This window comes from Ochotona princeps, chromosome 20 (assembly GCF_030435755.1).
Source record: "Ochotona princeps isolate mOchPri1 chromosome 20, mOchPri1.hap1, whole genome shotgun sequence".
Classification (NCBI taxonomy): Eukaryota; Metazoa; Chordata; class Mammalia; order Lagomorpha; family Ochotonidae; genus Ochotona; species Ochotona princeps.
The window spans coordinates 9,998,257-10,141,433 of NC_080851.1; the positions used below are offsets into that span (position 1 = coordinate 9,998,257).

The 143,177-nt window shown below is 42.4% G+C and overlaps 5 protein-coding genes across 12 annotated transcripts in view; 2 read left to right on the forward strand and 3 right to left on the reverse strand.

The window, feature by feature from the left end:
- The window catches only part of SAMD9 (sterile alpha motif domain containing 9), a 13,118-nt gene extending 475 nt beyond the window's left edge, over positions 1-12,643 (reverse strand). Inside the window, exons 1-4 of one of the 4 annotated variants that reach the window (XM_058678136.1) lie at positions 12,456-12,643; positions 11,341-11,407; positions 6,473-6,580; positions 1-4,316 (exon numbers count right to left, since the gene is read on the reverse strand). The exon at positions 1-4,316 is cut by the window's left edge and continues 475 nt beyond it. In XM_058678136.1, coding sequence (XP_058534119.1) covers positions 1-4,315 — 4,315 coding nt within the window. In that variant the 5' untranslated portion in view covers position 4,316; positions 6,473-6,580; positions 11,341-11,407; positions 12,456-12,643. The remainder of the gene's footprint in view (positions 4,317-6,472; positions 6,581-11,340; positions 11,408-12,455) is intronic. The other 3 variants (XM_058678137.1, XM_058678135.1, XM_004582300.4) reach the window with 3 other exon arrangements.
- A 6,816-nt stretch (positions 12,644-19,459) lies between these two features.
- Positions 19,460-30,878, reverse strand: SAMD9L (sterile alpha motif domain containing 9 like). Of its 3 annotated transcripts, none has more exons than XM_058678133.1 (3): positions 30,707-30,878; positions 27,084-27,189; positions 19,460-24,262 (listed from the first exon to the last, which is right to left on the reverse strand). In XM_058678133.1, exon 3 carries the CDS (start codon positions 24,243-24,245, stop codon positions 19,488-19,490), a length of 4,758 nt encoding a protein of 1,585 aa, XP_058534116.1. In that variant the 5' UTR covers positions 24,246-24,262; positions 27,084-27,189; positions 30,707-30,878; the 3' UTR covers positions 19,460-19,487. The 3 variants fall into 3 exon arrangements, with proteins under 3 accessions (XP_058534116.1, XP_058534117.1, XP_004582358.2); XM_058678134.1 differs by having other exon boundaries at positions 19,460-24,266; XM_004582301.3 differs by lacking the exon at positions 27,084-27,189.
- Positions 30,879-44,886: 14,008 nt separating this feature from the next.
- On the reverse strand, positions 44,887-91,548 carry HEPACAM2 (HEPACAM family member 2). Of its 3 annotated transcripts, XM_058678139.1 has the most exons (10): positions 91,365-91,548; positions 81,842-82,192; positions 74,565-74,849; positions 64,837-65,133; positions 54,019-54,144; positions 53,907-53,931; positions 53,778-53,815; positions 51,779-51,852; positions 48,538-48,647; positions 44,887-45,074 (listed from the first exon to the last, which is right to left on the reverse strand). In XM_058678139.1, the coding sequence occupies exons 1-10, from the start codon at positions 91,444-91,446 to the stop codon at positions 45,071-45,073; spliced, it is 1,392 nt and encodes a 463-aa protein (XP_058534122.1). In that variant the 5' UTR covers positions 91,447-91,548; the 3' UTR covers positions 44,887-45,070. The 3 variants fall into 3 exon arrangements, with proteins under 3 accessions (XP_058534122.1, XP_036349578.2, XP_012781616.2); XM_036493685.2 differs by lacking the exon at positions 44,887-45,074 and having other exon boundaries at positions 48,518-48,647; XM_012926162.2 differs by lacking the exons at positions 44,887-45,074; positions 53,907-53,931; positions 91,365-91,548 and having other exon boundaries at positions 48,539-48,647; positions 81,842-82,296.
- A 4,736-nt stretch (positions 91,549-96,284) lies between these two features.
- Positions 96,285-143,177, forward strand: part of VPS50 (VPS50 subunit of EARP/GARPII complex) — a 71,697-nt gene continuing 24,804 nt past the window's right edge. Inside the window, exons 1-18 of the mRNA XM_058678138.1 lie at positions 96,285-96,445; positions 101,334-101,402; positions 110,457-110,579; positions 112,513-112,584; positions 113,703-113,756; positions 114,572-114,642; positions 115,593-115,710; positions 115,792-115,827; positions 116,865-116,947; positions 127,143-127,185; positions 128,426-128,524; positions 130,619-130,759; positions 132,427-132,559; positions 133,082-133,173; positions 134,550-134,644; positions 134,945-135,043; positions 137,748-137,838; positions 140,135-140,311. Coding sequence (XP_058534121.1) covers positions 96,413-96,445; positions 101,334-101,402; positions 110,457-110,579; positions 112,513-112,584; positions 113,703-113,756; positions 114,572-114,642; positions 115,593-115,710; positions 115,792-115,827; positions 116,865-116,947; positions 127,143-127,185; positions 128,426-128,524; positions 130,619-130,759; positions 132,427-132,559; positions 133,082-133,173; positions 134,550-134,644; positions 134,945-135,043; positions 137,748-137,838; positions 140,135-140,311 — 1,629 coding nt within the window. The 5' untranslated portion in view covers positions 96,285-96,412. The remainder of the gene's footprint in view (positions 96,446-101,333; positions 101,403-110,456; positions 110,580-112,512; positions 112,585-113,702; positions 113,757-114,571; positions 114,643-115,592; positions 115,711-115,791; positions 115,828-116,864; positions 116,948-127,142; positions 127,186-128,425; positions 128,525-130,618; positions 130,760-132,426; positions 132,560-133,081; positions 133,174-134,549; positions 134,645-134,944; positions 135,044-137,747; positions 137,839-140,134; positions 140,312-143,177) is intronic.
- Positions 141,466-141,729, forward strand: LOC118758164 (large ribosomal subunit protein eL36-like). The gene has a single exon (XM_036493634.2). It carries the CDS (start codon positions 141,466-141,468, stop codon positions 141,727-141,729), a length of 264 nt encoding a protein of 87 aa, XP_036349527.2.

Consider the following 143,177-nt stretch of genomic DNA (forward strand, 5'->3'; position numbering starts at 1 on the left):
GTTTAGAATCTTGATCTAGTTGTTGGTTTTCTGGCCAGAATAAAAGAAAGGCCAGGAAATAGGGTTCTGAAAACCTGCAAGTCAGTCCTACTTGTTGCAAAATTTCTCGAATCTGATCTTTCAGTTTTTTAATTGGCTTCACAAACCTGGAGTTAGGTTTAATGCACGAGAGAATGATGTTGGCCAAGATGAAATTCTGCTTTTCCTTTGGTTGGATTTTCTCATTACTTTTATCAAAGAGAAAAGTATATTGAGTCACTATATGTTCCATGGTGCTTACTGCATCTTCTTGACTTTTGACAAGATATTCCAGGAGCCCAGAGAATTTGTCTGCTTTTAAAGCTGCCAGGCCTCTTCTGTACTCCTCTACTTGAAGTGGCAAACTAAGCTTTGATCCGAGACCTTTGTTTGAGTTCTCCACTGAGGGACCAAATATATCTATATACTTTTTAAAATACATAGCCACTTTTCTCCGAGTTCTAGCCTCTTCATTTTGCTTAATGTTGTTCCTCGGTTTTAGAAGGACAAAGTAGTCGTCAAAAAAATCAAAGGACTTTTTCAAAGAAGATTGCAAGTTGGTCAGATAAGGAATGAAGTTCTTGAGAGTGGCTTTAAATTTATTGTCTGAGTCCCCTGGGATATCAGCATTTCCTGAGACAAAATTGACCATATCTTTTCTAGATAGTTCATTTGTTTTGTCAAAAAAAGGAATGAGCTGGAGAATCTGGATTGTGAGGAATCCAACTTCTATCTCTCCCTGGTAACCAGCTATGTTGTAAGTGTCATACCTCCTCTTGGACGTCTGGCACCACCGTTCTTGCCCCTCGTTCTGTTTGTCTTCACTTTGCCGTTGGGATTCCTTGAACGCGTCCGAGGCATGTACTGCTAAACGCAAAAGTTCCGTTAGCTCCTCAGCGGATATGTGCTTGCCTTTTGCCTTATCCTCTATACACCATCTTAGTTTATTTTTGTAAACCTGACCCACTGTGTCTGAGATATAAGAATTGAAGGGTTCAATAGTTTTTGCTTCTTGTGCCCAATGCAGAGCGTTGCCGAAGTCCTTCTCTTTGATGTAGAAATGTCTAGCTAAGGCCTGGCAAATGAACGCATTTTTGTTGAACCGCTGGATACTTATTTCTAACACCTTTTGAACTGCTTGATTGCCTTCTTCTTTATGTAAGGCTTCAATGAACGGAGAGAACTGATTTCCTGTGTCATCTTCATGCTCATTCCGTTGTCTTATAAGCAACAATGTCTGCACATCTTGCAAAAATTTATTTTTCCCAATCCCAGTTTCATAAAACAAATTTTCTGTTAGCATATCCAGCATCATCTGACTCTTCCCCAAGCGATAGCTGTTCTTCAGTTCTTCCAGGGAGAGGCTGGCAATCAGAGGGTGAATGACACGCACCCCACAGTAGACCCCACATTCGATCACCTCGGTCCTGATGAGAATTGTTGAATATGTGCCCATCTTTTCTTCCAGTTTCTCTGTTCCCCAGAAAGCTTTCTTATTTGCTATTCCCAAGAAGTTTTCACACTGTGACAGTGAAATGGTGGTATCAGGCACGTAGGAATTCAGAAGAGCCAGAAAAGAGAAGAGCTTGGCCTCCTTGGTGGAAGGGTCCTGCCCTTTCAAGATATTCCTCACCACATTTTCAATGTATTCTTTCTTAAAATTTTCTTTCATGATCATGAAAGAGTAAAAATCTTCAAAGTTCTCGTATTCGGTTTTTATGTTTTCCAATTTAAACTCAAAAGCTCTCTGTTCTTTGGGAGACAGTTGGTGCATGAGGGCAATGCTGTCTGGGAACTTGGCACTTTTTTCAGGGTTTTGTGATCTCATGCAGTTTAGGATGATCACAAGTGGTTTTTCATATCGAATGTGCTTGTCAGCCACAGCTGACTGAATGGAGGACTGCAGCAGGAAGACGTTGTCCTGTTCCTCAAAGTCGTCAACAAGCAGTAGTACAGGCAAGTACTCCTGATTGTTAGTTTTGCCATATGTTATTAAGTTGGTCACCTGTTTTCCAATTTCAGAAAAATCCAATGTCTTATTTTTCAATACAGCACATCTGAATTTCTCCCTTAGTTCCCAGAGAACATTCATCGCCAAGGTGGTGCCCCCACAGCCGGGATGGTGATACAGGTGGATAATTTTGACACTTACCGGCCTGGAAGAATCTGCCCAGTCTTGAATCATTCTTTCAAGTTTTTCATATTTATCCCTTTTGACAAATGCTGAAGAATAGTTTTTGGAAGAAAAATAGAAATTCCACCATGAAACTTTGCCGCCTCGATAGAAAGCTTTCTCTTTTGATGCCCTGAATTCCTGGAATTTCTTTTTGTCCTTGTCCTGCTCTAAAAGGGTGCCTTCACATTCGTTTACACAAAGAATATCCAGAGAAGTCATGGTGTCTTCTTCCTTCTTCAGGAGCACAGTAGATGAACCGCTAGAGGGCAGAAGTCTATTTGAGGACTGAGTCACAGATTTCAGTTTCAGAATTGTGCCATTTATTTCTTGAAGACTCAAAGTGGAGATACACTGGTTCGAAAGTTCATCTTGCTGCTTTGTTAATCTTACTTCAAGTAGATCTTTCCATCCTTGACATATTTTTGGATGCACACACATACATAGTATATTTTCCATCCCTTTGAGATCTTGGTAGAATGCACAGAAAGTTTCAATGAGGGGATCCCTTGGGTCATCCACAGGAGAAAGTAGTAAAAATACTACCAAAACCTTCCCTCTTGGCATGATCTCTTCATGTGTAAGAAAGGAGATCAGTTTCCTGACTTCGGAAGCTCTTTCTCTCTGCCAGGAAATTGGATCCAAGGGTTTATATTTTTCACTGTTAAGGTCTGACCGGCCGTTACAGAAAATCCAGCTGGGTTGCTGGTAGAGATTCAGATTGGCAATCATGTCCTCTCGTGTGTTTTTCCCATCTATGTATTGACTTGGAAAGTGAAGATTTGCTAGTCTGTTTTCTTTGAAAGCTTTGACTGCTCCGTTGCTCTCAGATTCAGGATCAAACTCCAAAACAGCAAACCATTTAAGTTCCCTCAGGAAATCCAAATACTGTATTTGACTCGGATGACACTTGTTTGTTACAAGAATGTACCAATCATAGTAGGAATTATCTAACAAATCCCGATTTCCTGTTAGCAGTTCAACCAACCTCAGTCCTTCATTATTATTATTATTTGTTTTAGCCATGGGATTGTCTTCTGCCTCTTTCCTAGACTCTGCTAGCGTTTTTAAATTTAATTTAAACATTTTGAAGTCTGTTTTATTTTTCATCATGTTTTTATTGCTGGCCCCATCTCGCACAAAGACTGAGAACTCTGAACTCTGTTTCCATGTTTTGTTGTTGCAAATTTGCTTTTTAATCCGGAAATAGTCCTGTCCACATACAGAGTAATGTGGAATGACATCTACCTCGATAACAAATCTGTCAGACACAGTATCATCCGGCAGTAAAACTTCTACAAATCTTGGTCCTTGAATGCAAGTCTTTGCTTGTTGAACCTGATGCTCTTCAAAATACTTACCTATCATCCTGTCAAAGTGGTCAATGAGAGCATTTTTGGTAATATTGGCGAGTTTCACGCCAACAATTTGCCCGTGGGGTTTGTCTTTAACTCCAAAATGAATGGTGCCATTGGTACGTGAATTCATACAAGCTGAAGCAAATTCAAAAACTTCATTGCTGAATTTCATCTTCACATCCTCTTCTGTGGCCTTTTCTGTATTTGTAAGGGCTTTGAATTCATGTATTGGATCAATGAGGTTGTGTGGTCCTGTTTCAGGCTGGAGAATAAAATTGGATTTATATCTCCATAATTCATCAAATCTATTAAAAGGATGTGTTCTGCAGGATGGCTCTATGGGTGGTGGTGTTTCTTTTGTGTCTCCTCTTTGCTCTTCCATGAGCTCATTTGTTAGTGACTTAGAATCCTTCTCAACTGGGCTCATGGCAGAGGCCTTAGCCCCATCTGTGCTCTCTGCTTTCTGTTGGTTTTGCTTTGAAGTATCTCTGTTTTCCTTTTGCACCAATTCTTGTTTCTTATGAGCATATTTATTGCCTTTTTTCTGTAATTCTTTGAATAGTTCTTCTATTTGGATAGCTGGTCCATGCGTTATGCCCATGTCAACAAGATGTGTTTTCTTTAAAAACCTCAAGACTGCTCCATTCACATCTTGTGCCATCAAGGTATCCCTGTGTTTTTTGTCAATCTTATGGCTTTCTAACCACTTGTTTACATCTTCTTTTGTCCAATCTTCTGTATTTTCTGGAAGCTTCAGTTGTGCCATGCTGAGATGTACAAATGGAAAAAGTGAAAGAATTTAGTATTTTTGTAAGTGAAATGTTCAAGCAATCTATTTTAAAAGCATTTCACGAACACATACATGTCCTTCAGAAAGGAAGCCTACTATCTCCCAAGCACCTGCAGACATTTAAATACAAAGTCATAAGTTGATGGTACTGAGAGTGGATGTTTAGTCCAATGATGTTGTTAGGGGGTGTATGTCCTTACCTTACCGAGTCTGGCCTGGTTATTGTCTCATCTGTCTGACTTGACATACAATTCTGCCTCTGCTTGTGCTCCACCGTGCTTTTTCTCCATTTCTAAGATTTATTTTATTTATTTGGAGGACAGAGTTACAGAGTGAGAGGGAGAGACTCCAGAGCAGAGATTATTATTAGACAGAGGACCATAAAATTTTATGGAAGAATAACTTGACAAGATGGCATACCAGTGCTAGAAGTAGTCATTCAGCAAAAAAGTTGCAAAAGTATAAAATAATATTGATAAAACTTTATACTTAAAATGATTCCATAACTGTTGTTGGAGACGTTAATACATTTCTCTCAATAATTGATATGACAACCAGACACAGTAACAGCGAAGATACAGAGAACTTCAACATTACTAATAAACCAGCAGGTTCAAAATCCTAATTATAGAATACTTCATCCAACAACAGTACAGTACCATTCTTTTCAAGTGTTCAGAGAAATCATATCCAAAGTGATCAAACTTCCACCCATTTAAAAGAAGTTAAATCTTACAGGCTATGTTTGCCAACTATAATGAAATTTAATGGAAAAAAAAAAGGAAGTTAAGTGGAAAATCATTAGACACAAAATTATACACTTCTAAATAATTCACGCAGTCAAAATAAAGTATCCACTGAAATAAAAAGAATGCATTGCCATGTAAAAAAAATGGAAACACAACATATCCAGATTTATGGGACATCAGGGAAGCAGTGTAGAAAAGCACAAATTAAGGGCAAAAACCAACTATATTAGAGAAGAAGAGGATTGCAATAGTAATATAAGGTTTTGTCCCAAAAACCTAGAAAAAATGAGCCCAAAGCAAGCAGAAAGAAGAAGAAAAATAAGAGCAGAGCTGACTGAACTGAAAATAGAGAAACACTGGAGAAGATAAGTGAAGATTTGCTTCTTTGGCTTCACCAATAAAACTGACAAACCTCTACAGAACTGACAATAAAAATGCAAAAGACAAATTACTAATAAGAGAAATGAAACCATGACTATGATTTCAATCCCCCAAACACTCAAAAGTACAAAAAGGGAGTACAAGAACAACTTTACACACAAATCACAAAGGAAATGGATCCATTTCTCAAAAAACATGAACTTCCACAACTCATAAATAACCTGCATAGTCCCATGAATTCTAAAAAAAAAAAAAAACCCATAACTTTAGAAATCTCTTTTGGTGCCAGTTTTGCAGAATTCTACCAACCATTTAAAGAGCTAATGATGGGCCCGGCAGCATGGCCTAGCGGCTAAAGTCCTCGCCTTGAAAGCCCCGGGATCCCATATGGGTGCCGGTTCTAATCCCAGCAGCTCCACTTCCCATCCAGCTCTCTGCTTGTGGCCTGGGAAAGCAGTCGAGGACAGCCCAATGCACTGGGACCCTGCACCCGCATGGGAGACCCGGAAGAGGTTCCTGGTTCCCGGCATCGGATCGGCGCTCACCGGCCCGTTGCGGCTCACTTGGGGAGTGAATCATTGGACGGAAGATCTTCCTCTCTGTCTCTCCTCTTCTCTGTATATCCGGCTTTCCAATAATAATAAAATCTTAAAAAAAAAAAAAAAAAGAGCTAATGATGATTCTACACAACCTTTTCCAGCAAACAGAAAGAGAAGAATACTTCCAAATTCATTTCTAAAATACAAAAGATAAAATCATAGTCTCATATCCCTCATGCAGAAAAAACTCTTACTCTATGTAGTCAGTAAATGAAGTCTGTCATATTTTCAGACCTCAGAGGAAAACAAACCACAGGCGTGTCAACAGATGCAGAACATCTGACAAGACCCAACAGACATCCACAAATTCTCAGAAAAAGAGGGCTAACATTGAGCGTGGTAAAGCATCTACTGCAAACCGACAGCTGACATCAACATGATTGGCGAAAGATTGAAACTCTTACCTTATATTGGGAACCAAGGCAAGGATGGCCAGTCACAGCACTTTCATTCAACGTTGTGCTGAAAATTCAAGCCAGTGCAATCAAGCAAGAAGACAAAAAGAGCATAGCCTATGAAAGGGAGGGATGAAGTTGTCTCCACTTTCAGCTGACACGATTATCCAAACAATGCAAACAATGCATAAAAATTATCACAGGACCAACAAACTTCAGGAAACAAGATAATCCTACCAAATTTTTTTTTCCCTTAAATATCAACAAGGACACAAAAACACCCAAATTGAACTCAATTATATTTAGAATCTTTCAAAAAAAAAAAAAAACTCCTGAATTACTTTGGTTGTATAAGCCAGGATAAAGTTAAATAAGCCAGTTGTAAAAATCTAGCAACCTGGTGGGAGGGTTTGGGGAGGGGTGGGGAGAACCCAAGTATCTATGTAATTGTGTCACATAATACAATGTAATTACTGAAGTTAAATAATAACTAATTTAAAAAAATACATGCATCACTTGTAAAAAAAAAAAAAAAACAATACATGCATCACTTGTAAAAAAAAAAAAAAAAAAAGTCTAGCAACCATGTAGACTTCAATGCTGAAAACCACAAAGCACTGAACAACAAAATCAGAGATGAACAAAACAGACATAACATGTTCACAGACTGGGAAGTTCATTCAGTAAGGATGTCAGTTGCTTCCAAATTCTTATATTGATTTCATATCCCTATACCAAGATTCATCATGATGCTTGCTGATAGAGATATTACTAGAAAATTCATTTGGAATAGCAAAGGAAGCACAATAATTCAGATAATTTTTAAAAAATAAAGAATAAAGTGGAATTAGTTTTTCTGAGCTCACTGTATAACTACAGTAAAAGCAGTTATTAATGAACAAAGTAAGGCCTAAGAGGCAGACCCACACAAAAGTCCAATAAATTTCTGACAAAGATGCATGGAAATAGAATAATTGTTTCAACAAATGATACCTGAGTGAATGAACATCCCTGTGAAAACAAACAAGCAAACAAACAAAAAAACCTCATCCTGACCACCTTGTACCTTATTCAAAAATTAACTTAGAATAGGATGTAAAATTAAATATAAAACCAGAGAACTTAGAAAAATATGCAGGAGAAAATATTAATGACGTAGAGTTAGGCAAAGTTCTTAGATTTGACTCCAAATACATGGTCCATTAAAGGAGAAAGTGAAGGATTAAATTTTAGCAAATTAAAAGCTATGTGCTGCAAAAGACTGTACAAAAAAGATTTAAAAACTGTCTATGAGGGCCCGGCAGCGTGGCCTAGCAGCTAAAGTCCTCGCCTTGAACGCCCTGGGATCCCATATGGGCGCCGGTTCTAATCCCAGCAGCTCCACTTCCCATCCAGCTCCCTGCTTGTGGCCTGGGAAAGCAGTCGAGGACGGCCCAAAGCCCTGGGACCTTGCACCCCTGTGGGAGACCCAGAAGAGGTTCCTGGTTCCTGGTTTCAGATCGGCGCGCACCGGCCCCTTGCAGCTCTCTTGGGGAGTGAATCATCGGATGGAAGATCTTCCTCTCTGTCTCTCCTCCTCTCTGTATATCTGACTGTAATAAAATAAATAAATCTTTAAAAAAAAACTGTCTATGAGCAGAGAGCGATTTTGCAAACCAAAAAAGTATTAGCTATAGTAAAGAACTCAAAACTCCAAAAAGCAAACAATCCAACTGGAGAACTGGCTAGCATAGACACAAGGAAGAGAAACTAACGACTTAGAAGCTGGTCAACATGGTTAACCCTCAGAGAAGCGTAAATGAAAATCACAAGAAATGATTACTACAGAGTAATCAGGTGGCTAGGGTAAGGCAGTCACAGCATTCAGCGCTGGGGATGGGCAGGACTCTGTTGACCAGGCAGATGAACTGGCGCACACACGCTGAACACCAGCAGGCTATTTCCTGAGGAATTAGCCACAGGATGACTCAGCAGCTGCACCACTGGGCATCTCTCTCAAAGAAAGGAAAACTTAGAAAAACCTGCACTTGATAGTTTATAGCAGCTCTAGGCACAATAACTCCAAACCGGCAATGAACTATATGTTCTCCAAAAGATGGGTGCTGAAACAAACCGATTTCTGTCCACCCCTTTGACTACGATTCATCAGTAAAAAAGGAGTTAATTATTGGCATGCATAACAACCTGCCCAAATCCACAGGGAATGACACTGAGTGAAAAAGCCTAATTCCCAAATGACATAATCTATATCACTCCATTTTGGCAGCATTATTGAAATGGTAAAATTATAGAAATATGGAACAGATTGCTGGCTACCTGGTGTTAAGGAAGTAGATATAGTTAAAAAAGAACAATGTGAAAAAAATTGTTATGATGCAATTTTTTATGTTTTGAATGTATCAATGTCAATATTTTGGTTGTGACCTTATAGACTGTAGCATTTTGCCAGAAGCTGGATACATTTCAAAGTATCTTATTATTTCTTACAGTGCACGTGAACCATAATTATCTCAAAAACCTAACTGAAAACATAAAACATTCCGATGGCATAATTACAGAGGGAAAATATTTAAAACTGAATAGCAATAAAAAAGATATATCACAATTTATAAGAAAGTATCCACAGTGCTTATAGATTTATATAGACTTCTGTGCTTTTATAAAAATAGAAGAATGAGAAAAATACAAAATATGTATCAATTTAGTAAGCTCAAGACCACATAAGAAATTATGTCAGTTGCTGAAGGATCACTGTTGTTATAATATAGGGGAACACAGCAGGTGAGGGGAGGAATGGCAAGGGTGGAAAACGAAGTTCCTGAGCCTAAGAAACTGTAACAGGAAAATAAAAATTAAAAAAAAAAAAGCAATTCTGAGTCGAAAGATGAAAGGAGGGATGGACGTTTGGCCTGATGTTGCAGTGCTGGTTAAACGCCAGCGTTCCCCTCTGGAGTGCTGGGTTCAGTACCCGTCTCTGGTGCTTGACTTCAGCACCCTGCTAAGGCAGATGCTGGAGGTATGGGTGCGGCTCAGGTAACTGCCGAGGGATCCTGCCACCCCCAGGAAGGACCTGCATGGAGCTGGTACTCGGCTCCTGGCTGCAGCCCTGGCCCAGCCCTGGCGTTTGGGATTGAACCAGTGGTGGGAACTTTCTTGTTCTCTGTGTCTCTGCTTCTTAAAAAGAAAGAAAGAGAGAGAGACAAGAAAGGAGGGGAAAATAAAGCTAAGAGTCATGGAGTTACAATAGAGATGGTTAACAAAGCCCAAAAACATACTCTCTAAGAGTGGGAAGATGGACTCATCCATGGAAAGATTTACCAAAAAAATCCAAGGATTCTTGAAATAGCTTGTGGAAAATTGAATTGAAGCTTGTTTATTTTGGTGCAAAACAAATAAAATGCATGCATAACTTTAAAATAACACATATTATTCAGTAAGCTTTTGAAGTAGCCTTGCAAAAGAGCCGTGACACAAATAAACAATAAAATCAAGCTATAATAGATAGTACAACACACCCACCAGAATGGCTGCAATGAACGACTAAAACAGTGAATGGGTTTGGTGCCAAGGGACTTCTCGTACATTGTGGTGGGAATGTAAATGATTTCAGGCATTCTGAAACACTACATGGCAATTTGTATCAGGTTAAACTCAGCAATTCTAATAAGAAAGATTGAAGTACTGGTGCTGGAAGTCACATAGATTGGCCTTACAACGTCATGTTGAGTGAAGGACACCATTAGAACAGAAAACATATTGTAGGATGCCATTTATGTGAGAGTCAAGAACAGGGGCAATTAGCCTACTGTAGTAGTCGGATGGTTACCCTTTGGTGGGGAGATGTTTTCTGGGAAAGAACAGAAGGAAAATTTTGGTGGGATGAAACTATTTTCTTTGATCTGGTTTGATGAACACATGTAAATATTTTATAGCATTACACTATTGAGACTTCTTTGCCTGTAATGTACTTTATTTAGTTTTATTTTATATTTATTCATTTGAAAGGGAGAGAGAGAGAGAGAGAGAGAGAGAGACTCCACCCACTGGTTGACTCCTCAAGTGCCTGAAATAGACAGGGTTGAGTCAGATCAAAACCATCAACCAGGAACTGATCTGTGGCTGCCACATGGTGGGGCGGGGAGTGCCCCACCTTTCAGGGGGCTCAACAGCAGCAGGCAGGAGCTGCGTCCTGGCTCTGGCTCTGTGATAGGGGGTGCGCGAGGCTCAAATGTTCCTTCAATCAACTAGTGAATTGTGCCGTCCAAAATCCAGGATAAATTAAACAGGTGAATGAAAGAGAAACTTGCTTAGAAAGAAATGAGAATGTGCTGTGAGTCAAGATTAATGACCTATTCAGTGCTGGCTGGCTGTGGTCCTGAAGTGCTACTAGGCATTTGCTACGGCAGCCTAAGATGATAGGATCAAGCCTCTGTTGATGGATACTGATTTTTGCAGTTGTTTAATATCTGATTCCACCTTTTCTAGTAACCATCCCATTTGAGTTACTTTCCTTGTCTCCCTGGACTAGAACCCTCACTCTTCCAGCCCACTGAGCTCACTGCAGTGGCACCAGCTGCATCGCAACACATGAAGTGGGGGCTCCCTCCTGTTGCTGCTGCCGGGGAGGCTCAGGCCCCTGGGGTTTGTAGCCACAGTTCTCACCTGCCATTTCTTGCCTGGGTTTCCCCATCTGCTGGGGTTCCCTTCTGGGGACCACACCCAACCTTTTAGACACCCACCCAATCTTTCAGAACCAGGCATGACAGAGTTTTTATTTTGCCAGAGGCTATTTGGAGATTTTAAAGATCATTTGCAGGCCATATAAAATTGTCAGATATTAGGCTGCTGTAGATTTTTTGAATTTTGAGTAGTCTTACCTTGGCAGGACTAGACCAAATGGTTTCGCAGGCCTTATGCAGCCCAAGGGCCAGACAGTCCCCGCACCTGTGAAATGACGTGTCACAAAGCAGTAATGACCTGGACGGATCACGTCATTCACACCATAAACGTACAGAAGCATAAAGTCAAGCCTCCTGGCAGGCTTAACCCGGTGCGGAGCTGGGTCTGAATGGTTGGCTATAAGAGACCAAGAACCAATGAACTTCCCTCTTTTCCTCTACATCCTATGGATGTCTTGGCCATGACCAAGCAGTTTCCCCTCAAGCTTTTTTCTGTCTACCTAATTTTATTTGGGAGGCAGATTGGGACGAAGGGGAGAGGAGGAGGGAAAGAAAGCACAATGGAGAGTTTCCATCTGCTGGTTCACTCCTCAGATGCCTGCAGGCAGCAGGGTTGAACAGACTCAAAGCCAGGAACCGGGTTCTCCATCCACGGCTCCCACATCGGGAGCAGGCACGGGTCACCTACTGCCTCTCTCGGCTGGAGTCGTGATTCCTGTGCGCTTCAAGAGATGATGTTTGAACCCTTGTTGAAAAGGCCACCCTTGGAGAGTGCATGCAAGAGGAACTATTTCTTTCTGCCAGCTCTTCCAGCATTCCTAGGCATTTCACACAGAAGTCCTCTGCACTTCCCTGGCTTGGCAAGAGATCAGCGCCCAGCCCAGGATCTTCCTCAGGCACATAAGCTGCCATGACTGCAGGGACTTGTTAGTAGTTCACCTGCCTCTCTTTCATTTTCTTTCTGCCTCTGGCGCTGACATCTGAGAGCCATCGGAAAGTCATGCTTTACAAACTGCCTATTCCTAGAGCAGGCGGTGAGCTATCTCGCTGAGCCATGTTAACTCTCCTGTTTCCACCATCTGCTTTCTGAAGATGCTGGTATGGCATCTTCCCTAGGGAGCAGTCACCATTCATTTCCTAACCAACACACAGCAGGAAATAGCCAACAATGTCTTGGTCTCACAGATTATTTTCCGGTTGGGTGTCTATTTCAATTTTCTAACCTCAAACGAAATTTGTTCTCATCAATAAAACGCAGATAGATAATAGTAGCAATAGCAACAGTAGTAATTAATAATAGATGTTGGCCTTACCTGGACTATGTCTCAGATTTCTTCTACCCAAGTGAGGAGGAAACCTCCTTGTTTGATGCAGAAACCATCCGATGTCTGCGTTGTCTTCCTCCTGCTGTGTGAGATTCACACTGACTCGTCTCAGCCCGGTTATAGGGGAAGTTCATTTGCCTGCTACTTTTGCCAGACCAGCCCAGTTCTAAATCAGCTGGGTGTGTCACCCGGGAAGGCAGAGAAAGGAGGAAGAGCAAGAGGGAAGTGTGAGATTCAGTTTCGCTTTCCTGATTGTGTGTTTTGAAGAAACTGTGTCTGTGTGCCGCAGCTATGCCCCCTTGTGGTCTGCTTTGTTAATATCCAGAGTGTTAAAATCAGTTCTCTGCTTGCCATTTTCCCAGGCTGCAGAAAGCCCTGTTACCTTGGTTACCGACCAACTGTGGCACCCTCCACCCTGATTCTTTGCCCTGAATACCAGTTTTCTTATTTTCTTCTTTTTCATACATGTAAAAAGAACAAACTTCCTGCGTTTCACGTATGTAATTTAAGGCACATAATGACTTACTAACCTCTCCTCCTCCAGCCTTCTTCCTCCTCTCGCCCTCTTTTAATTACTACAATAACATACTTTCAATTTACTTTCTAATCACAGACTTAATTTCCCACTCAAAAAAATCAACAAGCAATCTTTCTCCTTTTGAAAATATTTATGTATTGTCTTAGAGAAATAAGGTTTACAGTTTCATCCTTTAATTCAATTTTCTTCAAATATTCTGAAGTTCCTTCGTATGTATGGGTATGTGTATACCCAGCCCCACCCCACCCAACAGGCAGATCTATTTATTCTGTTTCCCAGGAGACCTCTGACTAATACAACCAGGTCCTAAAAATAACTTCTCTGCCCTCAAGATGGCTTCTGTCTTCCCCTGGCTTATCGGATTGCTGACTCCCCAGGAGGCTACGTCTCATACCTTTGGGATGGACAGCCCCTGTCTTCTCTCCTGGGCTTCTCCCACTGCCCACCTAACCAGCAGTTCTCACTTTCCACATCGTGTGTTGTCCTCCCCTGAGGGAGGGTTTTGTAGCCAGCTGACCTCTCATGTTTAAGTTCTCTGGATGGACTGACCGTCTGTTACATAGTTGCATGTCTGTGCTCTGTAGGCAAAAAGGGATGCCACGTGCGCATCTTCCGGGAAGAGCAAACTGAAGCAGCAGCTTGATGTGCTGAACACCTGGCACAATGATCAGCATCCAGGACGCTGGCCAGCCGAGTCCTGGTGGGATGCGGGCTTTCTCTTTACATCTCGTCTTTGACGAAGAAAGCAAGAACGTATAACCATGCAGTGTTTACCTGTGAGGCAGGAAGGTGCTGGATACATTTCTCATCTCACTGATTTTGAATATTTGGGCTAATTACGCTCTTTTGCTATCCCTGGTTGTTTAAGGAGAGGGAACGTTTATGTATTTATGTATAATTTCTAACTGGAAACCCTCACTTATTCAACTGAAAAAAAATTAGAACAGGTAGTAAATAGCAAAGGAAAAGAAAAAAACCCCAAATACAAAGATTTAAGAGAATCCTATCTCCCCATTTAAAAAGTTTTAAATTTTAATGTATCCATTTATTTATATTTATTTAAGAGACAGAGAGCAAGCTTCCAGCAGTTCACTTCCCATATGCCACACGACAGCCAGGGCTGGGAGAGGCTGAAACTACGGCTCTGTCCTCAAAGCTGGGTTTCCATGTGGGTGATGGGCACCCACATGCTTGAGCCACCAATCTCTGCCTCACGGGGTGCACGTTAGTGGGAAATTAGATACTGGAAACAGAGCTGGGAGGCAAACATAGTCACTGGGATGAAGGATAGGGTCATAGCCAAGCAGAGGCGCAGGCATGTGAAATGCCTGCCCATGGGATTGTTGATGAACGCTTTTGGTGTGTAACCAGGAGACCTGGACCCTGCTGGACCCACTGCCCCTGAGGCTCATGGGCCCGGCACTCACGGCACAGGTCCCGGCACTCACGGCACAGGCAGGCCAAGGACCCAGGCCAGGAAACCAGGGCCCCACCAGACCCCCCACCCCTCGGGACTCATAGACCTGGACTCTTATATTTAACTTTTTAATAGTGTCTGTTAGTTCTCAAATCCTTTTTTTTTTTTTTTTTTTGGCTTGAGTCAGCCCCATTTCCAGCTTTTAACTTGTTTCCCTATTGTGGCAAGAAATATCTTCCAATTTTGAGATTCTTTCTTCTGCTGCATTCATTTGATTGTTGAGGCTTTTCACTGAGTTTTTAATTTGCTCCATTGTGTCCTTCATTGCCAATAATTCTGCTTTATTTTGATACAGTATTTCTATTTCCTGTGTGACATATTCCTTAAATTCCTGTGTTTCCCATTGTTGATAAGAAACTTTATAGTAAGTTTTTAGGTTCCTTTTCCCCCATTTCCTTGATGTATTCTTCAGTTAACTTGAGGTTGCAAAGGCTTTTGCTCCTTTGCAGTAATATTCTTTGTGTCTCTGTCTCTTCTCTTGCTCTTGGTAATTGCACATCTAGTTAGCAGATTGTTCTCCTTAGGACAGGTTTCCAAGCTCTGTCACCTACAGGAATGCAGTTTGAGTTTGCTACCAACGTAGAGCATGCATAGTTCACTGTTTTCCCTCCACAGCCTTTGCCACACAGTACAAAACGGTGCCCGAGAAGGCACTGGTAGAATTCTGGGTCTGTTGGTCATTAAGTCTGGGGGTTCCCCGGACCTGTTTTGGGTGGAATCTATAGGCTGCCACGTCGGTACTGTTTTCCCTGGGGGCCAGTACAACACACTGAGCTGGAAATTAGTTCATTCTTGGCTTAGCACATGCATGGCTTGCTGTTGTGCTTCCTGTCTCACATCCTTTGCCACACTACACAAAATTGTGTCCAATGTGACACTGCTGTTTGTTCAGGCTGTGAATCCACCCTGTTCGCACTACCTGCCTGGGGTCTGCTGCTCTGTCTGCTCCTGGTCAGATCAAACAGACCAGCAGGATGGGCAGTTCTTTGCCTGGGTCCGCCTGCTGAGCTTCCAGTGAGCTCCCATTCCCACCTGACTGCCAGTAGAGCTCCGGCCACCAGTGAAGCTCAGCTGGCTACTCTCTGCTGCTGGGGTATCTGGTCACTGCAACACCACTCCATTGTCTCCACTGCTTTCCCATGTCCATAAATCTTCAGGTACCCCTCTGCTGTTGGAGGGTCTTCTCCTGTTACCTGGAATGCCCTCTCTGCTTCACCCTGGCTAACGATTCTCTGTTTAAACATGTCCTTAACATGTTCTGCCATCTTGATTTTCCTCAAGCATTTTTTTAACGTGGAAATTTTCAAAACCCACAGAATAATGCAGTAAACTTTCCTGCATTCATTGCTCAGGATTGAAGCTATGAATGTTCTGCCTCTCTCCTCAACTTTCTAACACTATGGTTTCTAACACTCTGCCTCTCTTGGAGTAGAACTGGCATATATACTTGCCACATACAAAATTTGGACAGTGGGTATGTCCAACTTGTGTATTCACACCCCAATCAAGACATGGGACATTTCTGTCACTGTACATTCCTGCATAGTCACTCCTAATTCTCCACTCTACCTTTTTTTTTTTTTTTTTTTTTTTGCTGTTGTCAGTTTTCCCTGGGCCCAGGTATTTATGTGCATGGAATGTTGCAGTACATACTCTTCTATGACTGACTTGTATAATGTCATTATGATTTATCCTATTGTTGCAAGCATCAATAGTTTCTTCCTTTTATTGCTGAGCAATATTCCATGTTATAAATACACCCTAACCTGTTGTGCCATTTGCCTTTCCATGCACATCTGAGTCATTTCACTTCTTGGCACCCATGCCAAGCCTTTGTGTGGACATTTGTCTTCACTGCCTTGAGACAAATGCCCTGATATGAACTTGCTGGAGCGCATGGGTTTGTGTTCAGCCTTAGAAGAAACGGTCACATGCGCCCCCTCCCCATCTATACCAGGAGCAGAGGGAGTCTGAGTGAGCCTGCTGTATGGACTGAAAAAGGTACAGAGCTGTGTCAATTTACTTGGCAAATTTCGATTAAAAAAATAATGATATTTATGGGCCCAGTGCAGTAGCCTAGCATCTAAGGTCCTCGCCATGCATGTGCCAGGATCCCATATGGGTGCTGGTTCTAAGCCCAGTGGACCCACTTTCATCCAACTCCTTGCTTCTGGCCTGGGAAAGCAGTTGAGGACTGCTCAAAAACTTGGAATCCTGCACCTACACGGGAGACCCACGAGAAACTCCTGATCCTGGCTTTGGATTGGCTCAGTTCCCGCAGTTGCAGCCACTTGGGGAGTGAATCAATGAACGGAAGAGCTTCCTCTCTGTCTCTCCTCCTCTCTGAATATCTGACTTTCTAATAAAAAAAATCTTTTAAAAATGATACTTAGAACATATCAAGAATCTGGCACTGTGGTGCAGTGGGTTGAGTGACTGCCAGTTTTGATGCCAGTTTTCCGTAACCTGTGCAGCTTCCTGCTAACCTGCTGAGAGGAAGCAGAGGATGGCTCAAGTACTTGAGTCCCTGCCACCCACAGGGGAAGTTCAAATGGGATTCTTAGCTCTTGGCTTCAGCCTGGCCCAGCCTAGGTTGGTGCAGGAATTTGGGGAGTCATCCAACAGATAACTCATGAAAGATCTCTCTACCTTTCAAATAAGTAACAGTGATTAAAAAAAAAAAAAAAAACACTCTGCGCCAAACATGCGCAGAACTGATGGTAACTTGCACGACAGGTACCTCTAATTGATGAACTGAGGTTATAAGTGAGGGCACTGGGAGCTGAGGAAACACACTAGAATTAACTTGTAGTATCACAGATAACTACTCAATCCAGGTACTTTTTTCACACCCAAGTTTCTCTGATGGTAACTCTGGAAAAGAAAATACTAAAGTCATTTTAAAAAAAGATTGGTGAAAAGTTAATGGACTTCTCCAAGCAGGAAACATCTCTTAGTGATGTTATAAAATGTGATAAACTGGAGATTGAGGTTATTTTGTAGGGTTTTCAAAGTACTCTTGTATAAGTTTTCTGTTTTCCTGTAGGTAGGAAATTAGCTTATTTTGAAGGAAAACTGCATTTTTTTAGGATAGGGCATTTTAATGAACTCTTTGATCATGCAAGGACCAAGCAAGTTTACATGAAATGTAGAGTTGAACTTGGCTTCTGATCAGGGGAGCCTGTTTCCTCCTTGTGGGTAGAGTGGTTATCTCCAACGACTGTCTGCCTTTTTAGGAACTGTGGACTTCTTTCTGGGGCCTCGGTGAGTTGGCAGCTCAACCTCAGTCAACATGCCAGTGTTGGCTCATCAGGGAGGATTGAGTGAGAGATGCTCTACCACATGGCTGTTGAAATGAGAATGTAGGAGAAAGCGATCCCCAGGAACCCTGCTGAAGGGACCAGGCACAGAAAATCTGAGGATAGCCCCACCTACTTAGGAACATTGAATCCCTTTTCTCCCTCCGTGACGCCTGTTTGTTCTCTGTGTTGAACCTGTCATTGGCATGACTAAGTGGTGTAGCCCTGGCTTAGCTGAGTTACAAAGAGCTAAGCAATCAGTGCATGTCTATAGGCCTAGAAACAATTAACTAACAACCTAACTAACTACTAACACCTAACACTATAGGCCTACCAACACTTTTCAGTATGCAGCCCCTTGGGAGAGCCTGTTACCAGGTGTACTGGTAGACTGCGGGAGAAGGCAAAGCAGTTTGGAGCCTGGAGAACAGTACATGTGTCTCCCCAAAACGGGGATGTGTTTGGGAATCTTGTGAGCGTTCTCCAGATTTGTAGAAATATTCGTGGAAACAACCCAGATAGGGCAGAGAACTGTTGATCACAGGAAACTAGGTTTGTAGGCTGGGGTATCTAAATGGCCTTACAAGGAGATGTAAAGAGGTGTGTAAGAAAACATCCATTATTTACATATTCCATTTAATCTGTAATATCCTGTGTTTTGCTTTGTAGGCAATGGGTAGCTCCAGCCAATGGTGGAAGTCTGGGAATGAGCTTCCAGGCATCATCCCTGGCACTGGGAAGTGGCAATGTATTACCAGGAGGGAGGCTGAATTGTGATGTCAGGGCAGACTTCCTGGCGGGGGTAACTTGGCATGGGTCATGAAGGACAAATCGGAATAGCCACTTTGAGAATGTTGGATGAAAAGAAGAGGTGCTGCTCCACAGGGAGCGAAGCAGGTGTCTAGCACATGCTGAGGAGTGAGGAGCCCAAGGGAGAGTAGAGGACGGGAAGAGACGCCAGGGAGTCAGGACCCCAAGGACAGGTGGAAATAAGGCTGTGGTCACAGGGACAAGAATGGCCAAGGAAGCATTCGGCCTGGAAAGAGAACAAGAGAATAGAGGGGCCTCATGTCTGGGGTGCCTCTTCTTGTTTTCTCACTCTCCTGAAGCAAGGAGTTGAGAGAGGGCATAGGACATAAGGAATTACGTGTGTGTGTGTGTGTGTGTGTGTGTGTGTGTGTTAGGGGGATGGGAGGGGGATTAAGTGGAGGATGGGGAATGAAATGAGTGCCTTCCACATATATGAGTTAAAAAAGACTCTGATGCGCATCAAGGAGGTGCTTTCTCCTTCACATTTATTTTATTTAAATGTCTACTGTCAGAATGAAAAAACAATAAAGAAAACCCACAGAAGCCAAATAAATTTAGAACAGATTTTTATTGAGCTATGACCAATGAGGAGCTTACCAGCAGATAATAATTGATACTTCTTATAGACATGCTTATGGACTTCCTATAGTAAATGAGCCTGAAAATACACATTTAAAATGTAAAATGATTGACTTTACCAAGTGCCAAGCCCTATGTGTAGACACGTTTCCTTCTCTTAAAAAAACAAAAGAAAGCAAAACAAAAACCATGTGTGTAAATTGTTTTGGGAGGCTGAAGCAAAATATAGAGATAAGCCAAAATTACAGAGATAAGATAACATGGAAATGGAGACTTGCGTTCCCTATGTGAATAAACCTGTGAACCACTGGTTCTCCTTAAATTACCTCTGTATCGTAGGCCAGGGGGCCTTCAATGGAAAAGCCCAGATAGAAGGACACTCTTTCAATGTTCCTGCCACTTCGGAGTGGCCCTGAATACACAGATGTCACCGGAATCTTAATTTTGTGTTCTGTTCCAAACTCAATGGAGATGAGCTTGCCCTCCGCCTGCCCGGTGAGACGATGCAAGAGATCCTTGACTTCTCTTTCCTTCCACACGTCTCCGCTCTGCCAGAGGGAGTTGGTGTCTTTCTCCTTACTGAAGTGCTTCTCTATCTCGGCTTTGTGAACCAGGCAGTGGAGCCCCTTTCTCTTGCCCAGGAAGAAGAGGGTGCTGGGTTGCTTGGATCTGCACATGCGCTTGTACTGTCCCCGGAAGGACCTGTTTAAGGAGGAAACGTACTTTTCCATTTGTTTGGAGTCTTCATCCAACTCTTGATTTTCTGGCCAGAACAGGAGGCAAGCCAAGAAATAAGGATCTGGGTATTGGTAACTGGGACCTACAAGTTGCAACACCTCTCGGAGCTGTTTCTTAAGTGTGTTCAGAGGTAGAATGAACTTGGAGTTGGGTTTCACACAGTTGAGAATAATGTTGGCCAGAATGAAATTGAGTTTCTCCTTTATTGGTCGTTTTTTGGGGTTTTGCTTCCACAGGAGGGTATATGTATTCACTGTATTTTCCATGGTGGTTGAGGCCTCTTTGTGGTTGGGGTTGAGATATTCCAGGAGTCCAGAAAACCTATCAGCTCTCCAAGCTTCTAGATTTTTCCTGCAGTTCTCCTCCAGAAGCAACACACTGTCTCTGCTTTGTGATGGGTTTGAAACCAGATGGCAGAAAAGTTCTGTATATTTCTTGTAACAATGGCTAACTTTCTTGCTTACCAATATTTCTGCCATTTCTTTCTGGGCATTCCTCGTTTTCAGCAGAACCATGTAATCAACAAAAAAATCAAAGCATTCTTTCAAATTTGGCTGTAGACATTGTAGGTAAGATGTGAAATTTCCAAGGGCTAAGGAGTATTCATTTTTTGGATCAGGAGGGATGTCCTCCTTCCCCGATAAAAACTTCACCATGCGTGTGAGAGACAGTTCATTATCCTTGTGGAAAAGGGGAGTGAGCTGGAGAACCTGGATGGAATACAGCCCAACTTCTATCTCCCCAAGGAAGCCAGCGGTGTTATACATGTCGTATTTCCTCTGAGACCTTTGTGCGGACCAGGCCTCGGTTTCACAGGTTTTACTGTCTGTTTGCTTTTGGGATTCTTTGAAAGCTGCCGAGGCCTTTTCAGCAGTGCTTAGTAAATGGGTTAAGTCTTGCACGGTGATGTGCTTACAGCGTTTGTTTCCATCCAGCCACCACTTGATTTTGCTTTTGTAGACCTGACCAAGGGTGTCTGAGATGTAGGAATTCTTAGGTGCTCTTTTTGTGGCCAAATTTGCCCATTCCAGTGCAGCATCAAAGTTCTTCTCTTTAATGTAGAAGTATCTTGCTAAAGCTTGACAGATGAACGCATTCTGTGGAAACCGACGACTTCCTGCAATCAAGACCTCTTCAATTTCCTTATTCTGTAATTGTTCGATTAATGGGGAAAACAAAGTGTCAGTTACGTCTCCATACTCCTTGCGCTGTCTTGTCAGCAGCAGAGTCTGCACATCATGTTGAAATTTGTCTCTTCCTATGCCAGACTCATAGAACAAGTTTTCATCTAACAGCTTCAATGTAATGCGATGTTTATTCCACTGGTGTTTTTCCTCCAGTTCTTCAAGGCAGCAGATAGCAATGAGTGGGTGGATGATACGCACACCTGTGTATCTCCCATATTCTGAGACTTCCGTGGTTATTAGAAGGGTAGAGTATGTGCCCATCTTATCCTCCAGGGTTTCTTCCTTCCAGGGCGTGCTTGTGTAACTGATCCCTAGGTACAGTTCACACTGTGACACTGAAATTGTGGAATCAGTTACGTAAGTGTTGAGGAGAGCCAGGAAAGAAATGAGCTGGGCTTCCTTGCTGTCGAGGTTCTGTCCCTTTAGGATGTTTCTGACTACGTTTTTAATGTATGCTTCATCAAAATTTTCTTTCATGATCATAAAGGAATAAAAGTTTTTACAGTCTTCGTACTTTTTTTCAATTTCCTCCAGTTTGGCTTCAAAGGCTTTTTTTTCCTTGGGAGACAGTTGGTAATTCAGTGCGACACTGCCTGTTAATTTGGCACTTTTGTCTGGGTCCTGGGATCTCATACAGTTTAAGATGATAACCAATGTCTTCTCATACCGCAAGTCCTTCTCTGTTAAAATGCAGTTGATGGCGTTCTGCAGCACGTACACGTTTTCCTGCTCTTCAAAGTCATCCACCAGGAGGAGCACGGGCATGTATTCCTGATGGCTGCTTGTTTTATAGGTGATCAGATTGGCCACTTGTTCCCCAATTTCTCCAAAATCAGTCGCTTTGTTTTTGAGCACAGCACATCTGAAGTTTTTCTTTAGGTCCCAGAGAACATTCATAGCCAATGTAGTACCTCCACAGCCTGGGTGATGGTAAAGATTGATGATTTTTGCAAATGCTGGCTTTGAAGACTCTGCCCAGTTCTGTATTAAATCCTTCAGGTCTTCATATCTGTCTCTTTTCACAAAAGCGGAAGAATAACTTTCAGAAGAAAAGTAGAAGTTCCACCAGGACACTTTGCCGCCTCGATAGAAGTGTTCTTCTTTGGATTTCTTAAATTCTAGGAATTTAGACTCATTCTTCTCTATGTCTGTGTCGCTACATTCATTTTCGCAGAGGATTTCCAGAGCAGTCAACATGTCTTCATTCTTTTTCTCCAGGATGACGGAGGTAGACCCATAAGAAGGCAAAAACCTTCTTGACGACCGGGTCACCGATTTCAGTTTAAGGATTGTATTGTTCACCAGCTCTAGGTTTAAAGTGGAAATGCTGTGATTGGATAATTCATCTGCCACCGTCAGTCTGGCTTGTAGCAGAGCTTCCCACTGTTGATAAATCTTGGAGTTCATACAGATACACAGCATGTTTTCCATTCCTTTGAGAGCTTGGTAGAAAGCACAGAACGTTTCGATGAGGGGGTCTTGTGGACTTTCTACTGAAGAAAGTAACAGAAACACCACCAGAAATCTTCCTCTTTCCATGATATTTTCATCGGTGAGGAATAAAACCAGCTTCCTGACTTCAGAAGCTCTTTCTCTCTGCCACAAATGTGGCTCGAGAGGCTTGTAAGCCTCCCCGTTCAGGCCTGACCTTCCATTACAGAAGATCCAGCTGGGCTGCTGAAAAAGATTCAAGGTGGAGATCTTCTCTGCCAAGCTGCTTGTCTTGTCTTCATACTGGGTTGGAAAGTGAAGGTTGGCTACCCGGCTTTCGTTGTACGCTTTGGCCACTCCATTGATCCGGGATTCAGGATCAAATTCCAACACAGAAAACAGCTTGATTTCCTTTAGAAAATCTAAGTGTTTTATTTGGTGTGGGTGGCATTTGTTTGTTACAAGAAGGTACCATCTGTAGTATGAATTATCCAGCGAGTCTCTGCTGCCCACGAGAAGTTTCACCAGCTTCAGGCCTTCCTTCTCTTTCTTCGTTGATTCTGTCGTGTATTTTTCTTCAGCCTCTTTTCTAGATGCTACTAGTGCCTCTAAGTTTTGTGTAAAGGCTTTGAAGTCCACATCTCGCTGCCTGCCATTGGCGAGAATATCCTTGGAGCTAGCCCCTTCTCTGACGAACAATGAGCATTCTTGGTTCTGCTTCCACACTTTATCTTTGCAACTCTGCATTTTAACGTAGAAATACCTCTTTTTGCATATGGAGTGTTTTGGAATAATGTCGACTTCAATGACAACTCTGTCAGATGGCATGTTGTTCTGCAGCAAGACTTCCACAAACCTTGGCTCCCGAACACACTTCTTGGCTATCGTGACCTCATTATCTTCAAAATACTTTTTGATCATGAGATTGAAGTGATCGATGAGGGCATCCTTACTGCTGATGTTCACACCAACAATTTCTCCATGGGGATTGTCCCGGACCCCAAAATGAATAGTACCGTTGGTGCGTGAATTCATACAAGCTGATGCAAAACGGAAGACCTCATTGCTAAATTTCATTTTAATGTCTTCTTCTGTGGCTGTTCCTGTGTTTGTGAGAGCCTTGAACTCGTGTATTGGGTCAATGAGATTGAGTGGTCCCGTTTCAGGTTGTAGCAAGTGACGTTCTATGTAACGGTGGCTGGCATGGAACTGGTCAAAGGGATAGGGCATACAAGTCAACTGTCCGGCTTGCTGCGTGTTCTTTTTCTTGTCCTTAGCGCTGGCTACTTCATCCAGTGTTTTTTCTTTTGTAAGAACTGATTCTTGCTCTTCGGGCCCTCCGCTCTCCTGGAGGACGTGGTCACTACTGGAAGGTGTGGGTGCTTCCTCTTCCTTGCGTTTCTGTTTTGGCTTTTTTTGCTGTTCTTTCTTGGAGGATTTGGTGCGATCTGATTTTTCAGAGTCCTGTTTGTCCCCTTCAGGGGTGCTATTGTGCAGTTTGTTATACATACGCCTTATGAGAAGCGCTGGGCCCCGTGGTAACCCCATCTCCCTCAGATCTTCCTCGGTTAATTGCTCTAACACCAACCCTGTCACTTCTTCCTTGAACAAAATTTCTCCGTACTTCTCATCAATCTTAAGGTCTTCAGTTACCCATTTTTTCACATGCTCCTTCGTCCACTCTTCAGTCATTTCCGGTAAGGTTGTTTGTCCATTCATATTGAAGCTCCACCTTTCTTGCTTGGAAAAAGTAAGAAATATTTCAGTTTCATAGTTTATCATTGGAATTATAAATTTAGTTACATATATAATTTCATGCAAACATTATAAAAGGCAACTTTAAAAAGCTTTGGATAAAGTGGGATTAAAGATAAGTTTGGGGGCCTGGCACGATAGCCTAGTGGCTAAATCCTTGCTTTGCATCCACCAGGATCCCATATGGGCACTAATTCATGTCCTGGCTGCTCTACTTCCCTTCCAGCTCCCTGCTTGTGATGGGGGAAAGCAGTAGAGGATGACAAAAAGCCTTTGGACCCTGTACCCACATGGGATACCCAGAAGAAGCTTCTGGCTTCGGATCAGCTCTGGCCATTGCAGCCACTTGGGGAGTAAACCAGTGGATGGGAGACCTTTATCTCTGTGTCTCCTTCTCTCTGTATATCTGCCTTGTCAATAAAAAAAATATATAAATAGAAAGATAAGTCTGGGTAGTAGTTCAACTACCACTTAGGGCAGCGGCTGAATCACTGGATTCTAGTCTTGGCTCTGCTTTTGACATCACTGTTCTGCCAGTGCACACCCTGGGCGACAGCCAGTGATGACTCGGGCACTTCAGTCCTTATCCTCCACATGGGAGACCCAGATGGCGCTCCAGGCTTCTGGCTTAAGCCTGACCCAACCCCAGCTATTGTAGGCATAAGGGGAACAGACCAGCAGAAGAAAGCTCCATCTCTGTCTGCCTCTTATTGTCCCGTTGCCTTTCAAATAAAAATGAAAATAAGCAAATAAAAGTTAAAGTATGTATGCTTTTAAAAATAAAGATGTTTAGGGCCCGGCATGGTAGCCTAGTGGCTTAAGTCCTCGCCTTGCATATCCCGGGATCCCATGCAGTCGCCGGTTCTAATTCCGGCGGCCCTGCTTCCCATCCATCTCCCTCCTGTGGCCTGGGAAAGCAGTCAAGGATAGCCCAAAGCCTTGAGACCCTGCACCACTTGGGAGACCTGGGAGAGGCTCCTGGCTCCTAGCTTTGGATCAGCTCAGCTCCAGCTGTTGTGGTCACTTGGGGAATGAATCATGAGATGGAAGATCTTCCTCTCTGTCTCTCCTCCTCTTTGAATATCTGACGTTCCAATAAAAATAAATAAAAATCTTTAAAGTAAAAAAGATGTTTATTTTGATAGAAAAGAACTAAATCTAGCTCATAGTTTTTTTTTCACAGTAACTATTTTCTATGAACTTCTTGAAGACCTCCTATCTATGTATGAATTTCAAGTTTTTTTTTAAGACATTTATTTACTTTGAAACGCACAGAGCTAGCTTCCATCTCTTCATTCACTCCCATGTGCTGCTCAGGGTTGATCCAGAGCTGAGTCAGGAACCCAGAATTGCATCTGGACCCCCCTTGGCCTGTCTTCTGTTGCCTGCCTGGGTACTTTAGCAGGAGCTGGGTTGGAAGCAGAGCAATGGGACTGGAACTGGCTGGCACGGGGTACCGACATCACAGACAGCAACTCAGCTCCCTGCACCACAGCACTGGCCCTTCAAGCTTCATTTTTTTGTAATAAAATTAGCTTATCTTTCAGTCCTGCTCTGTGAGCCTTTGGGGTACTCTTGTACATAAACTGCTTCTCAGGGTTGGCTCTTCAAAGCTCTTGATCGACCCGAGGTCCTCCTGGGGCTGGGACTCTGTGTTCAGCACTGGCCCCTGCTGTCTTCTGTCCCCAACCCTGCTTGAAGCTTTGGTGCCCTCCCCTCAAGATGCTCCTCCCTCGCTCTGCACCGGAGTGAGGCGATCCCCCAGCCACAGCCTTCTCTTTGGGAGCACACGACAGGTTTTATTGGAAAGCTGTGGGTATTTCTCTGCTGCTTTGGTGATGACAGGAGTTCTAATAGATCCCAAACTCTACTAGTAGCAATGTATTAAAGGATTGTCCACTTATTGGCCCCTAGGTGCCCAGACACACATGTGCATATGTGCTTAGTGGGGATGGTGGCGGGCTTGATTTTGTGTCAGCTCTCAGGAGGACAACTTCTTCTTCCCTTCCCCCTTCACCGTTTGCGTTTTGTCGGGAGTGAACACAGAGAACTACCCTTGGCAAACAGGAAGACTTTGCCAAGTCTTTGGCTACTTTGTTTCAGAGGACCCCTCATGGTTGAAACATGCAGGCACCTGTACATCATGGAAATGTCTTCCCAGTTGCCTACGCCTGATGCTAGCTGAATAGAGACCCATGGATTGGGAGCCACTCTCCTCTTGCTGATACTTGCTCATGACTTCCGCATTCTGCTTACTCTAAGGGCATTGTGTCTGATCCATATAATCTGCATTTGGCTGGAGCTGTAGATTTCACTCAAAATGAAAACAATTTGGATTCTGATACAACTTCTCAGCCTTGTCCATGTCTTGAATCACACACTGGGCTAGAGGTATATTTTCTTGAGCAAGAAACTACCTCAGGTCTACAAAGAGGGAGGAGTTGTATGGGGAAAATAGGGTCATGATTAAACTCCAGCTCCTCTCAGTTACTCTCCATTCAGAGCTGGGGAAATTTGGGCCTGGACCAGTGTGGTCTTGCTAACTGTTGTGTGTTTATGTTTGTGTATGTGTGTTTGTATCTCTGTTCATGTTTAAGTGAGCTAGGAGCCTCTGCACTCAGCATGGGGCAAGGTGCCACTTCTGTGGTTGTGGTGGGGGACCTCTCGATCAAATCCCCTGTCTTCTGCTCCAGGAGCAGCCTGTACCCAGAGTGCATTTCACGATTCCCCCAAAAGGCTTTGCTTTTCTCCCTGTGGAGGAGAAGCAGGAAGGGTGAAAGTGGCGCCTGCAGTGCTGCTCACCGCCAAGGCTGGGGGTCTGGGCTTCAGTTACAGTGCAGGGCTCCCTGTCTGCAGGAGAGGGCGCCTGGTCGCACGCTGGAGCCTGGCAGGGCCCCACCCTGAGGCTCTGTGAAACAGAAACCACAAAGCAAATTAGTTTTGTTTTCCTGAAACACACACTACAGTAATGTATTTCCTCATAGCTCCTCTGTGCCAGGGAGAATGTTCCCTCTTTATTGAGCCGTAAACTTGGTCAGTCATACTCAAGTCTGTACCGGAGTTTGGCAGAGCTATCGCCAGCTGTGATTTCCCACTTGTTCCAGCTGCTTGGAGTCCTGACCCTCTAGTCTCTATTTATCTTCACCATCTAAGCTCACCTGCCAAGATACCTCCCTAAAAGGCACTCCGCACTCTCCCTATGCCCGCTGCAAAGCTGCTCCTCCGGCGTTCTGCAGTCAGCCTATGATAGTGACATGCCAGCCATATAGGGACATGCCAGCCACATGGTGACATGCCAGCCACATAGTGACATGCCAGCAATGTAGATGAAAACAGTGCATGTCTTGTTCCTGTAAGAATCATATCCACACTGCTGCTTACAGATGCGTGAAAGCATTTTCATTTTTAGTTCTGTAGCATTTCATTTTCATTTCTATCACTCACTTTTGGAATTAATTTTGAAAGATAGATTTTTAATAAAGACAAAGTTACAAATTTACCAGGGCCTTTCTGAACACTTGTGTGTGTGTGTGTGTGTGTGTGTGTGTGTGTGTATGTGTGTTAGGAACTTGAAATATGTCTATGCAAGGCTCTTTGATCTGGACACTTAATTCAGTTGCATTTTCTTGAGATATTGCAATAATCCTAAACTGTAAGTAACCTAAGAGGAAGTAAGGTGTGGGCAGAACAGATTGGCTTTTAGTTTCATTGGCTTCAGTGTTTATTTACTGAGAATCTACAACATCAAAGAAATGAAAATGCAGCTGATTTGAACCATGCCTTTAAAACTGTAGAATGGATTTTCCCCACTTTCTGCTAAGAAAATGTCCAAACCTTTACAAAACTTACAAAAGTCACCAAAGGAACGCCTCTCCCTTGGAGGCCATCTTTTCCTATACTCCAATACCCTCAGGGAAACATCACATTCTCTTTCTCCATGTGCCATCTGCTGTGACTCCCACCTACACACGTGCCCATTGTCTTTCTCCCAGTGACATGATGGGCAGACAGAAATAGCTCCGTCCCAGCTTTCCCTCTTGCTGCTCTTCATCTCGTTAGGGACACTGCTCAGGTGCAGATAAAGTCACCCTGTTGATAAATTACATCACCTCATGATGCTGTTCAGGGCTCCCAGCGGCTTTCCACCTGAGTTTGTGTGAATGCTGAACTACTCATTAACGAACCACAAGGTTCCACATGACTTGACAGGCTGCTACCCGTCTAGCGTTACACTTCACTTACAGTTCTGTCTCTTGAATAGGGTGCACCTCCTGACCGCCTCCTGGTTGTGCCTTGAGGCAGGTGGCACCTGCCGGACTCTGGCCGCCTCTCCAACTTTCTCTTCCTGGATACCTGCAGAGCTTACTCCTTGACCTCCATGAGGCTTTTATCAAGTGTCACCTCCCTCCTAGGCACCACCCAGACAGCCTGCAGAAAATAGCCCTGCACCCCACATGCCTACCCCAGGCTGGGCTTTGTTTTCTCAAAGAAAAAAAAATATTTATGGATTTGAAAGGGGGTAGATGGTCCACTCCTCAAATGGCTGCAGCACACGGGGGTGTACCAGGAGAAAGCCAGGAGCCCTCTTCTGGGTCTCCCACATGGGTGCAGGTGCCCAAGCACCAAGACTGTCGTGGATTCCTTTCTGAGGCCCATTAACAGGGACCTGGATTAGAAGTGAAATAGCCAGAACTGGATACCTGTACTCATGTGGCATGCTGGCACTGGAGGTGGCAGCTGAACTTGTTATGCCACAACTCCAGCTTCCTTCCCAGTTTTTGATCTACTTGTTCTCTATATGCTGCGTGTCTGTCTTGTTCCTTCTTCCCACCCACTTCATGAGGACAAGGATTCTATACAATTTTGTATAAAACCTTATAGTATGTAGTACATAATAGCATCTCAGCAAAAATTTTCCAAATGATTGACATGTAAGTAGATATGGAGGTAAGCATGTATATACACATATTCTTACAGATGAGCTGTGTAATGGAAACTCCGCAGAGCATACCCGGGGAGTGAAGACACATTGCAGTATCCCTATCTACTCCAGAATAAAAGGAGGACTCCAATGAAACTGTTAAATATACCTTGATAATAGGATACTTGAGTTTTCTACCATTGCCTATACCTACAATGCCATGATACACTTAAACAGCTGAGTGATGGGCTTGTGGCTATACTGTTGTAAAAACAATACCTTTGGGAAGCAGTGTGGGAGAGTGGGCGGGGGAAATCTCTGCACCCATAAAACTGTATCACGAAAAAGAATACAAATAAACAAATAAGTAAATCTATAATATAGAAATATATAAACTATCTGAACACAGAAATAATGTGCAAAATATAAACAATCAATAAATGTGCATTATGTAAACTCCATATGTGGGAATTTCAATTCTTTCTGCACTAAAATAAATTTATATTCTTTTAGTTTCCATGACTTTCTGAAGGACCATAATATTGCTGGAATTTAAAATCAAAATGGCTGTGACTGGTGTGGAGCAGTTCTGAGGTCTCAGCCTGACTCCTGGCTCCTAGACCTCTTGGCTTCCTGTTTTTGAAACCAAATAATCTTTTAATGAATTAGGTGTTTGCAACGCAGCTGCAAGGCGTCTCTCAAGGAGACTTTCTGCTTTCTTTCTCAGGTTTGAGCAGGAAAGACCCAATCAGAGGAACTTTTACAGGCAAGAATGGGTATCCACCCCATCTTGGGGAGTCCTCACCAGCACCCCAGATACTGATGCCCTGTGGGGTTGCTCTGCTCTCAGGGTCCTGCGGCCACTTGGCAGTCCTGGCGTCAGCCTAGGACGGCTGTATACACCCTCTGATGGTCTGATGAATGGAAACCAGACACAAGCAAGTTAGTTTCGTTTTCCCTAGGCTCAGCTCCTCAGTGTTCAGTCAGATTACTACTGTAGGAGATGGGTTTGAACAAGAGACCCCAGCGGGAGAACTGACAGCTTTTGCAAGGTACTGTCATTGAAGTGAAAACTTTTTTAGTAACATTTAAATTGTGAAAGATAGAATTCTGCATAATTACATTAATTACATGTAGTTTCGGGTTCCTTTCTAATATATTTTTTTTTCTGAAATTCCTGACCCTCTTTGTATTGTTTCTTGGTCCTCTTTGCCATCACTACCCAAGGAAAGTCACGCACCCCCTTGCTATGCTAATTAGTTCTCTTCGTGCATGGCGTTTTCTTCTCAAAGGGGCACTTACAAAGTTAATGTCAGTTCAACCAACTGATATATATTTAATACACTCAAGTTTATAGTTTCTTTAATATTTCCATAAGTTATATTTATGTAAAAAACACCTGTTTGTATCAAAAAAGTACATCTGGAGTTTTAAAAGTAGCTGTGCCTTCCAAGGCACAAAGGTAAATAAACAAACAAAAAATATTTAATGGTTCAGAACTTACCAGAATTTTCCTGAAATGTTCTTCTTTTTGTATCAGAAACTTGAGGCAAATCCTTTGGCCCTTTGCTTTCTTATTTGTCTTGTAATGGCTGAGAGACAAGTGACTGTGAGGAGCCTTATTAAAAAACTAAGCCACGAAGTGGCAGTTTTCTGGTGTCTCCAAGTTTCGTCTCCTGGGGAGGGCGGGGGAGGGCTGTGGAATGAGGAAGTGGCGGTGCTCAAAGTTTCACTTTTGCTTGGAACTAAATGTCTTTAGAAAGGATGTAGAAGTCTTCCAAAAACAATTCCAGTTGAGTTGACTGGATAGATTTTAAGCCAAAAGAAATGATTGACTAAATAGATTTTAAGTCAAAAGAGTTTAGAGATTGCAAGAACAAAGCCAGCTATGGTAGAAAGTGAATAGAAATACCAGGGACAGCACTGAAGCCTCTGTGGGATCAAGGTGGGTGGAAGTGTATTCTTTCCTCCTTCTCAATTGGTAGGGCAGAGCTGCAAGCCTCCAGACTGTAATGGGGCTATATTTGGAGGTAGCATCTTTAAGGAGGTAATTAGTTTGCAATGTGCTCCCTAGGGTAGGAACTAATTCCTTAAGACTGGTAGCTTTGTAAGGAGAGGTGATTGGGTCACAGATGTGGAGACAGCTGACCCACTGACGCCAAGGATGTGTGTTTCAGAAGAAACATGCCCTGGTCAGATCTTGCCCTTGGACCTCCTGCCTCCAGAATTTCTAGAAACCAAGTTACTATTTTTTTTTTAAATTGTTATTTAAGAAGAACATAGTTCATGTATTTCCTAGGTACAGTTCTAATACAATAGCCATATTTCTCTTGCTCCCCCTCTCCATCTGTCTGCCCTAGAAAAGCTATCCGCTGCACCCCCAGTTCTCCTGCTTGAAGAATCAGCATGCATTCCAGTTTCTTTAGAAAGTTACAAATAATTTTTTTTTCATTGAAAGCAAAATAAATTGTTGATAGCTTGGTTTTGCTGAGGGTGCATTGGGTATTTGCATGGATTCAGATTCATCAGATATATTTTTTCATCGTGTATAATTCTAAACATAAATTCACTTCAATAAATCTAAATTAACTTCTCATCATGAATACATCAAATGTTCATTTTCAAGCTTACTATATAATCGCAATCTATATGTTATATTTTCATCACTCTGGCCGAGACCCACCCAGAGCTACTCCGGAAGGGAGAAGGTCTGTGTCTGCAGTCTGCTGCCTCCCAGTGTGTGGAGGAGCAGCCCCGCAGCGCACCGGGAAGCGGAGAGGCAGAACCTGCGCATTCTCCCCTTCCCCAGTCCTGATTCAACCCCAGGGACTCTATCAACATCATTCAGTCCAATCCGGCTCCAACGCTGTGCCTCCAGACGCTGTCACCGATTCCAGGTCTACGCAGATCATTGTGAAATAGTTTGAGTGATACAACTCTTCACTTAGTGAACAGAAGCTTTTTTCCTTCACTCAAAAGCCTAAGTGGGTGAACCAAGGCTGGTATGGAAACTCCATGACCAGGAATTCCTGACTTGTTTCATCTTGTTACTCTGTCTCGCCTGCCCGAGACATGGCTTTCATCATGTGGCCCAAGATGGATGCTTGCTGCTGCTGCATGTCGGCAATATAGCTGTGGTAGATGGGAAAGGGAAACAATGAAATAGTAGGCATTGTTTTGTTTTGAGAGCATGATAACAATAATATTTAAGTGTGTATTACACTTCTCCAAAGAACCAAAATTCACAGGATAAATGAGTGTGTGTGTATATATGGACATGTATTATGAGAAATTGGCTCATGCAGTTGTGGAAGCCAAAAAGTCCCATAATCTTCTGTCTGTGAACCTAGTGTGATTCTGAAAGTTAGAAGTCTAAAAAGTCCAAGACTTGGGGAACTTAACGATGTGAGTGCCCATGTGAGGGCAGGAAAAGGGTGGGGTGAGAAGCCTAGTTCAGGCAGGAAGTGTTGAGAAAAGTACTACTTCCTTCTTCCTCCACTACAACCAACTAGATAAAGCCCAACTACCTTGGGGGGGCAATGCTTTATATTGACTCCACCAATTGAAATGTTCGTCTCACCCAGAAACATCCTCTGAACACATTCAGAAACACAGTATTGAATCTGGTCAGGCTACGGATCATTCAAGTTGACACACAAAGTTAAGCATTACAATTCCCTCTTGTCAGTTTGGTACTCATTCTCAAACATCCTTGTATGCCATACATAATTAATAAGTAAAAACAATAGCAAGGTCATCATCCCACTTACTGTGATATAGCTATCTTATGTGCACCAAAAATGTACCCATCATTTCCATGAAAAGGGACAAAATCCTTATGTGAAGTTTACTCTTCTCCCTGAAATCCCATAACTTAAATACTGTATTGTGAAAAAAAATAATGTCCAAAATTTTTACTAGTAAGTCACTAGGAGTGATAATGAGTGATGCCACTCCAGTTTCTACCCTTTTATTTGGGGACCCATGAATACGGGTTATTGCTGTGGGGGAGGAATGCCATATATTGGAGACTGATTTGGAACACATTAACCTTCTAGGGAACTTTTCTCCAACCTTTTAAGGTACTGTCATCCAGTCATTGTGGTCACTGGGTCTTCAGCAGGCCATTCTCTTGCTCTGTCAAAGCAGTTGCTTCAGAATGGTGGGGAATACGGTAAAATCAATAAGTTTCATGAGCTACTATACCCTGATCTGAAACAATTCCGTGTAGCGGACTGTGATAGTAGACTGAGAATTCAAAGATGGAAATTTGGCCAGCTACATTGTATATTGGGAAGGCAAATCCATATTCAGAGTAAGTACTTATTTCAATAAGGACAAAATTCTGTCCCTTCCTTGGCTGGTATGGTCCAGTGTAATCAACCTTCCTAGGAGGTAGCTGGTCAGTCACACTGGAACATGGTGTGTCTCTGCTGATGGCAGCTTGGGAACTTGGCAGCGGCCATGACTGGGGCTGTTTTGGTGAGTGGATGTCCGTGTTGCTGAATTCACACATAACCTCTATCCCCTTTGTCCGTGGACCATTTGGGCAGTGGCAGGGGTGGCTGAGGCAAAAGGAGACTTGCTCTCCGTGGAACAGGTCAGACAATTCATTCATTCATACCAACTTCTTTGCTGAGGTGACCCTTTGTAAAACAGTAAAAATGCTAGAACTTCCTTGGAAAAATGTTGAAAAAGAAATTCTTGGGCCATCCTTGACTGCTTTCCCGGGTCACAAGTAGAGAGCTGGATGGGAAGTGGAGCAGCCAGGATATGAACCAGCACCATATGGGATCCTGGCACATGCAAGGCAAGAACTTTAGCCACTAGGCTACTATGCCAGGTCCAGAGAGGAATTTAGAATACATTTATTTTAAAATTTTATTTATTTAGCACCCACTAGTAAGGGCTGGGACTGGGGCAAGCCAGGTCAGGCCAGACTACAGCATCCAAAGGCAAAGGCCAAGACAGGTGAGGGACTATGCTAAGATGGGTCAGAACAATCACTGGCCTACACAAGATCTGTGGCTGAGAACAGGCTTTACTGGGGAGCCAAAGGACACCCTGGCTGGGTTGTGGGTCCCACTAGTGAGTGTGAAAGACAGAGTGGGGGCTGCTATCTGGTCTGGACATGGCTGCAGTGTCCCTCAGCACAAGTATGGACTGGGTCTAGGGTGCACAAGCTGGACTAGACTCCACCACTCATGATGCTTGTGAGAACCAGGGTAGGTGTAGCGAGGGTTAGGCTAGGTCTCTGCCCCTGCTGTGCCATGTGTGAGCTGTGTCTGGGTGTGGACCAGGCTTGGTTAGGCTGTAACACCCAACAGTAAAAACCAGAATGAGTAAAGGTCAGTCAGGAAAGGCCACTGTTTCTGCTAGTACAGGAGGCAGGCTAAGTAGGACTGACTCATGGACCCACTGATGGGCACGATTGGGAGAAGTTCCGATGGGGGAGCTTGGAAAACTTCTCTGTCAGGACAGAGAATCTGCAGGTGAGCACAAGAACCACAGTGTAAGCCATGGGCGAACCAGTCTGGGCTAGTTCATAACACCCACTGGCAAATATGAGTGTCAGGATGGAGTGTGGGTCAGGCTGGGTTGGGTTGCAGCACAACCGTTTACATGATGGCCAGGACTGGGGAACAGTTGGGCTAGGCTAGACAGTAGCCCCAACCAGTGTGAGCTGGAATTGGGGGTGGGTTGGGCCTGGCCAGGCTACAACACCCACTGGCAAATGTCGAGGTGAAGTGGGCCATGCCAGACTGGGCCACAGCACCCAACCCGAACACGTGAGACCAAGGGGAAAGGGGGCAAAGCTGGTAGGAGGGTTGTGAGTGGCTCACCTGCTGGGCTACCACTCCCACTGGAAAGCATGAATTAGGATGGGGGCAGACCAACCCGGGCAGGGCTACAACACCTGGTGGATTCATGTGAGCTGGATTAGGGAAATGCCTGGCTGAGCTGACTGTTCCTTCTGGTGCATGCATAAGTCAGAGTGGGTGTGGGCAGGGCTCTGCCACAGCATCAGCTGGCAGATGCTGGTACTGGGGGCAAATTCTGTCAAGGTAAACTGCAGAACCACCAGGAGAGTGCAAGATCCGGGACTGGGAGTGGACACAGTGGGTAAACAGTGGACACCTCCCTTTTGAGTTGCCACTCTGACTGGTGATCATGAGAACCAGGGCTGGGCAGGGCTGATTAACAGAGTGACACCCACCAGCATGTGTGTGGGCTGGATAGTGGTTTCAGTTGGGTTGAACTAGGCCCATTGACATTTATGAGAGCTGAATGGGATGTGGGACAGACTGGACCAGTCTGCTGTACGAACTGGCAAGTACAGGAATCAGGGCAGGGGGCAGGCCCGGTGGAGTTATTATGGGTTGCTCCAACTAGGTAGCCACTCCCACTGGCGTAAATGAAGGCCGACGGTGCAATGGGCAGGATCGGGCTGGGCTGTAACACCCATTGGTTTGTGTAGAAGACAGGTCTGGAGACAGAAGTGACCCAGCAATTGCAACCACCAGCGAATGCATAAGCTGACTGGGGTGACGGACTGTGCCGGACCTTGTATTGGCAGGCACACAAGAATTAGCTCTGGGTCAGGTCAGATGAAGTTTCTTTGGGGATCCGCCCAGTTGAATCGCTGGACTCAGAACCCCAACCATGGAGAGAATTGTGGGTTCCATGGTCCAACCTTGGAGTGCTTGTGTCAGAGCTGGGCCTCCTCAGTGGCTTAGGTGAAACAGTGGACAGCATAGCCAAGTGCACATGGGGAATATGATGGCAGTCATTGGAGTCTACAGAAAACACCCGGCACCACAACAGAGGAGAGAGGATAGAACAAATTGATCAATTATTCCCAGCCAAGTGTTAGTGGTGAAAATCTGGGCAAATGGAGACTCTAAGGAGGACTATGTCAGCCAGGGGACTCTGGAGAGATTTCACTGTTCCTGGAGTGGTGAGATCGGCAGTAATTCAGAACTGTTGAACCATTGAAACCTCTTGAGCTGTGCCCTCAGAGCATGCCCCATATCAGGGACCCTTGGTGGGGTCGAGCGGCTGGACTCAAGGTACAGAGGTGTTTGGGAGGCTGAGTGTGGCTTTTCTCCTTATCTCTCCTCTTCCCCCAGACATAAGAAGGAAAAAAAGAGAATGTGGAAATGGTGATCTCACCCACCTTCCTGTAGCCCTTGACCCTAATCACCCTAATCAACTGTGTAAAAACCTTCACAAAATAAAAATTCAAAAATAAACAAATAAATTTTATTTATTTAAAAAGCAGAGTTAGAGTGAGAGAGAGAAGAAGGGACACACACACACACACACACACACACACACACAGCTTCTTTATGTTGAATCATGCCACAAATGGCAACAATGGGCTGTGCCAGCTGAAGTCAGGAGTCGGGAGCTCCCTTGGGTCACTGCTGCTCCCAAACGCATTAACAAGAAGCTGATCAAAACTGGAACAGCTGGGCCTTAAGCTGGTGCCCAAAAGGGATGCGAGCATGGTAAACAGTAGCTTAACATGCTATGCCACAATTCCAGCCCCTAGGATAAATGTAATATATGATATATTCTATGCTCTCTGAGAGTCCACTATTTGTTGAATTTTCCTGGAAACTCTGGAGAATACTCTTCTGTCTTTAAACCAATATGTACTGCACTGGCTCAGGTCACCCACATCTTTGAGAAGCTCAATAGAGGTGTCTGCTGAAGGCCAGGGGTGACAGCAGGTGGAACACCATAGAACTAGGATCAGTAAGGATACTGGCATTGAGCTGACAGCATCCCCAGGGGCAGTGCTTACACAAAGGAGCACCTTCTGCTCAGAGACCTACTTGGTGTTTGCAAAAGAGTCCCAGAGGAAGGACGACACTTGAGCTTAGTTTGCCAAATGATCCTGTGAGTAAAATCTCCAGGTACAACCTGGGTATTGTCAGACCTCCTGAGTCGTAACAGCGGCTGTCAATGGTGGGCTGATACATTCAGATCCTATCTGGGCAGGTCCAGAGGTCACAGGTCATTTCACAGCCAGGGGATATAGAATTCCACACTGTGTGCCTCAGTTGCTTTTCTTCGCATTATCCTTGTGCCTTCATGACCGAGAGAACTGGTAGAAGCAAAGGTTTTGTTCACTAGAGAGGGTCAGCTCTTTATATGGGTGATAACTGCGGACACTTGCTAACCTGCAGTCGCCCTCAGCGGTAACCTTGATAAACCGTGTTGAAGGAAAACCCTCCTGGCGGGCAGGATCGCATGCAGTGCAGTTAGGAGTTCATTGGTCTGAACGGGAGAAGCAGCTGAAGTGTGAGAACATGTAAAGCCACAGCTTAGGCTGCTGTTCAGGGTCCAGGGAGGAACCAAATAGAATATTGAAAAGGAGGGAGTTTGGGGAAGAGGCATACAGGTGGATCATTGGCAGTGAGTTTACACTTGGTGATTTTTGCCTTGTGCTGTGTCTCCCAGAAGCATGCCTGTGGTGGGTTATGTGCCTGATGGCTGGCATTCTCTCACAGACAGCTGTACGTAGCCACTGCCACCTGCTGGTTTACCTAATGTGCTCAGCAAAGACCAGTGCTGAGCCTCAGTGAGGTGCCAACCTTCGGGGCGTTAGGGGTGGACTGCTGTCATTAGACTTCTGCCTGCCCGGACTCCTGTTTGCTCATTGGAAGTGACATGTACTCTGTGTGTATTTGCTTTCCCTGCCTTGGGTGTCTCTACAACACATACCACCCTGGTGGTTGCTGAGTGTGTGACTTACATGACAAAATTGCATCAGACCCAGTGGAAGTGGAAAGAAGGGAGGGAGGGATGTCATGATTCAACAATATTCTAGCCCTGTGACCTTGGCCATGTGTCATTTTCTTCCCCTTACTCAGCTTCATCTATTCAGATGAGGATGGCAAGTCTCCTGTTAAGATGATGTAAGATGAGGCAATTGTGTGGGAAAGTCATTCAGCAATCATCAGATGTGCTGTTAGGAATGAATTCTGGGAACAGAGCTGTGATTTGTGGGTGTAGTTTGTGAAAGAGCAGGTTTGGGATGTTAGAGGATTTCCCATCTTGTAATGTACAATGATTCATATGATCCCAAGACCTAGGAAGTTCTTTGTGTCTGGGAGATTCTAACTGGAGGGAGCTCTTTGCCCTCACTTCTTTGGTAACTTGCGTGTGTATCATTCACTCTGGTATTCCGCTTCCTGTCTTTTCTTGAAGCATCTGGACTCCACCCAGGTTCCTGTGAAAGACACAGGCAGGAGGCTGTTTCCCTTCCTCTCGCAGTGTGATGTCCCGGGTCTTGGTTGGAGTGTCGTGCCTCTCCACTCCTCTCTGAGTTCTTCAGGTTTTCTTCCTTTTTTTCTTGGTTTCATTTTTGATGATCTTTACATAGTTGATTAGGGCACAAAGGGTAGGGCTAGAGGAAAGTGGGTAAGACTATTGTTTCCACATTCTATTTTTTCCTTCCTGTATTTGGGGAAGGGAGAGAGATAAAAGGAGAAGCCACACCCAGCCTCCCAACCATTCCAGGGTCCCCACTGTGGGGCATGCTCTGAGGGCACTGCTCAAGAGGTTGCAATGGTTCAACAGTGCTGAATTGCTGCCAGTCTCACCACTCCAGGAACAATGAAATCTCTCCAGAGTCCCCTGGCTGACATAGTCCCCCTTGAGTCTCCATTTGCCCAGATTTTCACTGTTACCACTTGGCTGGGGTAGTTGATCAATTTGTCCTGTCCTCCGTCCTCTGTTACGTTACCAGGTATTCTTTGCAGATTCTAATGTACTGCGTGTCCTCCATGGGCACCTGGCTATGCTGTCCGCTGTTTCACCTAAGCCACTGAGGAGGCCCAGCTCTGACACAAGCACTCCACAGTTGGACCATAGAACCTGTAGTTTTCTCCATGGTTTTCAAGTACTCACATCTAGTCTTGGTCTTTCTGAATTTTCCTTGAGTCCATTGAATAGAAAAGTGCTTGGTTGTATGGGTGTTGGACTTGCTTTTCTACCTGGGCTTCCCTGTGTGTTTTGTGTACACAGCGCTCACCCAGAAGAATCAGCAAGTTCCATCTTGTCTCCTCCTATCCACCTGCGCCCTGTCCTTATTAGCCACTGTCTCTATGTCCCTTCCTTGTCCACGTGTTCTAGATTCCAATAACCACAACTCTGTCCTCCGCTTCTTTGGGATCAAACTTGAGACCATGTCTTGTTTGTCTTTCTGCACCGTACCTGACATAATGAGTGTGGCCTTTAGCAGTTCCCGTCACTCCCTCCACATTGCTTCAGACAACAGAACTTCTCGGTATCTTTATCACTCGGTATTTCCGGATATAGGATCAGTGAGTTAAAGAGTCTAGACATTTTAAATATGATTATACAGATTGCCAAGCTCCCATTCAACGTGGCTATCCAATGTTTTCATCAAACTCATAAGGCACAATATAATTGAATGATGAAGATGGTAATTTAACCTAGGAGGCTTCATAAAATCTGGAGTTTATGTTTTCCAGGAACACTTCCTCAAGTGGGGCGCTAGGTGGCAGCAGAGAATTAAGGAAGTGTACTCACTAGCCGGTCAAGGTTGGAAGAGATCTTGACTGTGCCTCTCACCTGCACTGCTTCCTAGCAGATGAACTGCAGCCAATTCCGAAAAGCAACCCTCTATGTTTTTAACATGATCCATACACCCCTCTGGGTATGCACTCTGATCTTGTAGTTTCAGACTTTCTGGTCCGTCATACTTGAGATTCTGTAACAGTACACGCCTGTTGGAACCCAGACTGAGGCATTCAGTACACCCCACCACATTTTGGCAGGTTGTTTCTAAAAATACCTACTACCTTGTACAAACAAAATCATCGCCATTTCCTTTTCTGCTTCTATGGCTTTTTTTTTCTTTCAAGAAAGGAACATGCAGCAGAGCTACTTCAGAATCATACCACGCATCCTAATACACAGCCCTCCTCCATCCAAGCACCCTGGCATCTCTATCAATAAGCATCTCCTTGGCAAAGTTTGTGCAGTAGTTTGATATCTGAGATGCAAGCAGAAATTTGGGGTACTCAATTCTAGAAAGATCAATAAAACCTTATCCTTTTCCTCCATCTCCAAATCAGGAAGTTTGTAGCCTCATTGTCAAGGGAACATTCTATAAATACAGTGATTCTTCACTAAGCACATAAATGGATGGCTGTGTGAATATTAAGTATATTTGAAACAGACATACTCCATTTGATTTTTTTAAAGATTTATTTATTTTTTTATTACAAAGTCAGATATACAGAGAGGAGGAGAGACAGAGAGGAAAATCTTCCATCGGATGATTCACTCCCGAAGTGAGCGCAACAGCCAGTGCTGCGCCGATCCACAGCCAGGAACCAGGAACCTCTTACGGGTCTCCCACGCGGGTGCAGGGTCCCAAAGCACTGGACTGTACCCGACTGCTTTCCCAGGCCACAAGCAGGGAGCTGGATGGGAAGTGGAGCTGCCGGGATTAGAACCGGCGCCCATATGGGATCCCGGGGTGTTCAAGGCGAGGACTTTAGCTGCTATGCCACGCCTCCGGGTCCTCCATTTGATTTTGGTTGTAAAGTCTGAAAAAAATTTCTGTTTCCTTCTAGTTTCCTCATGTAAAGCAGAAGTCATCTGAACTCTGATCAGGTTGACAGTGGATGTGCCCCAACTGTTGGATTCTAAGATCTTAGGGGTTTAGCTAGTACCGTGATTTGCACATAGTTTGGCTACCCAACCCAGAAGCTGGTGACATTAAAAGATAGAAACTTAACCCATTGGTAGTGTTTAGAAGGTGGGCCTAGTGTGGGTCTTCAGGCTTCCTTAAGAAGCAGTTCCTGTGAAGGGGTTGGTTAGAAACACCGAGCTGGGCTTGGCTGCTCTCAGAGATTCCTGGCTGGCCTCCGCTCATGCTCCACGCTCCACAATCACCATTTTTATCAGAGGCCCAACCAGAGGGGCTGCCTGCTCTTGAACCTGTAAAACCATGTGCAAAGTTAGCATTTTCTCTTTATAAAGTTAGTTTTTCCCCCAAATATTGCATGGTAGTGACAAAAAGGTGATGGATATAGATAATTGGCACCAAGAAGGAAGGACTGTGACTGGACTTTGTGCTTGAAGCTTACAAGGCTTTCTTCATGTTCTGCTCGGAAACCCAAAGCCCTGGCTATCTGATCCTCAGCTCCCGTCTGTACAACATCTGATGATGTGGGATCTGGGATACAAACTGCCAATCATTTTGTAAGTTAGCAGGATGAAACCTTAAAGATTTTATCTCATGACTCCTTACTTTCTGAAAGACAAAAAACATTGGTAGGATGTCACTGAGCTGCAAGGAATAATAGCTCCCCCAGGTAGGTGCTCCTGGGAGTCTCACTGAAAGGTGTGTGGTTGTCGGAACCCTGTCAGAAACATCTGAGTGGATGTCTGGAATAGGTGTTTACCCTGACTGGACACTGCATCCTTGTATCAGAAGATTACATAGGGCTGACTCTGTGCCTTAGTAGGCTGAGCCTCTGTCTCGTGTTGCCAGCATCACATATGGGCACCAGTTTGAATCCCGGCTGGTCCCCTTCTGGCCAAGCTCCCTATTAATGGCTCGAGGAAACAGTGGAAGATGGCTCTAGTCCTTGGATCCCTGCACCCACATGGGAAACCCAGGGGAGTGAACCAGCTCATGGACGATCTGTGTCTCCTTCTCGCTTTGTTTTCTGTAACTTTGCCTTTCAAATAAAAAGAAATACATCTTTAAAATAAAAAGAAATAAATCTTCAAAAATGGCATAGTATTCCAGACATATGTATGCTTTTGAAAAGATTTATTTACTTTTTTGAAAGGCAGTTACCCAGAAGAAGAGATGAAGAGAGAGAGATCAAAAGAGGAAGAGATATTTCACTTCCTACATGGCTGCAACACCGGGAGTTGTGCTTGTTTTTTTTTTTTTTTTTTTTAAAGATTTATTCATTTTACCACAGCCAGATATACACAGAGGAGGAAAGACAGAGAGGAAGATCCTCCGTCCGATGATTGACTCCCCAAGTGAGCCGCAACGGGCCAGTGCGCGCCGATCCGAAGCCGGGAACCAGGAACCTCCTCCAGGTCTCCCACGCGGGTGCAGGGTCCCAATGCATTGGGCCGTCCTCGACTGCTTTCCCAGGCCACAAGCAGGGAGCCGGATGGGAAGTGGAGCTGCCGGGACCAGAACCGGCGCCCACATGGTATCCCGGGGCCTTCAAGGCGAGGACTCTAGCCGCTAGACCACGCCGCCGGGCCCGAGTTGTGCTTGTTAAAAGGCAGATCTGGATGTCCTGAGTGGGTAAGGGACCCGGGTGCTCAGGCTGACATCTGCTGCTCTCCCAGGTACAGTACAGGAGCTGGATCAGAAACAGAGCAGCTGGTTCTCTTTTGGGATGCTAATGCTTTACTGGAAAGCCGCAACATACACAATATATACAGCCTCAATTTAGACAGTTTTGTATGTCAGTTTAAAATGTTTTTTTAAAAAGTAAAAGTAAGTTAAAAGCTAACAAAACAAGAAGCAGCTATATGCTAAGTCCTGTGATGTGACACTATCGTAACTAAACTGTAAAAGGTATATCATGTCAAAGAATTGTGCTTTGTATTCTGAGCACAAGTGTACAATTTAGTCAAAATCATTTGTGAATACTGAAGTACAAATACCAGAAAACTATGTTAGTCTTATGCATTTTGGTGCTGAAAAGTCTATATGTATAACATATTCCTTATAAATAATAAGCACTAAGAATATAATTCTATTCCAAGTTACAAGTGGTAATGTAAGGTTAAGAACTAGCAATAGCTAAGATTGCATTTAGTAATAAGGAAAAAGCTTTAAGCTGCTTTTTAAATATTAATTTGTGGATTAGGTGAACATCTGGGTTTTGGCTCATCAATTCTCTTAGAAACCTTGATTAATTTATGAGATCTTCATCCCCGTTAACTGAAAAACAGTGAGTCACCCAGTGTCACACATCGTTGGCGACCAAAGTTAATTGGATTCTAGATCTTTTCATCCTTCCCTCTTCAGCAACTGCTTGCTGTTTTGAGTGGAGCCACACGCTAAGGGACTCAGCGTTTCTCTGTGTGTGAGAGAGATACAGAAATGAGAGGAATTAGAAGTAAATGAGAAGTGAACTTGAGAAAAGAAAGAATACATATTTGTGTTTCTCGTGGTTTGTAGGGAGAGGCCCTAAAGGGAGACACAAAAACAGCCAACCCCCAAATTAAAACCTACACTTTCCAAATCCTACTTCTTACAGGGTTTTGGCTTTTGAATCCTGTGACTGTAACCATTTCAAGAAAGGGCTGCTGACATGGTAGATTAAAGATTATTATGGTTGGGTTCAGGAAAGGGCAGACCAAGACACAACTCCGGTGCACTGCAGATGGGTGTGTCCACTGAGAAGAGAGAACAGCTCATGAAGGGCGGGGGCACAAGGGATTGAGGAGAGAAAGGGGGTGGAGCCTGGGTGGATGCTTAATGGCGGAGAGGCACCTGCTCTCTCCAGCTCTGTGAGGGGGCTGCAGCCTTTCCCCAACTTCATCATGTGCAAATGACGTTCAGCTCAGAAGTTCATGTTTGGAAGCAAGGTGAATTTGCCACGTGACCTTAAGCATGGCAAACAATGGCCTCAGATGAGGGGGAACTCAGCTCACAGGCCGTTTCTGCTCTTACATTGCCTCTGGTCGGTCCCTCACTCTGTTTACCTTATCAAGCTTCTTTTTTGGGTATACTCTATCTCGTTATACTACACATTTATGTGAATGACCTTAAATCCTCTATGTAACACCCTCGGGAGCTGTTGGCAGGGGATTTCTCAGAGGTACGATTGCAAGAGATTTTAATGACCTTACAAGAAGCAGTCTGGGTTTCCAGATACATATATTCATTTTTACAACAAACATGAATTCCTTTCCGAATCAGAAAAAGTGTTTTTTTTTTCTTCATGAAATGTAAGGAAAATCTCTATGCTAGGAATGATAGACTTTTGCAGAAGAAAAAATTGTAAAGATGGTAGATAGAAAAGACCAAAAAGGAGTCATCTGACTTTTTATTTTCCACCTTGGGCTTCCTACAAAAATATGGGCAAGGCAGTGTTAGCAGTTTGTTTGGAACATTTAAAACATGAAAATTTAATTTTTTGTTATAAAACAAGAAGCCACAAGAGAGCAAAATTTTTATTTTAATAGTTTTATCTCTCCTTTATTAAACAATAGCAAGTAAGAATAAAAACTTCAGTTCTATGATCTGACATTTATGTAATATATTTAGACTATAAAATGAAGAAACAAGACCAAAAAAAAGCAAAAGCAGAATTTATTTGTATCTTTTTTGAAAATAAAAATAAAAACAATGGCTTAAGTTATTCCCTTAAGCATTTACTAGGCTTTTCACAACTACTCTTTGTGATGAACCATCAAGGAAAAGACACAATCTTGCTTTTGTAACAACCATCATTACTTTGTAGTACACAGAACAAAAAAGAAATTTGTAAATAAGAGAGAACATATACAGACATCTTAACAGTCAGGAGAGCTTAGTAAAACAGTCTGCTGAAAAGGCTTACAGATGCCACTGACACAGGGGCGTATCAGTGTCTCTCAGAGTCTAGCCTGCAGCTCATTTCTTCCTCTCAAGCAGCATGTCCGCCATGACCCTCTGCTGTACAAGACAGTACGTCGTCTAGAAATCCCACTTGCCTAACATCTCTACTCCACACATAAAACAAGCAGTGTGAGGAGAACTGGCTTGACTTCGTCACTGACTCCAGAGGGGTATACATCTCCATTGGTTTTGCTTCATTATTTCATTCCAATATCCTGCTTTGCTCTCGAAGCTTCATCTGGCAAGGAGACATACAAGACAGGTAAACTGTTTTACAGATCCCAGGTCTATAGGTGAAAGAAACTTCAACATAGCTCTGCAAAGTATGAGATTTTAAGCCACTTAAAGAGAATTACATTTATCAGTTGAAAAAATTTGAGGAGTAAGCACTCATTACATTCTAGGTAATTCCCCTTGAAATTAAAGGCTTACTTTTTTGAACCTGGTTTTTAAGACACCAACAGTTAGCCTTGAGTTCAAAACAACTACCCCAAGACCATTTCATGAGGTCAACAGGTGTTTGGTAAACAGTGGGGCTGAGTACTAGAACAGGAACACAGACCAATTTATGAATTTGTTTAACAGCAGTCCTCTTAAGTCACAGACACATGCCTTGGAGAAAATTGTCTAAGAGCCAAAGAAGGTTGTTTGATTCTATTTCCTCTATTACAAGTTATTTTCAAATGTAAGAAAAAGAATGAAGTTGAGATCCTTTCTGCTGAAGTGGTACATTCATTTTGGAGTTGGGAGCCAGGAGAATATAGTGTTTCACTACCCATGGAATTCATCTTTGAATTTATTTGTGAATAAAACCCTAGACAGTCGGGAGGGAAAAGAAACCCCTCTGCATCCACAGCCAGCATTTCCATTGAGGAACATTTATTTTATGAAGGATCTCTTTAGGAGAAATAAGCAAACGAGGGCCCACTAACTATAAAATCCTGTAAACAGATCTTTATTTCATTTCGCTCCCTAGCACATAGTTAATATCCTGGAAATGTAGATTGCTTGTTAATAAAATCAGTGCAGGGATAGGCCCTTTGGTCCAGCAGTTAAGAGACTCATATCCCATAGCAAAAAGACCTGGGTTTAAATCCAAGCTCTGCTTCTGATTCCGGCTTCCTGCTCAGCGTGCATCCGGGAGGCAGCCACTGACCACTCAAGGACCCGGGTCCCTCCCACCACGGAGAGACCTGCACTGGGCCCTGGCTTTGGCCTGGCTCAGCCCTGGCTCCTGGGGCTTGGTGAGTACGCTGGTGGAGTGGAGCCCTTTCTATCTGTTTATTTATCCCTTTGTCTCTTTTGCCTCTCAGATAACAAGAACGTACAAGATGTTTCCTGATTCAAAAAGAAACATTCTATTTATTTATTATTAATAGAATGAATAAAGTAGATCTGTATTCAAAGAATGTAACATTATTGACACGTTGGCTCCCATTTGAATGAGTTTGGAAATAGATGGGAGAGACAGTTTTAAAAGGGAATTAGAAGGGAGAAGAGACTGGCATCCCCAGGAAAGGAATGAATGAAAGAAAGTGGACGGACAGCATGACAGACCCTGGCAGCCACAGACCTGGAAGACAGGCTCAGAGCGGTGGGCAGAGAGCCCTGGCTGGCAGGGGTGCCATGCCAAACAGGTTGGGAAGGAGTGTCCGGTGGCTGCCTTCCCAAGGCGCTCTCCTCCGGAGCAGGTGTGAATAGTCTTGAACGGGCTCAGAAAAGGGCATGTCTGCTTCATTGTTAACTAAAGATGGAGTTTGTGTTTGCAAAGTGTGCAGCTTTAGAAAGTGATTTTTTTAAACAAAAACTCAGTTATTTGACATACATTTAAAAATCCAATGACTTTGTGTCCCAAAATTGTAGCTACTATGCCTAACAATTTAAATACAGCATTTACTTCATTCTTGGGAGCTTTAGATAATTACCTTTAAATTTTCATTTGTGTGTTTTTTTTTTTTCATCCTAGTGGAGAATATGGGCGTTTAGAACAAATGACAAAATTAACTGGATTTAAATAGGATAAAAATTTTAGTTGGATTGATTTTTAGGAAAACAAACATACCCTCAAATTCTGGGAATAAATATGCTAATTAATCTAATTTTCTCATTACACAATATATTCATTAGTCAATTATTGACATTGTAGCTGATAAATATGAACAATTATTATGTGTCAACCAGAGAGAGAGAGAGAGAGAGAGAGAGAGAGAGAGAATAAAAAAGAGAGAAAAAGAAGCATTCCTCTAATTTCCTATTCCAGAAAGTAGAGAGTTAGGGATTATTTTAATGAGTTTTATTTTTAAACTATCTTGGAATTTCATCCCACTCTTGAGGAATTCTGTTAGGTTAATAACATCATGCTTTAGCCAAATGCCTTTTTATTTTGAAAACAGAAATTCCTAACTCCTTCAGGATCTTTCCTGTTTACCTGACTCCAGGCAAATTTTCTTTGTTGGGGTCTTCTCATGGGTCTTCCCCTTTAAATGACTGACTACTTAATTTCCCATCCCCCACCCCTGACCCAAGATGGGTGGGTTCTGGCCCAGTTAGAGGCCGTGTTCCCATGCATTCAATCATTCCTGGCCTGTATTTTTGTGTTCACAAAGAGGTGTGTATAGATTATTTTGTTGGAACTGTCTTTCTCTGTGTGGGTACTGATGTTCTTTTCAAAGTCAGTAAATGACAACTAAAGAAATGGAGGACAGTTTGTGGCAGTCATGCCCACAGGCAGGTACAAACTGCAGGCGTCATTTCATGACTGCAAAAGACTGGGCACCCTTGTCCCAGCCAGGGAGCAGGGGAAGTTCCTTAGTGGCAACCCTAAACTCGGTAAATAGTTTCCTGACTTCCACAAGGTGGAATTTATTCTCTTTGGGTGAGAGATCAGGCCTCACTTCTCTTCACCTGGGTATAGACTACTTGGTTAAAATACTTATTTGAGAGTGAAGGTGAACAGGAGGGAAGGAGGGAGAGAAAGAATGAGAGAGAAAGAGAAAAAGAGATAGAGATACTTCCTATTTGTTGATTCATTTCCCCAGTGTCCACTGTAGCCTAGTCCAGGCTGAGGCTGCAAGTCAGGAACTCTATTTGGTTTTCTCTTGTGAGTGGCAGATACCCGCTTATGCTGCCTCCCAAGGTCTGAAGTGGTGGTGAAGCTGGAAATGGAGCTTAGACATTCTGATACGGGACACAGGCCACTTAACCTCAAAGTTCAGTGTCTGCAGCTAGACTGCTGTGGATCCTGAGGGTGTCTGAGGCATACTGTGCGGGGAAGTTCCTTTGTGATTCTTTGCTTCCTGGTCCTGCTTTGAGTGACAAGTCACCACAGCTCTCAAAACTAACATAGCCCCTGGCAAATCGCCAAGGTAACAGGCAGCTTGAGAAGTGCTCTGGCTGCTCCTTTCACACCCAGGTGTCGATTCCCTGGGGGAATACCATGGGGCAGAAATGTACACAGCAGACAGTTAATCCCGGAGCTTGGCATCAAGGCCACAGTCCCGAGGGCATAGCCCCAGAAACCATTTTGGGTGTTTGCTCATTTTGCTATCCATTATCACATGGGTATGCATGCTACACATTTTCTGATGTATAGAAATTTAATTTTCTGTTTCAAGATTTTTCTCCTAAGTCTTCAAATGTAATCAGAGACTGAATGCTGAGTGGTTCCATAGCACGCCCAATGGAGGGAGGTTCATACTTACTCTAGATGGTCTTGCTGTTGGGCAGGGATGTGCTGAATAACTTCATAAATTGTGTTGTGCAAGTCTTGCCCTGATACACCCTCAGACACTCGGACAGACCTGCTTGGCATCTAAAACATGCGACACAAGAAAAGTTAATGAAGGGCTAGCAGATGGTATTGCCACTATGCATTGAAGACCGTGGATAATAGTGATGATTAGAGAAGTACTTATCATCTAGAATGTTCGTTTCATCCTTGCTACAGTTTCCATGCATTTACTCTGTGGTTGTTTTTACAGTAACATAACTCCAAGGTCAACATAACTCTAAATAAGACTGGGCTATCAGTTCTTTCCTTTATCTAAGAAGAACGATGCCAGGACTAAATAGAAAGACAAAATAACAGAAAAGGAACTATCAAAAAAGTTTAGAATCAAAAAGCATAGGTGATCAACTTTTCTGCTATACCTCAATGGCCTCTTGACATTACTTGCCAATAACATGTCTGGTGGCGGGGTGGGGTGTGTAAAGAAAGGATAATACACAGTCTGGAGCCCTCCACCCATCACGAGTGATGACGGTAAGAAGAACTAGACGACACACACAGGAAGATGTTTCAGCTTGAATGTAGTAATGGGTTCTGAAAACTGAAGCACTGGATGAGAATGGAAATAATTCTTCATTTGGTTAAAACTTCTTTCATTGAAACTGGCATTTGTATTTTATTTACTCCTATTCCTTTTGCTTCTAATTTTCCTCATTCCGGGAGCACTGTCTTCAATTATTTAGATCAAATCTGATTTTTTTCTCATATCAACTTAAAAAAAATTTCCAAATCACATTCCTGCCCACTGCAGTAGTCCCTCGTGTTTCTGCAACTCAGGACCAATGGGAGACTCAGTGCCTTGATATGTCTGGGCAGTTCTCTGATATCACCCCAACTTGCTAGGATCTAATAAAATATTTTAGTTTTATGATTCCTAGAAACTACCTTCTCCCATTCTACTTGCTAAAGCTCTTGTGGGTAACCCTCCTATATGTAATTTTTCCTGCCATTTTTCTAAAAAAAAAGATTAATCTATTTACCTGATAATAAGAACTACAGAAGCTTCATCTGGGTCTCCCATGTGGACAGTTGGGGCCCACACTTGGGTCATCCCTTACTGATTCTGCTAGGGTCATTAGCTGGCAGTTGGATGGAAGTGGAGAAGTTGGGACATGAATTGGTACCCATATAGGCAGCAACTTTATGTCTGTTATATACAATCCTGGCCCCATCCTACCATTAGGGTTTACAAGTTTGTGTTTGAGAACAGCTCTTAATTTTCTTTGGCAAAGAAGTGATCAGGGGCTATGGTAAAAGCAATCTACAAATCATCCCTAACTCGCTCCACAACATAATAATAGAACTGTTGTCTAGCAAAGTTGTCTGTCTCGTGCAATTCCATTCTGTCCAGTTTCTGAAAGAGGTGTGAAATAGACAGTAAAAAGTACAACAGACAGAGATGCGTTCCATTTGTACCCACGTCACAGTAACACAAGAGATTACCAAATGTTAGTTATTAAGTTTCAACTGTGTGGTTTTAGTTTTATTATTACTTTTGCTTTCTGCACAGGGCTCTTGTATGTAGCTGCTGATTTTCCTATCTAACTGCCATACTATGATTATCCTCCGTGGGTCCTCTTCCCTGCTCCTCCCCTGCCTGCCTCCTCCTCCTCCTCTTCCTTGAGTTGCTGTTTTGTTTCGCGTTTCTTTCCCAAAGCACCTGGCAAGAACAGCAGATTCCTCAGGAGTGTTTGCTTTGAAGATGACCCTGGAGCCAGTCAATGTATTTTGCTTATGACAGAAATAAGCAGGGCTGCTGGCAAGCTCTCAAATAGCCTATTTCTCTGCTTCAAGTCCCTGAGTCCTGTAGCCTTCTGAGCCCACACACATCCTTCCAGCCAGTACCCCAGACTGAATACTGAGTGATCCCCAGGCTAAACTGGAAGATTCTTACACAGCTCTCACTGTTTTACAATGAATAAAAAGCATGCATTATTTTAAATGAAGAAACGCATGGCTTCAAAAATTTCATTATACATTTCAGCGCATGGGGTTGTGGCTTGCCCATTTGAAGCTATGCATTAAAGGGGAGCTTCCTGCCAGTATGAGAAGCTGTTTGACATAATTGATTCTCCAAGGATTTACTTTCACCTTTGTGGGACTGAAGAGTGAGTCAAAGCAGCCTGGGATTAGAAAGAGCTCTTTGCAGGGCAGCTCTTCCATGCACCTGAGATGGTGCAGGTGCTGGTGCCAGAGACACACCCTTCACCAGGATGGACTCCAATCAGGTCCTCTCCTTTGCTCGTATGGCATTTCTGAAACTAGATCTGTGCCCAGGGACCTCACTGCAAGATCCTTACACATTGATAGAATGCTCTGGACAAATGAACTAACCATTTCCCGAGTTAAATGGTTCTTTCCAAAAAGAGACACGAGAAAGCTCCAAGCAAGCAATTGGTTTATGGCTCCTTCTTTAAGGCAGTTTTTGATTTATAGCATGTTTCGTAAGTGAACTCTTTTTTTTTTTTTTTTTTTTTGAAAAAGGAAGCAGAAGAAAAGTTGTCCTGTGGGAATTTATAGAAGTGCAAACACTCTACATGTCTGAACAAAATTGATGGTTTGGAAGATTTTTTTTCTTTGGACTGAAAACTTGATTTCCACTGCATACAGTGGAATCTCCTAGTCTCACATCATGCAGCTCTCAGATACAGTAACCATGTATAACCTGCAGACTGTGGGTCTGGGCAATGTGCTCCTTCTGATGAGCCGGGGCACTTTCAAGGGCATCAGCAGCTGGCTCTGCAGTGCCCCCAAGAGGTGCTCCCAAGGAAACAGACGGAGAGTCACGTGAGGACCCGCAGGCGTCAAAGTGATGCAGAAACAAGCAGACTCTCCTGGTCCTGTCATATTCCAGGTTCCCTGACCTTCGGCCTGCTTAGTGCTCTCATCCTCCCTGAGCTCAGGTGGCACCGAGTGCTCATGAGTTGGCATAGCTCTCATTTTTCCTTTCTCTGTCCTGATGCAGGCTGAGACACATGTCTCGGCTCCCCAGATGCAGCAGCACCATGCGTCCCCGAGCAAGATGTCCCTGCTGGATGCCACCTTGGCTCACTTATCCATTTGACCACAAAGCCCAAGGGCCTGAATAAACATCACTAACATCTGTGGAGAAACACAAGCCACGGTATGGTTAATCTGTCATCAGGAAAACCAACCCTGGGCACACCAGCAGCGTCTGGGAAGGCAACGAATTCGTATATCCCAAAGTCATCCAGTGCATCCTCGTGGCCTGGAAAGGAAACAAATGACACTTACAAACCAGGCACCTTCTGATTTGCTATTGTTATTTCTAGAAACCTGTGTAAAGCTTTCCTGTTTTAAATGGTGCGTGTGTAAAGCCAGGCTATCATTTCCTAATCCCCGCCCCCTAGTCATGAAGCTAGCACCGTGAGAAAGCACTCCCTGCAGAGCTGAGACGTGAAGACGAGTTGCACTGACCCTTCTTCTTCTTCTTCTAAAAGATTTATTGGAAAGTCAGATATACAGAGAGGGGGAGAGACAGAGAGAGGAAGATCTTCTGTGATTCACTCCCAAAGTGGCTGCAACGGCCAGAGCTGAGCTGATCCGAAGCTAGGAGCTTGGAGCCTCTCCCAGATCTCCCACACGGGTGCAGGGTCCCAAGTCTTTGAGCCGTCCTCAACTGCTTTCCCAGGCTGCAAGCAGGGAGCTGGATGGGAAGTGGGGCCACCGGGACATGAATTGGTGCTCATATGGGATCCCAGGGCGTTCAAGGTGAGACTTTAGCCACTAGGTTACTGTGCCAGGCCCCGCACTGACCCTTCTTAAAGGCTGCAGGGAGAAGTCTGGATGATGTTCCAGAGACACATGTGGGGCTTCCTAACCCTCAGTGCCCAAGGCCCCAGTGCCTGCAGCAGTCCTGGATCACCCATACCATTGACTGCACCTGCCAGAGTTAACAGGGCCATCAGAAGTACAAAGAGGAAACCAACACCTATAGCTGCCCAGGCTGATGCAACCCAGTACAGTACAAAACATGGTCCTCCAAGTCCGTGACTATAGAATGATGAGATGGATGGCGGTGATGGGAGGAATCCCATGGTGTCTGGGAACCTTCCCAGCTTGGATACTGAGTCATTGGTAAGAGAGACACGCCCAGGGAAGAGGCAGAAGACCCACATATTAAGCATCCAGGTATCCCATGAGGCACTCTATCTACACTCATTTATTTAAATCTCCCAGCAACACTAGCAGTAAGTTTCTCACTCATTATGGAGAAGAAGAAGTAAAGACCAGGCAAAAAGAATTCCCTTCCCCAAGAGGACTTAAGGAGAAAGTGGCTTATATGGGACTGAAAGCCTGATGTGATGATGTCGAGGTCTAAGCAAAAACTGCAGTGTAACAACAGAACGACCACATGATGATAATGAGGCCACATTGGGGCAAAGAGTGATGCTGGCTTCTGTCAACCCTCCCTGGCTCTCCTTCCGGCAGTGAGACGGCATCTTAAACTCTGCCTTTAGAATAAACAACGTGGGGCCCGGCGGCGTGGCCTAGCGGCTAAAGTCCTCGCCTTGAAAGCCCCGGGATCCCATATGGGCGCCGGTTCTAGTCCCGGCAGCTCCGCTTCCCATCCAGCTCCCTGCTTGTGGCCTGGGAGGGCAGTTGAGGATGGCCCAATGCATTGGGACACTGCACCTGCGTGGGAGACCTGGAGGAGGTTCCAGGTTCCCGGCTTCGGATCGGCGCAGCACCGGCCGTTGCGGTTCACTTGGGGAGTGAATCATCGGATGGAAGCTCTTCCTCTCTGTCTCTCCTCCTCTCTGTATATCTGCCTTTCCAATAAAAATAAATAAATCTTTTAAAAAAAAAAAAAAAAAAAAAAAAAAAAAAGAATAAACAACGTGAGATAACAGGATCAATGGACTAAGCTTCAACTGAACTCAGTAGCTGTAAGCCTATGACGTTCTCTCTCTGACCCTCAGGTGTCTTGTCTAAAATGGAGTTGAGAGTGGCTGAAGACTTGTGACTTTCATAATGCCAGTGCAAAACACTACGGTAGTATTTCAAAGTAAGGGATTGTTGATGTTATATGAATGTGGGTGTCTGTTGATTACATTACAGTAATATTGCATTATATGGCTATGTAATAGCTAACATTAAGATCGACATGTCCTGTTCCAGACTGGCAGTTACCTGAAAATGTTTGAGTTTTCCGATAGTCTGTTTCTGGCCTGAAAAGACAAACAAATGATTCTGTCATGGATCATAATTAAGGAATAAATATTTAAGAAAAAATTATTTCTGTAGAAGTGTATGCATTACCTGCCTTCCAGCTTCTGTTTTATAACTAAAGCCAAGACAGTAGAAAACATAGTCAGACACTTTTTAGAATTTATATGAAACATTCAAAGAAATTAAAAAAATTTTAACCTACCTTTGTAGGGCTGAAATTTTTTCCATAGAAAAAGCAGACACATGGATATAATCAGAAATAGTGATATTCCAGTTAGACTTGCCAATGGGGACAATGATATCTCTTTTTGCGAAGAGCTCTCCAGGCCTAAACAAAAATGGCAGATGGAGTTTTAGGAAGAAGTCACTGTTTAAGTTGGCAAGTTTATGTTTTAACTTAATTATTACAATGTTTGAGAGGTGAAAGACAGAGACCGGTAGAGAACTCTCTTTCCCAAGTTCCTCCTTCAGATCCCTGTAATGACAGAACTGGACTTGGCAAAGGCAAGAACCGGGAACCCAGTCCAGATCTCCCGGGTGGGGGGCAGTGGCCCATCCTCCTGGCCATCACTGGAGCCGCAGCTGGAGGCTGAATCCTGGGTACTGCCATCGGGGAGGAAGGCATCGCAACTGGTGCCCCCCGCCATGCTTTGTGCTTACTGAGACATGGCTGCAAACGTGTGTATGTGTGTACTTCAGTGTATGGGTACATAATATGTAATGTGTGTGTGTATATGCAGAGAGAGAGATGGGGGTAGAAAGAGAGAGACAGAGAGAGGACAAGCAGGTATGATGCTGACGCACTGTACTAAATGCAGCAAATACTCGAGTCACACTTTCTGGTTGTTTGCCCGTAACTTCAGATGTGTTTCAGCTCATTGTTGCTGCACCCCCAGATGACAAATTGGCGCCTCTCTCCTCCTATCTCTTTTAGCATAATTCAAGTATATGTACTATTTTATAGGGAAGTAGCACATGATTAAAATTACAAAAAAGAGTTAATTTCAAATGTTCCTAAACTCTAAAAAGAGTAAAAATATGCATTTACGTATAAATTTGTTGGCATCTAGAAACTTTAACTACTTAGCGAAGCATTTTTTTTCTAATTTGACAAAGATGTATCTTATTGTTTTAAAAAGAACAACTTACTGCTTTTTAAATACTCTGTGATTTATTTTCCACAAATGAGAGAAAATATGATACTTGTCTTTCTGGATCAGGCTTATTACAGAGATTTCCACACCCATTCATTTTGTGTCCATTGGCAGGATTTTCCTTGTGTTTTTGAACCAATCATCAGTTAATGGACATTTAGGCTGGTTCCATGTCTTTGTTATTGTGAATTGAGGTGCTATATACATAACAGTGTGGATCTCTCTTTCAAATGCCGATTTAATTTCATTTCTTTTGAATATACTCCCGAGAGTGGAACAGCTGGATTGGATGGTAGATGCATTTTTAGATTTCTAAGGAATCTCTCCATACTGTTTCACGTCATGGTTGGTTTTGTTAATTGAAGCAATGATAATCCCTAAGATAGGATGAGTGTAAGGCTTTCCAATATATATTTACAGTTATGCTTTTTGGCTAAAATTCACGTTGTTTTGAAAGTCATTCCCTTAGCTAATATTATCTACAATACAGTGCTTTGAGCTGGTATCTGCTGAGTGCCTGCGACATGCTGGGTTTTGGTCTAGGCTGCTGGATGCATGCTGGCCCACTGAGTCCTCACAGCACTTGTATTAGGAACATCTTCGTCATCTCATCTGACAGATGAGGAGGCCCTGGCTCCATCCAGGTTACTCAATGACGAGCGGTAGGGTTTGCTGCTGACCCCAGGCTCTCTGAAGATTTTGTGTTGCCTCCATTTAGTGCTATTTTAACAGTACTTGCTAAATACAAGTATGTTAAGACCTGCTCCAGACTACAGGATGTTCAGTCATGGACTTAATCTGTACTCCAGGGTCTCCCACGAGTACAATATTGGTGTGGGAGTGAAAGTCGCATGATGCCATCCCTGTTCAACAGTGCTGGCAAATGACCCGGCAGTGTACTGGCCACTTGACTCTGCAGGACATGTCCAGCCTGCGCGCTGTCTTCATCCGCCATCATGACTATCTTGAGACATTCAGCCACTGAGGTAAGCAAGAGGCCCTTAGTCTCTTCCTTCTCCCAGGATATACCTAGATACACTCGAGAGGCGTTTCCACTTAGAACACAGCCACTGTTGAATCTTACAGAAGCTCTACAGAATATTGTATGGATCGCATATGCCAAATTCTAGGAAATAATTCTAGGAAACAAGTCTGGAAAGCACACTGTCTCTTCTGTTTTCCCCCATGTATCCCCCTGAGTCCTCCAGAGTAAACAGAGTTGTGTAGTAATGACTATGGTGGCCATTAGTTTAGATCTAGACTAGAACATTGTAAAACTTGCTAGAAAGGTCATTTTCCCTTCTTTTCTCTTTGTTATTTAATTGTAGGATAACTCCTATTTTCCCATTGTTAGACAGTTGATTGGTTTTAGCTTAGAACCACTTTGGCATGTGGGTAATCTGCATCATCATCTCTTATTAGTGTTCTTTCTATATCACATTCATACGCATAGGCCACCAACAATTTCCCTATCACTTTCTGACATGTAGATACTATGATTATAGAATGCAGCATTCTCAGAGTTTGGTAGAGAAGTATTTTCATTATCATTAATTTCAAAACATTTTCTTAGTTGTCATTGAGATTTCTTATTTGATGGATGGGTTTATTTAGAAGTATGTTGATTTCCTTACATTTGAGAACTTTCTAGATTTCTTTCTATTACTGTCTTGTCACTGCTATTTGATCTTACTCTGGCTGGAGTAATCCTTTGAAATTGTTGATTTTTTTTTAAATGACCATATACAGGAAGAGACAGTGGGTTCTTTAGCTGTGTTTAAGTATTTTAAATGCCATCCATTTGATTGTGTTATTTTTCTAAGCTCTGTGTGATTGATCTATCAGCAACAGAGGTAAGTTAGAATTTCCACTTTGTGAAAGTTTTTTTTCCTATATTTTCTCACATTTTCTGATCAGTTATTAGGTTGTCTGAGGCTTTATTATTAGATGCAGGCATATTTAACATTTTTACATATTGCAACTAGATAGACAACTAGTGGCATATCTACTTTTATCTGAAGTTATGCTTCTTGTCTTAAAAATACTCGATTCTTTAATAACTTATCTGATCTTAGTATAGCTGTACTAGCTTCCTTTTGACTATCTGTAAAGATTATTTGTTACTTTGCTTTCAACCCTCTAGGGTGTTTACATATAGGGTGTGTATCTTACAAGTAGCAGATAGTATTTTTCAGCACAGTGTGACAGTGTTGCTTTACAGCTGGAATATTTAGTCCTCTAATACTCATCATAATTACTAGAATATTTTGGTTTTTTTTCTTGCACTGCTACTTTCTTTTATTTGTTATTACTATTATTAGTTTAATTATGTATACTTACTGGCACAGGGTGATACTTTGATACATGAATCCAATTGTGATGATCAAATGAAGGGGGTAACATTTTCATCTCACAGACGAACAGTTTTTGGATTAACACGTAATCTTTGTACATGTTTACGGGGTACAGTGTAGTAGTTCAATGATGTATGAACTGCATACTGACATCAGCGGGCCATTGGCCTTCTCCTGGCTTGTCATGGCTGCAGTTAGGAGGCCTGAGCTTCCTTCTGCTTGTTGCTGAGACTCGCAGTGAGGATGAACAACAGCCACCCCGTGCTGTGGCACATGGGCTCCATCCCCTGACGGTGCTGAGGCAGCAATGCTCCAAGCACCTTCGAAGCTTTGGAAGTCACTATGCTAGCTTCAGACTGACTTTCCTTCTGCTAACATATTTTATTATTATATATATATATTTTTTTTATTAATTATTTTGCATTATGTGACAGTTTCATAGGTTCTGGGAATCCCCCCACCCCTGTCCCTCCCCTCACCCCTGGTGGATTCCTCCACCTTGATGCAGTATTACAGTTCAAATTCAATCAAGATTCTTTCCTTGCAAACGTATACCAAGCATAGAGTCCAGCTACTTATTGTCCAGATGGGTTGAGCAGTTTCTTGGGGAGACCATTTCTGGTCCAAAGTTAGAGCTGGTCGAATATCATCACAGTCAATCAAGAGTCCCAATATAACATCAACCTGCTAACATATTTTTAAATTTAAGTTATAATCATTTTTTTATTTCTTACACCTTGATTCATTTTCCTCTCCTATTTTGGACTACTCAGGTTTTCATTTGGTTCCAGATTCCTCTTTATTTGCTTGTTAGTTTTACCTTCTTATGTATCTCTGAGGCTTCAGAGATTTTAAAAATCTAATCAGAATTAGCACTTTTACCAATTGTTACTTGCACTTGCTTCTAAAATGCAAGAATAAGTTCCATTTCACAGATGGGAAGGTGAAGGTTCCAGGGCTCATTGATGTCTGGCTACAATCCTGTGCTCTCTCCACCTGTCCGATAGCCCTTGAACCAAACGCAGAAAATCTCCCCAAATGTTGAGTCTGCCAATTTCTAACAACTGAGCTTAAATGAATAAATCTGCTCTCTTTATGATACCATCTCAGTTATTTGCGGAGACTGTCACATTCTCTCAGATCCAACAGCCCTGAATCACTGTGTGTTTTTGACCTGTTCTTTCCATGGTCGCTCATCCTAGATAAGTGATTTGGGGAGAACATCAGACTTACGTAATTTAACCCCTAAAGCATAAATTCATGCTGTGCTGTGGTTGTCAATAAGGTAAAGACAACTAGGACTCTCCTTGAGGCAGCAAAATGATTTTGAAAAGCAACTAAAGAAGAAAAATAGATAAGCAATAAATAGTAACAAACTGGTCAGGAATAAATAGTAGAAAATGTGAAGAAAATAGTGAATATTAGGATGGTAAGATTTACAATTCAGAAACAACTTAGTGAATTATTTCTTCATTTTAACCTGAAGTTAAAATTAAAATGCATTAAGAATTTTCAGATAATGTGCAATAAAATATTTGAGCATTATATATGTATATAATGAAATGCATATTGTTTCCTGTTTACTTGGCATGCCAATTCTAATAACACAGCAGTATCTGAAAATACAAAAACCAAGCCCAAGAACCTAAAATATTTGTCCCAGCTCTGGGTGGGAGACTGGACTAGAGCCTTTATCCGATTCGGCTCAGGTGCTTTTCCTTTTAATCGACCGGCAGAAAGGCACCTCTAAGCTTCTCCAACAGTAAACACAACATTCTCCAAAACTTCTTTCATCCCTGTTAGCCAGACAGCCTCACCAAAACTCAGTCATTCTTGGCCCTTCAGAAAAAAAGAAAATGGGAAGGAGGAGGAGAAGTCAGTGCTAATTTATTGTATTCAGTTTCCTGCGGAGTGTTTTACCCTGGGCAAAGCCGCAAACGTAGCCACAGCTGTTCTTTGCTTTAGCTTGAAAGCATGCCAACAATGATCATCCCAGTATACTTATTCATTTTTAGAAACTTTAATATAAAGAGAACAGATTTTATGGATTCTAAGGCAATCACACTTTCCTGGCAGCCATACTTCCTCCCAAATCTCCTCCCTGCTTTCCCTCTCTTCAGTATCTGCAGCCATAATTTAATCCAGTCCATGGTTCATGGGCTTCATTTGCCCATAATCATGACATTCAACAAGCTGAGAGTCCAAAGACAACAAGACCACATTTCTTCTGCAGTATAAACAGGAGCTAAAACCAGCAATCTTATCCCGAAGAGATCACTTCTTTCCTGTCCTTTTGTGTGTGTTGTCCATAGTATACCTCTTACTCAGATGATCACGATTCCCTCAGACACATGGGTGTGATTCTCAAGTCTGATCAATGCACAGTGATTATATGTCCCATATTAAATATGACACATCTGCCTCTCAATGCCTTCATTTTAGACTGTCCCTTATCACGTGCATTTACTAACAAGACCTAATGTGCACGTTCTCCTGATAGAGGATTCCCATTCTTCCCTTCCCCTCGGCATCCTGATTTCCATGGAGTACTTCCTTATTGCCCTCTTGCTTCCCCTCCTTGGCTCTCCTTGCCCTACATCAGAGATCCACCCATAGTAATCAGAACTCGACAGTCCAAAACCTTGGCCATGGCCAAGGTCAAGCCTCCTCCTCCTGCAGAATGAGGAGTTGTTTTCCCAGAGCAACACTCATTCCTGTTCAGCACCCAACAAACTCCACTTCTCTATATCAGGATACATGGCATTTGCCAGCTCCAGCGTCTGAGACCTGGCCCCTCACAAAGCAGAGCGCCACGTAGGTCATGTATCGAAACCAAGGGTACAAGTGGCCGTGGGGTCAGCTCCAGGAAAGTGCGGTTTGCACAGATCAATTTCTAGAGCTCCAACTACAATCCTAGATGGCAAGGAAATTCTGGCCCACTGTCCACAGAGAATGTGAAAGGTTTAATGCCAGTGTGGACACTTGCCTGGGCTCCCTTTCGTCTCCTTTCTGAGAGAGAACCCTCCTCTTCGGCAGCACATGGCATGCTATTCTTCCGATTATTTAAACATGATTGACTCATGTACCAAAGCCTGAGTGCAAATGCTATTTACCCCCTCCTTGTGCAAACAAATAAAATGGGATAACATCTTATGTGCAAATATGAGCAAGGGGTGTGGTGTCCATGGCAGTGCAACCCTGCAGTTGGAGAGTCTGCATCTGAAATGGAAAGCCATATGCCACCAGCCAGTGTGTCTATTTCCACATTAAAATGGAGTCCTGAGTTCATTCTTATCCAGGCTGCCCACTGACGCTGGCAACTGATTCGCATACCAAGATGAAATGCCGTGTCGAGGCGTGTGCTGCTCCCTCTCCCCAGCACGGCCCCATCCATGGCACAGTGACTCGGCACTGGATGCCCCATGGGATATCATCTGAGGTCTCAGGGGCTACCCACACAGTGACCATTCTATGTCCATCATCATCTTCAACAGGCCAAAGTGAAATACATCTCCTAGAGATCTTGGCTTGAGAAAGTTCTAGATAAACAAGCTCCTGAATTTTCCTGCCTTGAGTCTTCATTCTCTTCTTTATGAAGAGATGTGGTATATAGATAAATATAAAAATGGAAGACTTCTCAGGATCATCTAAAACACTATTTTTAGGACAGTTACATCTCAAGTTATGGCCACGTGGTTTAGAGAAACTTAACTATTTATAAGCTTGAATGCTCTCTATAAATGTGAACACTTGAATTTAATTCTTACCAGATAATTATACTTCCATAAACATTTTCTTAGAAAAAGCACTGGATGACACGGTAGTGATTAAGATTTGGTTGATTCTGTTTTCAAGGAATTCTTAAACAGAGTGGTTAGGCCCTTGTCTTTAATATACAAATACTAATTTATTTTATTATTGTCTTGAAACATCCAGACATTTTTCAAGTTAGAAGTATTTCATAATTAAAATGAAATTATACATGGGTCATGGACAGACTAGAGTATCCAGATGTATACAACATTAAACTAGCTAGGGTGGTGAGAAAATACACTGTGTGTGTGTGTGTGTGTGTGTATGTGTATGTGTGTAGCTCTGCATATTCTATAGAAAGAACATAGTTCAACCTACGGCGGCAATTACAGCAAGGCAGGCTGGATAGTGGTTAAAAAGAAGGGCCCTGAATTCAGGTACTATGTTATCACTGAGTGGTTTTGTTCGTTGTCCCTGTTTTGTTCAGAACAGCTCCACTGAGATCCAGAAAGGTCAATTAATGCCTCAAATCAGACAGGAACCACAGCTACAGAGGTAGCTGGCACCATCTGGTCCAGCCTCACACAAGTACAAAAACCACAGAGCTGACTCTCACCTTCTCAAGGCTTTTTCTCCAACACCGAAAGTACCCAGCAACCCACTGATTTTCTGTTCTTCTCATTCTCTTTCTGTATGACCTCAGCGTCATCTTTGGCCCCTTTTCTTTGTCCATCCATATTTTGTTGCTGAGATATTTTGGTTGGCTGCAATTTTTTACCCCTCATTAAAACCAAAGTCCCTCCTTATCTGTTTCCTGCCACTGAACTTGATTACTGCAGAGTGCACTCTGGAAACATCTCTACCTTCCCTTCCTAAGCACTTTCGCTTTCCACATAAATCTGCACCTAGCTTGTTCATCGTAGTGGATGTTCAAGAAATGCCCAGTTGGTAACTGCACGTGATGATCATTTAGCACTGTAGATGGTGTCATTGCTGAGATCCATTCATTTTGGAAAGTGAAAAGAAAAAATGAAATATCTAACAAAAGACATCAGTGCTAGTCATTTTTCTTTGCCATTTTTTCCCACTGTTTGAATGTGTGAGTTCTGTGATTGTTTAGGGTTTGGAGAGTAGCTCTAAAACCACAAAGGGGTCACCAGTGTTGACAACACTGAATCCCTCTGCGAGATGAGCACCTGCTCTTCTTGTTTACTGTAATGACAAATGCCTATTCTTTGTGCAGGTCAAACAGGTTTTTTAGATTTTGCAAAAGCAAATTATCTGACATTAGGATTGTCGCTGTCTATGGACCTTGGTAATAAGACCTTAACCAAATATTAGCCACGTCTGATATGGTGGAAGTATCTTGGTTAAACCTTAATAGGGAACATTGTGCAACTGTGCACTTCACCAGGATTCTCTTCCACATATTATAGCTGGGTCGTTGCTTGCAGTGAGCACGGTGAAGCTTCAAGTGGCGTCCAGGTCACCACTGAGCTGCTTCATCCTGATTATGGCTCGCACTAGCAATGACTCTTGGGTTAGCTGCTGCAGTGAGAATTCAATGAAGCCTGTTTAGTCAAAAACTAAGCAGATGATGGACATGTGCCGTCCCATGCTTGCACTCAGGTTAGACAGCAGAAATTATTGTTAGCGAGAATTATTTTTCCAGTTGGCATTCTCAGTGCCATTTTGACCCTTAATTTTTTGTTAAGTATGGAAGAAATGTATGCCTCATTTACATAACCCCAAACATATACTTACAATGCACAGGTCTCTAAGGTAAATGTATTATCATCCATTATCCAAATGAAGTATAAATCAGGTAAAACGTCATTTATGTTGTCCAATATGGCAACCACCAGGTCTTGGTGACATTTACATTTAAATTAAAATTAATGAAGATGAAATAAGATTCAAAATTCAATTTTTCATTTGCATAGCCATATGTATGTACTCAAAAGTCAAATGAGGTTACAGATTACTGTGCTGAACAGTGTGGATATATGGATATTCACATTTTTTTTTTGCTTTTCTTGCAGAAAGCCCTGTTGGATAGCATTCTCACAGAGTGTACTATCTTAAGAAAAAAAGAAACCCTTCCAATGACACTATATAAATTCTAATACTCTTAGGTGATTTTGCAAATGTGAATGCCTTTGACCTTAAGGAGTCCTAGAAAGGCCCCGTTCATGATACATTTCTTCACCAACCTGCAGGCTGGCAATGATTTTAAGGGCTCTTTAAGAGTTTTTCAGTAAGTTGGAATTGTTCAAGGAGAAAAATATCTTCAACGAGTAATTATCACACTTATGCTTACTATATAGAAAATTCCCAGTTTCTACCTATAATATCCTGGCCTGGTAGTTCTGAAGTACCTTCATGAAATGACATTTTGGCAACTTTCCTAGTTTATTTTGCTGCAGGTGATCCAGGAGCCACCGTACTGAAAAAAAAATCATCCTTAGAAGTAAAAAGACTATACATTCTTACTTTCCTTATTTACATTTCTTGCGCTGTCTGTTAGGGGTACTATTCTGGGCCCTGGGGCTGTAACAATTGAGAAAGAGAAGGCATGATTTTCAAAGGTGTTAGGGAGAGGTAACTTTTGTGAACTTGTTCTCACAGGCTCCTGAACCACTGTGTCCTGTGGAAACCTGTCCCAAGGTCTCCCCTAGTGAAATTTGCATTGTCTTTTTCTGCACATCAGAGGGTCTGGGAAGAACTTGATAGCCCCACGGAGAGGAGGAAGAATAAAGAGAAGGTAAAGGAACTGGGAAGGGGAGTGAACTAAATGAAGAGGAAGAAAGAAGGTGAGAAAAGAAGATGGATGTGAGAGAGAGGCAAGACAGATGGACAGAACTTGATGACAGAATGTGGGACAGGCAGTGAACAAGAGGAGTCTGTGATGACATTTCACACCCTGATCTTGTTGGCAGAAGGTGGGGTCATTCATGTGAACAGGAAGCGCAGGCAGAACAGCACTTTGGGTGAAAGAACATGACTGTTTTGCTGCCTACTAATGCAGGTAGTTTTAGGGACAGAGATCTAGAAAGGAGGTATAGAAAGATATAAAGCTTCAGAGCTCTACATGAAGATAGCTCTGAGATGCTCTGATGGTACATGAAAACGTGGGAGTAAGGAGCATGAAGTCATGCTAAATGCAGAAAGAGATGGGGACGGTGTGTATATCCATGTTTGAGACAGGGATTTTTGCCTTTATGGTTGAATGGCTTGTTTGAAAATCAAATGACTTCTAAAGAATCCCAAAATTTCACAGGTCACTTTTGTAAAAATTACCAAGATATTGAGACTCCTGCTGAATCTCAGGTATTTCATCAGTCAAAGAAGCACGGGAGACCCTAAGGAACAGTGAACTTGGGAGTCATGTAGCTCAGGGACAAATAGATTTCTCACTCACTAAGATGCGTTCCTATTACCGAGGGGAACAGCAGATGTAAGCCCTCTAAGGGAACAGCCACTTCTCCCATATTGCCATTTGTGAAATCAGGACAAGAGCGCCCACTTGGAAGTCAGTTGTTGAGTCCCTTTTTCCTCATAACCCCTTACAGCCCGAGATTGAATGTCTTAGGGTATTCTGTGTTTTGTTTGAGTCATAGAGACTATGACATTGTTAGCTTAGGAAGGAGAAAAATTCCACAGTGACATTCTCTTCCTCATGGGTGTAAGGTGGGGAAAGCTAAGGCCAGCAGGCGGCTGTGTCTTCTTTGGGAACCCTTCCTTTCCTGTCACACTTACCCATGGAAGTGATGATAACTGTGAAGTGAGTTTCATCTTGCCTTCCAGTTACGTTGTTGTAAGCGCAGCAAGCATAGTCCGCTGTCATCTGGGCTACTTTCTCAGGTGCAACTTCTAGGCGAGGTCCATGCTTAATGAAATAGGTTGTGTTGTCGGTCATCCCGATCCAGGAGTAGGTGTTGGGCGGGTAGGAATCCGCAGAACAATCAAAGAGGATGGCCTCTCCAAGGTCAACAGTAAACACTTCTCCTACTTTTAGCCCTTTATCAGAATTAACTTGAAGTCCATAGGGTCCATCTGCAACAATGAAAAGAAGAAATAGAAGAGTAACATGATACCTACAGTGTGGTTTTTTCAATTTGGGTAAAGCTTAATAGCATCTGAATTTTTGTGAGAGTCTTCATATTAGCCATGGGCCCTCTTTTAGACTCCCCCAGAGTGAGGACAACCTGTAATATGTTTTATTCTCATAACCACAAAAATGTAAACTACTTGACATAGTAATTGAAAAACATACTATGTGAGTTTACAAAGGCTATTATCATGATTGTAAGGCTAAACTTTTTTGAGTAATGATAACTTTGCAATATTGCTAGATAAATTCAGTATTTCTAAAACTGAAATTCATCTGAAAATATTTTTACAACAGATTATGTCTATAATTTTCTCTGACAACCATATTTTGAATACTACTCATTTTTCTTTTTAGTGTTAGCATGGATTATGCCTTTTACGGCAGTTTATCAGGAACACAGATTTGTACAAGTAGACATAGGGTGTTGCATATTTTAGTATTCTATTTAGGTTTTTAATTACATTTTGATTTGTTTAAGAGGGTGATAGGTTAGAAAGGAAGCAAAGAGAAAGAGGTACAGGGTGAGGGAGAGTGGGGAGGAAGAGAGACAGAAAGAGGGAAAATTGATAGCTGTTTATTCAAAATCTCCAAATGGTTAGGGCTGCACTGAGGCCAGGAATTCAGTCCAAGCCTCCTGTATGGTGACTGGAACCATCACCTGCTGTATTCCAGGATCTATTCAGAGGGATGCTGGAGTCAGAAACTGGAGTTGGAATTGGAACCCAGGCACCCTGATGTAGGATATGGATATTATAGTCACTAAGCTGAATCCCACTTGGAGAGTTTAACAATCTTTGATTACAGTCGCTCTGCAGGATGTCTTGATAGCACATGTTATGATACCTCCAGCTTCATTTTTTTCTCCTTAGGATTGCTTTAGCTACTTGAGGTTCCCGTGATGCCATATGGATTTTTTTTCCAGATCTAAGAAGAATGTCTTTGGTATTTCGATTGGTATCATATTGAATTCGTAAATTACTTTGAATAGTACAGCCATTTGAAGATATCAAATCTTTAATCCATGAGCATGGAAGCATTTTTTCATGTATTAGTGTCTGATTCTGTTTCTTTTATTTTTTAAAAGATTCATTTACTTTTATTAGGAAGACAGATCAGATTTTATGAAGAGAAGGACAGACAGAGCTAAAAGATCCTCCTTCCACTGGTTCACTCCCCAAATGGCCACAAGGGCTGGAGCCTGTCCTGTCATTTTTATTGTAGTGATCTTTTACAACCTTGGTTGAATTAATCCCAAGGTACTTGAAAGCTTTTGGAGCTGTTGTGAGTTGGACTAATCTTACAAGTTAATTTTCAGTCATTATTTGTTGTATACAAATTGATTTTTGTGTACTGATTTTTTTTAAAAGATTTATTCACTTTATTACAGCCAGATATACACAGAGGAGGAGAGACAGAGAGGAAGATCTTCCATCCGATGATTGACTCTCCAAGTGAGCCGCAACGGGCCGATGCGCACCAATCCGATGCCGGGAACCTGGAACCTCTTCCGGGTCTCCCACGTGGGTGCAGTGTCCCAATGCATTGGGCCGTCCTCAACTGCTTTCCCAGGCCACAAGCAGGGAGCTGGGTGGGAAGTGGAGCTGCCGGGATTAGAACCGGCGCCCATATGGGATCCCGGGGCTTTCAAGGCGAGGACTTTAGCCGCTAGGCCACGCCGCCGGGCCCTGTGTACTGATTTTATAGCCTGTAACTTGGAGTATTTTGGTTCTTCAATGTATAGGACCCTATTATCTGCAAAATGGATAATTTGACTTCTTCCTTTCCCATTGGGTCCCTTTGATTTCTTTTTCTTACCTAATGGCTCTGGTTAAAACTTCCAGAATGACATTAAATGGTAAAGGTGAGAGTGGGCTTCCTGGTCTGGTTTGGGATCTTAGTAGAAGTGCTTCTAGTTTTTCCCCATTCAATATGATACTGGCTGTGGGTTTGTTATCTCTTGCCTTGATTATGTTGATTATGTTGTGGTATGTTCTCTCTATAATGCACTTTGTTTAAGGAAGCTGTATTTTTGTCATCTGTTTTCTCTGCATTTATTGAGATAATCAATGCGAACCATCCCTGCATACTAGGGATAAATCCCACACGATCCAGTTGAATGATCTATCTGATGTGCTGTTGGATTTGATTACCTGGTATTTTGTTGAGGATTTTTGCAACCATATTCATCATATTGGCCAATAATTACCTTTCTTTGATGTATCTCTTTTTGGTTTTGGATTTAAGGTTATGAAATGCCTCATATGGTGAGTTTGAGAGGATTATCTCTTTCTTAATTGTTTTGAATAGTTTGAGAAGAATTTAAATTAATTCTTTAAAAGGTTGGTAGCAGAGTCTGGTGTGATAGTTGGCTAATCCTCCCACTGCAAACACTGGCATCCCACATGTGCACTTTTCATGTCCTGGCTCTCCAGTTCCCATCCAGCTCCCTGCTTGTGGCCTGGCAAAGCAGTGCAGGACGGCCCAAAGCCTTGGAACCCTGCACCTTTGTGGGAGACCCAGAAGAGGCTCCTGATTTTGGATCGGCTCAGCTCCAGCTGTTGCATCCGTTAGGGAGTTAATCAACAGAGGAAGATCTCTCTGTCTTTCCCTCTATAAATTTGCCTTTACAATAAAAATAAATAAATCTTTAAAAAAAAATTTTGGGTAGAAAACAGCAGTGAAGGCAGTCAGTCTTGGGCTTTTCTTTGTTGGGAGAGTCTTTATTATTGATTTACTCTCCCATTTTGGGAATTGGTATATAGAATTTCTACATCTTCATTACTCAATTTTGATATTTTGTGGGTGTCCAGGAACCTATTTATTTCTTCTGAATTTTCCTGTTTGTAGTAATTCAGATGAATTTTTAATAGATGTGTATCTGTGATATTTGTTGTTGACATATCATTTTTCATCTCTGATATTATTAATTTGAGTGTCCTTCCTCCTCTCCCCCCACTTTTTAAAATTAGTTGTATCAATCTTGCTATTTTTTTTCAAAAACTAGCTCTTTATTTTATTGATCTTATGTTTAATTTTTGTTTCAATTCCTTAATTTATTCCTTAATTTTAATTATGTCTTTCCTCCTGTTGGTTTTTGGTTTTATTTGTTGCTTTCCTAGATCCAAGAGAAGCATTCCTAGATTACTTGATGGCTTTCAAATTTTAACACCAGCACTAACTGAAATTTCTCTCCTCTAGCTAAGTTTAGAATTCCCTTTAGAAATACATACATCTTCATTATCATTAAAAATGACTCATTAATGATCAACTGCTTAACCATGAATATCCCAGGAACTTCTGTCTCCCACAGTAACACTCCTGCAATGTTGTAATACCAGATTGTCAGCAAGTAAAGACACTTTTTCTGATGCTTTTTTTTCCAGACAACTAGGAAATATAAGAATAAAAAAGAATTCCCCATCTAGACAGGCTTTCTCGTCTAGCCTAAATTCTTCCTTGAATTCTAACACAAAAACAACCCATCACCACCACCAACAACAAAAACCCCTTCACCCTGGGCTTGAATCCTGTGCTCACTGTTCAGCTGATCATAACTGACATTTATCAGATATGTGCAAGGGGGATCATGCCAAGTGTTTATACTTAGAACTACACTGACTCTTCACAGTAACCACATGAGGTAGAAGTGGAGTTCTTCAGAAGTTAAAGAGAAAGGGGAAGCAGTATGCTTCCAAAGGCTAACCCTGCTTTCAGAAAGCAAACATGCACAGTAGAGATGTATTTTTTTTTCTCTTTTGAATATGGGAATGGATATTTGCTCTCACTCACGCAGTCAAAGTCAATCTTCAGATATTGTTGTGCAAGTCGTATTGCTGTAGACATTCTGAGAGGCATTGCTGGAGGTGGCCCTGAGTGCCAGCAGTGTCCCTTTGTGTTGTGTGTCTTGATGGAACATTCGAGAAGTGAAGGGCTGCAAACAGGCAGTGTTGGTTCCTGCTCACAAAGGAGGAGCCCAGTGGGCGGAACTGAGTGATTTGGAAGAGCTAGAGACCTGAGTCATGTACTGACACTGAACTCTGAGGGCAAAGCCAGGCAGACTTGACAGAGTCAAGTTAGAGTAATCCAACCAGAGTTGCCTCTGGTACTTAAGATGAAAGCAGAAGGATCATTCAATCCTGAATGTGGGTGAGGGTTTACTTTCTTGCCTTTGGCAGAGACTCCAAAATAAATGAGCCCATTGCCTCAAGAAGGGCTGTTTACTAAGCGACTTGTAAACTCATCTATCGTCTGTTCTCTTTGCAATTTATGGCTGGGTGGGGACAGTACCTTAATTTCCGTTATGAAGCTGCTTGCCATTCCACTTGGGAGCAGATGGTAGGTATTTACTATAAATGACGCTTTTTTTTTTCTTTATGTCACTAAGAGAACTTCCCTGCAGCAATGCCATATGTTGCACACAAAGTCTAACCGGGTTATTGTCCGTGGCTGGAGGTTAAAAAGTGCCGTGTCTGAATTATTGACTTCATAACGTCTGCCACCAAACGATGACGTCATAACCTCCTAAATATAGGACCAATCTTGACAGATTGTGTTATACTTTTTTACTGCCCTAATAAAAAGTAATTCCTTGGAGATGGAATTGTGGTGTAGCAGGTGATGTGGGCATCCCGTATGGGTGCCGGGTTGAGTCCTGGCTGTTCCATTTCTAATCCACCTCCCTGCTGATATGCCTGGGAAAGCAGCAGAGGATGACCCAACTGCTTGGACCCCTGCACTCATGTGGGAGACCTGGAAGAAACTTCTGGCTCCTGGTTTTGGTCTGGCCTAATCCTGGACCTTTGTGTCCATTTGCTTACTCATCTGGGGAGTAAAGCAGTGGGTGGAATGTCTTTCTTTCTGTCCCCTCTCCCATAAACTGCTTTTCAAGTAAATAAAATAAAATCTTTATAGAAAATTATTTTTGCATTTATGAAGAAAGCATCTTGGAAATAGTACTTTTGAAAACAGAATAGGTGATTCATGATGAAATTCTAAATTATTATGGATCTCTCTAAGAAATACACGTTGTGATCTGACATGTACTACATTATCAAGAAACTTTGTAGCAGATCAGAAAACAAAGAAAAGGACTGAAATACTGCCATGAAGAAATCATCATCTTTTAATGGGAATTTGGCTTTTCCATGGCATTAAGTAATATTGGAATCTTAAAGAGATATGAAGAAAAAAGATGTGTCCCATTTTAGTCGAGTTCAAGGAATTTTGTTGTGTTCTTAAGCTGTGTTGAATATTGCCCAATGAACATAAGAATTCATAACTCCTTTAAGTGGAGAAAAATTGAGTATAAGATAACGCGATAAGCAGCGGGGAAGAGACATGCATGGGGCACTAGAGGAACACAAGTGCATGGATGAAGAGAGGCCAGAGCCCGGCAGGTGACCCTTTGGGAGAAGATGGTGGTGTGAATGAAGAAGAAAGTAACTGCGAGAAGAAAGAGAGGTGGGAGTAATATTCAGCAAGGCATGTATTCCCAGTTTTCATAGAATGAAGACAAAAAAAATGCATCACATAGATGCAAAGTCAACTGTAGGGAAAATGACAAATCTTCAAAATGTATATTTTATTTAATCCTTACTACTCAAGATCAAGCAAACAAGCCAAAAAAGCCCCCAAGACATTAAAGCAAGCTGAAATAGTGATAGCAAACAACAATAACAAAAAACTATTCATGAGTCTGGGGTGAGCAGGCAGTGCATAGCATGAACAGGACATTAATGGTTGGTGCTTTTAATAAAATTAAACATGAGTGAGTGGATAACTGAATAGGTAAGTGAGCAGCCACTAAGATGAGGTTATGACTAAGTGAAAGTTTCTGCATTAGAATGTAGAAATGATTAAGGAAAAATTAATGACAGTGATAACAATTTTTAGCCAGTAAGGGTCAACAGTCTTTCCTAAGTCATGTGGATAATTCATGTTTACAGTGTGTAAACAGAACTCACATTTGTCAATTTTCTTCTTCCTTCTCTCTGTCAGTGTTTACTGGTGATAGATGTTTGTGTGATTTCACAGGCTATGTCTAGAAGATTGTAAAGAACAGTTCAGTCTGCAAGCAGAAGTTAAGCTCTGGGAAATGTGAACCTATTCAACTTGGGTCTTCTAACTCTTTCAAGTAGCACAGGAAAGGATACATGATACAAAGAGCAGATTCCTTGACATATATAGATGTAATTATGAATCTTTGCTCCCATTTTTATATTTTCTACAATGTTAGTTGAATATAACATTATGGAAAGCTATGCCTAAAATTTAACTCATTGTAACAAATCATATATGAGATGATGTCAGAAAAATTAATGAAAAATGGAATTAAAATATGTTTTCTTCAAAAATTATAATCAATATATAATTTTAATAGTATGCATTTTCTGTGAACTTTGTAGAAACTGTTCATAGACTCACTTATTTGCTGTATGCTAAGTTTTCAGTGAATGGAGCCCTATGGTCCAGTTATTGCTGCAAGCACTCTACATGGAGTAGCAGATTTAGTCTGTACAATAGATCCCTGAAGTAGGTTAATGTCACATAAATGTGTTCATGAGATGAGGCAGAGAGAGCCAAGGTAACAGACCCAGGATATGAACCTAAACCTGCTCACCCCAGAATTTATGTCCTAGCCACCACGCTGCTGCTGTTGCTTTTTGTTGTGGTTGTTTTGTTTTGAATATTTGAAAGGCACAGTTACAGTGAGATAGAGAGAGAGATCTTCCATCTGCTGGTTTATTCCCCGGATGGCCCTGCAAATGGCTGGACCAGGGCCAGGTCGAAATCAGGAGTGTGGAACTGTATCTGGGTCTCCCACATGGGTGCAGAGACGCAAACACTTTGGTCATTTTCCTCTGCTTTTCCAGGCAAGAGAGCAGGGAACTGGATATGAAATGGAGCATCCAAGACTTGAACTGGGACTCCTCAGTATGCTGCTTTGTATATTCTCTAAGCATAGTTGACACTGTGTGTCATACATTGTATTTTCTGTCTTCTACTAAAATATAACAAAGCAGCCACTCTTCAGGATGCAACCGTTGAGCTTTCCTAGGTTAGTTCTGCAGCTGGGAGGAAGCCTCTCTGTCTCCCCTCACCCTCATCTTCCAAATATTCCTTTTCTTGCTCCGTTGCCGATGCTCAGTTTCTTCTGGAATGTTTATGCTCAGAAAAGACTTGTATTGTATTTGTATAGTTCCTGGTACTTATTTCCTCCAAAGACTTGCTATCACCTTTCCCGGAGAGCATTCCATCAGTTTTCTATTGAAGAAAGTATAATACAGCTCTATCTACCATAACACAGCCTCCATTTGCTTATCTTCTTTCCTCTTGATTTACTCTAATGTCCTGAGAGTATCAGCTTGGATGAATGGATGGGGAAACCCCCAATTCTCACTTGCCCAATCTGTGTCCTCTCCAGCTGTCTTCCAGACAGTGCCTCAGTAGCCGCTGAAATATGGAGAGGTGCTTTTCACTATGTCCATTTCACAAATGAGGCCCAGAAAGACCAAGGGATATGTTTCTTTTTTTCTTTTTAAAGATGTATTTATTTTTATTCAAAAGGCACTTTTACAAGAGAGGAGAGACAGAGAGAAAGATCTTCCATTCACTGGTTCACTCCCCAATGGTTGCAATGACCAAAGCTGAAATGATCCAAACTTGGGAGCCAGGAGCCTCTTATGGGGAGGGTCCCATGAGGGGACAAGGCCCCAAGGCTTTGGACCATGCCTTGCTTCATTTCTAGGCCATAAGCAGGGAGCTGAATGGAAAGTGAAGCAGCCAGGACACAAACCTGCACCCATATGGGATCCCAATGCATGCAGGTGGAGGATTAGCCAATTGAGCCATGGAACTGGCCCCAAGATTAAGGGATTTGATTGAAATTACAGGGGAAATGACCAAACATTTTGGTCTCCAACTTCCAAACAGTTAAAATGCTATGCCTTTGTGCCTCTATTAGCGTTATGAAGATTCACTTGATGAGTAAGTAATTTCATGGACCAGGTTTCATTCTCTCTTCATGATTCAGTCAGTTGCATCCTCCACCTTCACATCACAGGGATGAGAAGACTTGCTTTTTCTCACTTTTCTTGCTAAATGGCTAGAGTAGCTGTGCTGTAAGCAGTATAGTAACAGGTAGACCTTTGCAGTGTGCTAGCCTTTGGTTCTCTCAACTGACAGACTTCAGGCCCCAGGGGGAATATATGACAATGTCCACAGTTGCTTCTAATTGTTCAAGGAAGGTTATGCTGCTGGCAGGTAATGGGGAGAGGCCAAGGATGTTGTTAAATATGTTATGCTGAACAAACAAGGCCCCAGCAAAGAATTATTCAACACTAAATGCCACCAGTATAGCAGAGACTTGCTAAGCTAAACTTAGAATGCAATGTAAAACAGAGGTGATTCTGTGGAATATGGAGGATTGGGAACAAGAATGCAATGAAGACAGCAGGCCCTTTGCTGAGTGCGTGATGATGATTATAGGACATGAACTGAAGAGTTTATTCACCACAACTATACACAAGGTTCAACAATAGCAGAAAAACATGCCAAAGAAATTCAAACTCCAGAAACCACCCCTGACTCCCTGGGGCCCTGAATGTCTTCCAGCAGAGGAATGAAGTTTCCTGTGACCGTGTCCCCCCGCTCCTGACAGCCAAACAGGAAGGGTGAGTTCTGACACATGGTTACATGGAAGGGTGATCATTGCTAATATTACTGTATCAGGCAAATCGAAAGTGCTAGAGGAAATGATCAGCGTATGAGATGATGGATGATCCTGAGTTGATCATTACAAATATATATACATCTACTGAAGTGTCACTCTGTGCCATCAATATGGGCAATCATGTCAATTAACAATATAGAAAATAATTTCTTAAATGGATACTGAGGAAATGCGCAAAGAGAACAACCATATCCCTGACAACACTTCCCATGCCTAATTCAGAAATCGTTGGTTTTCCTTGATGGGTCAGCCACAGAGCACATCCCATCCCTGGTTTGCTATCACCGAATCTGGCTCCTTAGGCATAAGTAAGTCACTACTTCTGCATGGTTCTCAGTTTGAAAAATTGAGATGTTCTACTTGGGGTAGGAAGTGAGGTTACTCAGTGGGCTGAATCACAAGTTGTATCTTCAGTGGCTCTGGGTCATGATCTCAACTTGACCAGCAAGACACAGGGCTTACTGGTAAATGCCTTTTAACCTTTTATGACAGGACAGTGCCTGAGAGGTGCGATGACAACTAGCCTTGAGCTGCAGTACCTGAGCCATGTCCCATGCCTGTGTCCTCTGTGGCTGCCCTTGGGAGGAGAACTCATCAGAAAAAACAAAAAACAAACAAACAAACAAAAAAAACAGAACTTACAGTATATGGTGGGTGCAGTGATGTCACTTTCCATTTCACTGACGGGATTCTTCACCAGGCAGGTGTAATTCCCCGCATCTTCCTTGGTCACGGGAGAGATTTGAAAGGCGTTGTTTTGGGGAGAGAAGGAGTAGGCGGGGCTGAGGCGCAACGGCTTCCCATTTTTCAGCCAATGGTAAACCAGGCGGGTGCCTGCTTTCACCTGGCATGTCAGGGTCACATTGTCCACATATTCCACAGCCCCAGACGGAGGATGGATCTGCACCACTGGCTTGGTGATGGGCTCTGCAACATCAAGAGAGGGAGAGATGATTTTTTTTTTCCATCCTCAGGAGGATAATAAAACTCTATTAGTTTTTCTCAGATGTTAAAATGCAGGCATTTTACATATTGCAAATGTAGATAGCCAAGGCAATAATTAGAAGAGAGAGTAAACACCAGGGAAATGCTAAGTGACTAAACATAAAATATCGTTAGTAGTTAGAGATAAGAAAATTCTAGAAGCTGCTCTACTAAAGTTGTCCTGTGAAACCCTGTCTCTGGTAGCTAATGTAACGAGCAGTAGAGGACGGGCAGCTTCCATGATGCTGTTCACTGTGTGTTTTGCAACACTGTGAGGTGCCGGAGTCCAGCTCCAGCCGAGAGTTCGGAGCTCGGGAAGGGTGCGTGGCGTCGGCGATAAAGAAAGACACAGACAGACACTTGGTGTGTTCTTGCTATATGCCTTATTCTCAAGAAGAAGCTGTCCTTTTTATTTACTTAGACACATCACTAGCCTCTGCACAAAGTTTGATTTTTTATCTTTAACTTTAGAACTAAGACAGCATACACAGATGTTCAATTAATTTTTACTTCATGGTCAACCAGGTGCTCTTAAAGATAATTCTGTAAGTTACTATAATCAGTTTCTTTAAAGCAAACCATTATTCATTCTTCAGAAGTAGCCATTAGGTGACAGCCAGAACTCCAAGGCCGAGGCACAGATGGTTACCTACTAATCAGTAAAACATTCCTACCTACTACATTTTATTTTCACAACTTATCTATCACATAATGGGAAAAATACATCAAAAGAAAAAGAACATAAGGATCTAAGGCAAAAAGTTTCAAACATTAAATCCCCCTACAACTGCAAACCCTACAACCCCATAAACAATTAAACAATAATCAAAAGTATATCTCTGTGATGTTAGTAGAATTGCCCTATATTTCCTCTAGTTAAAAAATTATAAAAACGGCTAAAACAGCTGCATTTTCTATGCTCTAAAAGTTGCAAGGACAGGCTAACCTTTAAGGTCACAGTAACTATATTTTTTTTGCCATAGCAGTTTCCACTCATACTCCCATCAATTCTGTTAGTTTGTAAAATTCTTATTAAGCCATTTCCCAGAAGGCATGCTATATTTCTGGGCCAGATTTCAGGACAATGGGTAGGTACACAACAAGGTGTCCAGAAATGGCATGGGTTTAATTGTACTCCTGTGCGCAGTTGAAGGCCCACTCACCAAGACATTATCAGTAACATTAACTCTCAAGCTCATATTACTTGCCAAAGCCATCTCACAGGGGCAAACAATGCCTCAATAGATTACAGGATTCTTAGTGGGGTGCTTGAGTGTCCATGCAAAAGGGTGGTGAGACTGCATCAAGTTGGTCAGAGAGAAATCCGCCGGGCCCTGCCAAACAGCTGGAAGCTCCCCGGGGCCCTGCCAAGCAGGGGAGCTGTTCTCTTCACACCTTCGTGCCATCTACACCTACTGCACAGTCCCCTGCAGTGAGGGTGCATTATAACCCTCAGAGACATGACTTATCTTCTGTCTCTCTCTCTCTTACTCTAATGTCCTGAGAGTACCAGCTTGGGTGAACGGATGGGGAAACCCCAATTCTCACTTGCTATCTGTCAAAAATTGAAAACATTTATGGAGTACTTAGAGTACTTAGAGAAACTCGTAAACTACTTTCTTCTCATTTTTTTTTTGTGAGCCAACTGTTCTTTTCCCTTCTTTAAAACTATTATTATCATTTTATGATACAGTTCCATAGATCGTGGGATCTCCCTTACCCTCTCCCCAATTTCCTTTCCTCCCCACTGAGTTCCCTTGTATTATTACTGTAGTATAGTTCTTCATAAACAGTCATATGTCCATCATTGCAGGTATGGACAATGGCAGAGAGTCCAGCATGCTATAAACAGTTTTATTGGGAGTCCATTTTTGACTTGGAAGTAGAGATGCATACTGTATTGTATCCTCACATCTGGATATGATAGTCTCCATTACAGTTACTATACATCTCCTTAAATGAAAAGCCACAAAACAAAATCAACAACAGGGAGAAAAATACAAATTAACAACACCATGAAGTTAAATAACATGCTACTGAATGATTAATGTGTCACTGAAGAAATGAAAATGAAAATCAAGAACCTTCTTGGGAAAAAATGATGCTACTGTATGATCTATGAGTCAGTGAAGAATTTAATGAGAAAGTGTCTTGAAGAGATGAAACTAACAAAAAAAATCAAGATCCATGAGATACAGTTTCTGCTGGTCTTTGTTGGTGAGATATGTCTCCTGTAGGTAAAAAAAAATAGGTGGGTTTTGTTTTTTAATCTGGTCTACTTATCAACAATGTTTGATTGATGCATTTAATCCTTTTACATTCAGGGTTAATATGAATGGGTGGCAATTTGGTCCTGTCATTTTAGCAATGGGTTGTTCATTGATTTAGTCTCCTATTGTTATCTTACTGGGATGTTTTGCACATTAATCTTTGGTTTTGGTGGGTGCTATTCCTCTTCTTTGTCAAGAGAACATTTTAAGTATCATTTGTCGGGCAGGTTTGGAAGGGGCATATTCTTCTAAATTTTCTTTACTGTGGAAGAATTTTATTTCATTTTCAAAGACAAAGGAAAGCTTTACTGGGTACATTATCCTTGGCTGACAATTTTTTGCTTTTAGAATTTGGAATATGTTGCTCCATTCTCTTCTGCAGAGTTTCCTGTGGGAGTTCTGTGAATTTAATTGGCATTCCTTTATATGTCAATTGATTTGTTTCATGTACATTTAAGGATCTTTTTTTTAATGTTCGATTGAAGAGAGCTTGATTATCATGTGTCATGGTGAAGATTACTTTTGGTCAACCCATTTGGGAGTTCTGTGTGTTTCCTGGATATTGTTGCTCAATTCTTTCTCAAATTTTCCCTTATTATTTCATTAAATATATTTGTAAAACCAGTTTCTCTTTCTGCACCTTCTGGGACTCCCATAACTCTTATGTTTGACCTTTTAATAGTGTTTTTCAATTCTTGAATACTTTTTTAGCTTGATCCAGCTCTGCTTCCTGCTGACAGGAAATATCTTCCAATTCTGAGATTCTTTCTTCTGCTCCATTCATTCTATATTGGAGACTCTCCACTGTACTTTTAGTTTGCTCCACTGTATTCTTAATTTCTGATATATCAGCTTTCATTTGATTCACTTCCTGTGTGACATATTCCTTAAGTTCCTTGAACTTCTGTATTACATGATTCTTGTTGATAAGAAGCTTTATAACAAGTGTTTTGAATTCTGTATCCCCCATTTTCTCAATGTCTTCCTCATTTAACTCTGAGATTGATAAAGGCTTTTGCTTCTTTGCAGGGGAGTCTTCAGAAATATTCATTGTGCATCTGTCTCTTCTATTGCTCTTGGTCATTTTACTTCTGGCTATCAGATTCTTCTCCTTGGGGCAGGTTTCTAAGCTGTGTCACCCACAGGTCTACAATTCAATTTTACTTATTGTGGCTGGTACATGGTTCTTTGTTTGTAGTCACTTGTGCCACTCCCTCGAGCGAGTTCCAGGTCTAGGTTCTTATGTTAGACTTTCACCATAGTCTGTGGCTCCAATTCCTTGCTCAGCACTCTCCACTTCCTGTGACACCGAGCTGAGGCTGCACTGTTGTCTGCACAATCTTTCTCCTACTTCCTGTTAGAGCAGTTTCCAGAATTAGGGAGTCACCAGGAGTTCTATATAGCTAGATTGTTGGTGGTGCTGATTTTGCCAGAACCTGTTTACTGTTTACCAGAACCAAGAGCTATCTTGGGTGGAATCTGTAAGATAACACATTGCTTCAGTTCACTTAGCCAGAAATGAGTTCACCCCCAGCTCAGTGCATGCTCAGTCCTGTTCCATAGTCTTTGTCTCCGTACACAAAATGGCACCTGAATCAGCTCTAGGGGACAGACTGGGCTGTGAAATACACCCTGTTCCTACACCACCAGTCTGGGACCTGCCACTCTGTCTCTGCTCCTGGTCAAATCAAACAGACCAGCAGGATAGACACAGTTCTTTGTCTGGATTCAGCTCCTGAATTCCCGATGGATGCCCTTTCCCACCTTGTTGTTGGTGGAGTTCTGGCTGCTGGTGCAATTCAAATTGCTATTTGCTGAATGCCTCTGGGGTATTGGTCACTGCAACACACCGTTGTTTTCGCTGCTTTCCCGTGTCTGTCAGTCTCCAGGTGTCTCTTTGATTCATTCTATCCTCTCTTATTTCCTGGAATGTGCCTTCTCTGCTTCACACTGGCTAATGTTTCTCCATCTGTTTAAACATGTCCTTACACTCTTCCGCCATTTTGATTCTCAAAACATCTATGTAATGTTCAAATGTGTAACTAAAGCTTTTAGAAGTGAAAATAAAAGAAACTTTTTGTGACGTAAAGTTAAATGAAAATTTCTTAGATACAAAACTGAAACTATGAGGCCTGGCACCCTAGCCTAATCTAAAAAACCAACTGTTTACATGTTTTATTTTCTTTGCTTTTGTATTATGCATTATGTTAGTCCTTTTAATAAATCAAAGCTTTTATTTCAACACTGGCTTCTCTACAGATGTCATAAAATGCATTCTGGAGATTGGGTCATCTGAATTAGAGATATAAAAGAAATCCAATGGATATTCATGTTAAAATGCTAAGTCATGGAAAAAATTTTTATGCTTACAAATTATAGTTTTTTTGTTGTTGTTGTTTATTTTTACTTTAGGAGGTTCTTCATTCCAGCAGGGTAGAACCAGAAGGGGGTGGTAGGGAATGAAGAGGAAAAAAGGAGAGTATATCATTTTTTATTTTTATGTTTTTATTAATTTTATGTCTTATGAGTATTGCATATACTAGCCACTTAATATTTGTCAAATGGATCAATTTCCAAGAATATGGAGCCCGTATTGTGGTGTAGTAGGTAAAGCCACTGCTTGTGACACCTGCATCCCATTTGGGCACCAGTTTTACACCTGGCTACACCTCTTCAGATCCAGCTCCCTACTAATGCACTTGAGAAAGCAGCAGAGTATGCCCAAGTGCTTGAACTGCTGCACCCTTGGGTGAAACCCAAAGGAGCCTCCATGCTTTTGACTTTAGACCAGTCTAGCTTTGGCCATTGTGGCCATTTAGAATGAAACAGGAGGGCCTGACACAGTAACCTAGTGGCTAAAGTCCTTGCCTTGCGTATACTGGGATCCCATATGGGTGCCAGTTCATGTTCCAGCAGTTCCACTTCCCTTCTAGATTCCTGTTGCCTGGGATATCAATGGAGGATGGCCCAGGGCCTTAGAATCCTGTACTCATATGGGAGACCCAGAGGAGGTTCCTGGCTCCTGGCTTCTGATTGGCTCAGCTCTGGTCGTTTGCTGGTAAATGTGTTTTAGGACATAAACAGAACCCTTTATACAGCCTAGAAAAGTTGGAGGGAACCAAAAGGGTGGAAGGAGATTCAAAGGCAACTCTCAGGGGAACTGAGCCATTCCAAAACCTTCCAGCATTGCTGTTAGTCAACTGGCTGGCCCACTTGTCCATTTTATTAAATTCCCTCCCTCCCTAGGTGCAAAAGATTGGTAATAACATTTGGCTTATATCCTTACATTTTTAAAAAAATAATGTCCCAAGATCCATGCCTAGTGTTTCTGTAGTTGGTATTTCCATAATGTTTTTGAAGACCCTTCCTGTAATAGGTCCAGGTATTAACAACAGCACTGAAATTAATGAAATAGACTTGGAAATAGATAGTGATGCTCCGTGTGTGTGTGTGTGTGTGTGTGTGTGTGTGTGTGTGTGTTGGGTGTGGGGAGTGAGATCGTATTTTCTATTGGGTGGTCAGGAAAGACTTCACAGAAAAATTCACCTCTGGACTGAGGCATAAATAAAGTACGGGGCATCGTATTAGCACCTGGGAAGAAAGACACTTAGAATGAATGCATCAAACACAAAAGTCCTGAGATGTGAGTGTGGTTTTCCTCTGCTAAGAACAAGCAGGAGATCAGCCTGGCCACAACGGAATGAGTGAAGAGTATACAAACAGGATACAGGGTGAGAGAGTTCCGAATATCCTGGGTCTTGCAGGCCAGTATTAGAGCTTTGGCTTATTCTGGGTGAAAAAGAAGCAATAGATTTGCAGCTTCATAATGCAACAGTAGAAGCAATGACATAGGAAGGCAGCCAGCCAAGTGTTGCCTAGTGGTGGTGAATGTGCTGGCAATGAGGTCATGAGACATAGCTGGACTAGATATCTTGCAGGAGAAGCTGACAGAATTTTCTTGTAAACTAGACGTGGATGGAGAAAAAGAGTCAACGAAGATGACAAAGTTTTGGCAAAGCAATTGATAGGATGGATTTGGTATTGACTAAACTGGAGAACATTGCCAAATAAAAAGGTTTAGAGGAAAAAAAAGAGAATTTGGCCTTTGGACAGAGTATATTTGGAAATACACCAATTACATACCTCAGTAAAGAAAACAGATTTCTGAAAATCAGTTGGTCCTATTTTCCCCTAGAGGACATTTTCAGAAACTTCTGTTATCCTAAATTATAGTCCTAGAGTCTCAACCTCCCCAACCACCACCCCCCCCGTAGTGTATCAAGATTAGCATTGTCACATAACAAAAGTAGAGAAAATCTACCCAGGGTAGATTTGACTATTGAGAAAAATAAGAGTTTCTCCACCTCATTAAGTCAGCTGCCTAAACTTGTGAATTCCCAAATGATTAGTTCTACTTTATTGCTTGATTCCCTTCCTCTTAGCTCTGTGCATGCAGCTTACATGAATGTAATTCATCTTTGGAAAGCCCCTTGCAGTAGGTATTGCCACTAGTGCCATGAGTATTGAAGCCACAAGAGTGAATTAATTAGCCCAAAGTTGCAGAGCTGGGCCCTACAGCCCAGATAGCTCGGCTCACCTCACCTCGCCGAGCTCTTATTGATTGCCCTGCTAACCTGCTGCCCATGTACAGTTGAGTGGACTCACCATCAACGGTGACTTGTATCTTCTGGCTGGCAGAAAGAGTTCCATTTCCCTGGATGTTGACCTTCACGATATAATTGCCTTCATCAGTGAACTGCAGCGGGTTGATAAGTAGAGATGCGTTGGGTGGCATCATGGTGAACTTTTGTCGGTACTCCAGATCAGGAACCACGGATTGATTCACTGAGCCCAGTAAATATTTGGGCATTGTGGAGGGTCTCTCAAAGAGCCATATGATCTGGATGTCAGATGCTGGCATGTGGAAGCCATAGTGCACAGGAAGGTAGAGGGGCCGGTCCTTGATGCCGTGCACAATGTGAGATGGAACCGTCACCTTCAGTCCCAGGCAAGTCCCTGCTAGGAAGGAGAGGAGAGCTGCCGAGATCCTCGGCCACATGGCATAATCGAAAGGGGGAGCTTCTGGGAGAAGCCGATGGGTTGAGGATCCTGTGCAGAAAAGAGAGGTTTCCAGGGCCTGACCTCTCCAGTACCGGTTACATGGAGGAGTCAATATTTATCTTTGAAACCTTCTGCATATTAAAACTCCACCCAGAGACTACGCAAATTGTGTGACTTCTCTAAAGGCCAAATGAAAGGGAAAAGCAGAAGTTATTATCTCCAACAGTTAAAGAATAATGTGAAAAGGAGAACTGGGAAAGACGAATAGTTCTAAAGTCCAGGGAAATCAGGGAAAATTTTGATATTATGACTACATTAATGCCATGTTATATTTCATTCTAATACAACAATGTGCCCTCAGAAACACTGCGATGACTTCCTCAGAGGATTCCCCCTAAGCCTTCTGGAATGGCTGGATATTTCACTTTGGGAAGTTTCAGCTTTTGCCAAAATCTTTCCAAGTGCAAATATTCAGAGGAGAGTGGCAGTAAGCTGATATTAGTCCCAAATCCTGCCCAGAGCAGGAATCTATTTGCTATGTATAAGAAAGAGCAGGGAACCGGTACAGATGGAACCACGTGGGACAGGAGGATTCTGGAGACACAGGTCAGTGAGGTGGCTGGGAGTGACCAGGTAGGACATCAGGATCACAGAAAAGATTATGACAATTTTACTGTGTATGAAATATGATGTAATTGGAGTGTCATGAGCAGAGGAGGTATAAATAGTATTTCTTGTGTCTTATTAGACTCCACCCTACTGATGTGAGAATGGTTTGAATCAGGAGCAAGAAATGGAAACCACTTGTGTGATGACTGTGCTAGAATAGGCCAGGTTGGTGGTGCTCAAACATCTTGCCATGGGTCAAGTGGAAGAATGGTATTAACTCACATTTTACTGGTGGAAAAAACTGGCATGAACAGGTTGTTTTAGTGGAAGGTCTGAACTCAGTTTGAGGAATTCCCACTTTGAGATGCCCATTAGACTTCCAAAAGGCAATATTGAAGGAGTATACTGGATGTAAAGGCTTGCCTAAAGCCAATGGGAGATAATGGGTATTCGGAGGGCATTGTGGTCTGGAGTGCCTGGACTGCTCAGACACACACTCGTTGCTATATTTGCAGCATTCTCTCTCATTTTTAGCACATGGGGAATCTCCTGTTTTACCTTGAATCATGTGTTTATTGCTTCTCTTTACTCAGTGATTGTGTTTTTGCAGTGAGTAGAGTCCTCCTCAGCTTAGGGTACCCTATTGCTTGAATCCCTGCTTAGAAGCTCTCTGATGTAAAATCTTTAATCTGAAAATGAATGCAACATGGTTCCCAAGTCACTGGAACATTTGAAATAGTAGCAGGGAGAATGGAATTGTAGTGTTGAGTAGTGAGAGAAAAAGGAGAAAACAGTAAGGAAGTGGGAGACTGTGAGAGTAAATATGGTGAGTTCCTGTGAAGGGGGAGTAGGAGCCGGGGGCTGAAGAGGGGTGTGAAATGGGAAGTGAAATGGTTAACTGGAGAGGGAATGTTGATGAAGCACAATAGAGACGAGTGCAGGTGGAATAGATTCCTTGAAAAGGAGAGATGAAAACGAGACTCAGCAAGAATTTGCAACTCTAATTTCTCATACAGAAAAATGTTCATCATCTTTGCTTCTCCTTTTCATGACTGCTAGGAGGTGATCTTTCAGCTTTACCCAACTCATGTCATGACAGGCCATCAACATTAGGAAGGGAAAGGAAAAATAAAAGAAAAACAAACAAAAAATATTAGGAAGGGAAAGGTAGTAAGTCTGTACTTGGAGATGATTTCTTTGGAGAAACTCAGGCAAGTAAGCCTGCTCCTATGGGGTATCAATAACTACCAATAGTGGTTTTGTTTCCCTTCTTTTCAGGGTGGTAACGGGGCCAAGAATTTTAATGGATTTGGTCTCTGTGTAGCTGTTAGTAGGGGGGAGACTTTGAAACTGCCAGGCAAGTAGGAACAGCAAATTTAGGAGGGAAAAATACAAAGGGGAAGATGAGATAAGTTAGAGGGGGAGAAGTGAACCTAAATCCAGTGGCCAAAGACTAGACTGTAACAGAAACAAAGCCTTGTCTTGCAGTCTCCTTGGCCACTGTGTGAACCTGTGCTTCGCTTCCCCTTATTCTGCGAGTGGACTGTGTTTGCACATCACTGTAGTGATTTGGTCCATGACACAGGAGAGATAGATACAGGAGGATTTGTGTTTGTGGTTTTTTTTCTGGCAAGTTAAATTTTATCCCTTAATTTGAGTGAATAGAGAAAGAGGGAACTGGGTAGCAGGAATATTGAAGAAGAAAGCAAGTGAATTGAAGAAAGGGAATATGGGTTGTTGCAAGGAAATAGTGAGGGAGAGGACAGAGGGTGGGGAAGTAAATCTGTGTGTTGAAACTAGTGTTGTGTCTAAGATGTGTGCAGCAAAAGCTACTGTATTTATAAAGACATCAGCTATTTGGAGAGGCACCAGTCTAGGGAACATTCCTTTCAGAACCAAAAAAAAAAAAAATAAAAGCAAAAACACAAAACCACCATGCTTTTCCCTGAAGCTGTAGATAGTAAGCTTCTGACAAGATCTTGGTTATCAATAACTGAACATTGTCTTTCCTCTCTCAAGATCTGCCTTGCAAATTAAAAATAATAATAATAAGCAGATAAACCTAAAAAATAATTGCTTTTTACCTAGAAACTGCCCATTCACTCCTTAAATGGCCACAAGAGCCAGGGCTGGGTCAGGCTGAAGCCATAGCTGCTTGCAGGTCTCCCATGTGGGTGCTAGAGCCCAAGGACTTGGGCCACTTTTCCTGTACTTCCCAAGGCATCTGTAGGGAGCTGGATTGGAAGTGGAGCAGCCAGGTTGTGAACAGCCTGCCTTGCAGGTGGGGACTGAACTGGTTACATCACATTGCCTGCCCTGCCTATCCCCTTTTTCAGAAATAAATCACACAGCCTGGCCTGCTGGGAAGTGTCCAGCTGATGAAAGAGCATCCTCTCTGTGATTATGACTTTTTAAAATTTTTTTATTTTCATTGCAAAGTCAGATATCTAGAGAGGAGGAGAAACAGAGAGGAAGATCTTCCAGCCATTAATTCACTCCCCAAGTGACCGCTATGGCCAGAACTGAGTAAATCCAAAGCCAGGAGCCAGAGCTTCTTCCGGGTCTCCCATGTGGGTGCAGGGTCCCAAGGCTCTGGGCTGTCCTGGACTGCTTTCCCAGGCTGCAAGCAGGAAACTGGAAGGGAAGTGGGGCGCAACTGGTGCTTAAATGGGATCCCGGCACATTCAAGGTGAAGACTTTAGCCACTAGGCCACTGCGCCGGGCCCATGACTTTCGAGTAAAATAAATACCTCCACTTTTGAAAAAAAAAAAAGAGGTAAATTATAGGTCACAAGTTATAAGGATGTCATCGGGGAATGAATTTTTCTTCATACACTGTCAGCTCAGCTGCTAAAATATTTTCATTCTTCATGTAAGACATGAACTTACTGATATGACTCAATCCATGCTTATAAAATAATTTGTGAGTAGATGGATGCTTATGTTTTGGGAACACATATTTTCTAGTCATTGGTGTGTTTCCCACTAGGGACATTATAAATTCATGGTATCAAACATGGAAGCTTACTGATTTTAGAAAGATTAGCTTCATTCTGAAAAATTTTCACTTTTTCAAAAATTTATTTATAAGAAAGTCAGACTTGCAGACAGAGAGAGTGGGAGACATATTTTCCATCCAGTGTTTCACTTCCCACATGGCTACAGCAGCCAGGACAAGGCTAGGTCAAAGCCAAGAGCCAAAAACTTCATCTGAGTCTCCCACATGGATGCAGGGGTCCAAGGACTTGGTTCATCTTCCTCTGCTTTCCCAGGTGCATTGGCAGGGGCCTGGATGGGAAGATGAGGAGCTGGGACTTGAACTGGCACTCCTGAGAGAGGCTTGCATCAGAGCCAGTGGCTTAACACATCGTGGCACAATGCTGGCCCCATTCCAAGAAATTTTCAAGTTCTAAATTACTAGGACAACTGGCTTTAAAAAGTAATCTCCTATATGAACAAATAAATTTTCAGAAATATTTTATATGAAAATGTATAGAATTCTAATTTTCCTTTGATATTCCAAATATTTGGACTCAAACAGAAATTGTTTTATTGGGGGGTCACTAATGCTGTTTACAAAAAAGACAAACCTTCCATCAAAAAAGTTTGATACCTTAGAGATAATATTACTGAATTCTAAACAATATTAAAAAGAGGAAATACCACCAATGCTCTTGAAACTGTGCCAAAAGAACAGGAGGGAATTCTGCCAGATTCTTGTGATGAGACCAACATTACTTTGATACCAAAGACAAAGACATAACACAAAAAAGAAGACAACAGACCTATATCCCTAATGGACATAGATGCAAAGATTAACAAGATGCTAGCAAGTCAATTTCAAAACCACATAAAAATGAATAAATCATGATCAAGTGGGATTTTTCCCAGAAATGGAAGGAGTGATTTAATACTTGTGAATCAATAGACATCATAAATCAAATCAATAGAATTAAAAACAAAAATCATATGGTCATCTCAAATAGAGAAATCATTTGGTAAAATTCAAACATCTCCTCATGCTAAAAATCTTCCACTAAATATAGAGGGAGTGTTCCTTTAAATCATAAGGCTATATATTAGCAACAGTCAAAATCATACTGAATAGAAAAAAAAAAAAACCAGAAAGCATGGCCCCACAGATCTGGAGTAAGACAAGGATGTTAACTTTTGCCACTCTTTTTCAAAATAGAATTGGAGGTTTTAGCAAGAGCAATTAAGGAAGGGAAAGAAATAAATGGAATCAAATTTGGAAAAGAGGAAGTCAAATGATCCATATTTGTGTGATATGACCTTGTGCATGCTAAAGCCTAAACGCTCCAACAGAGAACTGATAGACCAGCTCAGTGAAGTTACAGGTTACAACACACACACACACACACACACACACACACACACACACACACACACACACACACACACACACACACACACACACACCAGTAGCTTCTTTATGCTAATAAGGAGCTCTCAGAAACAGAAATCAAGCAAGGAATTCATTCACAGTGGTCACAAAAACAAAAGGAAATAAAATATTTAGGAATAAATTTAACCAAAGAAGTGAAAGATCTCTATAGTAAAAACTAATAAACATTGATGAGAGAAATATTTGTGGATACAAAGTGGGAAGATATTCTTTGTTCATGAATCGGAAGAATCAATATCATTAAGACGTCAGTACTGTCTAAAGCAATCTACAAACTCAGTGCAATCCCTGTTAAAACATCAGTGGCTTTCTTTATAGAATTGGAATAAGCAATCCTCAAACTCATATGAAATCACAAAAGACCCAGAATAGCCAAAGTGATCCTGAACAAGATCAATCAAACTGGAGGCCTCACAACACCTGACCTCAAAGCAAATGGTAGTCACAGTCATTGAACAGCACAAAAACAGACATAGATCAACTGAACAGAACACGGAGCGCGGAAATTCATCCACATATCTACAACTGACTGACTTTTAACAGAAGTTCTTAGACTATACAGTGGAGTAAGGATAATCTCTTCGACAAATGGTAATGGAAAATTTGGATGTGTATGTGTGGAAGAATAAAATTAGATCCATCCCTCTTACAATACACGGAAATCCACTCATGATGGACCAAAGTTCTAAACTTACAACCTGAGACTATGAAGCTGCTGGGCAAAATGTAGGGAAAACACTGCTAGACGTTGGCGTAGGGGATGACTTCTTAGACAAGACCGCCCCCCCCAAAGCAAGGCAACGATAGCAAAGCTAAACAAATGTGCCTCTGTGAAACTCAGAAGCTTTTATACAGCAAAACAAGTGATCAATAGAGTAAAGAACTATCCAAAGTAGCGGGGGTGGGGGGGAGAACTGCAAACCACTTTCTGGTAAAGGATTAATATCCTGAATATATCAGCCACTTGAAAAACTCAGCCACAAAAATCCAACCGAGCCAGTTGAGAGATGCATGAAGGACTTCAATAGACAATTCTCCAAAGAAGAAACCCAAGTGACCAACCAATATATGAGAAACACTCAGGGTGCCTAGCCTTAAGGGACAAGCAAATCCAAACCACAGCAGCTGTCACCTTGCCTTTGTCAGAGTGACTCAAACCCAAATCAGAGTCACAATTGCTGGTGAGTTTGGGAAAGGGGAACACTTACACCCTGCAAGTGGGAATGGAAACTGGAGCAGCCACCAGGAACACAGTGTGGAGGTTTCTTAAAAGGGGAAATAGACTTGCCAGAGGATCCCACAAACCTAGTGCTGGGTATTTACCCACAGTGAATCAATGAGCTAACTAACCCACCAGGTTTCTAGCAGCAGTGTTCACAAGAACCAAAATCTCCAATCAACCAAGACGTCCTTCCTTAGATGAAGGGTTAGAGACACTATGGTATATACACACACTATGGGATACTCTTCAGCTATTAGAAGAGTGAAATTCTACCATTTGCAACAAGATGGACTTCATTGGAGGACATGGTGTTGAGTGAAATAAGCCACATCCAGAAAGAAAAATACTTTCTTTTTTCCCTTATATGTGAGAACTAAACTTAAAAAAAAAGAAAAAGTGAAAAGAATTGTGTATATCAATATTGCTGCAAATGTAGCTGTGTTGAACAGTTGTACCTTCATTAGACCAGTGGTTAAGAATGTTATGGTACCATAGCTTTAATGATCTGTGGTTATTTTAAAATTTACTCTCTGTAGGTGAAATGGACATTTTCCATTCAACTGTTGTTTAGCCATTGTCCGTATCCCCGACTGGTTAAAATTCTCCTTCAGTGAAGTCTTAAGCCTTTTTACTGTAATGTACATTTAAAATCTGTTATTTCAAAAATTGAAAAAGGAGAAAAGGGAGCAGGAAGGTGAGAAGGAGGAAGAAGATATCATTGTGTTCTTGGAATTTTATCCACAAAGCACACTGAATCTGCTAAAAACGAATTAAAAATTAAAATACAAGAAAAAAAATGAAACTTTTAGAGAGCGCGTGCTTTGCTAAGGAGCACCTGAGGTCTTTCTCCCTCGCCCAGGTTCACTGTTTTGAGTGTCAACATCAGACCTAGCAAAGTGACCTCTGCTGGGCTGCAGCTGACTTTGACTTTCCCGGTGTTGGGAAGCACAGTGCAGTTACTGTTGACTAAAAACAAACTCTTGCTTCTTTAGAGAAATAGACATTAGGAACATGCATTTTTGGATACATGGTACAAAGCCTATATTTTGGGCTTCAATTTTTAAAGTTTTTTTTTAAGAAAAAATACACAAAAAATCAATATGCCTAAAAATTCAAAAGATTTCCAACATAGTCCCTATGGGAAAAAAAAGTAAGTTTGCAAAAGAAGCTTTTTTTTTTTTTAAGACTTAGTTCATCAAGAATGCATATAGTTATTATTGTCAGGCTTACATGTTAAATGTCTGATCCCTGCCTGTTTTTAAAACATGACAGCAGAAAAACAGGGTCCCCTTCCATGCAGAGTATCCTGGAGTCGATGAAACTGTATTGTAAAATATATATATTTTTAAAAATAAAAACTTACAAAAATGTGAGTTCTAGGGAGTGGATCTGAAACGTGGATAGCTGCTGGGATATAAGCGGGGGCCTGGTAGCCAGCCCACTGAGCTTGCGCCTGCAGGCTTTCCAGACATAATTCGTATTCCGGCAGGATCCAGGGAAGGGGTGAGCTGCCACCCAGTACTCCCGGCGGTGCACCACTGCACCTGTGCAGCTCTCAGGAACAAGTGTCAGGATGTAACAACTATTCCAACGACCTATGAATGTGCTGGTTCTCTAAGGTACATTTTATTTTCATCAAGTTCCTGAACTGAATTGTTAAGACCAGTGACAAAGCCATCACTTGTGAAATGATGACACTCTGAATGCTTTAAAATGAAAAATAATTGGGGACCAGACAGTGGACACATTCCAAAGTTCTGGTAATAGTTTAATATTTCAAATATTTTCAAAAAATAAAAATTTGTCACAAGCTTTGATTGCATGAGCACTGACTGTAGTAATGTTAGCAATCACAATGATAGGTAAGTCAGCTTTTAAAAATTTACCAACTGTGCCTTTGAAATACATGGGTTATGTGCAACAGTATATTCAAATCTGAGTAACACTCACATTGACAAATAAAATTAACAAAATATGCCAATGAATGTAAGAATGCAAGTAACAGCAACCGCAAACAAGTCTAGAACTTAAACTGCTGTGTTGCTGAGTTGTTTTTCAAATCTAAAGAGTAAAGCCTTTCTTTGAATTCCCCTTGGTGAACTATGAGCAATGTAAGAAACCAACTTGTCTTTTGAAGCTGATGAGTAAGGATAATGGAAAACAGGACAGCTGGTGAACAGATAAAACAATGAGAAAACTGAAGATACTCCCATCAGTTCTAAGGATAAAGAATGGAAGAAATATTAAGGGGAAAAACCCAATCAGGTTAGCCATTGGGAAAAAAGAAAAATGAAAGGCATTTTAGAGACACAATGACACGATTTTTTTAACACATTATTCTCTTTGCATATATTTTTTTCTCAGTTTGGAGCCTCACTTTTTTCCTAATTTCATAAGATGAGGAACTTTAGAGAAAGCCAAATCAATAGTTGGCCACAATATCTTTAATTAAAATAGCTTACTAAGAAGAAAGTTACTTGTATAAATAGTCTTGAATTTCACTTTAAGCAATCAGAATTTCATGGCCTATTAAAATATTTGTCCAAATAAATACATTAAGACCTAGTAAACCTCTTTGTTAGCTCCATAAAAAGAAGAAAGCTATTATACAGGTAGAATGTCTCAGCTTTCTTCAGCAGTGCCATTGGCACTAATAGCTATTCCCAGAAAACAAAAATGACCTGTCTATTGAGTTTCATTTCTCTTAAACACCCCTGCTTCTTTGCTCGAACAATGTATTATTGAGAAAAGATTTTGCCCTCTCTTAGTTATCTGAGCCAGTCTATATCTTGTAGCAAATATTTACCATATATCCACAATAACTATAACGAAAAGAAGGTAGGCAACAACACAGTTCCTGGGGGCCTTACCTAAGAGGAGGAAGAGGAGTATTTTGCACTGAAAGGTGCCACCCTTGCCGCCGAAAGACTCCATGCAAGCATCCTGTCCCATACATGCAGTGCCTCGTGCTCCGTGAGAACTGGCCCCACGGACCAGCAGCTGCTGCCTTATTTGCTAGGGAAATTAGCAGTGAGACAACAGCCCCTACCCTGCCTCTTGCTTCTATGATTTGAATACACAGTGGATGTGTATACAAAGGACACGGAGGGGAACACCTGTTATGTGCCTAGCAAGAAAACAGGCTTAGGACTCTCAGAACACTTTCTTGGCATTAGTCATCAACTGCTGTTTGTAGTTGCTGACAATCTCATGAAGGAGAACATACATTGAGGTGACCTTATTGGAAGGAAGTACAGTTTTAGAATGAGAGAATATCGTGAAATTTCCTTAGAAACCAACGGTTAGTTTAATACCATGCAGAAAGTATACTGCTGGTTTGAAATGAATACTTTTAAAATAAAAATGCAAGTACTCTTGTACCTGTGAAACATTTACAAACTTGCGTGAACTTGCTAAGAAGCATGTAAAACTATAGCAAGACTCAAAACAGCACCACAGTCTCTTTACAGGTATGTTCTTCTGTGCAATATTTTCTATTGCAAGTGATTTTTATGGTTTTATTGAATCTGGATTCTTCATACTTTGAAAAGCAGATAGTGTGTTACCAAGCGGGCTGACTGAATCATGCACGATAATAATGAAACGACAGATAATACACGGGGACCACATGTCCACAACTGAAGTGCAGGGCAGGTGAGCTGGTGTGCCTGAAAGGATCCGGCCTCCACTGTGCTGTTGGCGCTGCTCTGGCCTGGCCTCTTCATTGTCATGGCAGCGGGCTGCCTAGCACTTCCACTTGATTTATGAAGTTACAGGTTAACCCTTATTGACAAGAAGGGCGTGGTCTTGGACTTCCACTCCATACACAGGAAGTATCTAGATAGTATTCAACCAGATCTGCAGCAGATCAAGTGAAATGCTTGCATGAATCAGGTTCAAGGCCCGCCACAGTTCAATGATGACAGGAGAGTACTCCTCAAGTATTGTTCAAGTCCAACAACAATGATAGCTATTTTGGAACCCAAATTTGGACACACTATTTGTACCCAGGCAGACAACTGGTCTTCGCAAAAACTTTGGGCAAAGAGTGAGAGCTGGGAAGCCCGTGTCCTCTCGGAGATCACTTTATCATCTCACCTTGAAAAATGGACCCACGCCTGGGGAAGAGCGACGCTACACCATGTGCTGTATTTATACCTTGAATGTATGCTGTCACTTGTCTCATTCACTAACTGTGATTCACTTTAATGCGTGTTTATTTTCCCCTTGGGTTCCTTGAATACAGTGGGAAATCTTAGTGACTCATAGAGCCTCAGCACCGAAGATAGAGCTTAACTAGTAGTTGTGTGAAGTTGTTCCCAAAGAAACAAACTCCAGATGTTCTCTGCTCTTCTGAGTCTCAGAGGGAACAAGCAGCTGGCCCAGCTGTGAAAGAAGCCACGTGGGTCTGCCATGTGCTGTGCCACATCCTGTGCTGGAGTCCCTGCATTTGGCTGCCAGCTCCTGGCTTCACCCTGGCCCAACTCCAGCTGCTGCGGGAGTTTGGAGGCGGGGCTGGGGGGGGTAGTGAACCTGCAGATAGGAGATTTTTATTTGTTTCTTTTTTCTTTCTCTGTGTCTTTTCAATAAAACAAAAAAATAAATAAGTAAAGTTAACAAATGCAAGCCAGTTTTAGCATTGGATTGCGTAAAGCAGGTGCAGGTTGTACGGACGTTCCGGGGCTCCCTCGCAGCATCCAGCTCACTCTCCATCACGGTTTGCCTTCGTTAGGTTAGCTCTTCTGGTAATTTCCAACCTAGTGCTTCTTCATGATGAATTTCACTGGAATCTTAGCAAAATCAGAGAAAAAAGACAATCTTTTTATTTTTTTTAAAAAGTTATTAATATTGGAAAGGCAGATATACAGAAAGGAGACAGAAAAAGATCTTCTATCCACTGGTATGTACCCCAAGTGGCCACAGCGGCTAGAGCTGTGCCGATCCAAAGCCAGGTGCCAGGAGCCTCTTCCAGGTCTTCAGTGCAGATGCAGGGTCCCAAGGCTTTGGGTCGTCCTTGACTGCTTTTCCAGGCCACAAGCAGGAAGCTGGAAGGGAAGTGGGGCAGCCAGGATTAGAACCAGTGCCCATATGGGATCCCGGTGCATGCAAGGGGAGTGCTTTAATCACTAGGCTACCGCGCTGTGCCCCAATCTTTTTCATAATTAAATGTTTGCTGGGAATGGCACTGTGTTGTAGGCAGTTAAGCCTCCGCCTGCAATGCTGGCAACACATATGGGTGTTGTTCAAGTCCCTGCCGCGCCACTCCTGATTCAGCTCCTTGCTATTGCACCAGGGAAACAGGAGACGACGCAAGTGTTTGGAGCCTGTGACTCAAGTGGGAGACCTAGATGACATTCCAGGCTCGTGGCCTCTGCCTGGGCCAGTCTAAGGCTTGGCAGCCGCTTGGGAAGTAAAACAGCAGCTGGGAACTCCCTGTCTCTCTCCTTATTTCCCACTCTCTCTGTGTTTTTTCCTCCTCTTTCTTTAACTGTACCTTTCAAATAAATAAATCTTTAAAACATCTTCAATTTTAAGTGCTTTATATATAATGCATATATTTTCATGTTAAGGTATTATCTTAAATTATGAGGTTTTTCCCCCTTTGTTGTATTTTAAAACATCCCTGCTTTCCAGCCCTGAGATGATGGTAGATGCTGCATAAATAAGTTAAAACCCATAAGGAACACTGCATATGATCTCTTTATGTTGGGGAAATGTTATTTTTATTGGAAGCACTATTACAACGCGCCCTCTAGTGGCAGTTTGCAAGCTATAAACCCAACCTCCTGAAGTAATCACCAAATCCAGAATGTTTGCATAGGCTGTCCTGCAAGCAATGTTTAGCTTCTTACTGCTGTCAACTTTGTCAAGATTCTGCAAAAAATAACTTGTAGATTTTGTTTTTTTTATCACTAAGGAATTTCCCATCATCAATAGCTTACATCACACCTCTGACCCTTGGAGACGTTTCGTCTTATTATAATATCCAGGAACAAAGACGACATGGTATTGCTGTTTAATTACCTTAGTTCTATTTACACTTAGTATGGGAAGTCCGCCTACCCTAAAACAATCCATGTCCATGTTGATTACACTGCAAGCAATTTAATGAGTCACTGGGGTAGCGTGTATGTTTACCCCCAGGATACATACACACTCCTGTGCAGGTGGTGCGTGTATGCGTGTCAGATACGTGTGGGGGAGGGGATTTTTGTTCGCTCTTGTGTCATAACTACATAATTCAGTCGTTTGGTTTCATGTAAGTAAGGCTGGTCTGGCTTTATGCAGAACAGTGAACACATACCTTCTTTCTTCGTGAGTGGCAGAAACTGTTGGGAAACAGAGCTGACGGGTCAAGGACAACACAGAATAGAGGCAGAGCGGGCAGCCAGCGGAGGCCTTGCCATGGGCCTGTGCCCATGTGGGCGCCCCTTCCTTCATGGCTGCCCCCCGCCGCCAGCAGCCGAACTCTCTCCCCCAGGGCAGCTGCATGAGCAGGCGGTGCCCCCCTCCTGAGTGCCTCTCCAGCTCTCCACTACCCGCCGGGCACCTGCCCAGCTGCCGCTGCCTGCTCAGGTCGTGTGGCCACTTCACGCAGCAGGGACCGCATCTCTCCACTCCTGCAGGACTTATAAATGATCCTAAATGTGGCCTCCTCATTAAAGCAGGATTGAGCTGCAAGGTACATTGCCAACACATCTCTTACTTAGCCATTAGAAATGTGCCCTTGCCTACAGGACTCCTGGGGCCTGCTGCTCCCATCTGCATACAGGAGGGGCGCTCTCCCCAGGTCTTTCCAGGCCCCACTGTCTGCCAGTTTGCATTGGCGTACTGTGACCACAGCTCGCAGAAGTCCAAGTTCTGAGGGCATCTCACTGATAAATGAAAATGAAATGACTACTGCTTTCAGACTTTTTAAGGTCTTTTTTGGGGGGGAGGGGTTCTGTTTTGTCTTTTTTTTTTTCCTGTGATATTGCAAAAGAAGAGGAACACATGTATAAAGTTTTTAATCATTTTATGTAGTGTTAAGGTATGCTGAATTAGAAAATATTTCTTTGTAGAGAACCACACTGATTTGCTGTGCTTGTTCAGAGTATTGCATTGTTAGCTTTGAGTTCTTCTTTTCTCCAGTTGGTAAGAAAGTGAATCAGCCGACGAAGATCTTCCTCTGTCTCTCCTCTTCTCTGTATATCTGACTTTCCAATAAAAATTTTTTTAAAAATTAAAAAAAGAAAATTCTCAAATGTACAGTGCTAGAGTGAAACAACTGTTTCACATTTTCTGGCTTTTCAGTGTTTAGTATGTATTAAAAAGCTCACTTCTGGAAATTTGGCCAATAGAAAAAATAGAAATTCACTGGCTATAACAGAACACCTTATTTTTGGTGAGTCTTTGTATTTTGAATTGTAATGTCATTTTAAAATTTAGCACCGCCCAAACTCCCTCCATAACTTTCCCAAATTTCAACGACTACAAGTCGTTGAAGGCCTGTGTGCAGGCGTGTTGGGTCGTTCCCGTGGACCAGCGCTCCTTCTCCCGCGGGCCCCATCGCACTCCGGGGCAGTCAGCGTGGTTTGTGACCGGCTCCTCAGAGGCCCTGCGCCCTCATCCCAGGCACCTGTCACACAGGTTAGACCCGCGCCGGGCGGACTCCTAAGCCCAGGCGCATGACCCTGCGGCACCCGCTGTTCTGATGCTGGGAAATGTAGTACCCAGGTGAGACTTCTCTTTCTTGCGCCTGCCGACAGCAACCGGAAGACTACAATTCCCAGCATGCATAGGGCAAGGAAGAAGGACCCGGTCGAGGGCTCCACGTGACCATCCACTATGGCTTCCCTGTGTCCCGGTCCGCTGTCTGGTGGCTTGGTGTGATTTGCGAGTCTTTGCGGGGGCAAAGTAGCTGCCTCACGATTTTGACATGCAGAAAATCAAGTCTCTTATGACCCGTCAGGTGAGTCGCGGCGGCTGAAGCAGAATCTTTCATCTCTGCTGGCAGATGAGCCGAGATGTTCAGTGCTCCGGCCGCAGCGGGCACAGACCCAAGGTGTAGGCGGTGGCAGGTACCAAGGGGGCAGGGCAGCCGTGGCATGCCCTGCAGCCTCACCTGAGCCTCCGGACACGTTGCTGTAGACAACAGCACGGTGGGCCGTGAGGGCTGTGCGCCTGCCCTCCTCCTCTGTCATCTCTCCGGGACTGGCCCTGCTCCCTGCACTGTCGCCTCCTCCAGGCTGGCTGCCGTCCGTGAGCAGGTGACCCTGGTAGCAGCGGCTCTGAAAGAGTGGGAAGAGCCCAGAATTTGGTGAAAGTACTCGAATGGGTAGCTTAAGGGCCCATCCAGATGTGAAAATGACAGTCATAATTATCGTGGTTTAATCTGTCTCTGGTTCCATTCCGTTCTGTGATGTCGGCCAAAGTATGTGAAACCCTTTTGGTGAATGCTGCAGTGGAAAATGTTATCCTTGTCCTAACAAAATAATGACGTAAAGAAACCTAATTTAGGGGTTTGAAAGAATGTGGCTTTGAGCAGTTTGTAGAATGTGGAGGATAGTCATCTAATGAACGATTTTGTTGTCTTGCTTTCTGTGGCTAATTAAAAGGAAGTGAAGATTGCACACACAGGGCTCGGGAAATATTTGAGGTCACTAATTGTAGGTTTATGCTGGACAGTGCACAGATCCTTCTGTGACTATTTTGCTTCTCTCAGATTACACTTAGGTAACATAATGGAAATGGAAGGACTGTTTCCTGTGAGTAATAAAGCTTTTTAGAGTAATCAGTGACAGTTGGCGAGCTTTCACGTTTGTTCATGCTGGTGTCATGCTTTGGGCAGGGCCTTCCTGCTGCTGCTCAGTTGAGCAGGAATTTGGGTCCTGCTCCATCTTGTAGCTTTTTTTTTTTTTTTTTTTGACAAGTGAAACACTATTTGTGTCTGTTTTCACAAGTTTAAATGTTTAAATTGGAGTAATAACCCATGTCTCATAGGATTAGTATGGTGGTGGATTTATTTGACACAACCAAGTTAAAACCATAAATGTAGGATTTAGCAGGGGTGGGTTTAATCAAGAAAGTGCTTGGCTGGGGGCCCTGTTGGCTGTTTTGGGGTATGTCGCCAGTGGGAAGGCCGGAATAGAAAAGGGGCTGTCTACCTGTAATTCTAGAGGGAGATACTTCCGTGGGGTCTTTGGTGTTGTGTGATAGGAAAGGAATATGCACTTTAGTGGGTTACTTCCTGCTTACTAGACTCCTTGCAATGAAGGGTCTGAGTTTCACAGGCCAGCCTGGTTGGCTGCTCCTGCCTGCAGGTCTTTGGGGCCCAAGTTGTTACAGTTGCACAGCAGCTCAATTTGGCTCCCCTCCCCCAGCTTTATTTTGCAACTTTATTTCTAATTTTGTTTGTTTGACAGTGAGTAGGAGAGGAGAAACATAACATTCCAGATGTCAGGAAAAAGTTGGTGTCTCTGTATTTCAATGAAATTGTGTTTAAAATGGCAAACTTTAAACCTCAACCAGTTTTTTATTGAATTTAATGTTTACCTTGATGCAAAGGAAGAAAATAAACAAAACTGAAACCCTGAAGAATACGTGCCAGTGTTGGAACTATCCATTGTACAAACTGAGTATACAGTGTACAAACTGAGTGTACAAAGCTGGAATTTTGCATATGTTTTAAAAGTCATCCTAATAATAATGTATGCTTGGTCTCCATTCACTTGTGTGATTAGCATTAGCGTAAAGCTTGTGAGTCGGTGAGCTTTGGAAACAGTGCTGCCGAATGGTATAGCACTGTGTACTGGGTTAAGTGTAGAAGGAGCACAATTCAGAATGTGCTGATATTATACATGAAGCTCATGTGGGAAAAGTCTGTGACTTTTGATCTTTGGGGCCTTTCAGTTGTCCTGGGGTCTTTGTTTGCAAATGTGTCCTTTGACAGCTGTTTCCATGGGATCCCTTGCCTTTCTCCACCTCACCACCCTTTGTTCTTTCAGTTCAGTTAACAAATGGTTATTGAGTGTTAGATGCCAGGCACTGCTCTGAGTTCGGGGCAGGCAGCTGGAAACATAACAAAACAGTGCTAAGGCAGAGAACAAATGTGCTAGCTGCAGAGAGAACGAGGGATCTGGAAATTGCTGGCCCTTTTGGATCATTTACCGTTAAGGGAACAGAGGCTGTGTAAGTTGTCCCTAAGACAGCACAACAGACCTGCCAAGGTGAGGAAGTGAGGCCTGTGGGTGTCTGGGACTGAGTGCACCCATTGGGGGCAGAGTAGCAGGTGCAGCGGACCCCTCCCCCCAGAGAAGTGCATTTGGGGAATAGCACAGACCCATGTGGGTGGAGCCAAGGGAGTGAGGAGACAGTGTTAGGAAGTGAGGTTGGGCAAGAAGCCAGGTCTGGGAGAAGCTTGCAGGCTGGGACTTTGCTCGTGAGTAAGACGACCTGCAGAGGGTCAAGGTGGGACTCAGGTGATTCGTCAGCGCCCAGTTCTGCAGTTACTTCTCTGCTTCCTTGCACGCCCCACCCCCCTCTGACTTGTCTTTCCCTGAGGCTTTTGGGAGAAAGTTTCTTTCTTGGACGTAAGACTGTTGCCTCTGAGTCAGCAGAGATCACATTTTACCCTTCAGCCACTGGTGTCAGAAAGACAAAATTGGATACATTGTCTCACTGCAACGATTTCTGTTCAATTGGTCACACAAATCTATGTTTTTAGGGCTGTTTAAGAAGAGTAACAAACTTTACCAAAGATATTCTGGGGTGGTCCTGATTTTGACTCACATCAGAGGGATTTGCTTTCCCGTTGTAATTTGTGTAACACAACCTTGCCCTCTGGACACTGTTCCTTCACTGTGACTCGGGGACAAATTCAGACCACGTAACATCTGTTTCCCCATCTGTAGGGCATGCTAAGTTCAGAGGCCTTTCTGTTTTTTGTTTGTTTGTTTTCAGCAAGCTTTACTGGAAACTTCTTCTGTAGTCCCTCATATGTTCTCATGGGAACAGTATGTTAAATAGTTACAGATTGGAGCCTGGCATCAGCACCCACCAACAATTTACTCATTTCTGTGCACTCAGTTCCTGGAACCTGCTAGTCACTGGGTGATGGAGGACAGTAGGACAGCATTTTTCTCTCCCTTTGGGACTTAAAGTCTGGGAAAGAAGGTGAGCGATATTTAGAAGTGAGGGCTTCTCTTCTTTAAGGTGAGATCTTAAAAAATGTCTGGCTGTGCTTCCAAACACGAGTGCTTGTTAAAATGCAACTTAGTTTCCTACTCCAGTCATACCTATTCAGTAGCTGGGCGTGGGCCCAGGAATCCTGCTTTTGAAAGGGTCCTGGGAGCATGGCTGGAAGTGGTGCATGGGCACGAGGCGGCCTTCGGAGTCTACCTTGAGGAGTGGGTGATTCTGTGGAGGGTGCTGGTTTCTCCTGAGTGGTGAAGGTGCCGGAGAGAGAGATGGTGGAGAACAGCTGGATTCCTTAGAGACTGGGAGTTGTGGAGGAGTTGTGTGAGGCGGAGGGCTTGGTCAGGAAGAGTTGTAGCGAAGCACATCAGCATGCGATGATACGCTCTGCTCCGAGACCCCGAGACCCCGGGACCCCAGTGGTCAGCCCAAGCAGACCATGCATTTCCCTTACGGAGCACCGCAGGGGGCAGTGCAGAGCACCGGAAGGATTCCTCATCCGTCCGTTTTGCACACGCTCACACATCATGGGGTGTCTGATTTTGAGAGGTGAGTGCTCCCACTCCCTGATGCACTCCCCAGATACCTGCAGAGGCTGGGCTGGTGAAATAGTGGGAGACTCAGATCCCGCGTGTGGATAACCTGGTTCCTTGAGTCGTTGTCTGCTGTATCCCAGGTCTGCATTGGTGGGTTAGCCGGAGTCAGGAGTCGGGGCCAGGACTCAAATTAAGGCATCCCGCTGTGAGCTGCACGTGCGGGGATGGAGGTGGTGCGTGGGGGGGTGGTCCTAAATGCTAGGTTAGCTTCTGCCCCAGGGCTTTGGTTTGGCTAGGCTGTTATGGTCCCGTTCAAAGGATGTTGAAGTCGCTGGATTCTTTCTATGCTGATTTCCCTTGGTGCACAGAAGGCTTCCCCTGTCCTTCGGCCGATTTGACCCTAGAAAATGCAGAGTGCCAGAAAGCATGCGGCAGGAGGTGAGATTTACTGTGTGAGTGGAATACATGGGTAAGAAATAATCGGGTACGGCGAAGGGACTATTTCTGCGTTAAATACGTGCTTCGCATAGTTTCTCCATCTTTGATCAGCTCGTTTGGTAAAGATACTAGTCCACAAAGCAGTGCTATCCCTAGGCAGCACAATGGGCCGTGTAGTGCAGCTTTATTTTGAAAATACTAGAAGTGGGTCTGGCTTGATGGTTCAACTGGTTAATCCTCCACCTTGAAGTGCCAGCATTCCCTGTGGGCACCAGTTTGTGTCCTGGGTGTTCCACTTCCCATCCAGCTCTCTACTTATGGCCTGGGAGTGCAGCGAGTGGCCCAAAGCCTTGAGACTCTGTACCTTAGTGGGAAACCCACAAGAAGCTCCTGGCTTCTGGCTTTGGATTGGTTCAGCCCTTGTTGTTGCGCTCATTTGGGGAGTGAGCCAGTGGATGGAAGATCTAAGTCTCCTCTCTGTAAATCTGCCTTTCCAATAAAAATAAATGAATCTTGGAAAAGAAAAACCTGAAAGTATAACTTATCGGCTTACTGATAGTGTGTACCTACTAAACAATAATTGTTTTTAGGAAGTTTTTGTTTGTGATGGTCATGTCTCTTCCATTTCTATGTGCTGTGGCCCTTGCTAATCTTTCAGCACAGTGAGACTTTATCTTGTTACTGTTTCAGGGTCTGAAGAGCCCCCCGGAGAGCCTCAGCGACCTCGGTGCCCTTGAGAATCTCCGGGTCCCTGGAAAGGTATGGGTCCCCTGGGGAACGCGGGCCTCTCTCCACTCAGGGTCTGCACCTCCCTCTCCAGCGGTCAGTTCGTAGACGCTGTTATTCTTGCAGGCAGATGCTTGCCATGGCAAGCCAGGTAATCCAGCTGTGCAGTGGGCACAGGGCTCACTGATGCCGTCGTCACAACTTGGGAGGCAGCGAGTCACTGGGGCCCAGCAGAAAGGGCACAGCTGATAAATGTCATTTCATATTCTTAGCTTGAAAGTAGACCTAGACTGTCTGTCTGTCTGTCTCTCTCTCTCACACACACACACACATACACACTGATGTGCTGTAATTCAATAAAATAATTTACTGCTGGTTTTTTAGACTATAAAACTAAGATAAATGTTTGGGCAGAGGTGTTTGAATCAGCAGCTAATAGCTTATCCAAAACTGTAGATATTTTATTATTTTTAAAAATTTATTTTATTGATTGGAAAGCAGAGTTAGAATGGGAGGGGGCAGAGATGTTCCATGCACTGGTTCAAACTCGAAAGGATGCAACGGTCTGCGTTAGGCAGGCTGCAGAAGCCAGGAGCCAGGAGCGTTTGCCAGGTCTCATGTGGGTCTAGGGGTCCAAGGACCCGATCCATTTACCACCACTTTCCCTGGTGCATTAGCAAGTGGACTGGAAGAAACAGGACTCGAACCAGCGCCCATGTGGGATGCAGGTGTATCAGGTGGTGGCTTTATGTGCTGTGCCACAACACCAGCCCTGATATTTTAGATTTCAATCCTTCAATGCTCGCACTTTGTTATTTACGGAGTCAATGTGGTTTGGAAGGTGATAGGCTTCCAGCAGGAGAAATATTAGCCGCCTGCCCTCCCTTCTGCTTCTCTGGCCACCAAGGCTGGCGGGGAGGAGCTGCTGTGTCCCTCACAGAGCGGGCTCCTGCAACTGTCTGCCCTGGGATGTTAGGGGCGGGGATCACATTATGGAGTTGTGTTTGTTTTCTGGACCTGGCATCTTGAAACGTAGGCCCTGTTTGTCTGGGTCAGCAGCCTGAGGCCACTCCTGGCCCTGCGGGTCAGACCCTAGAACGGTGCTGTCCTGCCTTCGGGAAGGCTGTACCCTCAACTGTAGATTTCTTTTCTACTGCTTAGCCTGTGTGTTACATTAGACCCAAACATTTTCCCTAAATGCAGTAAAATCATAACCATGCCTTTTGCGTGAATTGGTTCAAGCAAACCCTTGAAGAGACATTTTGAATATAGTAATTACTGAAGATTATTGCACGTCATAAAGCTTTTGAGAAATAAAGCATAATCCTGTATTCTACTTGATAAAAAGTTTATTTCCTTAAGAAAAAAGGTTGCCATGTGTTATGAATATGCCTTGAATTAGATTGTGTTACTTATTTCAGAATCCATGTTTAATTGGTGACTGAGGCTCTCAAAAAAATACACGGATGCCTTCGTAGCAGGTTCTGTTGTCTTTAACCTCTGAGCTCGGTCCTTTCGCACTCGTGGTAGGTTGTGGCTTCATGACTTCATTGCACAGTCTCCTCCGTGGCCTTCCAGCCCGGTGCTATCAGTGACCTGGGCTGTGTGTGTTAGTGACAGCTGGGTGCCTCAGCCGCCTGGAAGCATGTGGTCAGCACAAGCCAACGGTTCAGGTGAGGGTGAGGCCGGGACTCTGATGTCTCTAGCACACGATAAAAGGGCAGGTTAGCTTGGCTGCCCAGGTCCTGACACTGTTAGCCTGCACTTGGCCTTGCGCTGTGAAAGCCTGCCTAGCTCTTGCACCGTTTGTAGCATCCCAGATGCTGCGGGGACTGGAGCCACTGCCTGCCTTGGCGGTTGTGTGCGTGCAAGGGCTGCAGGTTCAGAGCCTTGAAGTCCTGTCCAGCAGATGGGCTTGATCGGGGCAGGTTTGCTCTCAGTGCTGAAATGAAGAAGTGCCCCGCACGGTGTGGCTTTCACACTGAGTGTGTTTTCACAGCTGAGATTTGACTGTAAGTTTCTAAACTAGACCTGGGACTTAAGTGGTTTATTTTTTTTATACAATCACATTAAAAAAAAAAAAAGATCGCAGCTAATTCTTGATGGTTAGAAATTTGATGTTTACAAAAAATAAAATTCGTTTAAATTTGTAAGAGTATTAAAAGCATTTCAACAAAATGGAAAATAATTTGAAATGTTTATTTTAAAATGACCCTTTCCAAGTAGCGTATGCTTTGCAGAATAAATTGTAAACAGCAGAAGAAAACTTTAAAAATGGATGGATGTCACTGACGCGGTCAGGGGTCAGTTTGCCTGCTGGTCTGTATTCAGTGTGCCCTGCAGGGACTGGCCCTGGCATAGGAGAAGACACAAGCTTCCTTTTATCCTCAGGAGTCACTTCCGTTCAAGGAGGGGGAAGGTGGGTGATAAGCCTGGGGATTGCGGATCGACCCGGAACGGGAAGGAAGCAGGACGCGAGGCAGACTTGGAATAGCCAGGGGTCATTGCACATGGAGGAGTGTAGCTCGTCTCTCTGTATCTTACAATGGTGGTGTTTTGTAGAAAGTACTTTGAAGCTTGAGTTTTAATAGTAATGGGTGCATATTGCACAAATAACACTCACAGGATATCATGAAGTTTGTATAGCTATCGACTCAGCACCCTGTAAGCATTAATTCCATTTAATAGTTCTCCCTCACTCAAAAAGGTTAATAAGCAAAAAGTTAGTTTAAAACAATGACAAACTGTTCTTCAGGAATGGCACTTTGTTTTTTCTCTTTTCCTGTTGAGCTCCCAGTGGGGTTTCCAAGGAGATAGCTGCCAGCTTGGGCCCTGTTACGTGAGAAGAGTCCTGTGTAAAGGACCAGCAGGAGAGGGACACCCGGACATTCCTGTGAAATGGCTGTTTGTTGAGGTGATGGCTCGTCCTGTGTTTGCAGATGTCATGTGGTGCCACCCACCCGAAAATAAGAAGAGGGAAGTGAAAGGGAAGCTGAGCAGTGTTGTGGAGTGTGTTCAGTAAGCCAGCGGGCGTTGAGTTGTGCTGTTGCTGTCACTGAGAAACATGAAACTGGACAGGATCTGGTTCAAGGCCTGCATTTCATGAACATGTTTGTGCCCCAGTTTAGGGGGAAGTGGGAGTCAAATGGAAATTTTGCATTTTAATAGACAGTATGCATTTGTAAGACAGTATGAGGAGAGAGAGAAGATGTTTAAGGTTCTTTTCAGAACTTGCTAGAAGATGCCAGCTTCTTAGCTTAAACAGCTCAGTGTTGAGGTCACTGGTGCTCCTCCTTTGCTTTGAATATGTTTGGCACAGTATAAAATGAAATTTGTACTATCTGTTGTGATTTCAGCTCAGTCACTCAAAAAGTTTCAATAAATAATGTTTATAGTAACAATCTGTCTAAAACCAAAATACATATATATATATTAGCATCCTGTTATTGCAAAAATGATTAAAGCATTGTTTTTGTTACTTAAGTTTGCTATAACTGTGTCATACCCTGTTCTAAGAGTTTGCAATGAATCACTTAACTCTTTGCTGTTGTAACTCACCAGGATTCCAGTAGATGGCAGTAAAAGCCTTGAGTTAAATTAGATTGCATTTATACGGGTTTATCTAAAACACAAATATAAACCGACTACTTTTGATGGATTATTATTGTTGTTCTACCGGGATTTTAGGAATATGTGTCATTTTCCCACATAATCAGACATCTGGCTATTCATTATGAACTTATTTGGAATATGGTTTTCTTATTCCGGGTGTCTGTGTGCCTGGAATAGATTTTGAATGTTGTTTCATTTCAACGCAGCTCAGACCTGTTTCTGGTTCAGTGAGTTGTGACTTTATAATACTGATGGAAGGATATTGGAAACTTACTGTTTTGTTACTCTTTTTAGCTTTGTGTGGATTTGGGTGGCTCACAGTTTTTTTTCCCTATCAACCCTGGTGTGATATTAGCTTTGATAAGATTATGTCTTTTGTTTTTGGAATGTATTTCATGTTGACTTATGAAGAAATGCCGATGTATAGGAAACATCTTTGATACGATTTATTGTGAAAAACCTCAATTCAGGCTTACAAGAGCATAGTTTCTTCCTCTCACCCCCTGACAGGCACACAGAAGATTCATGCTGCCATCCAGGTTAATAGTTGGGGTGCTAGAGTGAGCTCTTGTCTGTGAAGCTGATCACAGAAAGGCGAACGGATTTGCACTTTGAGTTTTAATTCCGTACATTGTGTGTGAGGTGTTGAAACCTGACCATGAAGTAAGGATACTGTGCTCGTAAAATTGTGAGTTTGTGAGCTGCTCTGTGGGTTTGAAAATTAGGCTTGCTTTTCCCAACTCAGGGATGTGTTGAGTTTGTCAGTGATGGGAGACCTGTTAAGCTTTCCAAGTTAGAGTTTTTATAGTTGTAAAAGTGAGGGGAAATGAAAATTCTGTTAATTTTAAGTTGTATGTATTTGAAACGCAGAGGGACAGAGAGGCGGGTCTGGCAGAGATACAGGAAGATGGAGATCTTCTTTTGGCTGGTCCCTTCCCCAGATGGCTGCAGCAGCCGGGATGGGCCAGACCAGGGCCCGTCCATGTCTCCTGTGTGGAGGCCAGGGGTCCAGGTTCTTAGGTCATCTTCCACTGCTCCCCAGGGGTATTATCAGGAAACTGGACTAGAGGTGAAGCAGCTGGGGACCAGCTCAGTGGCATGGCTAGCTAATCCTCTGCCTGTGGTGCTGGCATATCATATGGGCAAAGGTTCAAGTGCTGTATACTCTACTAGCTATCCAGCTCCCTGATAATGGCCTGGGAAAGCAGCAGGGCGTTAGCCCAAGTGCCTGGGCCCTTGCACACATGTGGAGACCCAGAAGGAGCCCCAGCTCCCAGCTTAGGACTGGCCCACCTCTGGCCATTGTGGCCATTTGAGTGTTGAGCCGGGGGTTGGAAGAGCGCTGTCTCGCTTGCTCTCTCTTATTCTGTCTCTCTCGTTTTGTTTCTCTCTCTCACTCTTTAAAGAAAAAGATAAATCTTAAAAAAGGAGAGCAGTCTAAACTTGAAGTGGTTCTGTGATATGTGATCCTGGTGCCACAGTGATGGTGCTCAAAACAAGTCTTGAACTTGGGTTAGATGTTTTAATTAGAGTGGTAATCTGGATAATGGGAAAGTTGTGGTTAAATGCAAAATTTGGTCTCTTTTTTTCTCTCCTAAATTTGAAACATTCCCTGAGGAAATAAAGTGTTATATGGGAAATTGCATTGTGAAGTTGCAGTTTTTCAGAAACCATGAAAATACTATTAGATATATTTTATAACAGCTTACATTTGAGAGCCCAGTTTGTTTTGTAGACTTGAATCCCCGGTTCTCGTGCTGAGAGGAAGAGAGGCTTGGCCAAAGCAGAGCTGTAGCTGTAATTTTGCTGGGGATTTTTCTGCTCACGTACATTCCTGTTGCTTGTTCATGTGGCTTTGTCTCATGCATGATCCTGGAGGGGAGAGAGGAAGAGGAGGCGGAATGGATTAGGACTGTCTGAGAAAGCCGCCCTGAAATGCCCAGCCCCGCCTTTGTGGACTGCTGCCTTCCGAGTTCATCCTGCTTGATTTAGTCTGTTAAGGAAATTGGAACGCTTCAGCTTTTCCTGAGAGAGCATCAGGCACAGTGGTCTGTGTTAAAATAGCTTTAGTTTCAAGAAAGAAAAAATATGGCTGGGATTTAGAGGTGGAATTCCAGATTTTTTTAAAAGATCTGCCTTGCATTTTACAGTGTCCCCGCAGGGAGCCACCTGCTTCTCCTGGAGCTTTGCTTTGGACTGGAACCCTGGGGTCCTTCCTCGGAACTTCTCGGGGCTCTCCTCCAGATCTGCTCCTTCTCCTTCCCAGAGGAGCTCGCCATGTGTCCCTGCTCTCACTTCTGTTGGCACCTGCCATCGTGTGGCCCCTCTGACTACAGTTGGGGAGGGGAACTTTGGCACAGTGAGAATTAGAAAGTGATTTGTGGAGTGGGATAGTGTTGGCTGGGAGCGGTTTCCCAGTGGGTGGGTCGTCACTCTGCAGCCCGAGGGGCAGATTGGGTGGACTTTGCTGCCTTCTCTCTGCGATTAAATTCATTACTCAGAACTGTTCTCCAGCTTTCTTGCTGTACGACATCAATGTGTGCTTTGTTTACTTGATCAGCACTGGCAGGCAGGTTGTGGTGCGCTTGACAGTCTACAATTTCTGCTTCTTGGAGTTTCAGGCTTTATAGGTCACTGAAACCATGATTGTACTTGGTTACTATGTGATGCCAGGTTTACAGTGAAAAGAAGTGATTTTAACCATTTTTATTAATAATTAATGAGACTACAATGTTTTCCCCCAAACTTAGCTTAAATATCTATTACTATAATTTTTTAAATTTCATTTTTAATATTGTATCAGTTCCAAGTGCTGATTTTCCACATCAATTTTGCCTTTTCTTTTTTTATGGGAAACCTTTCTTTTTTTTCTTAACCCAGCCTTTGGCTCACCCCCATTTGTTGGCTTGGGAATCTGGTTCTGTTTTAGGTGTGGCTTGGTATCTTTCTGATGCTCAGTAATCACTTTATAGATTATGACAACATTATGGAGTAATGTGTTAGGAAATGCAGATTAGTATTTCTGTTTATTTTCCTAGTTCTTCTGTGTATATAAATACGCCCACATCTTTGAGCGCTTATTTTTATTTGTAGTAAGAAGAAAAAGCATTTATTAGGCATTGGTAGGAAGTTTGGACTATCAAAACAAGAATATTGTCGTTTTGTTTTTGTTTTTGTTTTTTTTAAGATGTGTTTAATTAGGTGAAGGAGTTGCCAAGAGAGGTCTTCCATCCACTGGTTCACTCTCCGTGGCCACAGGGGCTGCAGTGGTGCCAGGCCAGAGCAGGGGCCAGGAGCCTCCTCCAGGTCCTCTATGCGGGCACAGGAATCCAAGCTCCGAGGCCGTTCTCAGCTGCTGAGCGTGGCACACCATCAGGGAGCTGTGTTGGGTGTGGAGCAGCCAGGACACGAAGCCGAGCCCAGCTTTTTGCGTCATATTCCTTTTTCAGCATAGCTGCAGTGTGAATTGTTGAGTCTGATACCTGAGTCTGACCTCTAGGGTGCTTGGCACATGGAGCCTAAGGATGGAGACAGAGTAACCAGGAGTCTGTGTTCTTAGGAAGAGGACAGTGTGCTGCATGCCTGTGTGCTCAGCAGCTAGGAGACTGGGGAAGCCTGGGGCAGAAGCAGTTAGGTACCACAAGTGTGGTGGGACTGCAGGGGACTGAGTTCAGTTGCTGGGAAAACTTCCCATCCATCTTCACATGGGCGCCACCAGTATGACTGACAGGAAGGGGGCACTTGGCAAGGCTGCGGTGTTAGCTGGAGGCCTTTGCTTTGGGTTCAGTTCTACCTTATCTGCTGCTTGCTTGCTTTGGTTGGTTTGTTTGTTTGTTTGTTTGGTTGGTTGGTTGGTTTTGCTTTCCTCGGCTTGTCTCTCTCCTTAGTTCAGGTTTTCAGGTTTTGTGTCCCAGAGTGTGTGATATCCCCCATGTCCCCCATGTCTTTGAAGTCCTGTGGGTCCGTGTGCTTCCTGTGATGTCCCTTGCACAGTTGCCCAGGAGCGACTTGCACTCACCCTCTGTGGTCGCTGCACACTGCACCTCATTGATGGGTTCATCACCATGAACTTGTGAGATGTTTATAAGTGACAATCATGGGTTCTCTTGACATTCTTAGTAACTTGGGACGTTTATTTTACCGTTATTTTGAGAAGGAGGAGAGAGAAAGAATGAAGGAGAATATGAAAATGCATGCTTCCCAAGTGGAAAAAGAAAACTAGGCGCAGTGCCTGCGCCGCTGGGGGTGAGCAGGAGCTGCGGCTAAAGCCGAGTGTGTGAGCCTTCAGTGAGGTTAGCTGCTACTGGCATTGTTCATTTAAGATGAAAACACTCCATCATTGCTGCCTATTTGAATTCTTGGTTTGGCCATGTACCTGTTAGTTTTCAATCTTGGCAATTTTTGAAATCTTTTAAAAATAAAAAAACCCTTGGGCCCGGCGGCGTGGCCTAGCGGCTAAAGTCCTCGCCTTGAACTCCCCGGGATCCCATATGGGCGCCGGTTCTAATCCCGGCTGCTCCACTTCCCATCCAGCTCCCTGCTTGTGGCCTGGGAAAAGCAGGAGAGGACGGCCCAATGCATTGGGACCCTGCACCCGTGTGGGAGACCCGGAAGAGGTTCCAGGTTCCCAACTTCGGATCGGCACATCACCAGCCGTTGCGGCTCACTTGGGGAGTGAATCATCAGACGGAAGATCTTCCTCTCTGTCTCTCCTCCTCTCTGTATATCTGACTTTGTAATAGAATAAATAAATCTTTAAAAAAAAATAAGAAAAAAACCTTTAATCTAGTTTTAATTAGTTGCTTCATCACAATGCCGGACCCTTGGGAAAAGGTGTTTTTAAATTGACCAGGTAGTTTTTGTATACTTGAATAATGCTGATTCATTAATATTTTAGAAAATTATTTTCATGAATGTAAAATGACTTTTAGGAATTTTTTGGTGCATGAAAATGTGCTGGAGGTGAATTTGAGTAAGAAATCGCATGATTGATACGCTCTGTTGATGATGGTAATGCTGTGATTAGCCAGTGCGGCAGGGGAGAGCGTGGCTGAATTACTGACATTTCCCAGCGACACAGTAAAGTCGCATACGCTGACGATGCTGACATCAGGGGAAGGCATTTGTTGATGAAATTCTTTTCGGTTGTACAACTCCAAAGAGGCCTCATTCTATGTCATCAGCAAGGACCGTTTTATGAACTGCAGAGTTTGGTTCCAACATCAGAAGGAAACCATGTGGCATCACAGGGTTAGGTGTGGTACCTCGGCAGGGCACCGCTGCTGGGTTGCCAGGGGTCGGCTGGCTGCCGCCCGGGTGCTTGTGTTTGCATGGGCTTTCCTGATGCCAGCTCGTTAGGGTCTGTGGCTAGAGCAGTTCCCAGAAGAGGGGGCTGTTAAAGCAGATGGCTTCCATGGCAGTAGAATATTAACGACTAAACTGTTATAACCGTGGATTTTTCCTTTGTCCTTAAAGGAGGAATTCAGGGAACTCCGCGAGCAGCCCTGTGACCCACAAGCTGAACAAGAGCTGATTAACAGCATCGAGCAGGTGTATTTTTCTGCAGACTCATTTGATGTTGTTAAATATGAACTGGAGGTAAGAAAGCTTTTAAGGATATGTGTGGACCCCGCTTTGTTCGGTGACTACATTTATGAGATTTGAATCCCTTTTAAAGATGAATTTCATTTTTTAAACAAAGGGTGTGGATTTGGTTATTGATTTTATTGGTTATTTATTTTACTTGTATATTTGTGTATTTGAAAGGCAGTTAGAGACAGAAAAAGAGTGCGCATGCTCTCCCACGTGCTGATTGACTCCCCAATTGGCCAGAGCTAGGCTGATCTGAAGCCAGGAGCCAAGAACTTCTTCTGGGCCGCCCATGTGGGTGCAGGGCCGAAGCAGTTGGGCCATCCTCTGTTGCTTTTCTTGGGTACATTAGCAGGAAGCTGACACTGAAGTGTTGCATCTGGGATTCAAACCAGTGTCCATGTGATATGCTGGCACTGTGGATAGTGGTTTTACTTGCTGTGCCATAGTGCTGACCTGTATGTATATATAGTGATTTATTTATTCCTATTTGAAATTCAGAGCTATATATAGAGAGGAGGAGACAATGAAAGATGTTCCATCCAGTATACTCTCCCCAGTGGGTGTAACAGCCAGAGCTAAGGCGGCCTGAGCTGGGAACCAGGAACTTCTTCCAGATTTCCTGTGTGGTTGCAGGGCCCAAGGACTTGGGCCATCCTTCGCTTCTTTCCCAGGCTAACAGGGACCTGGATTAAAGGTGGAGCAGCCAGGACTAGAACCAGCAGCCTTGTGGGATGCAGCACTGCTGGCAGAACCACTAGCCTCTAAGCTACCACACTGGCCCCCAAAATTATTATTTTTAAGATTTATTTCTTTTTATTTGAAAGGCAGATCTTACAGAGAAAAGGAGAGACACAGAGAGAGGTCTTCCGTCTACTGGTTTACACCCCAAATGGTTGCAGTGGCTAGAGCGGAGCTGAGCCTGGTCTGAAGCTATGAACCAGGAGCTCATTCTGAGGATTCAGTGTCCCAAGGACCTGACCTGTCATTCACTGCTTTCTCAGGCTGTAAGCAGAGAGTTGGAGCAAAAGTGGAGCAGCCGAGACACGAGCCAGTGCCCATGCTGGATGCTGGTGCTGGGAGATGGAGGATCAACCTGTTGAGCCACTATGTTGGCCCTAGCCCTGGAATTATCTTTAAAAATGTGGTTTGAAATGCAAGCCTAGGATACTGGTGGGCAATGCTTCTGTGGGTTTATTGTTTTAGTTTTTGCTTTTCAATTTTGTTCTATCTGAATATGTTTAGGAAAACTCTGAGACTATTAATCATGAAAATGAATTGCATAGTTGTGACAAGAACTTCTGTGACATAATGTTGGCAACACTGACTTTTTACATGTCTAAGAACATTCAGAGAGGGCTGGGTCGTGCTGTGGCTTCAGCAGAAGTGTGAAAAGTGTGCAGACTTACCCTGTGAGCAGTGCCCACCAGTGCAGCCCAAGTTCCGGCTAACAGGTGGCTGGAGCCTGTTTGCTGCTGGGCACTGTAGCTTGTGTTTCTGTCTGCTGGGAGCTGATGTCATCCAGAATGCGGTCGGACAACTCTCCCTGTCCCTGGCCATTGCAGGACTTAATTACCATGTGGAGTGTTTCAGACAGGCAGTCTGTTTTGCCTTTATCATACATATCCAGGGACAGTCCCAGGCTGCTGGAATTGGGGTTAGGGTCTAAAAGGTCAGAGGTCACAGAAACCGTGTCTCTTGCTAGCTTCTGGAAGCTCCAGTGCTAGTGGAATTTTCTGGATGTGGCAAGGTGGCCTGGACCAGGGTTAGGTCATGAAGATGTGGAGGCTTTTGTAGCTGGAGGTTTGTAAGGGAGACTTGGTGAGAGAAGACGGAGGGCAGTGGTTGGGACGCTCTTCTGATTCCTTAGTCCCAAGTGTCTGGGTGAATGAAATCAAAGTGAGTGCTTTAATATTTACTCTTCCTTAATGAATGTTTGTAGAAACTCCCTCCTGTTCTCAATTTGCAAGAATTAGAGGAGTACAGAGACAAACTGAAAAAGCAGCAAGCTGCCGTAAGTATACTCCCGCAGAGCCGTGGGTGAGACGCCGCTGAGCGCTGATGTCTGTAGATTCTATGGTTTGAACTAATCCATTAACATTTGAACAAGTCCCAAGATTTAGCGTGACTTTGACTCAAGTGACTCATGTACGGTAAAATGTAATGCAGTGTTCCTGCGTGTTGCTTTGGTACCTTTGCTCTTAGAACTTGTTTTGTCTCTGGGATCCTAAGTGTTGTCAGTGATTCCTGTGGAATCTTTGTAATTCTTGAAAGAATATTTAGGATTAACAAGGAGGTTTCATTATTAAGTCTAAAGACTGCTTAGAGTTTGGTTTTCTTAACCTTGATGGAAACCCTCTTTCTAGACAAAAGCAATGAGTGTATCTAGGAATTAAATGACATGATTTTGAAGATGTTTAGCACAGATTAAGAAAAGGTGAAAGGCTGGATGCATTCCTGTTTTCAATGTGCAGTGAGTGTCTTGTTCCCACTGGGCCTGAGGTTTCCTGAGCTGACACTGTGGACCTCCTGGGAGCCAGGCTTAGCGCCGTGTGGCTGGCCAGGCGCTGGCGCTGTGGGACCAGAGTGCAATGGCCTTGTCGTCCTCCGGCACACTTTCATATCACACCTGGGATTGACCAGCAGAACCTCAGATGGCTTCACACTATGCCTCAAAGCACGTGTTTTCAACTTTTCAGAGATAGAAGGACCAAACTGCTTACCTTCTTTTATGGGACAAAAGGCCCAGGGGTATAAGCAAATTCTGTATTTCAAAAAATACTGTCTTAGTAAATTGACCGAACATGACTTGTCCTGACAGATTTATCCTTTAAAATTCAAATTCTGTATCCTTAAAGTGTCTACATTTTGGTGCGTATTAAATCAGGTAGTAACACTCAGTATTGTCACCGGCAGGAATGACCACTTATTGAGCTTTGATTATGAGCCAGACATGGAGCTGGGTACTTTACCATACCAGTTCATTTGCTAATTTTATAGCCCAGAGAAGTGTGTGTGACCATACCTAGAAGTTACTGGGAGATCCATAGAATATTTGTGTAAAAAATCAGAATGTAAAAAAGCATGAGACTTTTTCTTTCACCTCCTTTGTTTGGTTGCATGTTCTTGTAGGTCTCTAAAAAAGTGGCAGATTTAATCCTTGAAAAGCAGCCTGCCTATGTGAAGGTAGGACAGTGTTGATTTTTTTATAATGGAATTCTAAAAATAGTTGAGTGGATTACACTTTAATCTGTTGAGATATTTTAATTGTTTCCTCTGTGCTAAGTTTTGTGGTAACAGATTGACTAATTGGGGTATGTGCTGTATGTGTATATGCATGTGCAGAATTTGTCTCTGATTAGGGGAATTTATCAAAGAAGTGAAATAGTTTTTATGTATGATGCTAAAATGATTTTTTTTGGTTTTGGTTTACTAAACTTCAGAAGGGTTAGAGGGATTGCTTCAGAATACTTTGTAACAAACATATAGATCAACAGTAGTGATGACTCCATGGTTATGGGACAGTTTAAAATATGACAAAATTGGGATTGCTGTGGCTGAATCAGAGCCTCCATAGAAGATGTCCTTTAGTTCAGATAAAGGTGTTCTTTGCCAAAGCATGTTAGTAAACACAAATCATGTTTGCCGTATACCTAATTATATTGAGAAGTGGTATTGGGTGGAAACATGAAAACACAGGGGTGATTATTGGTATTGATCCATTCCTGTCTACAACAGGTTGGGTTTACATTTCCTCCTGAGAAGTACTGATGAAATATTTTGTCATTTGTCATTGTGAAAGTCAACTGAAAATGATCATTTTAAATGACTGTATGAGGAATACACTAGCAGTTTCGATGTTCAGATATTTTTGGTGCTTATTCTGTTTTCTAAGGAGGCTTTTCTTTAAAACCCTGTTGAGGTTTTGTTAGCATGCCGTGTGAGTAAGGAAAAGAGAAGAGCAGGTTTCAAAGGGTAATCTGCAGCTGCTGTTTCCATAGGAACTTGAAAGAGTCACCTCGCTGCAGACAGGGCTTCAGCTGGCCGCCGTCATCTGCGCCAATGGCAGGAGGTATCGCCTTTAATGATGTTTTGTTTTTTAAGCTGGAAGTTAGTTCAAGAATTGCTATGAAATCTGCCACAGTGCTAGGTTTGTCACTATCTGTGGCTCCTTGAATGCCGTTCCTTAATTGCACACTGAAGAGTGTGGTAATAGCCACACATCGACTTAATCGGTGAAGGAGCACTGGTCTTTTTGTGCAGTTTAGACTAGTGCTTCCCAGACTATTTGTGGAGAAGGACTGAATTTTCTTTCTGTCCAACCTAGCACAGCCTGTTATTTTTGAGAAATGAGATAGAACCAAATGACTGTGAAATTTAAAAAGTCATATCATATAATCCCAGTTCTTTTACTAATTTTGCAATGAAATTATTTCATGAACTTATGTAATAAGCTTTAAAGATTTCTTTGTTGGAAGTGCAGAGTGACAGGGAGAGATGAGGGAAATCCTGGATCTTGTGGTATACTCTGTAGTGGCTGCAGGCGGCAGGGCTGGGCCAGGCAGAAGCCAAGAGCATGGAGCTCCTTCTGGATCTCTCACGTGGTTGGCAGGGCCCAGCTGTGGGCCGTGACCTGCCTTACTAGGTGCGTGGGCAGGAAGCTGGGTTGGAAGCAGAGCAGCCGGGACCTGAGCCAGCACTCCCACATGGGATGCTGGGGACTCGAGTGGCAGCTTAACCCTGTTCAACCCCATGTGAAGTTTTTAAATGTTTATTTTCAGTTTCTTTTCTCTTCTTGTCATGGATCATTGATAGTTTACAAATTGGTCAATCCATTCCCAATGTGTTGAATAATGTCAGTTTAGACTGAGCAATTGAGACCATTTTTCAAATAGTAACTGTGGTCCTATTCTAAGAATATTCTAGGTCATTCACCTCCGCATGAATTGCCCAAATTTTTCTGTGTTGGTGGTAATCTTACTGTATTAGGAAGTTTTAGCTATTTGCTGTTCCCCTTTGCAGACACTTGAATATTGCAAAAGAAGGTTTCACTCAAGCAAGTTTAGGCCTCCTTGCAAATCAAAGGAAACGTCAGCTGTTGATTGGACTCCTGAAGTCGCTGAGAACGATCAAAACATTGGTATGTATGGGCTACTTTTTAAAAATTGAAACTTGATTTTGTTTGTGAAGTGGATTTTACCTTTGGTTTTTATTTTTTCAGCAAAGAACAGATGTACGCTTAAGCGAGATGCTGGAGGTAAGTTAACAAGACTGGCTAAAGGCATTGTCTCCAGTCGGTGTACGGAAAGGAGTGTTTAGATGTGCTGAGATTGTTTCTCCTGACACAACATAGACTTTATTTAGAAAAACACGGTTGTTTGGGAAAACATTTCTTTGCAGTAATATAACATTGGAAGGGTCACTTTAGTCCTTTGCAGTGTATTCAGACAGTAAATCGAATTTGGCATTGTAGCAGCTAGTTCTGGTTAAGGAATGGGTAAGCTTTTGGTTGTAATTGATAGGCACGTGTTAATTGATTTTCTGCATCAGCTGTTTTCTTCTTGAAACATTCTCAGTACTCACCAAAATGTAGTCATAAGGCTGTCTGAGAAAAGTGATCTGTCTAGTTCCCCACACGTAAGGCCCCTGAGTGGGCATTTTGTCACTGTCTGCATCCCCTAGGGTTGGCTTTACCCCTGTGACATTTAGATAGGAATGTAGGGAAAACTGTGGATTTTTAAATACTTGTTGTCTTGCTTCTAATAGAGAACTACTAATTTAGAATTTGAGACATCCATACGATAAGTTCATTTGTAAATTATTAAGTTACTGTTAGTGCGAGAAAGATATTGGGAGATTATTAGTGAATACTGTACTGCTTTCCCTAAATTTATTTCTTTGGCAGATTTATGGATTTGTTTGTGGTAGAACCATTGAATACGGAGTACAGATCGAATTGGCACTGTTTAGAACATTGTATATAAACATTCTTGAAAGAGAAGGCCGGCTTTTCCTGGAGAGCAGCTTGTAATTCTGGTTAGATGTGGTCATGCCATCTTAGTGCGTTGGAAGGAAGCGGGATGATTTCAGTGTAGTTTTATTCTGTGCATACTCACGAAGCCTAGAGTCAGTTGCTTCTTTATATTTTGCTATGTACTTATTATTGGTATCCTGATCTTTGTTTAAGAAGAACTAAGGTGTTTCAGTTCTGTGACTTGCAGATAGAGTGGTGTGTTTTTATCAGGGACTGTAAGGAAAATGTTTGCAGGCTGATGGCTTCTGTTGTGGTCCAAGGAGGAAGACTATCCTGGAGCTATCCAGCTGTGCCTGGAATGTCAGAAAGCAGCCAGCACTTTCAAGCACTACAGTTGTATAAGGTAAGCTGATGTCAGGACCTGAAGCTGACCAGTGTTTATATAGGAGCTTTGTAACACACAATGTTAAGTGAAGATTTAAAGCTAATGTGGAGTGCTGTGAGCTGACAGCATTCATGTACATAAAAGGGCAGTACAATGAAATCGATAGAGCAGCCGTTCATCAGATCACAGCCTGCACTTTTACCTCATGTCATTACGTTGGAGCTCTTCCTTCATAGTCCTTCTGATATGGATGAAATTATAGAGTAGTGGACAAGAATAAATGTGTCCCCTTCCATTATACTTCTGGGTAGTTCTTCTCCCTCGACTGTGCCCATCCTGCAAATTTTGAGAATGTTATCTCACCTTCCTTATGAAAGATCTGGATGGCTTGTGTGTTTGCCACAATGTGATAAGAAGTCTTTCAGGAAGTTTAAGTGTAATTTTAGCTTAGATAGCAATCACTTTGTAATATTTATGAGATTATGTATTTTGTGTGTTATTGCAATTTGATTTCTAACTGCATTATTGGATTTTTTGGTTTGCCTAAAAATGGAGGGTTTGAATTGCTTGTTGCAGTACCCTGGGAGGCTCTGTTCCCCAGGTGTGTGTGCCTCGGAAATGGTCACAAATAGACATGCCAGCTAAATAAAGTGACGGGATTGTCAATGCAATTGTGGGATCTGAAAAATGAAAGGCTTATGGAAGAGGAAAATATTAATACAGGTTTTAACTTTTTTTTTTTCTTTTACATTGGAGTACTGTCATATGTAGTACTTTGCTGGGAATAGGCAAGGGCAAGTAATTTTCCTCCTTAGAGATGCCATTTACATTTTTATGGGTTTTTTTCCCCTAGGATCATGCAGATTGAGATTCTACCTGTTCAGTATATGCATAACATGATACTAATGATGCTTCAGTTTTGTCCATTTTGAAAGAAATTAACTGTAATTAAAAGCTTGATAATGCCGTTTATACTTATTAGATTGATTAAATGGAGCATTAGTTTTAGTATGCTGAATGTATTTAGGCGTTTCTGGTCAGATATTGTGGGTTTTGAGGAAACAGGTTGTACTAATGCGTCTGCCCTCTTGGGTGAGAGAGCTCTGTCTTTCCTCAGTGTCTGCTCTCCATGACTGCTGTGCACTAGAGTGGGCAGCCAGTGACGGCCACACAGCTGCTGACCAGCAGGACGCATCGTGGTGCCGAGAATCCTAGACTGTCAAGTAGGACCCAGCGGAGAAGTCTCGAGGGAAATGGGCCCTCAGAGAAGGAAGTTGAGTGTATAGTGGGGGGCTTTGGGGTCTACCATGGGAACAGGAGGCATTAGCCAAACCAAACACGAGGGGCTGTGGATACCAAACTCCGGGCAATCTTTGTTGTAGAGATGCTACACAAAATAAGACCTGAAAATGCATGGCAGGTGGATATTTACAGTAACTGTGAGGTCATATTTTGAATTCTGGGGGACAGATTTAAGGGAGGTTGCTTGTTATATAAGTTCAAGGTAGGAAATTTTATAAAGAGCAGAGAGAACTCAAGGAAAGAAACCTGAATATTTGAAAAATTGATGGGAAGGAGTGAAAACTTGAAATGAAATCAACACAATATTACTGAGGCTCTGCGGGGATTATCACAGAGCTTAGCTTGGAAAAGGTCACCATCTATCATAACAGAGACGGGTTGCGGAACTTGCTGATAGGACATGGAGGGAGCAGGTGGAGTATTGAAACTTTATATTTTCTGTTAATTAAAAATTGAGTTCTAACTGTGCAGAAGTAAACATCTTACATGATGAGAATTAGCTATAGAAAACATCTTTGAAATCAATTCTTATTTGGGCTTTTAAAATTAACATGGAATGTCTATGAAGTACTTTTTCATGAATGTTTATAGTGACACTAAACAGGGTATGACTATATTTATCAGCCAGGATAAAAAGTTGGAGATTGAAAAGATCAGTAATGATAGCTCAGATTAATAATTGTTTTAGGTAATATAGTGTATGACAGATCTTTCTTATGAAATTGCCTTCAATTCTTTATTTCTCTTTTTTCTTTTTGTTTTTTTAAAGATTTATTTATTTTTATTACAAAGTCAGATACACAGAGAGGAGAGACAGAGAGAAAAATCTTCTGTCCAGTGATTCACTCCCCAAAGTGAGCACAACGGCTGGTGCTGCGCCGATCCGAAGCCGGGAATCTGGAACCTCTTCTGGGTCTCCCACACGGGTGCAGGGTCCCAAAGTACTGGACTGTACTCGACTGCTTTCCCAGGCCACAAGCAGGGAGCTGGATGGGAAGTGGAGCTGCCGCGATTAGAACCGGCACCCATATGGGATCCCGGCGTGTTCAAGGCGAGAACTTAGCTGCTAGGCCACGCCGCCGGACCCTATTTCTCTTTGTGTAGAAACAAGGTTTTTATGCTGGAAGGCAGAGACCCTGTGGCCCAAGGAGAGTTACTGTGCTAGATTCCACAGCTGTAGTGGCTCGGGCATGTCTCGGGGGCCTCGGCAGCCTGGCCGGTTTCCGGTTGTGTGACTGTGGCTAATACACGGAATGTCAGATGGTAGTGTCATGTACGCACTTCGTAAAAGTGAAAGGAAACTGGTATCTCCTCAGGGTTTTTTATCTTCTTTGAGATGTGCTGTATTTCAGCATTTTTAATGAAAACTACTGTAACTCCACTTTTGTTCACTTGTATAACTGACAGAGAACATTTTTACTTTATCCGACAGTTCTTGGCTTGATTGACAGAGTCATATAGTTGGAACTTACTGGGAATAAAAATCAGAATGTATTTATGTCAAAGTGAATCTGTGAGTGAAACATTCCATTTCCTCTTCACTTGAAATGTATCTGCATTAGTTTCAAGGAAAGATTTAAAAGTCAAAACTGCGTTATTTTTTTTTTTTAATTTCATTTGAAAGGAATGACTTGAGGGCGCCTGACAACATTGTTTGTTAGGCACCAAAGCATCTGTGTGGTATGAGAAGTTGTTTGTTGATGACTGTACTTTAATGTAGACAGATAATAATCTTCACTGTACCCTTTTGTTTTTGTTTTTCTCTGAATATGAGCTCGGGCATTTGGTTGCAGGTCACCCAGTAAATGAACACAGCCTTTGCCAACAAATTCGACACATGAGGGGAGCTTTCCTTTTCCTGTTGCCTTTATGGCAATTTGTGGTTTTTTTCTCCAGACTTAGAAACCCTGCTTCCGGCTACATTCAGATGTTAAGTGTGGCTGCTGGACCACCTGCTAGCCAGCTCTGTGGCCTTGCCAGTTGGCTGTGCTTGGTCCAGGCTGTTGAGATAATACTGCTTTGATCCCATCTGCGCTCCTTGTATTTTATTTAACTTATTTTCCTCTGCTCAATCTCCCCAGGTGTTACTATTTAAAAAGAACACAAAATAATATCTGCACATGACAGAAAAGATAATCAAGTTTAAGTAAATTTTTTAAAAAAGATTTATCCATGTTTATTGGAAAGTCATATGTATACAGAAAGAAGGAGCCACAGAGAGAAAGATCTTTCATCCACTGGTTCCTTCCTCAAGTGGCCGCAATGGACAGTGCTGTGCTGATCCAAAGCCAGGAGCCAGGAGCTTTTTCTGGCTCTCACACGCGGGTGCAGGGTCCCAAGACTTGGGCTCTCCTCTACTGCTTTCCTGGGCCACAGGAAGGGAGCTGGAAGGGAAGTGGGGCAGCCAGTATACGAACGGTATGCATATGGGATCCTGGTATGTGCAATGCTAGGACTTTAGCCACTAGGCTACAGCGCTGAGCCCAGCAAATATTGTTTTAAAGTTTTTCTTTGGCCTCCTGACCCCCATTCGCTTTCCTCTGCCATAGGACAAGAGCCCTCCGCAGCTTACTAATTTTTCTATAGGTAGATTTCATTGCAGTTTAAATGCTGTACTTGGATACCTGTTTCTGACTTAGTGTTGGAGGAAAGTTGCCAGTTGATGCCCCATCTGCTTCATACTGTCAGTCAGAGATGGCAGTGTGGTGTACTTCCTCTGCTTTTTCCCATTGCCATCTTCATGAAACTTTATTTTTACTTGGTCAATTTTATTACATTTACATCCTGTTACAATTCTAATTAGATGTGCTTTTTTTCCCCAATAATTTGCCTTCCCAAATTAAATCTAGTATATCATAATTGTTTAAGCATACATATATATATATATATACACATCCATATGTATGTATATAAAGATTTATGTAGAAAGTAATTGCAGAGAGAGGGAGAGACACATACACACACAGAATGATTTTCTGTCCACTGGTACACTCCTAAAGGCACTGGGCAGGCTAAAGCTGGTAGCCTGCAACTCCGGCTAGGTCTCACGTGTGGGTGGCAAGGACCCAAGGGCCTGGACCATCTTCTGATCTCTTCCCAGGTGCACTGACAGGCTGGGTGCGATGTGGAGAGCACAGGCTCAAGCTGGTGTTCCTGTGGGATGCCAGCCTCAGAGGTGCTAGCTTAGCCCACTTTACCACAGTGTCAACTCCAGGGTTATCGAGATATCGTCTGGAGAACTGAAAATAACTCTGCTCTTTAAGTGAGAATCAAAGTGGAGTGGCATTTGTTTAGTTTGTTTAGTTTCTGGTGAACACATTTCACTTACCTGCTATCAATTCTTATATTTTTTGTATACTTCTTGTCCTATTTTGTTATGGTTAAGCCTGCTTTTTTAAAGATTTATTTATTTTTATTGAAAAGTCAGATTCACGGGAGTAGGAGAGATGGAAAGATCTTCCGTCTGTTGGTTCACTCCCCCTAGTGAGTGTAACAGCCAGAGCTGAGCCAATCCAAAGCAAGGAGCCAGGAGCTTCTTCCAGGTCTCCCATGTGGGTACAGGGTTCTCAAGGCTTTGGGCCATCTTCTGTTGCCTTGCCAGGTGACAAGCACAGAACTGGAAGGGAAATGGAGCAGCCAGTGTTAGAATTGGCGTCTGTATGGGATTGTAGTACGTGCAAGGCGAGGACTTTATCCACTAGGCTACTGTGCCGGGCCCTAACTATGCTTTCTTAATAAACGGGGATAAAAAGGAGGTAGTGATCTAGATCGTACATATGATTGAAAGAACAATTATTTCCACAGAAAAGTAGACATTGTTGCTCAGTTGCCTGAGCATTGTGTGTATATTTACATATATTTATTTTTTAAATAAATTTTCCTCTTTTTTTAAGATTTATTTATTTTCATTGCAAAATTAGATATACAGAGAGGAGGAGAGACAGAGAGGAAGATCTTCCGTCGATGATTCACTCCCCAATTGACCGTAACGGCTGGAGCTAAGCTGATCCGAAGCCAGGAGCCTCCTCTGGGCCTCCCACACAGGTACAGGGTCCCAAGGCTTTGGGCCTTCCTTGACTGCTTTCCCGGGCCACAGGCAGGGAGCTGGATGGGAAGAAGGGCTGCCAGGGTTAGAACCGGCGCCCATATGGGATCCTAGGTGTGCAAGGCGAGGACCTTAACTGCTATACCATTACGCCAGGCCCTATTTACATATATTTAAATATCAGTGTAGAAATAGATTATGTCAATATTTGTTAATGATATGCTGATATTTTTATGCGTGTATTAATATAGAAATATACATTTATATATGTACACTCATCTGAAAATTCTTTTTCCTTTGAATATTTATGAAATTCTGCTGTACACTAGTGAGGTCATCAAGCAAAGAGCCAGGTGATGTTTTAGGCTCCGCAGACCAGAAGGCTTTTGTTGCAGGTATTCATTTTCCCTCTTAAGTCCAAAATCAGCCATAGACAACGTGCAAGCATTAGATGTGGTTTCACGTCAATGAAACTTCGTGTGGAAACACACTGCTGGCTGCACATGGGATCTGGCCTCCACTGTAGAATTGTAGCCTGTGAAATCTGGAGGTGTTTTGGATGTTTGGTAACTTGGGAATGGACTCAGCTTTGTGTTGAAATGATGGTTTGTAGATTCGCTCAGAACTTTCTGTAGAAAATACATTAGCGAGCTGGTTGGACGCAGAGACTTCTGTACCATATGGTAAGTCGATGGTGTCTTAATACTTTTGGCTTAGGGCCACAGAGTTTGAAAGTCAGATGTTTGTGAGATTGTGTTGTTAAATTCTGTTTCCTTTGAGTAGACTGAAACTGCTGGCATATGTTGGAAACCAGACTTGCCAGCATCTCCAGTAGCCGTGAACATGCGTTATGAACTCAGGCTTCCGCTTACTTCAGTTCATTCTGAAAGTTTTAGAGTTTGATAGATCCATATGCCGAGATTGCTCCTTGGGTAACTGGTGCTAAGCACACAATTGATTCATGAAGCATGGCATATGCTCAAAGGCAGTTTTTTTTGTTTTTTAAATCAGGCTCACCTTTATATTAGAAATTAGTCCCCAAAGATGTAAGAGACTTATCTTAAGTTCTTTGGCTCATTAATGACATACCAGGAAACTATCATTAAGGGGAAAATTATCTCTGGACTATCTTCTTTTTATATAATGAAATTTGTATAAAATTTTGATTTATATACAACCCTTCTAGGACTCATTTTTGTGAATATGTGCTTGTGTTAGATATTTAAAAATAACATTATTAATTAGTTATTTGTGGATATATTATCTTCAGCATTTTCTGAGGTTATGTTAAAAATGCTCTGTAGAACTGTGTAACTCATTCCATTCAGCATGCAGATAGCTTTGAAAAGCTTTTAGCCTTCCGTCATATAACCAGCATAATGTAGCTTCTATTTATCAAAATGTTTATGAGTAGATCCTTTCAACATAGTTTGTTTAATTGACTGGAATGGCCTGAGTCCACTATTCTAACTGACAGCTAAGGGCTTCCTTAAAAGCTGTACAGTTACTGCGCAGTCCTTAGTCACATAATTTTTATATGTGTGTTTCTAAATTAGTAGTAAGTTGTTGTCCGTCTGCACTCGCGGATTTTGAAAAGCATTTTAAATGAAACCAAGATTTTTGATGTGCGTGTGATTCACATTACTGTATTTTCATTAACTCTTAGTACTTAAAACATAGAATCATGTGAGTATAAGTAAGAGCTACAAAAACAACCCATGGATTTATAATAATTTCATAAATAAACACTGAAGCTCCTGTTATTGACAAAGCTGAAAAAATGATTCTCCTACCCATGAATGATTTTAGAAATGTTTCTTTTTTCTATAAAGCCAAAAACATTGTGTGAGGAAACATGTGCTAGTCGAACATCGTCGTTATGCCAGCTGTCCTTGCCTGCATGTATCTGGGTTTCCAGCCTCATCCTTGGGTGAACTTTGGACAAAGCTGATTTTAGTGCTGCTTCTTGGTTTGTGTCTTGCTGATGCACCTGCAGACCCACAGTAGACTGTGGATCTTTTTCTTCTAGAACAGTCTTCTTCCTTTCCTTCCATCTGTACAGCCTGCATTATTCAAGGAGAGAACAGATTAGAAGGCAGCTATGCTCACTACTATACCAGCAATGCGAGAACACAGATTGAAGGGATGGTGGCTAAACTAGGCCATCTTTCTCTCATTGCACATCTGACTCACAGCTAGAGCCCCTCTAAGTTGGGGTAGCTTTAGTCCCAGAGGGTGACTGGGAGAGAAGCGCATCTGTCTTCTGGAGGTTTGTGGCCCAGGGACAAAGCCGCACGTGTTTCTTACTCTGTTCCAAGATTCTGTAAGCAAGATTGTGAAACTCGTGGCAGGAGTTGGTTAGCAGGAGAAGGCTTCCCAGAGATGTGACTTAAATTGGAATTGGAAACACAAGTGGATTTCTGCAAGTGAGAACAAGGCAAGGATGTCTTCATTCTATGAAGTGAGCACTGTGTGTAGGTGTGGAGGGTCTGATTCTAGGCATTGTTTATGGAACTGCTCACGGACGGTCCATGTGACTGAAATACAGACATTGGGAAATGAATGGGAAGTGAATTTTTCAAGTCAAAATTCTAAGCTTTTCATATTTAAAATTAACTTAGGGCTTTAATTTAAAGGGGAGTTACCAGAGTTTTTCAAAACAGGTATTGTTTCTGCTTTACTTACGAGCTACAAACTCAGAAGTCCTTTGTGACCAGGCAAGTAAAATAAACGTGAATCTGCCAGGTGCAAATGGTAAGGCTCACAGGGCTGGGAGGTGCTTGCCGAGTCGCCATAGTGTTTTGACTAAATCCCTCATTTTCAAAGCTATCCATTGCAGCGTTTTGGAGGATGCTGTACAGTGGTTGAGGGTGAATGTCAACTAAATAGGTGGGTGAATTAAAAGGAGGAGCTGTGGGTTACATGTGGAGTTTCATTGGAAACTGCTAAAATGATTCAAACAAAATATGAGAATGCATGGGTTAGGGAGAGGATGAAATACTGAAAGACTAGAGTCAGCAGGATCTGATGCCTGTTTCCATGTGAAGAGAGGAGACATTACCGATGACTGGGATTTCCAGCTAGGGTGGGGTGGGAGGTCAGACTGTGAGCAAAGAGCCTCCAGGTAGCAAAGGTTGTGATCCTTTCTGTTTTATTTTAGTTCTGTTTGACAGGTGATGATTCTACATAGTTATGGCTGCTGTGGTAGCCAGCGTTCGACTTCCAACTTCAGACCTACAGTTCTTTGATGCTGCATGTAGTGTTTGCTTTTCTGTGCTTGACTCTTCCAGGTTCATCCGTGTTGTCACCCTGGGGGATTTTGTTCCTTTTTACGGGTCCATGTTACTGTGTTGAGTACCACCTTCTCTTTATCCAGCAATCCTTTATTTATGGAAGGATTAGAGGGGCTATTTATTTAATTCTAAGATTGCTCAATTCTTTTTAATGTCCTTTTTTGGGATGGTATTTTGAAACCATTTGCTCTTATTCATTCATTCATTTTTTTTTTTGGACAGCCTATAATCATCTTTTTCTTTAAGATTTATTTTTATTGTAAAGTCAGATATACAGAGAGAGAGAGAGACAGAGAGGAAGATCTTCCGTCCATTGATTGACTCCCTAAGTGGCCGCAACAGCTGGAGCTGAGCCAGTCCAAAGCCAGGAGCCCAGAGCCTCTTCCTGGTCTCCCACGTGGGTGCTGGGTCCCAACTTTTGGGCCGTCCTCGATTACTTTCCCAGTTCACAGGCAGGGAGCTGGATGGGAAGCAGGGCCGTTGGGATTAGATCCAGTGCCCATATGGAATCCCAGGTGTGCAAGGTGAGGACTTATGCCACTGAGCTACCATGCTGGGCCCTATAATCATCTTTTTTTTTAATTTATTATTTATTATTTTTAATTCATTAATTACATTGTATTATGTGACACAGTTTCATAGGTACTTGGGTTCTCCCCTCCCTCCCCAAACCCTCCCACCATGGTGGATTCCTCCACCTTGTTGCATAACCACAGCTCAAGTTCAGTTGAGATTCCCCCATTGCAAGCATATACCAAACATAGAGTCCAGCATCTTATTGTCCAGTCAAGTTCAACGGCTTCTTAGGTATACCCTTTCTGATCTGAAGACAGAGCCAGCAGAGTATCATCCCAGTCAATTGAAAGCTCCCACATACCATCAGCAAAAATTTACATCATTATGGAATTAATTGACATAGTAATGAGTAACCAATATGTTAAAAGTAAATGCGAGTTCCTAGCCACCTTCTGTGACCACCTCACTTACATTTCAATTTTAGTATAATCATCTTTTTAAAGGAAAATCTTAAAAATGCTTTCTACCTATACTGCCTTTAACTATGCGGGCTTCTGTTATTGACTTGCTGCTTGTCTAGAATTTCAAGTGAATGAAATAAGTAGAACATTATATACTCTTATGAATACTTCAAGATTTTTCTGGGTATTTTTAAGATGGTATTTGAAAGTTTTTGTTTTCTAATCATTTGTGCCTGAGGTATAATAAGTAGTCTTCATTTTTAAACTTAATTAGCTTACACTTATATTTTTTAAATCATCGTAATTTTTCATGCTTTAGTTCTTAGTCCTATCCATAGGCTGTTGAAGGTTGCCTGCTCCTGCGTACCCTGCTGCTGCTGACAGTGCGCTGTCTCTCCTGAGTTCTGTTTCACTTTTATTTCTCTGTGGTGTCTTACTGGACTCTCAGTAGAATCAGTAGCCCGTCTTGCTCTTCCTCCTGTAGGTGTAGGAATGTTATTTTTTTCAGCTGTCACATCTTCATTTTGTACTAGATTGTCTTTTTTTTTTTTTTTTTTTGAAGACAGACACATCTAACTCTCTGTGTTTTTAAATAGTGAACTGAATTCAAAGCTGCAAGACACTCTAGAACAAATCGAGGTAAGAGCAGTTTTGTCATAAACAACTTTTCCGAGCACAGCTGACCTGGCATCTCTCCTGATGTTTCTATATCACTACAAATTGTTTTCCATTTGGAGTGCCCAATGGTTAAGCTTGGAAGCACAGTAACACTTTTGGAATTATGGGACGTCAAAACAGTGATTTTTTTTTTTTAAGAAAATAACCATTTCCAGGAAAATTTCCAAATTGTCAGTCATCCATATAGCCTCATTTGAAATGCATACTGACTGTATTTTTATTATCAGGTGCCTTTTTTTTGTGAGTCAGGTTACTTGTTTGTAATTATTGGCTGATGAGAACTGTCCCAGAAGGTTTGCTCTCATATCAGTTCATCAAAATTCTAGAAGCCAGAAGGGAAAACGTGTTTTGCTGTGTGAGGGAGACCTCCTTTGGCCACCAGCACACATGCACGGAGTCCATCTCTAACTGCTGTAGTTTTTGCAAATGTAGGGCTTTTGTGCTAATTAAGTTAATAGGAATTATCCAATTTCTTCTGCTTTTTATTTTGGTGAGGTTAGACTTTCAAGTGACCCATGAGAGTAGCTTTTGATCACAAGTAATTGTTTGCTAGTGGTTGGAATGCCAGTTTGATAGTCACACAAACAACTCCATTGAATCCCTTAAGTAAAAAATTCCCTGGGTATTTTTAATGATGGTTTTCTACTGAGAGCTCAATATTTTTTTACTATGAACATGTATTTCGCTATACATTTATAGAATTTTGTTATGTAAAAATGAAACCGTTGAAGCAGAACTGCATAAACAGACAGTGCTTTTAGACAGAAATGCCTAACCTTGAGGTGTGTACTCTCAGGTTCGTTCTAAGTTTATTGAGAATTACTTAACAGTGTTTTATAAAAAGAATGTTCCATTTTTCAATATAACCAAAAGTCAGTTAATATAGTTGTAAGAATTTATGTAATATTTGAGGATGCAAGTTAAGTAAAAGTAAAAAATGAGATTTCTTTACTTTGTTTCACTGGGAAACAATAGGCCTAAGTTTCATGGCATAGAAATGATACCTCAGTAATCTGGACTATAATTACTAAGAAATTACAACTCCAATTTATTTCTAATTTCACTTACTCTTGTTTTTGACTACTAAATCCAGTGTGATAATAAATACATTTAGATACTAGATTGGTTGAAATATTTGCGTCTCTCTCCCTTGAAAGGGTTATTTCTTAATCACTTCTTGTTGCCCCTTTGAATTCTGTAGGAACAGTTGGATGTGGCCCTTTCCAAAATCTGCAAGAATTTTGATGTTAACCATTATACCAAGGTCCAGCAGGCTTATCGACTACTTGGCAAGACACAGGTCTGTTTCAAAAGCATGTTTGCTTTTTTTCTGAATCAGGAATGCGTGGAACTTGATGAGTTATTCTAAATCTGAATATTATTAATGGAATATTCTTGAGAAAATTCATGTGGTGAAATATATGATTCTACCGAATTTATGGTGGTAACAGTTGTTTGTGTAAATTGAGTATATGTAATGTAATTAAAACACTACAAACTTTTTTTGGAGCTAAGAAGTGTTTTCAGGTTTAATATTTTCATGTTTTTATGCATCTTAAAAAAATGTTGGCCTGGATATTGGCACAGTGTGTAAGATGCTGCTTGGAATGCTTGCATCCCATAGCCAAGTGTGTGGGTCATGGCCTGGCTCTACTTCCAACTCTGCTTTCTTGCTGATGCGCACCCTGGATGGCAGTGAGTGATGGACCGAGTGTTCGAGTCCTTGCCACATGCATAGGAGGCCTGGGTTGAATTCCTCGTTCCTTCCTTCCATCTAGTCTAGCTCTGGCTCTTGGGAGCATTTGAGGAGTGAGTCGTGGAGGGGAGGTATCTTTGTCTCTTTGTCTGCCTTTCAAAATCAACAAGTAAAAATCTAAAAGTGGTTTTTTTAATTTTACCCTTATTATTTTTGTTTTAATTTTTTGTTTGTTTGTTTGTTTGAAAGAGTTAAAGAGAGAAATTTTCTATCTGCTGGTTCATTTCCCAGATGACTGTAATGGCTGGAGCTGGGCTGATCTGAAGCTGGGAGGCCGGAGCTACTTCCGGGTCTCCCACGTGGGTGCAGGGGCCCAGGGCTTGGACCATGTCTCACCCAGGTTATAGCATGGAGCTGGATCAGGAAATGGAGCAGCCAGGACTAGAACTGGCATCCATGTGGCATTCCTGCACTGCAGGCAGAGGATTAGCTAATGCACTGGGCCCAAAGTAAAGTGCTTTACAAGATGATTTACTGACAGACTGTGTATCTCTTTCACTTCAGCTCTTGATTATGAAACAAGACTTCTCAGTTTGGATCTTCAGGAACTCTGATTGGAATCACTTAAGATAGTATCTAACTTGTGTGCATTTATCTATTAAAAAGGTCTACTGCCTTTACCAGATTTTTCATAGGGTTCTATTTACCTGTTATCCGCCAAATCCCATAAATTTTCTCATAGTTGCATGGCTTTGAATATTTTTATTGGCCAAGGTTTCCTTGAAAAACTTGAACACGGTACCGTGGCTTGACAGTTTTATCTTCTGTGATTACAAAATTATGTATTTGTCTAGATAATACTTAAACATGAATGTAAAGGTTTTCTTCCCTTAAATAGTCTATCTCTAAGAAGGAAATTTAAGACTTTATCAAGTTCTACCTTTTGTAATTTGAAAAAATAAATTTGGTAGTTTACTGATATCTACTAATTTTTATTTCTTAAACCGTACCTTGGAAAAATACAAGACACTTGACAGTTCTAAGGGATATTTCTAAATGCCTTCAAAAATAGGATTGTAACTACTAATTTTCCTCATAAGGCTCTTGAATTCCTTAAAAAATAGCTGATGCCTGTTTTGTACATTGCATAGGGGCCTGCGTATATTCTCTAATGTCTTACACCTTCCAGTGAGCATACAAGCATTACCAAAATAAATGAACGTGACCTTAGGTGGTTACATGTGGTACAAGGAAATAGAAATCAGAGTAGGTGGGTAAAGTGAGAAGTACTGATTTTTAGAGGATGGGCAGGAAAGGCTTCCTGGAGACAGTGACCCTGGAGTGTAGTGCCTTGGACCACGAGGTAGGGGAGTGGCTGCTGGCAGAGGGGCTCCGGAGCTGTGGTCATGCTGGCCGTGGGAGAGAGCAGGCCGAGTGTCAGCTGTGAGTACAGAGCCATGGAGTGCAGTCAGGGGTCGCACTGCTCGTGGGGGAAGGGAGACGGTGTCCTGGTGCCTAGGTTATGGGTTGTCTGCTCTGCAGTCACTCCTGGGAATGCAGGAATTACATAAAGCTATAAAGCTGCAGGTAAAGATTATTCCCTGTGTTTTTTCAATCTGCTGAAATTCATTCATCTGAATAAGTGAAATTACTTTGTAGTTAATAATGAAATTATGCTGTGTGTTTTTCTTCCCATAGACAGCAATGGATCAACTTCATATGCACTTCACTCAAGCCATTCACAATACTGTGTTCCAAGTTGTCCTTGGCTACGTGGAACTCTGTGCGGGCAACACGGATACAAAATTCCAGAAACTGCAGTATAAAGATCTCTGCACAGTATGTTGTCACTCACTTCCTGTCCCTGCATCTCATTCTTGGATTGTAAATTTATATTCCCCTTGTTTTCACGCCTCCAATTCAAAGCTGCTACTATAGTGAAAACAAGTGCTTTCTCAAAATTTTTCCCTTTTCTACATTCCTTCTACAGAAGCTGGAAAACTGTCGCGCAGATAGCAATAGCCATGGTAGCCATGCGTGCACGTATTAGTTGCTTTTAAATGGACACTGGCCTCTCATTGCTTCTTTTAATCGTGTCCTTCAGGCCCTGAATTTTCTTCTATGATTGCATTTTGGGTGTTCCTAAGGGTCAGAGCTGAGCTGAGCTGAGGCAGGAGATGGGAGGTGCCCTGTGTAGCATCCGGGAAGGAGTCACTTGGGCTGTCATTTTGAAGTCTCCCAGGGTACAAATTAGCAGCAAGTGGAGGTCAGACTTATGGCCAAGCTGGCATATACTGTATGTGGCCTTGTAGTTTTTGACTAGGTATGTAATTATTTGGCTCTTCTTTGGTTTCTTTGGATCCTTTTGTTCTGTTTCACCCAAGTGTGTGACATAATAGTTTCTATTTGAAATTGATAGTAATTTTCATGAAGGTATTAGAAAATATTGCTTGCAAGTTGTTAAAAACTTGAGTAGAACTTGTCTTTTTTGAAAGCTGAAACCAGTTGGGTGCATGATACGGAGGGGAGTAGCCCCGTCTGAAGGTGAAGAGACTTGACTTTGCAGCCAGCATGGTCTTTAAGTGTTCAATCTGGGGTTGAATCCACCAAAAACATTATTTGCTTGCACTTTTTCTTTAAGCAATGTGTTGTAATCTATGGGTTTATGCCGAATGATTTCAACATTTGTTTCTCTTTTAGAATGTAAATGTAGGCAAGGATCATCTCTAGTCTGGCGCTCTTATCAGATTGTATGTGTGAATAGTTGATAATAATAAAATGTAGGATCTGCTGGGAGGCTTAGCTGTGCACTGTGATTTAATAGAACTGTGACTTAGTTACATTTGAACCAGTTTAGTGAGAAGAAATACAACTATAAGGTCACTAGGCAATTTCAAGTTTTTTTGAAAATATTTTATATGTTTATTTCTGTGTGTATGTCTTATTCAAACCCATTAAATTTCAGCAAATGCTTTACAGTTATCATAATAAAGGACCTTTTCTGGAATAAATGGAAAAATAATGTAGCTAGTCAGTGGATGCATGGAGAAAAGAAGGGAGTGGGTCCAAGTTTCAATTTTCTGGATTGTTAATTGTCAGTAAGTATAATCGAAATTAATTGATGGACTATAATGCGATTATTTGTGTGGTAATGCTTTTTCTTTGGGAAAAATATAACTAATTCTGCCTTTCTGTTATTTTCCAGGACAAATGTTGAGATGGCCCTAGATTAAATTTATTTGTATAATATAAATGTAGACTTACGCAAAGTTGAGCTCAGGAAAGAGAAAATGACCTGTAAAGAAGTAACTTAATTTGGCTATGTAGTTGATGAGTTTGTTTTTTATTTTGTAGCTTTTTTGTTTTTGTTTTTGCTTTTTATGCTTGAGTTCTTTTCTTGACTTGGTGAATCATTGTTAAGTTTTCAGTTCATGTGTTATGGATGTCAGCCACTTTTTAATGAGTTTGTGATGTGCTTTAAAGCTGGCTTCCCTCGTTTTCCTCAGCATGTCACGCCAGACAGCTACATCCCGTGCCTTGCGGACCTATGCAAAGCCCTTTGGGAAGTCATGCTCAGTTACTACAGCACTATGGAGTGGCATGAGAGGCATGACGGCGAGGAGACCGCTGCTGTTGCTGGTAGGCCATGACGTTTTGCAAACCAGAAATATGCCACGTGTCTATAGAGTAGGAAGAAAGAAGACAGCAGTTGTGCTTTGGGGGATTATAGTGGCCATAGGTTAAATGTGCATCCAACCCAGCTACCATAAAAACTGCGTTGGCTTTGGGGATTACCTGGGCTGAGGACTCTTCAAGGGGCAGTTGGTGTGTGTGTGCTGATGGTCTTAGGGAAGAATTGTTGAGAAATTGCTTTTTAAAAATAATTTTATCTGTAATATTGTTCATTGTGAACTAGATAAGATGCTGCTCAGTGAGGATTTACTTTGAAGTTAGTGCTACATGATTACTAACGGTCCAGAGGTGTTTTGCTAATGTGGAAGTTGTACTTGTGAATGAGATTCTGAGACTTGCCAATCAGAGCCTCCCTTCCTGAGAATGCAGCAGGTCTTAGAATTTCATTTCAAAATATGCTTTAAAATATATCTCTGAGTGACAAATATTAAAGTAAACCTAAATCCCTATGCCAATTTTTCTTTTCAGAAGGGAGTAATACTATGGGTACTGAAGAAACAAATTTTGATCGTGGCTATATAAAAAAGAAGTTAGAACATGGACTTACACGAATATGGCAGGTTTGGCTTTTTTAAATTATTTTTAAAATGTTTTATTGTTCAAGGAATTGATCAGTACGCTACATTCTCAGGTTCACAGTAAATGCATTGATAATTAAAGCATATTTCTCTTCAGTTTTCATGGTAGCGTGCTATTAATACAAGCAGAACAGATTCCTGTGGTCACAGAAGCAGCTAAGATGACCTTTCCTCCCTCCCCTTTTCTTCCTTGCCCTTCCCCCTTCCTCCTCCCATCTACCTACCTACCTTCCTGACATAACAGAGCTGCAATTTAAAAACAAAAACAAAGAAACATAAAAGCTATCGGGCTTTTTTTATGTCCTGTGGGATGTCATTTCAATGATCTTTCTAATTACTTTAACCTGTTGTTTTGTTTTGAGGACCATGTTGTGGTATATTGGACTAGGCTGCCGTCTAAGCACTAGTATCCTGGGCACTGGTTTCAGTCCCTGATGCTCAACTTCCAGTCCAGCTTGTTCTAATGCCCCTTGGAAGGCTGCGGAGGGTGGCCCAGGTTCTTGAGCCATTTGGGAGCCATTTGGAGCTCTGAACTCCTCGTCCGGACCCAGCCGTTGTGGCTGTTTGGGCAGTAAACTAGCAGATGGTTGGTCTGAACTCCTCGTCCGGGCCCAGCCGTTGTGGCTGTTTGGGCAGTAAACTAGCAGATGGTTGGTCTCTCTCCCTTTGCCCCTTTCCATTTCTCCCTTACTCTCTGCAGCTCTGCCTCTCAAATAAATGATGTCTTTAAAAAGCTATTTTGAGAATCACAGGTTCAGAGTGCAGCCACCTGCTGGTTCACTGCACACTTGCTCGCAGTACCATGGACTGAACAGGGCTGGAGTCCAAGGCCGGAAACTCAATCCAGGCCTTCTGTGGTGGTCACAGGAACCCAGTGACTTGAGCCATCATTGTTGCCTCCCAGGGTCTGGGTGAGCAGGAAGCTGGGGTCAGGAGCAGAGCTGCATTCAGACTGAGGCACTGTGATACAACCACTACATGCAAAGTGTCTTTTGATTCTTTTGATTACTTTCTAACTGATTATATTGGTATTTTTGACCAACCAAGCCATGCTTGACTAAAGTGACTTTAGTCCTAATTTCCAGTGTGAGGATATAATTCTTAAGGGGTGTGTGTGTGTGTGTGTGTGTGTTTTATGTTGGATGGAAATGCAATGACTACTGTGATCATTACCATTTAGTATCTGATACATAGGGAATTTTCTCTATTATATTGCCCATAAAGGTGTTGGCTTTGGTGTAACTACAAAATATTAGCAGTTAAGAAAGAACATATTCCTGCTTCATTATAATCTACAACCATAAAAGAGTGACTTACTTTTTTGAGTTCATCAAATGTTTCGTTTATTCATTTTACAGGATGTGCAGTTAAAAGTGAAAACCTACTTGCTTGGAACTGACTTGTCTATATTCAAATATGATGATTTCATCTTTGTTTTGGACATAATCAGCAGGTAGTGTTTGAGATCTTGTCTTATTCTTTAGTTTGATTCATTCCACTGTGATAGAGAAAGCATGAATTAATGAATTATGTTTAAATTCTTTGTGGAAATTAACACAGTTGCGCATTATAATCTGAGCTGCTGCTGCTTTGTGTGTATGTTTGAGTAGTTCTACCCTTTGCTTGCTTGTAAGCCATAATAGGATTGTGATCTTTAGAAATTTTTTCAAATGTCCACATTTTCATGATTTGCTCTCTTTACAGGGGAAAAAAGATATTGCTGAAATTTACATAAACCTTTCTTTATTACTAGGTTGATGCAAGTTGGAGAAGAATTTTGTGGTAGCAAGTCTGAAGTTCTGCAGGAGTCTATTCGAAAGCAAAGTGTCAATTATTTCAAGAACTATCATAGGTAAGAACCCTCGTGGTAAACCAGCAGGCCGACTGAGGGAGTGTGAGCACTATGCGTAATGCTTAATGCTTATAAAAGTAACTGACTTGAAAAAATTACTTTTGAATAGGATTGAGCATGTTGTCTGTAATTCTCTAGGACTAAGGACTTGTAAATTACAAGTTACAAAATAAGACGTTTTCATTATTCATTGTAAATACTAATTTTTTTCTTGAGGGGTTCAAGATATAGAAGTAAGTAGTGACCTGATTCAGTGTGAAACCAGGGCTCATTGAAGGAAGTTGGCTGCTACTGCACACCTGCATGTGGAGCAGGCAAGCTAGTAGAGAAGCCTCCAGTGAGAGGTGCTGAAAACATCTCTTAGGAGTAAACAGGCCTTACTGAGAAGCTAGCTTCAAAGCCAAGATCGTACATGCATTGCCTAGCAAAATGGTCACTGCTGACTCCTCAGAGAGTGAGCAGAAATGGATTAGGGAGTGCAGAAAGGTGGAGGAGTAATAGTCTGTGTAATGGTGTGCTTATTAATAGTGAGGATGAGAGGGAACCAGTGTTAATTAGATCTGTCTGTAAAACCCAGTCTGTGCGTTTTGTCATTTGAATTGAATCGCCTCACTGGTTATTCTGAAATTTTGCTTTTTTACAAGCAAATGATCATGTTGTTGCTGTTATTTGATTCCAGTGAACTAGAATTTGAAATTGTGCTTTCTTTCCTCATTCATAATATATACCTAGGAGTGTGTATCAGTGAAGAAAAGTATATACTCCCTCCTCTGCACACTGTACACACACACACATAGAGTTCTAATCCCTGAAGACTGCAAATGCTAATTTATTTGAGGGAAAAAATTGTCCCCGAGTGTGATGGTAAGAATTTTGTGATGAAATTGCCTTGGATTCACTGGGCAATTCCCTGAATACCAACACACATGAGAAGGTGGCGCCGGGAGATTGTGCCAAGATCCAAAGCAAAACCACACACACAGAGGAGAAGGCACTTGAAGCCAGAGGCAGGCATTGGGGTTTGGTGGGCACAATTCATTGTTGGGCAGCAACCGGGAAAAGACAGGAAAAGGTTCTGGAAAAAGTGCCACCAGCTTGACTTCAACCCAGTGATATTGATTTGGACTTCTGGCCCCCAGGAACCATGAGTGAATTCATTTCTTTTGTTTCTCAGTCACCCAGAGTGACTGTAATTTGCTAGTCACAGGGCGCTAACAGGAGAATTGCTGGGTTCTCTGCTCATTCCTGATCAATGCTGTGAGGAACTACTAGACTGTCTTCTACAATCTTGTGCCATTTTACATTCCCAGCAGTGCTGGAAGAAGTTCCCCATTTCTACAAAACTTTGTCAACAATTGTCTGTCGCTGTCTACTGCTATCCTCGTGTGCTCTGTTTGTGGTTCCCTGGTGGCTAATGCTGTTTGAGCATCTTTTTGTGTTTATTGGCCAGTTGTACATCTTCTTTTTTCAGAAATGGCTGTTCAGAGTTTTTACCCTTTTTAATTGCACTGTTTTCTTGTTTGTCATTTGTTTGTTTCTTGTTTGTAGAGTTTATACTGTTGTTTCTAACCTTCGATCTGTGATGCATTTCAGTATGTTTTGTATAGAATGTGAGGCCCAGTCGCTCTCGGACATGTCTGCCTCCTGCCTCTTCAGGTCCTGTTTAGGCTCAGTTCTCTTTGCATTCACTGTCATTGTGTGCATATCTCTTGGGGCCCTTCCTGTTTCTCTTTTTTTGCGATCTCTGCCTTACTTTGGAAGTTTTCCTTGGATTTGTGGAGTGCACAGATCGTGTCTTCTGCTGCATCCAGTCTTGTGTTTTACGAACCCGGTTTCCGCTTGGAAGCATTAAGTTCTTCAGTTCTAGAGCGTCGGTGTACCTTTGAAATTCTTACACACCTTTCTATTTTATACAACTTGTAGTTAACCTGAAGTCTGTGTTAACTCTAGAGTTTGGAGCAATTCTTGCGTTTCACAGACACCTCTCTTCATTGCCTTTTGTGAACTGAGTATGGGTGAATTTTTTTAAATTACATTTTGTTGCATTGTAATGCAGTTTGTAGTTGGAAAGAGGGTAGGTACTGACTTTTTTTTCAACTAGAAGGATTGGTTTACTCAAGGTAGACATTAAGAGTGACATTATTAGAGGAAAAAGAAATCAGCATGACCTAGTGATTAGTGGGATGTTGAGAACACGTGTGTTTTACCTGCTAATTTAATTTGTAAAAGCTGCATAAACATAAATGCTGAGCTCAGAGTCTTTCTTCCAGGATGAATAACCTTCCTGCTGTGTGGCTTACAAAGTGTGATTAAGGTCTGTGCTGCTTAGTGTAAATGGTTTATTAGTAATGATCTCCTGTATCTGTGAATTCTTTCTCTGTGTTTTGGCATTGATACATAGTTAGCTAAGAATATTTTAAACTCATGAGTTGGTGACAGAGTTTTAGGTCAGTCCCTGAATAGAGCAGTCATTTCCTGCACATTCATTATTTTTGCAATATGCTGAAACTATATAAGGGTTAGTAAATATTTGCGAGAACTTTTAAGAATCATAAGATATTCTCAGGAGTATACATTTTTCTGTGTTACTGATTCAGTTCTCAATGTTTACTGTGATCGTCATAATTCTAGGATTATTTGCATTGTAAGTATTTCCTCAGTTCTTGCATACAGAATTTTCTCACCTGTGTGCTTTTTCTTTAAGAACACGACTTGATGAACTGAGAATGTTCTTAGAGAATGAGACCTGGGAACTCTGTCCTGTTAAGTCAAATTTCAGCATCTTACAACTTCATGTAAGTGTTTATTAAGAAAAAAGACATCTTGTAGTCATTTTATTTTACAAACCTGAATATGTGACAGCATTTACAAAAATATTAAGGAGCAGTATTGTATCCTCCTTCAACGTCATTCAAAGTCAGCCTCTTAACAAGAACGAACCTTTTATGGTTATGAAAATCTGTTTCTGTACAAAAGCTACTTTACACACATCAGGGAAACTTCTGAAATGAGTCACAATTAAAATGCTTTTTTCGTTTTGAATTCAGGAGGGAATCTACTGCTTTAGTTGTAGCATATTTTTCATTTCTTAAAGGAAAAAATATGTTCCTAACCATACTGCAATTTGTAAATGTTTCTATAATGAGGAAATGTCCCAGAAATAGAACAGGGACTTGTAAAAATGATTTCTAACTGGTTTTTACTTATTAATTGACTCCTTGAATTGTGAATAGAATGTGCAGTCTGTGTAAAAGTCCTTACCTGGTTTGGTTTTTTCCCTTGATTGAATCGAGTTGCAGCATGATGCTCCTGCATGAAACATTGTGCTGTATGAAACTAAGAGTCGAAGTGCAGGGCGCACCGGGAGATCCCCGGTCAGGAAGATCCATAGATCCCTGATCAGGGAGATCCCCGGTCAGGAAGATCCATAGATCCCTGATCAGGGAGATCCCCGGTCAGGAAGATCCATAGATCCCTGATCAGGGAGATCCCCGGTCAGGAAGATCCATAGATCCCTGATCAGGGAGATCCCTCATCAGGAGGCACAGTGTGTTTGATTTTGCTGTTGGAAAGAATGACTTTCTAGGGGCCCTTTCTTACTCTGGAAAGTTTTTTTCATGGTATTGTCATTGGGTTCATATTGTCTAGTTTTTCTGCTTCTATCTTGTTGACTTACTAATTCAGAAATATTAATACATAGAAACATGTTGATTAATGTGTGCTAATCAAATTCTATGAATTTTAGCATTAATAAAATAGCATAACTAAATATCAAAGTAACAGATAACTTTATAGTTATTAAAATAATGAAAATAGTTTTTTAGCATTATCCACAACTGTAAGTTGAACACTAGTTTTAGAAGATCTGTTTAAACAATTTTATTTGACTTTCAGTTTGACAGAACCATCAGTGTTTGCATGTGTGCCTAGGGTAATTTTGAGACTTTTTAGCTGACACAATAAAATGTTTTCCTTCAGTTGTGTCTTAATTTCCTCTAAAATAGTAACCTGGAAAGCTCTTCACAGCTTCGGTATCCACATGACGTATATATTCCTGTGGTTTGGGCACTAGATTTTTTTTTGTTTTTGTCTGACTGACATGTTCAGTCTCTGTTTATAAAAGTTAAGACATGATTCTCTAGCACTGTGATGGATCTGTTTCATGCGTGGTTGAAATATAACAGGAGCTAAGTGCATCATTTAAAGTGCAAGTCTGTGTGTTCTTTAAGAGCTAATAAGTACTTTTAAAGAATGTCATGTAGTGTAAAAAAGTTGTGATCTTTTTCTATAAGAGAGCATGTTTATTACATGTCTGTGATGATTCACGAAGTGTTGTAACTCAGTGGAACTGTACGAGTGACCCTCGTGCTCCCCATCTGCCCGCTCACTGGCTTCGTGATCTTGTGCTCGGCACCGGGCCTCTGCTGTTGGCCTCAGTGTCTTCATGTGGAAAAATCTAGATTGATCTTCCATTTTACTGACGAGGAAGTTAGGATACAGGGAAGCCAAATGACATTCTGCTCACTGTTTAGGAAATTATGGAATATAATGTTATTAATAGCAACCTTGCAGTTTAAGACGCTTCAGCCATGGGTTATGATGTCTGCTTGTTGGCATAGAAAGAAAAGTCAATGATAGATATCAGTGTAACAGGAAGATATACAGTTCATGCTTTGCTTTTGATATATAGAGTGTCTTTAGTGGTGCAAGTATTTGTGTGAGTAAGAAGTTATTAATTTACCAGTGGTTTTCATGAATGACTGTATAGGTTAAAACTATCCAACAGGGACCTTTGCTGCACATTGAAATTTTTGGAAGAAATCATTTCATGTTATTTAAAAAAAAGTTTGTGTGGTTCCTTAAAGTACGCCAAAAATAGTTTCAAATAAATTGTAATTCTAAGTAACTTTACAAAATTTTTACATGTGTGTTTCCAGGTTTATTTTTAGACAACTTGTGAGACTTCAACATGAATGACCTAAAAAACAGCCATTTTTTTAAACTATTGACTCTTTATTAATGGAAAATATTTATAAAGTTGAATTTTACTGTTGTTCAGATGTATCTGCCTTGTTTTCTTCTACTGTGTAGGAGTTTAAATTCCTGGAGCAGTCTCGCTCCCCATCAGTTTCACCTAGTAAGCAGCTGGCATCAACTTCTTCAAAAACGGTCACCTTATTTGAGCAGTACTGCAGTGGTGGCAACCCGTTTGAAGTTCAGGCCAATCACAGGGATGATGAAACAGAGGATGTCCTGGCTTCTAATGGGGTAGGTCGTGTTCTTGCAGCGTGTTGTGAACCACATGTGTTGGACGCACTGAGCAAAGATAATTTACCACATGCATTCACTTGCCTGCCACCTGCCTCCCTCCCTCTGCACTGACGTGCATGTGGTGTTGCTGTGTACGTAAGGATTTTATAATATGCCCCATTGACGTTGTCCTCTTGAGTAGTAAGTTTTGCCTCTCAATTTTCTGCATGTTCTTATCAGATTATTTATTGAGTAGAAGTGTAATTTCTTTAGTGAGTATATGGTTTACCATACAGATGGGTAAGGGAATAGATCGTCCTCTGTTTTCGCTCTGTTCCATTCCAGGGTAGCTAAGTGAATTGTTAAAGTGCCAGCATCTGAGAGTGTGATGCTGTACTTGGTACCTTGGTAAGGATATTTTTAGGATTATACCACAATTAGTACCACAATTTAACATTTTGAGTGGATCAAGATCCATGTTAGTGAGGGAATATAAGCTAGTGAAAACGGTTTGAGGGCTAGTGGAAAAGATTAGAAATATGACATTTAGTGTTTGTTAGTCTTTTGTAGCCCCTGGTAAATTATTTTCACTTTGTTATTCTGTTTCCCCATATTTATGACAAGGAAAATGCTTGCTTTACAATCATCTATAGGATGTTTTAATAACACATAGTCCCCCCCATCCAGAGCCAATATTTGTGTTTCTTCATCTGTTAATTCACCAAATAGGTATTAAAAAGTAGTACACCTTTTCACTTGTCACTGTTCCCTGAACAATCAATATAACAACTATTCACGCAGTATTTCCTTGTGTAGGTGTTGTAAGTAACCTGAAGGGGATCTGTAGCATACACCTTCCGCTGTGTTCCTGTTAGATGCAGGTGCCCTGCTGCTTTGTGTCAGGGATTTCAGCATCCACGTGTGGTGATTCTGGAGCCGGTCCTCATGGTTCCAAGAGATGACTCTATTTGGCCAGGAACATTACTTGATGAGACTTTTTGATCTTCGTAATTTTCAGGAGACCCACTGTGACTTTCAGTTTTGATTTAAACGGAAATGGAAACTCTGACAAAAATCCATTGAACTTTTCTTTGTGTCTTTGTTTTGGGATCTTTTTATATAGCAAGGATTTATTTTTAAAAACACTGCCATAACTTCCTCCTCGGGCAGCCATGGCTGTGCGTTATCCCTTGGCAGTCGGCCTCAGTAAAGGCCACAAGGTGACGAGGAACGTGTGGAAGCTGAGGCACAGCCGGCACCACGGGCGGCTGACCAAACACACCGAGTTCATGCGGAAACGCGAGGAACTGAGCAGCGTGCTGGCCGCCATGCGCAAGGTGGCTGCCAAGAAGGACCCAGAGGCAGCCTGTCCCCGGCCCCGCACCCTGGAAATAGAACTGTGGCATAGGAAAAAAAAACAAACCTTCCATACTTAATTCCAGCTTCTGTAACTAAAAGGTCTTGACATAAACTTTGTTAATTCATCATTATACTACCAGTTATCACTGGTATATTTGAAGTATTTATACTGAGCAAACTATTTTTTAAGATGTATTTACTGTTTGTTGGAGGGACAGATATACAGAGAGGGAAGGAGGGAGGGAGGGAGAGAGAGAGAGAGAGAAAGAGAGAAAAGATCTTCCATCCTTTGGTTCACTCCCCAGCTGGTCGCAATGACCAGAGTTGGGCCATTCTGAGGCCAGGAACCAGAAACTTCCTGTGGCTTTCCCACGCAGATGCAGGGTCCCAGGGTTTTAGCCATGCTCTTCTGCTTTCCTAGGCTGTGAGCAGGGAGCTGGATGGGAAGGGGAGCAGTTGGGACTCAAACTGGAGCCCACACTGGGTAACAGTCCTTTCAGTGGAGGATTAGTCAATTGAGCCATCACACAGCCCCAATACTGAACAACACAGTTAATACACATAACTTGGAATTTTGAAAAATATAACAAGCTTTAGTGTTAATTAATACAGAATTAACTTATTCCAAAACTGACTAGAATTATTTTTGCATAACTTTCTTTTAGTTGTAAAATGGTAACTTTTGACTGAGGCATGTTTTCATGCTTCAGATCTGCTAAGCTGAGCAAATAGGCAAACACATATGCTACAGCAATATCCTGCATTAATGTCGTATCCTCAGGCCTGGAGTGGTGTGTACAGCCTATCACCAGCTGAACAAGGGAGCTGTGACCTGGGTTTGACCCTGAGGAATTTCTTTTGCCTTCATTTTGTAACTTTGTAATCCAAAGATCGTAACTACAGTCAAGAAGTATCAAATGATAACAGAAATTCTCTTGTTTGCATTTTCTGGTGAAACTTAGTGTTGCTCACTTTCTGCTCAATTAAGAGAAACCTTTTTTTTTTTAATGACTAAATGTTGAAAATTTGTATTTCAGATTTGGCAAAATTGAACTTTGCACTATTATGGTGACAAAAGAATTTGCCTGCCTATATTTTACTTAAAATGATAGCATGCAGATAAATATATTTCAATATTACTTCTTTGAATAAAATATTTTTCATTAAATGTTAAATGCTGCCATAGACTCATGGCTTACTATTGTTATGTTTGTCAAGTTTAAATTCTGTCATAGTAGAGAGTGTTCTTAGTTATGACTCAGTGATCCTTGGTGACATTTTGACTTTTAAAGTTGACTAAATTTACCTGAGTTAAGTCATTCCGAGGATTTGGGGATCATATAATATCCTCATGATAGTGATGAAAAACTTGCATAACCTTTACTTCAAAGTGTTTGCAACAGTCGTGTTCTGTAAAGTTGCCATGAACACTGACTGAACTAAACTTGTTTGCCCAGCTGGGGACATGCGCATTGCGTCGCTCAAAGTGTCTGCTCCTGTAAATATGTCTTATCAAGACCATAAA

Coding starts and splice junctions, on each gene's coding strand:
- SAMD9L (XM_004582301.3), bottom strand. CDS start 24,245: ATGAATGGACAAACAACCTTACCGGAAATGACTGAAGAGTGGACGAAG.
- HEPACAM2 (XM_058678139.1), bottom strand. CDS start 91,446: ATGGGACAGGATGCTTGCATGGAGTCTTTCGGCGGCAAGGGTGGCACC. Junction 74,850..81,841: donor GATACAAGTCACCGTTGATG/GTGAGTCCACTC, acceptor TTGATGTTGCAG/AGCCCATCACCAAGCCAGTG. Junction 53,816..53,906: donor AAACAGAAGCTGGAAGGCAG/GTAATGCATACA, acceptor TTGTCTTTTCAG/GCCAGAAACAGACTATCGGA.
- LOC118758164 (XM_036493634.2), top strand. CDS start 141,466: ATGGCTGTGCGTTATCCCTTGGCAGTCGGCCTCAGTAAAGGCCACAAG.